A 130,755-nucleotide genomic window follows, 5' to 3' on the forward strand; every position below is an offset into this window, starting at 1 on the left:
CTCCGAAGGGCAGAGCTTTCTGTGCCCAGCTTATGTTGGCAGCTTGGCCCTATAGAAATCTTCTTGCTTTAAATTACCTGTGCCACCACAGCAATCCTCACCGTGAAAATGCAGAAAACATAGAAAAACATGGTCAGTGATAGCATAGGACAGAATGCGACGTGCTTTTGGTAACGGACAGAATCATGCTTTGTATGATCTGTCACTTGATACACAGGCTGAAAAATTGTCATTGAAGCTATATAAAAATCACCTCCCCTCACCTTCATGCTCTTACTTAGGAGAGAATCATGACAACAGTTACAAAATGTGATTGTACAGCTGTATCAGTTAAGCAGAGGGACACCACGATCTGCTAGTTACTGAATTTATTTAGAATGACTTTTTTAACTGCCTAATTTCGGTTTGACGGGCCCCTTTGAGAACTAAGCAGGTCATGTAGCTAAAGTAAGTGAGAGCTCATCTTCTTTACGAACTGGTTGTGAGTCATGTTCATCCTCAAAGGGAATAGTGTCATGAATTAATTGAGTCTCACTGGTTTAATTTTCGATTGACAAGTAAATAGGTCTGGTTCTTAAAAAATTATGCAACAGAAAAAACTCCCAGTAATACTCTGATGACAGTCTTCCCAGGTACTTTTTTTTTTTTCCCAGATCAGCATAAATTGTAAATGCAGTTGACATTGCATCATTTTGTTTCAATAGCTGTTATTGCAGTTCATTGTACTAATTTGATTATACTGAATTTTGGCTCTTATTTACAGTTAAATTAATTCAACTTATTTAGTACAGCTGCATGTTTAACACTTAATGAAACTGCTAATCATTTCAGTGAATCTAATTTTGTCCTAAAAGCAAAATAAGAATAGAATAGAACAGCTTCAATTGGAAGGGGCCTACAAAGATCATTAAGTCCAAAATCCATGAAATCTGTTAAACTGTTGGATCCAAAAAAAGGCAGGAGGGGCATAATTTCAAAGTCAGTCTTTCCTAGTTGTTTACACATGTACAAGAGAATTTAGGACATTAACCAGGGAAGAAGAAAGTGGGAGTTCTTACTTTCATGATTGTAAAAATTACAGAGAAGTCCTCTTCTCTTTTAGCTATTTTTGAGGTTGTGCTACTGTGAAGGAACCCTGATGGGGGAAGAGTGGAGGTAAAAGGGAACTGTGGTTAGGATCACCACAGGTGGAGATGTCAGCCCATCACCCAAGCTGGACGATGCCCAAGGTGCTTCTTCCTCAGTTGCTTACTTGCTTCTCAAGAGGAGACTAACCAGCACAGGGGAAAGGCCTTAGATGGCAGTATCCTGAAAGCAGAATTTTATTAGAAGCCTGGTAAGAAGGGAACTTAAGAAAGAAGGATAATTACAGAGAGAAGGAATCTTGTTGAGGTGTTCAACTCTGGAGGCATATAGGCTGCCCACCATAGTTGAGAGAAGACCAATTGACAGAGATGGGCATGTCAGTACCTGGAATTCTTAGGACTCTACACAAATAAACCCCTTGCTAGCAAACGTGAGGTTCTACCCTTTCGTATGCCCAGCTGGCTGTTGCTTAATTCCTACAGATCTTCCAAGGCCTTCTCCAAACTGATCTATCCTGTTACTTCAACACTTGCTTTTGGCAATGGATCTCTCACAAGATATGAAAGGGGAAAAACTTACAACAGGTTAAATCTGAGCTTTACCATTTCAACACTGCAATTCCCCTTATTAGAGAAACACATAAATCTGGATCCTGTGTGTTATATGCCATGTTCTGGTGCACATTTTGTAGGAGGTTATTACCTGAAGTTGTACTGCCCAGTATATACTGCAATCACTCTTGCAAAAACAGCAAAGTCAGTTAGCAAAGCAAAATGCTTTCGATTAGGGATATTATTAATTTACTTCAGAGTAACAATGGAAGTCTTGATGCCACTTAGGATTACATAACATTCAACTCAAACTGACTATGCTTTCATACCTCATTTTCCTTGAACAGAAGATGATTGAAAAATAATCCTTTAGTAAGAAACCACACAAAATAGTTGGGGAAGGTAGATTTGAAGGTGACACAAAGTTATTTAGATTAAGCAGAGACAACAAGGAGTTAATAATTCCTAAGCATTCTCTCCAGCCCAGTGCATGGACAGATTGTAAAGCTGTTGCTCACAAATGCAAAATCACATCCAGTGGATGAAGCTCTCTGTACAGTGCTTGGTCCAGAGCAGCCACCAACAAAGTTAAGACAAGAAGCCAGGACAAGTTCATCCAAGGGATGGAACACCTCCCCTATGAGGACAGGCTGAGAGAGTTGGGGCTGTTCAGCCTGGAGAAGAGAAGTCTATGGGGTGACCTTGTTGGTACCTACAGGGGGCTGTAAGAAGGAAGGGGAAAGACTCTTTACCAAGGTCTGCTCTGATAGGACAAGGAGAAATGGTTTGAGATGAAAGAAGAAAGGAGAAGATGTCCTTGAAAAATAAGATCAGAGAAGAAGAACTAGTCAAACAAACTTGTCTTGCAGGTATATGGCAGAAGATGCTAGCTTAGCACCTGTGTGTAAATCCTGTTTGCTGAACAGAACAAAGAGTGATAGACTTTACAGGTTACAAAACAGCAAACTAAATCCAGATTACAAAGCATGTACAAACAAAGGAAATTAAGGAGTGTACTTACTGGGGATGAGTGCAGCAAACTGAGAAGTATGTGAACCCTGAGTACCTTAAACAATGGGGAAAGTAGGAAGGGCTTACTTAGCATAGGGGTACAGGGATAAAAGAGGGGCTCTGTCCCTCGATACTTTGAGAGATCCTCCAGGGATATGCCCCTAGTTGACTCTCCCTTTATTTGAATAAAGAAAGCCTTTGTCTCTTTTTGGAATAAAGATAACTGGGCAAGCCTATCAGAGCAGAATTTTTCCCAACAGTTTCAAATAAAAAGAGGGGAGATTTAGATTGGATATAAGGAAAAAGGTTTTTACAATAGAGGTGGTGAGGCACTGGCACAGGTTGCCCAGAGAGGTGGTGGATGCCCAATCCCTGGATATACCCAAGGTCAGGTTGGACAGGGCTCTGAGCACCTAATGTAGCTGTAGGTGTCCTTGATTATGGCTGGAAGGTTGAACTAAATGGCCTTTAAGGATCCCTTACAACTCAAACGATTCTATGATTCTATGATAACAATGGAACACCCCAGAAGCTCAGTGTACAGCAACAGTCCAACCACAACCAAGATACTGAGGTACATAAGATATGTATCCAAATATGATATTACAGTGCTACTATAATGTCGTGGTGATTCACAGGTGATATTGCAATTGTTTCTGGTCAGTGCAACATTGTAGAGATCTATTCAGAAGAGCTAATTTTGTTCGAGGAGCTTAACGTCTCTAGAATACCTCCATGAAAAAAAGTGAGCTTGTGGCACTTTAGAAGGCATTTCAGGCATCCAATTGGCAGCTCCACATCTCAACCATCTGTCAAATAATCTGTTCTTCTCCATAAATCAGTGGCCAATGTTAGTCCTATCTCTGTAAAGACACATAGAAGAATAAAGCATAGTGAATGAAAATTGTTAGGGAGGCTGGTAAAAAAAAAAAAAAAACACAAAAGAACACACACACAAAAAAAAAAACGACAACAAAACAAATTAAGTTGAGGAAGCTGTTTGATTTACATAAGGAACAATCAAAAGTATAGGTGTTAAGGGAGTCAAGAGCAGGTAGGCCTAGCACTTCTGACATTGACTTAGTACGATGGCAAAGCCCATCAATGGCACTGAAAGCCAGAGGTTGAGAGAGGAAGGCTGCTCCACCCAGCGTGGGGGTGAAGCTTCATTGCCTCGGGATCCTTGCAGATAAGCATCATAGCACTCTGGGTGAAAACCAGTGCTGAAAGAGGTTATTCAAATGCATTCACAACATCCCTCCAAGCTGGGAGTGGGTCAGGTATACCTAAGCCATACCTAGCATAAATCTGTCTAACCTGTTGCTACAAGCTCTGGAATATGGGAGGTGTGTAACACACTTCTTCACTGTCCTCATTACTGGAGCATTTTTCTAAGGTAACAGGATTACCTCTTATATTGTCTCATCCACCACAGCTGTAAACATAAGGAATCACAGCTCCAGAGAGGGAACCTTGGGATTTCTTACATGCAGCACTTTTCCCCTGTTTGGTGCTCTCCTTCAGGCACTGCCACAAGCACCCGGTGCACAGAGAGATGCTATCACACCCCTGGGAAGGTTTGACTTCCTGTTATCTGCAAGGCTTTTAGATCTTTTCTTGTCATTCAGCTTAGAAGGTGAGGATGCTCAAAGCCACACAACAAATGACCCCCACCAGCCAACAAGTGCTCCTTTCATCCTCCTCTCCTTGCTGTGCACCTTCTTTTTAAAATGTGCCACAGCTGCTCTCAGCTGCAGAGTGCACCCACCATTCACTTCTGTTTCTCCTGGCTCCCTTCAGTTCTGGTGTTCCCAGCTTGTTACAGCTCTTACAGACCATGCAATCTTATGTCTAGGCAGGTTTGTGGTAGAGGGAGCCAGAAGGGATCTCACAATTTGTCTCAAGTGCATTTAGGGTGAGTCTTCCCAGCACCCATAACTAATTCCCTGTCTCCACAGTTCCCTGCCCCTACTTTTAATGGAAGCACTGTATGTGTGTTCTTCTAGTCTTCTTCACAAAAGGTATTGGACACTCTGAGCTTCTCAGCATCATATGCCCATTTTTCTACCCATGCAGAAATTCTCTCCTCACTTTCCTTTATTGTTAATTGTGTTAAAATTACTTATTAGCATAAGCAAAGAATAGGCAAAGTATTTTGTTTTGTGCCTCAGACTTTCTGATTTGGTCCCTGTATGCTCAGGCTGAGGGTTTTTTTTAACATTCATTTTTAGATATTTGACCTAATTTCCGTGTTCTGCGCACTCCCTCCTTGCACTCGAGATCACTGAAGAGCTTGTGATTTCACAGAAATTTCTTACTGCATTTTCTACCCTTTCTATACACTTTTTCAATGTATGTTTTGTAATTCTGCTCCTAGAGACTTTTTTATTTTTCATTTCTAAAGGAATCATCAACTCTTTCTGTATCTCTTTTTCTCCCATAGGTTTGATTCCCAGTGAATTCACCTGCAAATATCCTCTGAGTTCATTGAAGTCTGCTGCCTTCAAGTCCTCTGCCTCCGGCTGTGTGCTTTCCTTCCTTCACTCACTGAGGCATAGGAATCCTTAAGTCTTTCGTGGACTCTGTCCTCCCCTCTACACTTCCCTCTCTTGTTTGGAGCCAACTCTGGAAATGCTGCATGACAAAATGCCAGTGTCACATGCACAGAGCAGGCTGTGCCTTGGTTTATCATTTTCTTCAGAACTGTTGGAGTAGTTAAAGACCCCAAAACCAGCAAGCCACATTGTTTAAAATCGTTCTGCTAGTTGCTCACAAAAGAGCATCATCTGTCTGAGTTTCTTTCTTCGGGGAGAGGAGATGACTGTAATGGATGTAATTTTTACTGTATTATTTCCTGCTGCTATTTAGGGATTGGCATTCTGTAAAAATGCATGTATCTGTTTTTCCCTCGTCAGTTCATATTTCTCCAGTTCACTGCTTCCCATTTCTTTTTCCTGTGCAGAGCATCGTAATAGGAGGGAGAGTAGTGCTTGGGAGGCATTCCACCTTCACTGCTGTGAGATGTGAGAATCCCCGAGAGAATGAACCTCTTCACATGCACCATGAAGGGAGCTCCCTTCACCCTTCCAAAAACATCAAACTACATAAATCAGGCAGTAAGATTTTGCCTAACCAAGCAGCCGTAATCTGACTACCAAGGCTACTTTATTCCCTGTGTCTCTAACAGGCAGCTCTTCTTCTTCATGCAGACAGCTTAAAATGTGGTACCAAGACCATGCTGGATCACAGAGTTTAGTCTGATGATTTGATTTGGTCATCTTCATTATGAATTCGAGAATCTGAAATGGAAACAACATAGCTACATTAAATACCAATAAAATGGCGTGCAAATACAAAGATGAACTCATTCTAACTTGACTTTTCATTGCTTGATCCTGTCCTCTTCATCGGCATAAAAACTGTTCAGCTGCAAAGGGCCCTTGAGCATAACATGACATTTACAGCATCTATGAATATTTCTTGTTTATTTCTCATAAATTTCCTTTGGTAATAACTTAGTCACTCGGCAACACTACAGGATACACATATATTACATGATTATCTCATATTTTATACAACACATGTTAAAGTAATTAATTTTCCCAGGCAAATGTCAGACCATTTAGTTCATCGTTACAAGCCAAATATTTGTGCAACGGTTTGTTACAAATATATGCATAACCACAGAACACTTCGGCTCCATAGAATTTAATAACTGTAATTTAAAGGGACACTGTCAGAGGTGTTAAAGTCTCAACTTCTACATTAGTCTTTGTTCCACGTGCAATTCCCTTTAGGATCCAACCTCAACCCATTTATTTTCTAAAAACCATCCTTGTTACGATACTTAGCTCGCAAAAATAACTGTGGTCTTCCTTTGGTGTGGGACACAGCAGCAATCAGATAATTTCATGCCTGAAGATGACCAAAGGCTTTCATCTTTCATTTGAACAGTCGTTATTCTTTTCATTGTCAAGATCTCTTCATGGTAGAATCAGAGAAAATATACTGCATTTCTTCTTCATGAAAGGAATTGAGTTTAATCAGAATTTGTACACATTGTAACACATTGTAACTTCAAATTAAGAAAGGACTCTCTGCTAGCATAGGTTGCATCCAAACAAGCGGACGAAGTCCCAGGGCAGATGTCTCCCTGGGACAGCACCTTTAATTTCAAGACACGGAAAAGAAATTAGCCATGTGGCATCAGGGTTGGTCGCCTTGGAAAATAAAACAAAAAATATGTTAAAGGCTCAAAACCACTTCTAACAGATAGTGAAATCTTCTTCTCCATTCCCTAAATCAGGTCTTCCCCACACTCAAAGCACAGTGATAAAAAAAGTCCTTCAGTGCACGTTCAGAGAAAGGAACAGCAGCAATGGAACTGCACAGAAATTGTGCTCAGGGGTCAAAAGACTGAAGCACATGGCTCCATTCAAGCTAACAGACCAATAAATCCTGCTCCCTGCAGACCACTTATTCTTCAGCACGTTCAATCAACAAGTTTGGAAAGGGGAGCCTGACACATTTCTCACTTATTTTGGTCTTCGATGAGAAAAGCAGCAGTGAAGAAAAGAAGCAGAACCAAAAGCAGTACAAGTGGAAATGAGAAGCGGTAGGAGGACGTGCAAAACTAAGAAAACAGAGAGACAGTAGAAAGGCATACAGAGAAGATAGAACAAAGATAGAGCAGAGATATGAGTGAATAGAGCTGTGTGTCACCTTGGTGAGATTTCTTTTAGATTACTGTGAATAGTCAACTTTATTCAAGACAGACGCACTCAGGCTGGAACTGGAAGAGAGAGAAGCATACCAGGTTGTGCAGGAGAAAGATGAACTGTCATGCGAATGGAGTGCCAAAAAGTCTGGTTTGCTAAACTTAGCAAAAAGCTGAAAGGAAATGTGATTGCTGTCTATAATTACATAAGGAGCAGGCATTGAATGGGGAAAAAAAAGAGGCTGTATTTAAAGGACAGTGTTTATGGAACTAACTAACTTCTTAAGTCTTAATCAGCAAAGGAATTAAGTAAGGCTAGGGTAAAGCTCAATTCCTAACTTACTTCTAATTGAAAAATTTCAGTCAGTTTTGAGAAGCTGGTATTGACCAAGACATTTGATCCATACAGAAGACCTCACTATCATTAAGACAGAGCTTGATTAGTTTAAGCAGCAATTTCTGGTATGGTTCCTGCAACCGCCAATGCACTGGGCACTGTGTCTGAGAGGATCACTGCTGCCCCTGGTCTGTTGTTAACCTGACAGAATTCACTAGCTTTGAGACTGCTGCTTGGAAAACCAAAATGTACTTCTGGCTTTGATATTCCAGGGCCTTCATTTTTCTATGGACAATGTGCTATCATATTTGAAGCAGAATGGATGAGTTCTCAAAGCAGCTTTGATCTGTACTAGATCCTCAAAGCAGCCTGCTAGAATAACTTGAAAGCCTTTTATTTAAAATAAGTTGCATTTCTTCTGCTCTTTTTAATTGGAATGGATGCTGAATGTAGGACAAATTGTATTGTAAGCTTGACTGCAGAAAGCAAGCATGCTTCTGAAACAACCCAGATCAATAGCAGTTTTTTTGTAGTTGACTGTAATCTATTTATTGCAACAGAAAATTTTAAAATGATGGGTTTTTTTGTTTGTTTGATTGATTGATTTTATCCATCAGCTGAAAAGATTGAGCTGGAAAATGGAGAATGGGAGGAGATGAAGGAATTGATCAGGCTTGCAGCCTAAGCTGATGGCATATCCACAAGGCAACCTGCAAGACTTGGATATGTGCTGACATGATTTTCCTAAGCAGAGGGAAGCAGACTGGCAAATCTTGTTGAGCAGAGCCAGTACTGCAGCTTGAGAGTGCCTTGCAGTGCCTCAGTCTGAGACCTTTTGCAATAGACACTGATATGCAAGCTAGTGATACCTCTGGTACAATGATGAAAGACTGGATATTAGGGAAAACTTACTCTTATAAGGAGCAGTGATGCAGTGGCACAGGCTGCCCAGGAAGGTGGTGGAGTCACTGTCCCTGGAGGTGTTCAAGGACCGTGTGGATGTGGCACTGAGGGACGTGGTTTAGTGAGCATGGTGGAATGGGCTGGTGAATGGAATAGGTGGTCTTAGTGGTCTTTTCCAATCTTAATGATTCTATGATTCTGTGAGAGATATGCATTGGAACTCCTACTGAGACAAACCCCTCATTTTTGTCAGCAGAAAGAGGAAAGCTAGGAAATGGTCATAATGTGAACATCTCCAGCCTCATTCACATCACAAGCTGGTCAGAAATTAAAGGAAGGAGAACCAAGGAACATCAGGAGAGAAACAGCTGCTTTTCTTCTTTATCGTGGCCTTGAGTGTGGCCCTCAGTTCTCAGTGCCTGATCCTGTCATCAGATTTCTGGGTGCTGCATTTCCTGGACTCTTGCAGGGCTCTCTGGGGATGGCTGCCTCTTCAGGCTGCTTGTGTTAGAGCCACAGGTCCCCTCTGGCATTTTGGATTTCCAGGTGATTTGTCCTCTCTGAGACATCTGTTACCTAAAGGGAAGAAAGCACGCTTGGCTTTTTGTGCAGGTGACACTGTGACAAAGGGTCATGTTGCTGCCAAGTGCCACTCTCCCACATCCCCTGCCAGTCTAGCAGGCCTCTGACACAGTGCTGGGCTTTCTTACCCGTCCTGGCAGTGTCTGCGTGCTGCACTAAAAGTGTGTCTGCAGTATAATTGCAAAAATCTGCATTGCACTGCTGAATGTAATTAGAGGCTTTTCTGCCAGATTCATTTTACTAGCATGGCTGCATCTCAAAACGCCCCACGCAATGAGGGTGTAGAGAAATAGAAGAGCTGAAATCTATGACAAATCTCACTGAATGTATGCAGCAGGGGCAGCTACAACATGTAATTCCAAGGCTCAGAGTTATTTCCGAGTCTTTCTCATCTACTTTTGGCTTCAGAAGTGTGGGGGACTCAAGAAATTCTCCCTGGCTCCAGCAACAAGGAAGTCAGGCTGATAGGAGACAACACAGGGCAGCTCACACCTTAGGTAAAAGAGCTGGATATCAGATGACTAAGAACTTCAAAATGCTTTTGACAGGCATGGCCAAGAGAAACATGCCAACTAAACTTATTCTGTGAGACAGCAAACTATTTCCATCAAGTTTTCAGAGGAGAAAGTATTTGTGAGATGGTGTGACGGGGTGGGGAGAGAAAGGGAGGAAGAACTGCCCTTAGCAGGGAGGCTACAGTGGACAGGTATACCAAGGGTACAGTTCCCACCCTTCTCTGCCCTATACTTTTCTTCCCCTCACACATCTGAACAAAGTGAATTGTGTAAATGGGCCTTACTACAAAATGCACAACTGGAGCAATTAGGCATGGATAGCTCATTCCAGATAACAAGAGCTTCCAGTGAGACCACTGGATGAACTCTTTTGTATTCTTCTATTCCCTGTGGCATGGCCAGGAGAAAGAGGTTATGGGCCATGAGCTGTGGAAATTCTTGCTTAATACATTGCCTTTGTTGGGCTGTAGGCAGCTGCAGCAGTAACATACCAAGTGACCCTATGGTGCATGGCCAGCACAGTCCTGTGGCCATAGAAATGACAGATTTTTCCTGTGTGGGTTGCCTGAGGCACTCCACAGCTGCAGCCAAAAGTTACGGTCAGAACAATTTTTCCTGACCAATGTGGAGCTATTTTCAAGTGCTACAAGTTCACTGACTGGAGAAAGCAAAACGAACGAGGTCATGAACGATGAAAAGAAATGATCCTTTCGTAAGGATCCGCTATCGACTGTGATGGTGCTGTGTTTCAGTTGTGTACCAGGATGGTACCAACTGGCCCATGCTGCACTACAGTTGCACAGCCAATTCAGAATTGCCTTTTTTTTCCCCTCGGTTGTCTACATGCAGGCAAGACTGTTGTTCTCTGCGTATGTGTGCGTAAATCTTCTATTCCTTTATGTGATTTCTGTGGTGTCTGTAACAGTATTTGATATTATTTTAAGACAGGTCTAAGGAAGTCAGTACACAGAAGCAATGATTTTTCAATTTTAATTTTTGTTGACTAAGTGTATGTGATAATTCTTAGTGCACCTGTATGATGATCTACTTTAAAACAGGCAGTCTGGGAGCATATCTAATTTTGGACATCCCAGCCTTAACATGGCCTATGAAACCACTCCCAGAAGGAGGATGAAGTAGTGTGTATGACTGAAACACAGACATATCTCTGCAGTGAAGTTACATCAAGTTATGCCAGTTTAAGTCATACATTCCTGGTGAATTCTGAACTGACACAAGTTCAGTAAAAGCAAGGCATCCCTCTCACACCCTTGAATGATGTCTGTCTGCTTCTTCTTGTGAGCACAGACAGAAGACAGAACAAACCAGGAGTCAGATTCTGAAATATTATCTGATCCTAGGCTGGAAAACAAAGTGCTGAACACAGCTCCGTTCAATACATGACTGGAACAGAGGTTCCAGTTCTCTGAAAGCTTTGCAAAAGAGACAGAGAGAGGGATGAAATGCATGGTTTGGGTGCAGTCTTCTACCCAGAAGGACCCTGGAGTCAATGCTATTTTGTCAGATTTAAATCAATATAAAAAAATGAGGCCTTTTCTGGAAAATTTTGGTTTGCTCATGTTACAATGTTTACTAATTTCAGAGTTACTAGTAAAACTCTGTCCCAATAAAATCAGAATCTCTGTCTTTTTATCACCAGTATAGATCCCATGTTTTCCCAAGCTTTTGCTTCCATCCTGCTTTCTTTCTCCCTTGAACAGTACAACTAATGCTGTCTTATGTGCATACACCACTATTATCCCTATTATCCTTAGAGTACAGTCAGAACATAGTTAATTTACTACTGCCTGCTGCTTGCCTTTGTTGTCATTAACAATCTTCATTTAATAAAAAGCATTTTTTAAAAATGGTTTTCCTGTAGTACTTTTATTTTTCCCAGAAAAGGCATTAGAATTAATTTGTTTTCACTCAGTCTATATTCCTGAGTGAATACAGCAAGGAGCAAGAAAAAAAGATAAACATGTGAGAGAACCCCCAAAGAGAAGGTAATGTAGGAAAAAACAACTCTGATTTAGGTTCAATACACTCCTTTTTTTTTTTTTTTTCTTTCTTTCTTTCTTTCTTTTCTTTTTTTTTTCAGATTTGAAAGCAAAAAGACTGACAGATTGAAGACTGGCAGAAAACATCACACTGCAATTGTGCTTTCAGTGTACTGGGAAGATGCTTGCTTCCTTTCCCCACTGCTCCCTGCAGCTTCTTTAGGGGATGAGGCTGAAGGTAATCCCGTGCAGGCAGATTTGACCTAAAGGTCAGAAAGGCTTCACTGGATTTTCTGTTGAAAATGGATTGTACTCTTTGCTGATGCCATACATTTCACTAACCCTCCTAATGTGCTGCTGTTTCCCTTGCACATTTTTCACATGTAGTCTCTGTCTGTGCTACCTGGACTTGAAGCGATACATTACTGATACTGAAAGTACAGCACCATTACATACCAATTGCCCCATTTTGTATTGGGCCACAAGAACTGAAGAAGAAAATTAAATTTTCCAGAGGAAAAAAAATGAAATGAAAGAGACTCTAATTCTTCACTGGTTACCATTCCAGAAGAGAAATTGTGCCACTAGTTGCACCGGACTTATGGGAATTTGGTACAAAGCAGCAGCAGCTATCCTGGTTCAATCATTTCAGAAGGACGTATTGACACATAAGTGTTCTAAAATGCCTTGGATGCCCTTTCTGTAGATCCTCTCTAATGAAAGCTGTGAAAACTGAAAGGTATGCTTTATGAGTACACCAGCTGTCTCCTGCACAGTGTTTGTCAGAGACATAAAGGCTTATTACAGGGAGAGTAGGGGATCACATGCACACACAAAGAACAACAGGCAGTGCTGTAGAGCTGAAATTCAGCAAAGTTTTGCACGCCTGGCAATAATGCAATAACCCTTTCAGATTTGCAGAACTTCCTCTTCCTTCTTAGCCTTTTCAAACTTCTGGAAACAATTAAAAATGTAGCATTTTCCACAATTATTGTGAGTTTTTGAAATGAGAACATTTTGATGAAATGATGCTGAGCGATGTGGTTTAATTGGCACGGTGGTGATGGGTTGGAGGTTGGACTAGATGATCTTAGTGTTCTTTTCCAACGTTAATGATTCTATGGTTCTATAATTCCATGATAATAACAGTTCTGACAGTGAATGCCACAGAAGTGTTCTATGGGAGCTGCATGGGGAGTGCTTCCTTGTCTCATTTAGACTAGATCCATTGCCATTCAATGAGATTTCTGTTTTAGGGAGGAGAGATGATGTGTGATGGGAATTTCGTGGTCTGATGCATCGCAGAGTATGAAATATGGCAGGGGAGATCCGCTCTATCTATGAGAATAAAGACATGAGGCCATTCAACTGCAGCTCCATCGAGACAGTGGAACAGCGTAATAGAATTTAAATATTTGGGTTCCAGATATTTTACTCACAACCTTTTTTTTTTTTTTTTTTTTTTTTTTTTTTCCATTGTAAGAAAAGTCCTAATAAAAGCAAAGCACTGATGAAGATCACAGAATCACAGAATCGTAAGGGTTGGAAGGGACCTCCAGAGATCATCGAGTCCAGCGTTTCCCCTTGTCCTGTCTCCACTCACCACTGAAAAAAGTCCGGCCTCGCCATTCTGCCCCCCACACCTTAGATATTTATAGACCTGGATCAGGTCCCCTCTCAGTCTTCTTTTCTCAAGGCTGAACAGACCCAGTTCATTCAGCCTTTCCTCATAGCAGAGATGCTCCAGGCCCTTCACCATCTTCGTGGCCTTCCGCTGGACTCTCTCCAAGAGATCCCTGCCTTTTTTGTACTGGGGAGCCCAGAACTGGACGCAGTACTCCAGATGAGGCCTCACCAGGGCAGCGTAGAGGGGGAGGATCACCTCCCTCGACCTGCTGGCCACACTCTTTTTAATGCACCCCAGGTTGCCATTGGCCCTCTTGGCCACAAGGGCACACTGCTGGCTCATGGCCAACCTGCCGTCCACCAGAACACCCAGGTCCTTCTCTCTCCGCAGAGCTCCCCTCCAGCAGCTCACCCCCTGACCTGTACCAGTGCATGCAATTATTCCTCCCCAGATGCAAGACTCTACACTTGCTTTTGTTAAACCTCATCTGGTTTCCTACTGTCCAGCTCCCCAGCCTGTCCAGGTCAAGATCCCTATGTAAAATGGAGGAACACAACGTAGCATGGCTGCTGCTCTCTGGAATGGGCCGTGGAAGCGATCTGGAGGGCATCTTCCCTCATTAACAAGGAAAATGTGAGTTCCATCGCACAAAAGACACAACCCTTCCTTGCAGAGCTACCCGTGAGAAACTCACTCTATCTATCTTCTGTTTGAAATTTAAATCTGAGCCTAATGCCGCCCACCATATGAAACGAATGTGATTAAAACGACGGCTCCTTTTATTTTCAATTAAAATACATGGGAAGCGTTACCTTCCCGCACCACATGCAAACGCGGGCGCATAATGCAGCGCTGGGAAACCGGAACGTGCAAACCCACTGACCCAGTTCCACCCTTACGGTGGATTGAAATGCAAAAAAACCCAACAAACCAAAACAAACAAACAAACCGAAAAAGAAAACTTTTCCCCTCGCTTCCTCCTCGCATGCCATCCAGGGCAACAAAGTAAAACGCGCTGTATAAAAAAGTGGCAAAATGAAAAGCGTTAGAAGGTAATTCCTCGGGGCTTTCTACCCCGCCTAGGGGGCGCCGCGTTCGGCTCCGCTCGGCTCCGCTCGGCTCCGCTCGGCCTCACTCGGTTCTACTCGGCTCTTCTCGGCTCTTCTCGGCCCCTCTGTTCTTCGCCCTGCCCTTTCTTTGACGTCACTCGCCGGTCTCCAGGCAACGGCCCTGGAGCGCCGCGAGCCGGGCTGGCGTTGGCGGTCCGGTCATGGCTCTGCCGCTGCTGCCCGGCTTCTCCGTCGGCCGGAACGTGAGTGGTACAGATGAGACGTCCCTTCCTTTCCCTCTAGCCTCGTTGCCCGAGGGCCAGAGCGAGGAAAAGATGAGCTTAAGGCTGTCGGCAGGGCTGGCAGCAGGGGGCGTGGAGAGGGCGTTGCGGAGCTGAGCGCATCACTGCCTGCAGGGATAATTTGCTGAGTACTGTGCCGTGAAGTGATGTGGGGAGGGAGGAAGGATTTGGGAATGACACTGGAGGTGTTGCCTTTAAGTAGCAGACAGGGCAGTACGGGCTTTCTTAATAAGTGTGAAATATCTGGAGGGGAATCTGGTTTTCATGCTGTGAGCTGAAGGAGAGGGGACAGACTCTTTAGCAGGCACTGTGGTGGTGAAACAAGGGAGATGGTTTCAAGCTCAAAGAAGGTAGAATTAGGTTGGATATAAAGAAAAAGTATTTTATAGCGAGGGTAGTGACACACTGGAACAGGTTGCCCAGAGATGTGGTGGATGCCCCATCTCTGCAGACTTTCAAGGCTGGATCACCTGGGCAACCTGACAAAGCTGTGGTGTCCCTGTTCACTGCAGGGGAGTAGGGCCAGGTGGCCTTTAAAGATCCCTTCCAACTCTAAGTATTCTATGAAATGACCAGCAAAGCCCTGGTTTCTGCAGCCCAACTGCTGGGTGCTTGGCTGGCTCCTGAGCCTAATTCCTCCTGTGAGGGGTAGTACCAAAGGTGTAGGGAGGAAGAGTTTCCAAATCGTTTGTTAAGATGCACGCACTAATGCCAACGATACCATGAGCCTCAGCACCTCTTAAGATGAGATTGCTCCATGCTGTTAGCATATCTGGGAGCCCACTCTATGAGCAATAAATCAGCCTGCATGAAGTGCAGCCCAGTGGAAAATCTCTCTCTAAAGAGGAAGGACAGGTAGAAGCAAGTGTAGCTACCTAGGTAGTCATATAAGGAGAATGAAACTGTAGAAATATGTGGGCTCCCCAGCCTCATTGGTGTGTGAGCATTGTGGGGTACCTGCCAACACGTCACTTCTTGCAGGACCTCTTACAGGCAGCAAAGATATTCCATGTGACTTCTTCCCCATGGTCAGCAGGCTGGTACCATTATTTTAGAAGGGAAAGGAGAAAAGAGTTGGTGGTGAACACTGTTTTCTGAATTCAAATTTGTATTGTAAAGAATTGGTTGTGTATGTACCACTTCAGATAGCTGTTAAGTGGGCACATCAGAAGCGGTGAAATTGGTGTGTACCATTCTTATCTGTTAGGTGGAGATAGAATAACAAATTGCTATGCAGGAACTAATTGTTCTGTAGTTTTCATTTTAAATCAGTTGATGGAGATTATTGTTTTTGGGGTTGTGATAGAGCTGTCTTCATAGCCCTACTGCAGCTGGCTTTGGAGAAGCTTTGTAACAGAGATAAGACCCAGTGTTTGAGTACACTTGGTTGAGGAGAGTTAACATACAGAAAACAGTGAACACGTCATACTGAGTGCATACAGTGCATGTGTGTGCAATGAGAACTACAGATGAGAAAACAAGTTAAAATCACCACAAGACGGTGTTGTGATGCCATAGTTACACAGTTGTGAAAACTCCTAATTGCACTTTTTGTACAGTCCTTAGTTTAGTGGGAGTAATAATGATAACTGGCCCTACTTGAAAAGCATTTGATCTCTTCATAGCTGTTGGCTATTCAATTTAATTTCATTTTGTACACTTCTGCAAGTGAGAGGCCAAGAAGAACACATTTAAAAGAGGAAAAAAATTAAAAATGACTGCCATAGATACATTGATAAGGAAACATTTTCTTGCTGGTACTGTGACCACTGCCATCAGTGTTTCTTATCACACAGAAACAGTAGTAGCAAAGCATTTCCTGAAGAGGGATGAGCAGGGGATAGGGAACTGCTGCTGCTGTCAGTCCTTGGTTTATAATTATGGGTATTAATTCCACTCTTGTTCTTATCACTGTTCAAACTACTGCTGCAATCCTCTGTTCTCTGCCTTCAATACTACCTGCTGCATACAGAGGCTCTCAAAAGGTGGAAGAGGTATACGTATCCATTTGGATGTATTATGTGAGAAGGCTGAGCTCCCACAGAAAACCAGGGCTTTAAGGTGTTTACAACACCAATAACTCCAGGGCAGCAAGGATTGCCGCTGGCAAAGGGGAATTAAGAAATCCTTACACAGCACTTGCATCTTTGTGTCTAAGGGTCACTGGCTCTTGCAGTACAGCTCCTCTATGATTATTATTACTCTCTGACAGCTCTACCAGGAATGCTTGCTTCCTCTCCAGCCTGCGAGCAGAAAAGCTTCATCTCAAGCTGCGTGCATCTTCCCTTTGCTGCTGAAGGCCAAAGACTGCAAGGCCTGGTGCTGCAAAAAGGCAGCAGCCCCTGTGTGATGTCTACCTTATTGTTTTTCCCCTTAACTGTAACTGACTGGTACCTCTTTCCAATTCATGCCCCAGAGCAATGCTGCTGCTGTGGTTCTGTTTAACTGAGACAAAACCTAACTGCTCCGGCATTGCAGCAAATTAGAGTAGAGGGTAATACACCAAGGTGATAGACACTTTCAAAATAGCTGGAGTGGTTCCTATGGTAACATAACATAGCATTTCCTCAGCTCTAAGAGAAGAGCTGGGCATGCATGTGAGGGCTGGTTTCCCCTGCCCTGACAGCACTGGGGAATGGCCTTACCCTGCCTGGCGGGGCATGGGGATCCCCTGTGGTGCACCACCCTGTTGAGTTAAGGAACATGGTCATTTATTTTTGTAAATACATACTAGCTTTGTTCCTGTCACCAAAGCCAACATAAAATAGCCAAAGAAAGACCAAACACTGCTGTACCTTCTACCTGCAAATTCTGGCTGGTATGAAAATTGTGCAATAGAGAGGTTTTCAGCTTTGCCAATACAAGTTATGTATGTGCCAACACACACAAAAAAAAAATCACATGCCTCAATACCCACATTTCATGCTGCACATGGCAGAAACACTACGTGTAATAGGTTTGCTCTGTTACTCCAAGAGTGTGAGTGTGGACTGTGGCAGGAATGTTTCTGGTGACAGTACAGTCATGCTGTGACTTCCTCTGCTAGTGTTACTGATCCACCTCCTGCTGTGAAAGGCACCTTCTGATAGCAGGCTGCTGTTCTTGCCTTGTATCAGCAGCTGATGGAAAGGACTATTCCTGTGGGTTGGATTAAGTGAGTTCTCTCTGACCAGTGCTTTTCTGTGCCTGAGGTTTGGAATCCTCCTCAGAGAGGGAATTCTTTTCAATTCCAATCTCTTGGAGACTCAGATAAAGACTTTATAGATCTTGGGGGATAAAAGAGTGATACTTGAGAGTATCCATTTCTGCTGCAAACTCTATTGGCATAGAACAAATTCCCTCTCTTCCTTGTTTATTGCAGTAGCTTGGAATTGCCCTCCCTTGTGCTACCATTGCTGTCTCTGGATTTTTCCTGGTTTAACTATTTTCTGCTGCTCTGTAATCATTGCTGTCAAAATGGGACATTCATTTTCCTTGTCGGAGTGCTTTCCAAGCTCCTTATGCTGTGCCTTCCCCTGCTCCAGGCTCTGGCCTTCGTTCCTGAGCCCCTTCCACTGTTTGCTGCCTCACTCCCCAGGTCTGTCTGCTCACAGCCCTGGCCCAAATCTTTCTTAGCTTTCCATCAGGGCTGCATTTTTGATTGCTTCCTTTATACTAGACTGTTGTCTCCTCTCAGGTTGTCCCAGCTCTGGCAGTAAGAGCAAGCTTGTCATTCTGCTCCAGGCAGAAAGATGGTGCATCACCTTCTGGGACATGTTAGAGGGACACCACTGCAGCTGGGAACAAAGTCTTAGGGCAATCCTCCTTTTACAATACCACTCATCCCTAACCATACTGAAATCTCTGAAGGTGAATGGAGACAATACCTGTGGCTGAAATGTGGCTTTTCAGTAGGAAATGGTTTTAAACTGAGACAGGGGAAGTTTAGGTTAGATATTAGGAGGAATTTTTTCACTCAAAGGGTGGTGACGCACTGGAACAGGTTGCCCAAGGAGGCTGTGGATGCCCCATCCCTGGAGGCATTCAAGGCCAGGCTGGACGTGGCTCTGGGCAGCCTGGTCTGGTGGTTGGCGGCCCTGCACATAGCAGGGGGGTTGAAACTCAATGATCATTCTGGTCCTTTTCAACCCAGGTCATTCTATGATTCTATGAAATGAGTGCTTACTTTGTGAGAGATGCTACTTGGGTTGTGAGAACTGGTGCTACTTGTCTCACTTCTGTTCACTGGCGTGACGTGTTTCAAGAGGGCAGGATTCTGCATGGATTTCAGTGGCATAGCATGCAGCATTTACTTGTACTTCTGTTATTTAGCTGAAACAACTAGGACACCATATCAGCAGTCCAAAGTAGTTCAGAAATGTCACTGTTCATCCCAATACAGGATTTGAGCCAGGACTCCACAGTGCAGCTGCAATTAAAAATGAACATGGGGAAGAGTAACACAGTGCTGCCAGTGGCTTTTGCCCTAACTCCCCGTGGCATTTGCTTCACAAGATGTGGCCCCTGAGACAGTGGCTGTGGTGACAAATTTCTACTTGTGTTTGGTTCAGCTGAAAAGTACAGCTTCCTGCTGTGACTGTACCAGAGTATTAAAGAGCAAGATGCTGAGAGCACAGGGCAGTGCACCCCAGTGGCTGAGTCCACAAAACTTCAGAGAATCCCAACCTTCACATTCGTCATTGTTGAATGTATCCCCACTACTTATTTCAGGCTCACTGCACAGAAAATGGCCAGCTTTGTTCAGCTGATCTACAGCCAGCATTAGCACAGCTGACACAGTGAAGCTCTTTCCCTGTACTGTCACAGATTTCTTTTAGAAGTTGCTTAATACTGCTGTGGATGTAATGTGATGTTCTGTCACTATTTTCGGCTGGATGCTGTCTGGGTTCATTAGCTGAAGTTTCTCAAATGTCATTTTTCTCTTTTGCAATCTTCCATTATAATTACTCTTTTGCTTAAAAAGGAAAGCCTTTTGCTTAAAACCTGCTCATGTTTCTAGAGGAGACTTCGGTGATCTTCACAGAGGAGCTTATAAGTAGTACTGTGATTATTGATCTAAAATGATCTTTCTGTAAAAAGCTACAGGAACTCCACAAAAGATTCTTAGTAGAATTGCAGCTGTTGGGCCACTTATTTTTCAAATCACACCTTGAACTCTGTTGTGATTTCAGCCCTAAGAAAATTTCCACCAGGTGCAAATGTGGATTTCTTTGACAAACAATTTCTCACACTGTAACTGACCAAAGCCCAGTAAAGGAAGGACAGAAAATGCTTTTTGAAGAAGCTTTGAGGACATTAAGGGACTTTCCTTTGCTCAGGATAGCTGCCACCCTTACTGCGCTTTAATAACTTTGCTTTTCTCCCTTACTCATGCTTTGGTAATAGGCAGAGAAGAAGTACTTGCTATGTCAAAATGGATCAGCTGGTGTATGGAGCTTTTAGTGTAAATGAGATGTTTTTGCCCACGAATTTCCTTTTTAAATCTCAGCTTGACTCTAGCTATTCCATATTAGACCTAACAAATGCTGAAATCTCCCTCCTGTTCTGTCTTCTCCCCAGCTTTCTATCAGCTTATCAGGGAACAAAAGTAATAATAAAAAAGGGAACAGAACAAGAAAGGGCAGCTTGCTAGTTTCCAAAAAACAGGGAGAAAACCATCCTTACTGGAAATCTGCTGGGGAGGAGTGGCAGACCCAGCCAGTTCTCCCCGGCCTTCGTCCTCACCTGCAGAAACAGTGCTGTGGGCCTCAGGGAAGGGTGGGATGACCGAGGGAAGGTCTTCTCTTAATGCCTATACGTCAGTGCTTGTGCTGTGCACAGAAGCATGACATTTAATATCACAGCTCAAAAATAAATACATTAAAAAAAAGGTGCTGATATTAAATATTTTGTTTTGGGCATCTTTCCTGCAAATATGCAGCTCTTCTTTTAATCTTGTTAAATTCTTGGCTTGAGCGATGTTGCATGGCAGGGAGGCCCATAGGCCAACTTTGTTACACAATAAATATTTCCTTGTATCGATTTTGTCTTTTATGTCTTAAATAATTCAAGAACCCTTGTTCTTGAATAACTTTTTGTCCTCCTCATGTGTCCTTTATCTTATGCTACATGCCATTTGCCCTTTCTACTCACCTTTATTCAAAACTCTGCTTGCATTTAGGTACTTCCTCTGGGGAAACGTATCCATACTCTCATTCATTCCTGCTATCAGTATGGGAGCCCCGTCTCACCTTGCAGCATCTGCTTTGAAGGGTGCTGCTTAGCCCAGCCTTTGTTAACCTAAGCAGGGTACGGCCATTGATTTTTATGGCATTAAAAATAATCAGTTGTAAAAATAATAAGTAATGTGGGTTTTTTGCATACCACTGCCCTTGCATTATAAGCAAAATCTAAACTAAGGTAGGGATTGAGCTGTTCGTTGAGCTGAGGGGGAGCTCTCCTTCCTGTGTCATTGAGCTTAGAGCACCGTTGAGATTTTCACCTTCGGTGTGCACTAGTTTGTGTATATGAGCAGTGAATGTTATGAGCCAAAGGTTAGCTGCCTTTCAGATTCCTCACTCAATTTCATATTGGCAGAATAAAATAACTAGTCAGCTCCTTTCAGATTTTGCTGCTCCACTGCTTTCACTCTTCCCAGAATATTGGATGTGTATTATATTATTCTGGAGCACTCAAACGTTGCCATGATGAACAACATTTCTCTTGGCCAATTTTTATTCATGATGGTAATGCATTGTTGTCTACACCTTTTTTGGGAGCACTAGTTTAAATGTGTGTGCTCTAATTACTGTTGCTCAGTCTTCAAGGAATCATTAAGGTTGGAAAAGACCACTAAGAGCACCAGTCCAACCAGCAGCCCATCCCACCATGCCCACTGCCCACGTCCCTCAGTGCCATATCCACAGGGCTCCTGAACACCTCCAGGGACGGTGACTGCACCACCTTCCTGGGCAGCCTGTGCCACTGCATCACCGCTCTTTCTGAGAAAAAATTATTCCTAATAGCCAACCCCAACCTTCCAAATGCAGTGGGAGAGGCAGTTCTGTCCCTCTGCTACATTACTGACATATCTGCTCCAGTGGAGCTTGGAGAATTATGCTGTCCAGCCTTTCCATTGCCTGGGTCTTTCCTGTGCTCTTCCCTAGCATCAGTTCCTCCCCTTTCAGCCTCAGCTTTCCTCACGGTCCCTCAGCCCCAGGCTGAGGGTTGGGGGCACAACTCAGCTGTTCCAAAGCATTTCAAGGATTTGAAGGAACGAGGAAAGGAGCAGAGTAAGAGGAGCTAACAGGTCAATACTGCCGCTAATGGGAGGAAGGGTTTGTGGTGCTGTCTCCTGTGTTTGCTCTTCCTGTTTGTCTGATCTGTGTGGGGTAGCTGCCTCTCTGTGAGGGAGCAGGCCAGTAGAGCAGGAGCATTCCCACAGGCAGGACTGATGCTCGCTGGAGACTTCTTTGCATCACTTCAAGGCAGACTCCAGGACTAGTCAAGAAATGTGAGCAGGCAGGATGGCTTTCTTTGCAGTTGGTTGTTTCTAAGGACTCGATCTGTAACTGCCTGAAAAACAATAATAATGTAAAAAAAAAAAAAATTGCTACAAAGGTTGTCTTTTGAAATAAGCCTGGATACAATAAGTTTTCTGTCTTTTGATTCAGCTCCAGATTCCCAAAATTGAAGTGTATTCAGGATTATGTATTTTGCACTCCGCAGTTCAAATGTAAAGAAGGTCTTCAACATAAGTTATGACAGCAGACTGTTTTCTGGGTGCTCCTGAAGTGTTTCTATTTGATCTGTGGGGTTCTATAGAGGAAGCTTCCCCCCCCCTACTTTTTGCATTGTTCTCATGGGTGACTTGCTTCCTTATTCCATAGTCTTTATTGTGGGGAAGAAGAAGAGGGGGACAACAGCTGGTATCATCCTATTTTTCATCCTGGCTATGTTACCAGAATGCCTTTCCATTTTGATCTGTAAGACAGAAAATTGACTACTGAAATAATGTCACTTCACATGCAGCACTCAAGTTGTTACAGGTTTTCAGATAGTATTAAAGGTACTTACAGAGAAACTTCTATGTGATTTATCACCCTTGCATAGCTAGGTAACTCTTATGAATTTAAAACCACACATTAAAATGTCGTTTTCTCTCTTTGCTTCCAAATTTTTGACAGTTAGGGAAAGAAAAGTTCCACAAATCCCAGCACTGGGGCTACTGCAATAATGTTGCTATGCTGCTTGCAGAAGATAAACCTGGAATAGGAGGTGAACCATTACCTGGACAGAAGCTGAAACCTAAATCCAGCGTGTTTCCTGCAGAGCTTGGATGTGGTGCTCCCGCCTGGATAGCATTTGACAAGCAGGTATGTGGAAATCAGTATCTGTATGTTTTTTTAGGAACAGATACAATATGACAGATGTGAAATTCAGTCAAATACTTCAGAAGATTAGGTTTTGTGTGGAGAAATGTTCCTAGACAAACAAAAAAGGTGGCAACTTCTGCTTTTCCATAATACTGATATGTTGTATAATTAAGGTAAACATATGTTTTACAGCAATATACACAAATACTTCTGCACTGGGATACATCTCCTACGGGACATCATAAAAATAAGGGGGTAGTTAGTATATATATCTATTTAAAATAGTGATAGCAAATAATTGATTTGCAACAATGTACTACTTCTTTTCCATTTCTTTGTTTTTCAAATGATCAAACAAGGAAATGTGTAGTTACAGGAATGTAAGAAAGGCCTATGTCCAGGAGAAAATCTGCATGACCACTAACCACAGTGCAGTTCTGTAGGATTAGAATTCCCTTATCTAGTCTTGTTTGTTTGCTCAAAGTCCTGTTGACTTTGTTCACATGTAGGGAAATAGATTGTGTCTGTTATAAATACTGGAATTTAGAATTAATATATATATATACTTATTTATTTTGTAGGAGTGTAATGACACCTTTAAAGCTAGAGAGTTATCAAATAACTGTTATCTAGATGATATGAATTTTCAAGCACGCTGTCATTACTTTCCTTTTTAAAATTTACATTAAATGCTACTTGGTGATGGTTTATTTCTAAAGCAACAAGCCTATAATCAGAGAAGGAAAATGATCCAGAAAAAGAAATCATTCAGCAAATTGCAGAAATGTTGCATGACAAAATTATTAGGATATTAAACACTGAAAAGAATGACATAATTTTTGTTTTAAAGTAAAAGTCACATAGATAATTTCAGTATAATTGCCTATTTGTCTCCTTGGCAGACCAGAACTAATGCAAGAAAATGTAAAGCTTGAATAGATAGATACACATTGCCTCTGAAGTCCCTAGTACAAGTCCCTAGTACTGCTCACTTGCTTTTCACCAGTGTGCTCAAATGTGAATTGTTATAATGTGCCTAAGTGTTAAGTCCTTGGCCAGTCCTGCACATGTTCTATCTGCACCCCTTTTTTGATATGAAAGAGTGCTTTTGTTTCTTGGGGACATACCTGTTAGCAGGATTTGGGTCCAAGTTTATGAAATAAATGAGTTAAGTAGAAAGCAAGGGGACCTGCTGGTGAAATGAGCTAGCTAGCTACTCTCTTTGTCTCATCAGTGTATTCCTACACAGGGCAATCAATGCAGGATGGGAGTTTACGGGTTTGGAATTAAACTCTGGAAGGCTCATGTCTCTTTTTTTTTAAATTATAGACAGTTAAAGAGTACTACCCAACTAATTTAACCTCCCCAGGTAAGAGCCTGAAATGGCATTATGCCTGCCAGTGCTGCAGTTTGTGATGCAGCCAAGTGGACTCCATGAAAAATGAAGAAGTGTTAATGTTTTTAAATGTACTCTGCTTTCTTACCCATTTTTCTTTCCAACTTTCAGCAGTACCAGTTTGTTGGAGGAAGGACGGGCGTAATACTTCATATTAAGTGGGTTAAGAAATAGTTTTTGTAACTTCATATGCCTAATAGGAAGCAGGTGTAAACTTAATTTCTTCTGTGATTAAATAGATACACAAGGCTTCCTGGACTTGAAAAGATGTTTATAATTTGACTTCCACAGGTGCTAGGGAAACCGCATGCCAACTTTGCAATATGCCACAGAGTTTGTTCAATATTTGTTACTTCCAATTTTCATGCCCAACTTCTAATTTCTAAAAAAAAGGGCTACTGTACACAGCAGTGTACTACAGATGACGCATAAGTTAGGAAATGTTGAATTTTGACTATTTCTAAAAGTAAGTTTACTTTAAAATGTAAAATAAGTCATCATCTTTTATGTTCCTTCTCCACCCTTTCTGAATTATGTTTCAATCTGCAAAAATGCAGTTGGCTGCTGAGCGTGTGCCAGTTGTACACTAGCATGCTCATAAAGAAGTTGCAGAAGAGTTTCCACAAAGTCATCAGGTGATGTAGACCAGGACATGCTTAGTGAACGGGATAATTACAGTCTATTTAATGCTCAATTCTGTTTGAAAATAGACCCTTTCACCTGGCTGGTGTCTCATGAGAAGGCTGTTGTCAGAAATGTCCGCTGACAGAATTAAAAACAGTTAATAATCAAATAGCACAGCTGAACAATATGCTTGTCAGAAATTCTTACTTTAGTGAGACTAGCAAAACAGGGAGAAGAGAGTACATGCATCCTGGAGTTGTATGGCTTATCACCAGTTGGGCAAGGGGTGAAGTTCAACTCTGTGTTGGCTGAGCCCTCAGGATTCTCAGATACATGGGTTTCAAACATTTTTAAGCCCAGGTCTGCCAGATGCTCACTGGAATGGACCTGTTTTTCCACTGTGTTGTTTTGTCTAATGAACCAAGAATGAAATTGTTGAATTTATTAATCATTACAAAAATGAATTATGAATTAGCACTGATATGACCCACATATTTGGTTGGAGGTGCTGCTGGTGGAAACCTAGTTTTTAGTAAAAAACACACTCTTGCACACTCTTACCACAGCTAGCATCTTGGTACATACTACACTACAAAATAGATGTTTCTTGAACATTCCCTTGAACATAGTCTTGGTGACTAAAGAACATGAATGATACCAAGAAATATAAAAATCGTTTGCAAAGTTTGATCTGAGATCTCCTGACATTAACACCATTGGAGTAAACCACTGAATACTTCACCTGTGAAGGCTTTTTACTTGCGTTATTTCTCTCCCAAGAAACCACAGAGAGGCCAGTAGGTGTGCTCTCTGAGATTTCCCTTCTTGCTGAATTGCAGAATAAGGTAAGTTTTGAAATGACAGTATTGCACGGCTCTAAGTGACTCCTGAAAAAATATAATTTTTCTCATAGTCTTCCATACCACTCATTAGAGAGCTTGCAAGACCTGCTTGAAAAGGACTCTCCTTTTTACTTACCTCAATGGTAAAGCCATTACTGTCATGATTTTCCAGGAATTCATTGAATAGAAGTCTAAAAGTTTCTTCATGACTTAGGTAGCTCATTGTGCCATCAAAAATGCTTTGTTTGGAACAATTTTCAAGCAGCCTGCTGATAGTTTTATACTTGATTTATTTCTTTACTCTGGAGTTCCATCTCTGCTTAAATGTTGTGATAATAAAAATGCCAACCAAAGAATATTAAATTTATGTGATTTAATGTGGATTTCCATTCTTGCATTTCTGAGAAGTAAATCTATCTCCTGAAATCCATACATTTAATTAGCTTATAATGTGCAGAAGTCTATTTTATTGATGCATTATGCAAAAGCATTGAAGACTTTGCTGCTTTATATGTATTTATTGTTTTTAATAGGTACTGTCTTTTGATGCCTATTTTGAGGAAGAAGTGCCAGATAAAAATCAAGAACTATATAGAATAAGACACTGTAAAATATACTTCTACCTTGAAGATGATACAATTCAAGTGGTTGAACCCCAAATGAAAAATAGCGGCATAATTCAAGGTATGTATTTTTAATAGCGTTTTATTTTTTGCTGAAAGTGTAAATACTTCCAGCGAAGTCTTGGTCCATTTTAAGGAATACATGACATGGATTCTTAATATTTAAATGGACAGTGAGTGAATAGCTGTAATCATCTTATTATGGATCACAATATGAACTTTTCTATTGCCTTACTTTTTGAAGATGTAGGTTTAGTAGGGCAGAATCCATTCATACACACACACATACATTTTTTTCTTTAATGTGATCCTTGGTCTTTTTTTGGTTTTGTATCACTTCTGGAAAAGCAATTTGCATTCTGGATTTCCATTCCTGGTCCCAGTTCCTTCCTATGTTAATAAATTCTCTCGCTGAAGCTTTCTTATAGTTTATTAGAAGCTGCAGATATCTTTGCATTTACTGAAGGAGAGCACCTTTTGTGCCTCTGGCTGTTGGTTATGATTAAAATACCCTTGGCTGAGTAGTTTTTCCGTGACACTTCTAAGCTGCCTTTCCTCAGAGTCATATCACTACACTTGGGCCAGCCTGAGGACTTGTGGAGAAAGGTTTAGTAAGCTGATTTACTGGAGTATTAATGAACTTGGTTTACATTAAGAAAATGTGATCTGGCAGTCAACATCCCATTGTAGAAAGGGAGTACAGCTGCTGCTTCTTGATATTTATAGGTCACTGCCAAAATTAAAAAAAAGAAATTGCAAGAGATGTAGTCCAGATAAGCAGAATGTCTTGGGATGAGTATTTTGGGATGACTGCACCTCCCAGTCCCAGAAGATAGTTTATACGTTCTGGTGGATCTTTGCACAGCAATTTAGAATTTTTTTTTTTAAATTAACTCTTTAATTGTGATATTCTTTTCCAAGATGATCAGATGCTATCAATTTATTTGTCTACAGAACAGGATAACATTTAAAAGTATTAAGCATTACATTTCTGTTGTATCTGGGATTAAGTTGCCTGGGAATTTTATCTTAGAGTAGTACTTTGAACCCTGCTTTCCCTGTATTGAAAAGTTCTTGGCAGAAATTTTGCTGGCTGTTCAGCAGGAACTGATTCTGAATTCAGAGGAACCTCATCCTGTTCCTACTAGGGCAATTGATTTTTCATGACCTAAAGAAAAGCATATTGGATCTTTTCACCTGGGAATTTATAAGACACCCTCACTCCAGCTATCTCTGTGAGGCTGGAAACATTCTCAGGTGAAGGATTTCTTTGACTTGTGTGTCATAGCAGTGGGAGCAAATGTTTCTAGATTATGTGGCTTGGAACAAATGACTATCAACAAAGGAAATACAGTTAAACTAAGAAGCAGAGGTGATGTCCCTGAGAGGGAAGCTAGAAACCAGGTTCATTAATGCAGAAAGTGTAGCAGAAATGCTAGGTCATGGCCTAAAACAGTGATTGAACACCTGGTGGGAAAGCAGGGCCAACCCAAAGGAGCTCAGCTGCAATGCGCTTGAGTGACTGGAACGTGTGGAGCCAGGATCCACCCCTTCCCAGACCACATTTAAGGGTTGGCAGTGGAGGTAAGAGTATCTCACTGGAGATCCTTGCCTACTTGAGGCCTTCAAAGGTAAGCAGATGTTTGTTTGTTGTTTCTGTGTCTATGGCTGCTGCACTGGGGCTTGTTCTCATTTGCTGCAACCTAGACTCGTGCCACTCTGCTGTTACTGGTGTACTTTTCATCATATTATAGCACTACATCATTATAGAAAGCAAATTCAAGGCTGTTTGCTTTGTATCTAGCTGTAAGAATGAGTCTTTTAGGTTGCTACTGCAGTATGAGGTATGTAGTCTACTTTCTCAGGCCCAATGTTCCTGGTAGTCTAGTGATGATCCTGAACTGACAGGAAGACTACAGTTTCCTCCTATTTCCTTGGTTGGATCTTGTGTTAATGGTTGTTGAAGTTATCTTTGGTACAAGATCTAAAATTTACTGCGTAGTATTGAAAAGGAAGAGGGATTTTCTCAGTCTTCTATGCAAGGATGTCTTGAAGGCCTCTACAGTTTTGTAAGAGCACTTCTCAATATGAGATAAATGAGTATGTAGAAACACAAATTAGGTGGATTAAAAAGAAGTGTTCCAGTATCTTACAAGAGCACTTCATTTATTTGTTGCTTGTATCTTAGCTGGTGGAGAATCTCAGTTTATTGGTTGTGTCAAGAAAGAGGGAAGTGCAGTAGATTGAAAGATTCCCAAACCAGTTGGTGTATGTTTAGGCTTCACAGCTAATGAGATGACTTTGGGCCTATACTTTATCATAACTATTTACATAAAGATTCTTCTTAAGCTAGAGATTAATCTTATGGCGGGGGGGGGGGGGGGGGGGGGGGGGGGGGAGGAGGAGGAGGAGGAGGAGGAGGAGGAGGATGGAAATGCTTGTCAGAGAATTCTTGCTCCTATGTGCTTAGACACTGACTTTATGCTCTGTAAATGAATAAAAGCTATGAAACTTACCTTAGGGACAATAAGTTTGTTCTTGAATACATGTAAAAGCGGTCTTAAACTGCTTATTTTCGTAAGAATATGTATATAAAATGCATAAACCATGAAGTGCTTGTATGTGTATATACATTTATAATCTGCTTAAACCATTACTTTTGCTCAGTTTACAAATAAAAATCAACCCATTGCTTCTTTTATATTGTTCATATTCCCTGTTCTGATTGAAAAGAAGACTGAAAGGAACAGAAGCATAACTGCATTGTGAAGCTGTTAGGCTGAAGCACAAAGAATGAAGTTCTTGCCCGTGATCATATAAGAAAAGTTGTAACAGGAAGAGAAGCTGAACTGAGCTGAAGTTCGGGGTCTTAACCATAACACTGTCCTCTGTACCTACGCTAAAATCGAATATTTCAGTTAATTAGAATGCCTGAGTTCTGTAGGGGAGAGTTCAATTGTGGGAGAACTTGGCTTGTTGAAATAAGGGCAAATTGTACTGAACAAAAGAACACAGATGTGGGGATGTGGATGATGGAAAAACGTGTGGGGAATTTAAAGAACGGCATAGGCTTAGTCTGTGTGGACAGTTATAGAGTTGCAATTCAGGGAAGAGGTTTCATAAAGGAGGAAAAGAAGTAAGATTTGGTGGAAAAGATGCTGAATAGCTGAACTTCTAATTTATCTTTAGAATGAAGAAGGTAGTGGAGATCCTGATTTGCATGCATACCCAGGTGGAAGAGATGTAACAGCTATTCTTAGGAGTCTTCTTGAAGAGTATTTGTTGCAGTGATGGTATAGATCAAAGGTTGATGGTTGAATAGATCGAAGGTAGATCTTTGCTTGTCTGGTTAGTGCTTTGAGGCCACTAGATTACCAGTGCTTGTGCCATACCCCACAAATGAGAGCTTGATGGTCTGAGTGGGTCTCTCTGGGCATGGGGGGGTTAAGGAAGTGTTCCTTCTGTGCTCCCCCTGCTGTGGTTAGTATTTGTTGCTTTGCGGGGGAAAAAGATTTGGAGAGGCTTGTAGACTGCAGGATGACTTTTGCGAAGGAACACCTGGTAAGTAATTTAGAATTCCTAGATTTAATTATGATTTTGCAAAATTAAGACAAATTGGCTTTAAAAAAGCCAGAGAATGTGCTTTTACCAGTGATCAAAATCTCAGAGTGACAAAGTAAGTAATCTGTGGGAAATGCATTCTAGTGACTTTAAAAAGTGCTTTGTGGAATTGGCTTCTATACTTGGACATGAATTTGGACAGTTAAGGTTACTACTGAGAGGCTGAAATCTAAAGTACATCTAATTTTGGAAACTGCCTTGCTACAGATTGGAAAAATATTTTGGAAATTCTTAGGAACACTGGAGGAAATCTATAGAAAGAATCTACAAAACTGCAAAACACAAAAGGTTGCAAAGGCCAACCTGAACTTGAGAAACCAAAATCAAAGCAAAAAATACCAGGGCAATCACAATGCACAAGAACTAATCAAAGATAAGGAATGAAAGAAAGAACAGTCAATTTTACCTCATAACAAACTCTGCGATGTTCTTCCAGAGCCAGGAAGCTAATTATTCTCCTTATATAAAAGTACGCTCTCTCTTTAGAGAACCAGTTTAGATGGGACAATACTAGCATTTTGTAGCTCTAATTTTCAGTTCAGAGGACTGTGGCTGGCTGATACTGCCTTATCAAAAGGTTATTTATGTCCCCTGGGGTTAAGTGTAGCTTCCAGAGCAATCCAGGCCTTGAGAACCAGAGCACAGTAGAGAGGCTGGCTGATTTTCCCCAAGGTCAGCCAGCTGAAGAAGAAAGTGAAGCTGCCTGCTGGCGAGGTTCCCAAGGCTGACTGGCTGAAGAGGAAAGTGCAGTTGGAAAAGTGAAGTTGTAGGCAGCTCCTTCAGTATAACTGATTATCTGAAAGTTTAAGAACTCCTTGGAGCCCTTGAAATAATCATGATCTTGCTTTTTAATGGTGACCAAAGCAGGACCTGGCTATCTTCAGAGATGGGTGACTAAGTAAATGTAAGAAACTCCCTTTTTTCTTGGTAGGAACCCTTTGTGTTGCAGGGATAGTGGTCTTCTTTCTGTGTGAACAGTCGGAGTGTGCAAAATCCAAGTGTTACCCATTCCACTCCTCTCTAGTACGCTCCTGAGTAGTGCAGAGGGAGTAAGCTGTGCTGAGGAAATTCTTGATACCACTGTCTTTCTGCAGAGCAATGTGGCAGCAGAGACCAAATTGTGTGTTGCCCAACTGCACGTGCTGCCTTGTAAGCAAAAATCTTTCACTGCTATTAAGGTCTCCTTAATAGGGTCTAATAAAGTCTCCTCTGCTGCAGTAGCTGCCAAATACTCAGAAACCCCGAGAGAAGAAAAAATCTGCTACAGATTGTGATGTTGGAACTTGATGGCACCGTTATTGGCTGAGAAAAGCAGCACACCAACTTCCTTTACAAGAACACAGTATAGAAGAGCTGTAGGCTGACCAGATGCAAATATTTAGGATCCTGATTTGTACTGCAGTTGGATAGCATACTCAAACTGATAGAAGACATCCATCCTTGGCAATAAGACTCTTGTATGTGCACAGATCCTTCTACAGTGATATCTAATGTGTTTCTAGAAGTAAAAATAGAATTATTTTTCAAAAGAAAGGTCCCAGCATTTTTTAAATTATCCTAACATGAGCTCATCACATTATATTGTTGAACTTGAAATTTAATAAAAAATATTTTCTCCACATGTGTAGGTCAGGCACAGTGATATCTAATAAAAATGGAGGTTTGCTAGACTTGATATTATCTATACGAGACATTTTCCATTAGGAAAGAAGTTCTTATCCCTTCAGAACAAAATGGGTATATGTACTGTACTTAGAAAAGAGATATGGAAAAAATAGCTGCATGTTTACTTACTGGTTCTGAGGTGAATATAACTTCAGAAAACGTGTCAGAAAATTGTAAACAATTATATTTCAAATAAAATTATAATAAACTTTTGCATTAATGTGGGGAGGTCTGTTCTGGTAAGCACATTATCTCTTTATTTTGTTGGAGCAACTCAACTATTAAGCAAAATTAGGTGAAGTTTTTGAATCATGTGTTTTTGTTAATGGCAGTGCTATGGGGTCTTGCATCATGTTAAACATATTTTCTAATTAACATTTCTGTGAAGATACCTCTTAAATATATGTATGTTTAAGCTGATAGAACTTCAAATTTATTTCATAGTCAAAGGTCAGTAGCCAAAGTGTCAGATTTTGGTACATGTGAAATGTTAGGATGCTGAAAAGCTCTAAAATAATTTATTTAATGTGAATATAAAGTAGAGTTGCTTTGTTGCTTTATTCCCCTGAAAATTTATGGGAGTTGAACTAATTATGAGTTATATAGTAAGAGTTTACTCATTATAGGAGTTAGAATTTAACAAACAACTCTGATAATGTAGTTGTGGAAGGTATTTCATACAGATTAGTCCCTAGTGAAATAAACTGAACAGTGAAGAATTTCCATGGAGTAATTCAGAACTAAGGCCAGTAAAACACTAAACATAAATAAACAGCAATATATTTCTCCCACCTTCTCTGCCTCTCTTCATCTTTCCTCCACTCCCTCCTACCCCCAGACCAAAAAAAAACAATGCTGAAAAACCTTCAGAAGGAACTTAAAGGGAAACACTACCAGATGCACAGCTGAAGGGCCCTGGAAAAAGTTCTGTAATGAGAGATAATGAGATATTTTTTAGATAATTGTCTACTCTTGTTGTAGTTCAAGTACTAACTTACTATCTTTAGCTTTGGAATTTTTGTGTGTTTACTGTTGTTGTTTTCAAGTTGCACCTTTTATTACTGTAGTTATAAAGTTGTTGGGAAGGTATGGTGGCAAGGAATTGTTGTAGTCATATGGGCTGGTGGTTTCTACCTGGTGTTAGGCAGTGGGTATCTGCATCTGTTACAGGGATATCCAAGTTGGTAAGCACAACAAAGATGGTGAGATTGAGGACTGGACCATCTTTGTATTCTCTACGTATTATCTTCACACAGTGACACCTTTGTATTGATGTAGCAAAACTTTCACTGCTATTGTTTTTGTTCTCTTGTAATGTTGAAAACAAGAGCTTGGACCCAGCTTTGCCAATCTGAAGTTCTTTGGGAACTCAAACTTTACTCATGATAAATCATAGTTTGTCATACGTGCAGCTGCATAACTTCCCTTTAATGTACGTCTTTCTTATTTAACCTGTTGAGGCTGTTGTTTATAGGGTATTTTTGAAATACTTGGGGTATTTCAGACCCCCTGAATGGTTGAAGCTGGAAGGAATCTCTTAAGATAATCTGGTCCAAGTCGTCTGCTCAAAGCAAGGTCACCTAGAGCAGGGTGTCTATGGCCATAGCCAGCAGGGTTTTCAGCGTCTCCAAGGATGGAAATTCTACAACCTCTCTGGGAAATCTCTTGCAGTTTGTTTGCCTAGCATCACAGTAGAAGTGTTTCCTTGTGTTTGGATGGAATATGGAATTTCTTATTTATTATTATTATTTTTTATGTGCACCCATTGCCTCTTCTCTTGTCCCTGGGCACCACCTGGCTTTGTCTTCTTTATTCCTCCCCATTGTGTATTATAGGCATTGCAGAGGTCCCCCTTAAGCTTTTACTGTTCCAGGGTAAGCAGTTTCAGCTCTATCAGCCTTTTCTCATGTGAAGTCTCTTCTCTGTCATCATTGAGTAACTTTTGAAGCATTACCCAATTCATCAATATGAGTTTTCAGCTGATAAACACATAGCAGATTACTCCTCCTTTAATGTAGTGAATGTAAACAAATGCAATGCTCCAAAAATAATAGTGCCTACTTTCACAAAAGTACTCTAAAGAAGGAAGCTTGTCTACTAGCTTTAGTAAAGTTCAGATCTCTTTTTTTCCCTTTTCTCTCTTTCCCCCCCTTTTTTTTTCTCTCCACTTTTTACTTCTTTGCTTGGTTGGCAGCCCTCCCTGTGGCAGAGGGTTTGGAACTTGACCATCCCTTCCAAACCAAGTCATTCTGTGAATTTTAAGGAAGCTCAGTTGAATGCCCTTGCTTCCAAACTTGATAGGTCAGGTGTTTTCCCTTAGTAGGGCATTTTTTTTTTTTTTTCTTCTATGACCTTGATCGTATATGACTACTGTCACCCCACAGGATGTAAAGACAAATTTTATCTTTCCCGCACATTCCTACCCTGTGATTTTGCACAACACTGTGTGTGTGTTTTGTTTTGTTTTGTTTTTTTTTTTTTTTTTTTTTTTTAGAAGAAAAATTACTTATTCTATTAAGTACAGGAGACTACTTTTCAGTGGAAGAGAAAGAGTCTCTTCTTTTAATGAAAGGTTGTGCTGTTCTTATTGGATAAAGTACTGACCAGTTACCTGTGAGGAGCAAATGGGAATTCATTTCTATTTACAAAGGTGCTAACTTTCTGCATTAGCCTAAGTTTTGTGCTTGAACTTGAAGTGCTAGAAGGTGATCATTGTGTAGAGGTGTTGTTATTAAAATAAGATCCTCTTATCTGATAGTTCCTTTGCTGGGTGAAGGATAACTTCCCCCCCCCCCCCCCCCCATATAGTTTCATCTGCTTTGGTTGTATCAGTATAGGAAATTAGCATGTCTATGAAATGATCCCCAGAGAAAAGGATGTTCACTCTTTGAATTTAATTCTTTTACAGGAACTATTGTTCGACGTCATCGGATTCCACTTCCATCTCCTAATGAAGATCAGTTCTATACTATAGATCATTTCAATATCAACACTGAAGTAATCTTTTATGCTCGAAGATACAAGATTATAGATTGTGACCAGTTCACAAAAAATTTCTTGAGGAAGATGGGATTTAAATTAAATCCTCCAGGAAATTGTCCAGATGACCCATATACCAAAGAGCGGCAAAAGGTCAGATGAGGCAGTAAAAGTGAATACGTGATTTTAATCGAAGTGCAATTTCTATTAGTAATATGTATGATGTAAAATATTTCTCTGAGCAAATAATGTGCCTATTTCAACATAATGAATCACAAGAGAGAACTTGCTTTTTAAAATTTGACTATATGGCTCATTGTACTAACATAGTTTTCTCCTGATGTGTTCACATACCTTCTGAAAAAGAAATGTGATAAAATCTTTGCCTTTTGTGTGTGTGGGCATTATCTTGATAAAACTGGTGTAAAACTTATCTCTCATGGCAAAAAAAAAAAAAAAAAAAAGCACTCAAATACATTGAATGAGAATTCTCCTTAAGTTGTGTGCGAAGTAGATAAACAATGTTAAATTTACCATCTACATAACATATTTTCAGCCTTACATACATGAATCAGGTTTATTAAAATCAATGCTGCTGTCTGGTCTTTCGTATGGCCTCAAACTTTAACCAGCAGTATTGATTAGGAATAGCACTGTCATGGATTTTCATGTCGTACTCGATGTCTAGTACAGATAAACGACTTTTCTCTGTAAACATTGGTTGGTGGATTGGTGAAAATAAATGCTACGTATTACAGAAAAAGCATCACAGAATTGTTCTTCGACCTGGAATAACAATATTTATTTTCACAATGTCTGTTGAAAATAAAAACTGCAGTAGTACATTTTCTGTGCATGTAATTGTCATTTCTGTAAGTGCATCAGACTCTGTGATCTCTTTTGAACAAACTCCTCAGGAGTGCTCATTACATAATTAAAAGATGTAGGGTGGGAATGGTACTCTCTAGCCACTTGAAACCAGGGAGGTACAAGCACAGTTATCTCTCTGAACTAAAGGGATAAATTAGGATGCTAAATTAACTTAAATGAGCAGATGTTTGCTCCTTTTTTGACTTCATTTGTCAGTGTCAGCTGCTGAAGGTACAAACAGTATTAAATTTAAAAAAAAAAAAAAGCCATTATGTTCTACTTAAATTTTTCTTGAGTTGACTGAATGACAACACTTAAAAAGTGTTTAAAGGAAGATGTAGTTGGAATTGCAATTCAAGCACATCTTTGGCTTCCTGCAGACTCACTTTATTGGTGTTTTCAGATGTCATCTTTTTTTGAATGTGTAAAGCAAACTCTTCTGCCACATAGAATCCACCACTCTGCAGCTTTATCACTTGTGAGCTTTCATTTGAAAGCTGTTTGTTTGTTTGTTTCGTTTTTCCCCAGAGTGTGTGTGGCATCCTCCAAAAATTTCAGGTTTTTAGCTCCTAAATGTTATATGGATTCCTCTTTGCAGGACTTGGGGTCTTTTCTCTGGGCATAGTAGTGCAAGTGTTGTTTCCATTAGGAGATAATGACAGTGTCTTTCACAGATGGCACGGATTTTCTCTTCTGACTTGTTAGGACTGTTGGCCCACAACAGATAGCATGCTGTGGCAAATCCACCCCAATGCTCTGAAGGCAGCAAATACTCTGCGCGATAAATAATTTATTGCTTTCTTCATCTCAAGGACCTTTCTGTAAGTGAAACAAAGGTCAAAAGCAATTTGAAATTGCTCTTGGTTGTTTTTTTTTCCTGAAGGCACATCTTCCTTAATACTTTTCTTTTGTAAATAGCGTTTCATTTATTTAAATTGTGTGGTGTTATTCAAAAGTCCAAGAAGCGTATTCTAATGTTAGGTGGTACCATGAAGTTTGGTATTCTGTCTTAGAAGCAAGTCATTAAATAGATGCTTTTCTTTATTTCTCCTTCGCTTGCAGATCCTAGATAGCATGAACCCATTGCGCCCTTATGAGCGCATTGACACTTTGAAACAATTTCTGGAGCATGATGGGCATGTTTTACGCTTTTATTGTGTGTGGGATGATCCAGAATCCCTGTTTCATGACCCACGGGAGCTCGTTCTGCACTATTATTTGTCTGATGATACTATTGATATAAAAGAAGTTATACCGGTAAACTCAGGCCGGGATGTAGTTCCACTTTTTCTCAGAAGAGATAAGCTTCCAAAGGTAAGGAATGGAAAATTTATTCTATTTGAAATTCTTTTGCTAACAAAGAATATTACATGCATTGTTTTGCGGCCTGCTCCAGGGAATCTGCTTCGGGGGTATGGGCTAGATAACCTCAGGGTCTCTTCTAATGTCTATGACTTTGATGCTGTGGAAATCTTGCCTTGCAATTGTAATGACATTTAGAACATATTATCAGAGCCTAAATCAGAATTATTAGGCATTTAGGTTTTTTTGGATACTGATTCATACAACTTCAAGAGATTGGAAAATTAATTTTCGGCTTGTCACTCCTAAGTTTAAAGGAGAGAAAATTTAGGTAGAGAGATATCCCGTGGTTTTCCTTCTTGCAGATTATTGTATTAACATAAATTCATATATAAATCCATGCTGTAAAGGAAATTCAGATAAACTAACACTGAGGTGAATTCACCTTTGATTTGTATGGATTATACTTGGAACCTTTGAAAAATCCAGTTCTGGTACTCAGTAAATTCTATCTCTGTAACATATCTATAGTGAATTCTTAAGTTTGAATTCACAGATTTGAGATCTTATAAAAAGCTAGTTAAAATCAATCAGAATCCATGAAAAAATGTAGGCATTAATCAGGTGTTTATTAGAGGAAATTAATCTCAGATAAATCTTCAAGGATTTGAGTAATGTCCTGCATAACCTATTATGATGATAAAGTTAACAATCTGGCTACACCTCTGTGTCACCTCAGGCAGATCCTGGTGGTAGAACAAAATCAACCTACAGATGAAGTAAAACACTGAGGCGCTTCTTCCCTCCTGCCCTAATACTTTTAATTTATCTGTTGCACTATAGTTTTACAAGAGATTTTTGTAGTAAAATCCTAACAGCAGAATACTTGCTGTTCTCACCTAGAGCATCCTGCATTCTGAGCTGCTTATTTAGTAATGACTCTATGCTGGCAGACCCCTTCTGCTAGTGAAGTGCGTGTCAATGTTAAAGGCTGGCTTCTTTCTCTAATTTAAGTGACAATGTGGAGAAGAATAGCAGCCAAAAGTTGGAATATCAGGGAAGGTGCTATGACAAAATAATGTGCTTTAGTTACTCTGCATCGGCATTTTGCTGATTTGCATATTAAGTTTGATATTATTGGGATATTAATTGCATTAATTGCTATTATGACTTTGAAACTTACAATAATACTCTTCATTGCAGAGAAATTAAACTAGATTACCTTTAAAGGTCCCTTCAACTCAAATGATTCTATGATTTTATGGTATAAACAAAAATAATATTTCTCTCAATAGAGTCATACTGACTTGAATCCCATCTTTCTGTGCAGTGCTCAATTTAGTAGGACCAGCCCTGAGTGGTTCTTTTGCACGCTTTTTTTTTTATTATTACTGCTCAAAATAATAGCCTTTAGAGCAGATGTTGACAAGGATATGCTGCTAATCTTTTCTTTCCCAGTGCTTCCAAGAAAAAGAAGGCTTCACTCTTGGATGCACAGTAAGATTCTGAATGCTTCTTCTGATGTAGACATGGGGTTTTCAGTTCAGTGGCATAAAATTACCTTAGAATTTACTGAAAATTCTCCCAAGACAACACTGTTATAACAGTCAGGCTGAAAAATAAATAAATATGCTTTTACTTCTAAGGTAAGAATTGTCTTTCTTCTTTGTTAAGTGTATTTCTTAACACCCTGTCTCTTTTCTTGCAGTATGCTCCAACTGGTTTGTATCAGCCAGGCACAATCACCAGTCGCACTGTTCTCAATGTATTTGGAAATTTAGTAGGAAATAGAGGCCGTTACATTCTGGACAATCGTAAGGTCAGATATTACTGAATGCCCCCAGCTGTTGAATATCCTTATAGCAGTTTTTGTAATTTCTCTGATTATATGCTACAGAGAGAGAGAAGTTCTTTGTAAAATTGTATTATAGCTGGAGAATAGCTCATATCAAAAATACTGAAATTTATTATGAAATTTATGTTTGTGAAAGTGAGGTAGCATAGCATGGGCTGAAAACTACTTGCAGATGAAGTATGAAGATTGTATTTTAAGTCATGCATACTTAATGACCTACTTTGTAAGAAAGATTGTATGACACTAAGATTCATAGAGCTACTGTATAAATGTTCCCTATTTTATTAGACAGGAGCAGTGCATCAGGAATTTTACAGAGACAGCGACCTGAAAATAGGGGCAGTAATTAATGTTTGGGGAAGGCAGATAATGCTGTGTGATTGTGATGAATTCACTAAAGATTATTACAGGACAAAATATGGAATTGGTAAGTAGTGATCATTGTCATTTCCTTACCAGCGTTTTTACACCTCCGAGTTTGACAGAGCTTTCTTCAAATTTTATTACTGACAAAACATGTTCATTAAAGCCTTTTGCAATAACAATCAATTGCTGTTAGCAGGGAATCGGTAACTTTACAGGTGACCCAGAAGGTCATTTCTGTGTGTTACTCCACTGAAAAGCAGCACATAATGTCCATGATCAGTTTCTAACTGCCTTCATTTTTAAACTAGAATGACAAAATAGTCATATGGGTAGACTGTCATTTCTACTTCTCCCTCCCGTTCCTATAGCCATGTTTGCAGTCAGAAGGTAATAAAGGGCATGCAGTATGTAGAGTAGGCTCAATTATTCCTCTTTACACTGTTTCACTCTGTATGATGTTAGAATCCTCATTTAATAAGGCTTTCTGACACAACAGTAGTCTATCAGGTTACTGTTTTTACAGTGTAGTTTTGTGTATTGTGAATCGTTAGAGTATTTATCCTGTGAGATTTCATTACTGAATTCTGGAAACATTTATCAACTATACTCATTATGGAAAAGCATTTCAGACATATATAACAAGAGAGTGTTTCATTTATCTGCCTGAATTCTCTCAGTCTGACTTGCTAGTGGTTCTATTATAGCCATCATACTACAAAAATAACTTAGTTGATTTCTGGCAGTTTATTCATTCAATAAATACATCCCAGTGTCTTGACTGTTCAGATATGATTGAAAGAATCCTAGTATGGCCTTTCTTACATGGAGAAAAAAATAGTTGGGCAGATTATTTTTTTTTTTTATCTTGACTTGTAATCAGAATGCAGTGTTTAGATCAAAACCTGTTTGCTGCATTGAGGGAATTAAATAATTCCCTCTGCCACTATGCTGCTAAATTTCTTAGTTGGCAAAACATGCCTCATTAGAGCTTTTAAAATAATAGTTTGGAGTATCTGTGCCAAAATAAATCTTTTCTTATACTGGCCAGTGTGTAAGGAAGCCATATTCAATAACCACACTATTATTTATAATAACAGTGAGTCTAGCTCCAGAGATGGAAAACGGGGTATTTCCCTCATAATTTTTTCAGCCAAGATTGCTGCCTCTGTTTGGCAGCAGTGTCCTCTCTGTCTGAGCAGGATATCTTGGAACAGTGAATGAGGATTTCTTATTTGCAGATGAGAGATAAATAAAATGCAGCTGTCCGTTCTGAGGCAACCAAGCAGTGCTACCAAGTGTTATGTAAGGGCAAAGTCTCCTATAATGCTGGCTCAGTAATTACTGGTTATGTTTCTGGATGTTATTTACTCTAGAAGTTAAATAAAGTTAGACGTTGAAGAGGTGAAAAATTGCAGAAAATTGAGACTGTAGGTAATGTGGTCCATTCCCTTTGTTCTGGGTGTGTATACATGGGACTGTCAATTCCTGATGCTTGTTTAGCCTTTCTCTAACATCCTTCGGAAGAAATTTACCTGCCTCTTAAGGTATGTCGTAATGCATAGTTAGAAATATTGTTTAATAGCTTCTCTGAAACTGGTTTGTGTAAACGGCCAATAACTTTTTTGCTTTACCTTTGTTTTCAATCCTCGATGATGTTAACATGGGGACAAGCAAACCTGCTACCTTGGACTTCTGGAGGGCAGACTTTGGAACTGTTCAGCATGCTGGTAGGGAGAGTCCCTTGGGATTCAGTCCTAAAGGGTAAAGGGGTCCAGGAAGGCTGACTGCCTCTCATGAAGTCTGAAAGGCACAGGAGCAGGCTGTTCCCCTGTGCCTCTAGATAAGCCAGTGGGGAAGAAGACCGATATGGATGAACAGGGAGCTTTTCCTGAGGCTCCAGGGGAAAAAGGGAGTCTTCCTCCTGTGGAAGAAAGGATGAGCAACTCAAGGAGAGTACGAAGAAGTTATGATGTGCAGGGAGAAAGTTGGAAAGGCAAAAGCCCAGCTTGAATTCAACTTGGCCATTGGGGTAAAAGAGAACAAAAAACTTTTGTACAAATATATTAACAGTAAGAGGAGGGCTAAGGAGAATCTCCATCCTTTACTGGATGCAGTGCAGAGCGTGACCACTGAGGAGAAAGGGAAAGGCTGAGTTTCCCAATGCCTTCTTTATGTCTGTCTTTAAAAGTCAGACCAGTTATCCTCAAGGTACTCTACCTCCTGACCTGGAAGTCTTGGATGGAGAGCAGAAGAAACCTCCACAATTCAGGTGGAAACAGTTAGAGACCTACTGCTCCACCTGGACTGCCACAAATCCATGCTGCAGAGTAGGATCCACCCACGAGTACTGGGGCAACTGGCAAAGGTGATAGCCAAGCTGCTTTCCACCATCTATCAGTGTTCCTGCTCAACTGGACAGATCCCAGAGGATTGGAGGCTTGCCAATGTGGCTCCCTTCTATGAAAAGGATCATAAGGAGGATCTAGGGAACTACAGGCCTGTCAGCCCAATCCCAATGCCAAGAGCAGGTCATCTTGAGGGAGATCCCACTGCATGTGCAGGACAACCAAGGGATCAGGCCCAACCAGCAGATGTTTCATGAAAAGCAGGTCCTGCTTGACCAACCTGATCTCCTTCTATGATCAAGTGACCCATCTGGTTGATGAGGGAAAGACTGTTGACGTAGTCTACCTTGACTTCAGCAAGTCTTTGACACTGTCAACCACAGTATTCTCCTGAATTAGTTGTCAGCCTGTGGCTTGGATATATACACTCTTTGCTGGGTAAAGAGCTGGTTGGGTGACTGGGGCCAGAGAGGGGAGGTGAATGGAGTTAAATCCAGCTGGCCACCAATCACAAGTGGTGTTCCCTGGGGATTGGTATTGGGACCTGTCCTGGTCAGAGGTGACCTTATTGCTCTCTCCAGGTACCTGAAGGGTGGCTGTGGTTAGACGGGGGTCAGCCTCTTCTCCCGTGTAACTTGAGATAGGATGGGAGGGAATGGCCTCAAGTTGCGTCAAGGGAGATTCAGTTTGGGTGTTAGGAAATACTTCTCTAAGAGAGCAGTCAGACACTGGAACAGGCTGTTTGAGGTCTTGGAACCCTGGAGGTGTTCAAGAAATGTTGAGATGTTGTACAGAGGAACACAGTTTAGTGGGAAATATTAGGTGGATGGTTGGATTGGATGTTCTTAGAGGTATTTTCCAACCTTGGTGATTCTGTGATTATAAGGTTAGAAAAAGTGTATGTATGTTTTGTTTTGTTTTGTTTTTTAGCTATAAAGGGCTAAGATTAGACTCAGGGTAGTTTTTTGGCTTAGAAACAGTTATATTTTGAGGGAGAAAGGTCTCATCTTTTATTCTTCATGTGTTATCGATTTTGTTTTTTGTGAACATACAAGGTAATCTCAAAGGACGTTGTCTCACAAAATGCCCAGCATTCTGCCCCAATCCATTTAACCCACTGAAATGTGTTTAATTATAGTTTGAACCCAGGGAGACCATTTAGCTGAATGATAGTAAACAAGTGGAGAAATGAGTTCTTTCTTCAAGGCACAGTTCTCAGCACCTCATGGCATCAATCCAGCTGTTTGTTATTGTGTTTTTACATTACTCCCCTTGTATTTATACTCTTCTGCTAACGCCATGAAAGAGGCTGACGTTTATTTTTGAATGTGCAGTTCCAGCATCAGTTGTTTTCCAATGGAATTTGCCCTTCAGGTGAATTAAGGGTAGTTTAGATTTGCTTAGAAGTGTGTGATTATGATATTTGATGTATTTCCAATGTTGCTTCTGTCTGTTTTGCTCTTCATACCATTCGTGAAAAGTGAAGTAGAGCTTTTCCATGGGTAAACAATAGCTAATGCTCTTCAGTAGGAAGCTGATAACGTCACTGCCATGTAACAATGCTGTGAATTCAAGAAAAAAACCTTAGTGTGATATTATCTGTCACTGTTTGCTAGTGAAGCTGCAGAGAAGGACAAAAATGTTCTGCACCATGTATTACTGCAACATTTAGGGGGCTGAAATGTGAAAGATACTGATGTGCAGTGGTAGGAAGATGATACTTGTTCTTCTAATTAAATACAGTATCTCAGCACAGAGTTGAGTATAAAGGGTGGATTTCAGTATAAATTGTCCTTTCTTAAATAACAGATTGTTCCTGAAGGAACAAAACCAGTAAAATCTGGCTTCCTCCTGAACATCTTTATTCAATGTTTCAGCACCTCCCAAGCCTGCTACGCCTTTTGCAGCACCTCGTGATCCCTCTCATGTCCCGGCTCTCCTCGCCCTCCCACCCCCTCATTTCTCAGGCTCCCTCTCTGACCTGCTGCCTGGGCAGAGCAGTGTGCAGTGTGGTTGGCTGGCCAGTACATGCGTGCTTTTGGCCAGGCAGCTGCTGTTGGATAACAGCTGACTTCTTGCTTCTCCCTTGGTGGGGGCATTAAAGCCTGCTGCCAATTTTTACTGAACTCATTGGAGATCAAAATCTCTCTCACTTTTAACCTCTCCATTAAACGTGGTTGAGGCTGAGCAGCAGGATCAAAATATGCACAGAGAGGACTACATGCATTTGCAGATGCCTTTTTTTTTTTTCCTCAGGTAGCTGGAGTGATCATGAAGTAGGACTTTCTGAAAGCAGATTTTATTGGAATCAAAACAGTGCTGAGTTTTAGCTGCACAGCTGATGTTGGGAAGACTGGATTTGCTTTAATTGCTGCACATAAAAGTTAGGAAGATGATGGTATTGCTTTCTTGTTGTGCCTTTTACCTAAGTTGTGAAACACTCTCACAAAAGCCAAATCTCAGCTATGTGTAAGGTAGAACTCATATAGAAAGAACATCGTGTTAGCAACGTTCTCCTTTCCAGGTTAACTCCAACTCTTCTATTGTCCTAAGCTATTGGGATTTCTCTCTCTTATTCTGGGCTGTTATAGTCAAAGGTGCATGCCCTGTTCCTCCAAAGGTAGAATTTCTTGCCTGCCTGCTAATTACTGGTATTCAACATTCCTATTGCTCTAATCCAGAGTTTAAATCACTTGGCTTTTCTTTGAAATATCTTTTTCTTTCTAATGTGTGAGAGTTTTCCTACAGTTCATCAGCTGAGTGCTGAAGGTATACTTAGAATGTATATCGTGGTCTCACTGTATCTTTTGAAACTGAAAGTGGGCAAATTCTCATTCAAGCAAGCTTAATGCTGCCTTTGGCAACAAATCATTTTTGAGGAATTTATTTTCTCTGACTCAGAAGGCTCTGTCATCTTCAAATTGTTTGTATGCTAAAGAAGTGGCTGGATTTGTTTTTAGTTCTTGCTGTTCTCAGTGCTTGTTCCAATCTCTCTTAAGTTTTGATGTAATGAGAAAACTTTCCTAGTACATTGCGAATGTTTGATGTGGCAGGTGAAATAAACACCACAGCGGCAGCCCATCTCCTGCTGGGTATCAACTGATGTACTACAAAGAGGTGAGACTGTCCATGAAGAAAATACTTCTACTACTTTTTCTGGATCTACGAATTTGTAGCCCACGACTTTCAGCTTGCTCACTACCTACTGTAAATTCACATGGAGTAGAAGAGAAAAACATTGATTCCTTTTCTAGAATGAGCATAAATATTTTTCTTTAGAAACAGTGGTAACTTTGAAAGGGGTGTGTTCTATGTGTGAGTGCAAATTGTCTGTCTGTTGCTACCCTAACAGTGCATGGTAGAGCAAAGATGAAAACAATTTGGAACCTAGGCATAGCTGTTAGTTCAGTGCACTTACTTGGCTGCTCAAAAGTTGAAGACAAGTTTTTAGCTAGTTTGCACTTGGCGATCCTCTATGCAGAACTCTTTATGAATTTCCTTGTTCAGAGGAGAGAATCTGAATGCGTAATCCTTTAAAATCATGCAAACATAGGTGGCAGAAAGTTGGTTGTTTGCGTTGTTTTCTTTAGTGAATCTGGATGAAGGAAAGGCATTTTACATTGGGGAGCAGTTGAGAAACAAAGCACCAAATTTGTCTTTGGACTTAAACCCCAAGCTTGAGTTGTGAAATCATAGAATGGCCTGAGTTGAAAAGGATCACAGTGATCACCTAGTTTCAATCCCTCTGCTATGTGCAAGGTCGCCAACCACCAGACCAGGCTGCCCAGAGCCTGAGGTATTTAATATACTCTCTGCAACTAATGCTAATTCCTCTTAAATGTATTTTCCTTCCAGTTTATAAATCTAATGTTCACCAGCATGTATTTTAGCACATACAAATGAAAATGCTTTATCATTTCTTGATGGATACCTTATGCAGTGTTAATGCACATATAATGTGACCTGCATGTAAATGCATTAGTTTGTATTTTGAGCTTACAATTTCAACTGTATGTCCTGGCTTTCCAAATTGTTTTGGCAGGAGGGATGTTAGGTAAAGCTGTGCAGTGAGGAAGGCTTTTTTCTGCTAAAATGCATTGTTAAAAACAGCTTTCATTTGATGAGGAAAATAGTACCGAAGCTGAGCACAGTGCATAACAAAAAATACTGTTAAGATTTCTAAGTAATATTATGACCCTTAGTTGGAAGAACCTAGCTAACAGACTGTGCAGGACAGCAAGTTGTACCACCTGCAGCAACCGTGTGATGAGACGTAAGACGTGATAAAGGATCAGCTCCACTTCAACACACGGCTGAAAGCCATTTGCCTTCTGTTTGCATCGTAACGTATTAAAATTGCCGTAGTGCCTTGCAGAAGTAGTTTCAGCAGCGGCTGCTGCCTTAATGCCGTACGATCAGAGAAGGAATGACATTGCGAGGCTCTCTCTGTCCCATCTGCCTCACACGCACTAGGTGGCACTGTTGGAGTGCAGGAACGATATTAATTGAGGATTCGGGTTTTTGTACCCGTTCCCAAAGCAGAAGAAAAACCTGTATTAGGAAAGCGACAGTTCTTTCTCTGTTGGCAACTAAAGGGGTAGACGCGTAGAAACTCAACATGCACCAGCTCAGAATACAGAATCAATACCTCTGGGTATGGGGGTTTTCTTTTTGTGTCAATATATGTCAATTTACCTACATAGTGTTTGTTGCAATGGGAGCTGCATATACTATATAACATGGCACATTGAAAATGTCTTGAGAAGCAATTCTATCCGAAGTAATACTTGTATTTCTGAACTATAGAAAGGGCACACACAGTTTTTATGGGGAAAAAAAAAATGTTGGAATGGTTTTGCAACTCTCTTTTTGAGAGAAGAGGAAGGTGCTGGTGCTTTCAGTTAGACCATATTCTTGTAAGAGATAAAGGCCAGAGGAAATAGTGTTGTATTTTCAAGGTAAAGAAGAACTTTGGCATTTAAATTCTCTCTGTATTTTTCAACTCCGTGCTGTTGTTAGGCATGTTAGACTTTAAGAGGGTAAGTTGCTTTGATCTTCTGATATACTGCTGTTTAAAACATTTTAATAACAAACCACTTCAGAAAATGTTCCAGGTGACACCAGTTTTATTGTTGCCCTCTACTTGTGCTGAAAACTAAGCTACAAGTCTAGATGATTCATCTCTCTTCAGTTCTGGGTAGAGAAGTTAAGTTTTGGAGAGACAAACTTTATTTTGTTTGGTGAAGTCTTACACACTCTGGTCACTTACATAACTCTTCACTTCCTGTAAATTGGCAGTGGATTGTGATCCATCTTCCTGCCTAGTCTGCCTCATGTGTTTGTCCTACACTTGGTAGCCTGACCAGCTCTAGTTTCCCAGGGACATGTCTCTGGCCAACCAAGGTGTAGAGGTGGCACAACTCCACTTGGGCTGTGCTGAGCTGGCTGGGCTGCAGCAAGCTCTTCAACTTTCCCATTTCGCTCATGCTGAGAGAGGAAGGGCCCTTTGAGTTGCTTTGGGCAGCAAGCTGGGCATGAGGCCACAGTTGTGGTGGCCAATGACAGACTGGGTGGCATGAAAACAGCTACCTGAACATCAATGGGAATAACTGTCCTCCCTCTGCTCAGCATGTTTTGGGCTGCATCGAGGTGCTGTGTTCTCATTTGGGTTGGCCAGTATGGGAAATACAAGGTTTGGCCAAGGTCAGTGTGGAGAATGAGCCAGGGGATCAGGATTGCTCAGCCAAGGGAACAGGTGGCTGCTGGGCACAGACAGACACTTGCACCTACCCACTGCTGAGACCAAGCAGCCTGATATACAAGTATGTGGCAGGAAGACAGTGGGGATAAATGGAAACCAGAGTGGTCAGAGTGAATACTGGGAAAAACTTTCCCTCCTGAGGTCAGTGGGGCCCAAGGCAGGTTGCACAGGCTCCATCCTGATGTGTTTCATGTCCCAGCTGGACACAGCCCTGAGAGTGGGGAAAAGGAGAAAAATCTTCCAAAACTCTGGATGAAGTTGAGATACAGACTAAAGCTATTGGTTTCAGTGTACCAGAATGGACATAAACTTTTAAAATTCTTCTCAGGTATGATATATAAAAATGTATAAAATTTTATTCCTTCTTTATTTATTTTCTCCTTGGGATAAACATGGGTATGCAAGTATTAATTATTGATGTGGTCTCACAGGATAAAACTGAAATTTTAACTTACAATTTTACATTTATTTTTCTATTCCACTTCAAAACTATATTTGTCATTTATTTTGCTTGTGTATATTAGTGATTTTTGTAAAAAGTTTTGGGATCACAGACAAAATTCTGCCATCCTTGATGAAACAATAATTTCACTATTAGCTTCAATGGTGTCTTTTTTTTAGTCTTCTATGACAGGAGGGATCCTATTTCACTTTGATTACTGCTCTGTTACAGAAATAGGCAAATTAGTATTCATATTGAAATTTTAAATCCTTAGTAGAGTGGCTTCATCAGGAAAAAAACAAACAAATAAACATTGCTGTCTTTATTGTAGAGGATTTCACCCCAGTTCCATATAAAGCTCCATCACCTCCAAAAGCAGAAAAACCTATTCCACCGTATACTGGATTTGGTTCTGAAGAGGATTCCCTGTGCTCCTGCATGAGTTTGCTTCCCAAGCCTCCCCAAAAAGATTTCAAGAAATTCATGGAAAAAGACAGGTATTTTGTTGAAAAATAATTACGACCTTTTTTTGTTATTATTTCTCCTGTAAAGGCAATGAACGTTAAATGGGAATGCAATTTTTTGGCAAAATATGCAGTTTATCCAACTTTTAGGGGAATGGTTTATTGACATGGAACTCAATTTTCTCTGAACTCAGCAAAATTTCTGCCCCTCCCATACTTCTCCCTCATTCCCTTCTGCTGTGTTCAGTGTCAGTGTGATGGAAGTCATAGACCAGGAACTGGTCAGGAATTCTGAATGCTTCAGCAGTCCAACACTGATTTATTTTTATGTTTGACTTTCGAACATTTTCTTTTTTGCCTGCTGATTTTCACACAGCTTGCTACTGCAATATTAAAGCATAAATCCTTTACTTTCCATTATGAAATACCTTGTCAGACAATGGTTGGTGAGACCTTAATGAAAAGCAAGGTGGCATGCTAGAGAACCAGTAACTACCTGTAAAACCTACACAGAAGAAGAAAACTATTAGAAAAGACTTGGTAGTGCATTTAATGGTACTGTAAATCATGTAAAACAATGACTTAACAAATATCAAACTAGAAAGATTATTTGGTAGGCCTGATTTCATGGAAATGATATTAGTGTGTCTTACCATTCAGAATTTGATTTGAAAATACATTGAATACATTTTCTGTCTATAAATGCTCTGGAAAGAAAGTTTCATTTGCATCTGGAAAGAAAGCAAGCAATTCATTTGCAACTAAATTTGAATACAAATTCATTTCATAGCTTTGGCAGAGAAGTAATTTTCCCTGAAAATAATTCTTTTCTATCTGACTGAGTCTGGTTGGTTGAATTAATTTAAGCTGAAAATAATTTTTTGGAGAAGTAGGGAACTTTATGGCCTTTCCCTTCTTGATCCAGGAAGAACACAATTAATGTATTTTACGAAACATTGGAGAACGCATCTCTAAGTGAATAAGACTTTTCTCTCACTCTGTTTTTTACATCTTCTTTAACTTTTTAAGATGTGGTCTTGAAAGTAACACACTGCGCTTTCTTGCGAAACTTGCTACTGAAAATCCTATTGACAAGGATCGGAAATTCATTATTTGTTACTTCCTGAGTGATGATACTATTTCTGTTTTTGAACATACACAGCGGAACACAGGTAAGATGTAGCAATGTTTTGCAATCAGTCCCAGTCACTCTGCTCATTTGATTTCAGTTTACAGTAGACGTTGTGGCCAGACTCAGCACTAGCAGAAGCGGGGATGGGGCATTTTAAGTGCAATGGGAATTACATCAGCAGATCTATTGCGTTATGTTACCTAGCTGTATGTCATAATAATTTATAATTTTCATCATTCAGAATAGTGCTGTTCGTTCTATGGCAGCACTTCACAATATCTTCTGGGAATTGGGGAAGTTTAATGCATTTGAACTTTTATTACATTTTAATTTGAAAATTTGGCCTTTAAGGATATGCTTTTCTTGTAGATAACATACAGGAATTGAACTGTAATTGCTGGCAAAAGGGGGCAGGAAAATTAAGACACTGAGAATGAAAGAGTAAATTCTTCATTTTGCAAGGAGTTATGGTGTTGTTATACCTACATAATATCCTTTATATCGAAACAGCTAATGAAGGCAGAGGAACCTGTGACAACTTTACATTATTAGTAATACATTATTATTAATCATGTCATGTTGAACATCCAAAGAGTGAAGGTTTTCCTGTGCTATTAGCACATGTGTGCATGTGTACATGTGCATGTGGCACAGTACTGGGAAGGACTGCAGGAAGTCATTCTGTAACTCAAAAGGGCAGAGGAGGTTTGGCTATGTGGACTCCTGCTGGAGAGATTAGTGTTTTTGAGGGAAGACTACAGAACATCTGTAGCAGCGGCATTGTATTTGTTAACATCCTGGAGTACCCTGGCACCTCTCAAGATGTGCCATTAAAGGACTTACTTTAAAAAACCTGCTCTCAGCCTCCAATGAAAACCATTGGGAGAAAAAAAGTCAGAAGATCACATTGTCTCAAAGAAGAGAGTAAAATAGTTACAGAAGTTTTTCTTAGTTATCTTGTGAGGCTCTTGTAGAACCCTAGCTCTTTTGATACTGTTTGAATTGTCCTATACAGCCTTTTTGACACAAAGAGCCTTAATACAGCATCCCAGGTATGCTCTGCAGTGATGACCATCTCACTTAGTACTGACCTACTTGGTACTGTGAGTGGTAAAGCTACCTGTCTACAGTAAAGGCTTTCTCAGGGAGGTCTGCTCATTCTTGCAACCTTACTTGTAAGCCTTCAGAGAAAATTATTTCTTATATTAATTCATAATAGAATTGTGATGAACATCACATCCATGAAAAATGAAGATGTGAATATCTAAATCATTCTTTATTCCTAGAGAATTCTTTCTGTGGCAGTGGTGCTAAGTTATTTAGAGTGCCTTTCATCTGAGTAGGGCATTCCACATGACTTAGGGAAGATGTGAGCCTTCTCATTGCAAAGAACTTCTGATGGCATCTGTGCCTGCATCAAACTGTATTATGAACGCGTAAATATAGAGACTCCATCCTCCACTTGAATGCAAGCACTTTTTTTTTTCCTCAGGAATATTTTGAAAATATAGAGAGCACCTGCCTTGTCTTCAATGATCTTTCTCAGGTAGCCCTGCATAAGTGCAGCATAAAGATCTTTATGGCAGCAGTGTCCTGTCAGTATTACTTTACTAGTTTTCTGCCATCCAGTGGCTTGTAATGTATGCAACTTCTTTTATACAGTTGAGTATACATATATATGTGGATTTGTTATGTAATACTGCTGTGAAGCTTGAGCAGCTCAGTTCTGTACTGGAGAATGACACGTTTGATTGGCTTGCTTATGTCTGGAGACACAACGGATGATAAGTTTATAGCTGCATCATTAAAGAAGTCTGGGAAACAGATTGAATCTTTGATCCCAATCATCTGAATTGCCTGGTTCTCCTTTGAACTATTCCAACTAGATGTGGCCTCAGAGAGCTCAGGGCCCCTTCTGGAGGATGCTTAACTCCACTCTCCTTCAGATATGGTAGGTTTACAGCCATTAAATATTGGTAGTCAAATGGAGTGTGAAACAATAAATGAACAAGTTTGCAGACCGACAGAAACAAATGCTTTAAGGTACCCAGAGAAGACAAGTATCAGTATCAATCAAATAGCTTTTTTAAAGAGACAGTAGAAAGATGAAGTGGGAGGATGTGGCCAAGGTCTGACCACTGGAGAGTTTGGTGAGAACAAGATAAGAAGATTAAGGCGACAGCAGAAGTTGGAAAGAAGGCTGAGACTGCAGAATTTTCTTTGTTCCCACTTTCTTCCTTTATTCTTTCTATCTTTCTCTTCTCTCCCTCTGTCCCTCCCTCATTTTAGTCATATCTGAAGGAAAAGAGACCAGGTTTCCTCGAGGTTAAGAATGAGAAGGCTTTGCAGAGGTCAGTTATGAGGTGCAAGGAAAAAGGGTAAGGCATGCAAATAAGGAGTGAGATGAACATTCTTGTGTGAGGAGGAAAAGTGTTGTTGAAGTGAATGGGGTGTGAGTACAGTAGGGCTGAGCACATCTTAGAGAGAGGAGTTAAAATGGTAAATGGTTCCCAGAATAACAGCTTGACCATATCCCCTGTGCGTAGGTTCAAAGGGCATATTTTCCTGTTTTGTTTGCCTGGATTAGTATAAATTGGCAAACAAATATGTTTCAAACCTCAATCCTAAAACCGAAGTATTGAAGTTACTCCTCTAAGTTCAGTGATCTGAAGGTTGCAGAGAAGTACTTCATGCTATTTAGTAAAACTGTGAAACTGTACTTGAAATACACAGGGCTGGACATCTTGAAGCACTGTTTTGAGATGGGGGTCAAAACATAAAAACTTTGGCTCCCCATGCAGGAGATCACAACCCCTTTTTTGCTCTAGACCAAGCTAGCAGCTGTACAAACACGTACAAAGCCTGATCTGATCTTAATGGAAGAGGATCTTTGGTTGTGGTGTTTGTTTTGTGCTCTGAACCTGATTCTTGTAGATTTCCATCACATTTTCTCATCAAGTTTCAGTGTAAAATTTCTAGCCTAATTAAGTGTTTTTAGTTGTTGTTTTTCACACCATTTGAAATGTACTAACACATAACATTTAAAAACAAGTTATCAAACAGAGGTATTGAGGTAAGTGTCCAATCTAGATGCACAATTAGGTAGAAATACAAAGGCAAGAGTAAAATTTCATTCTTACAGTGATCAGTTTTGTTTGAATATTATCAGTGGTTGCCAGGATTATATAACATAGCATTTCATATTTGTTTTAATAGCTAAATGAAAAGGAACGTGTTAAGATTAGAGTTACATTAGTAACTTTAATTTTTTGTTTGCTTGTTTTCAATTTAAACTAGACCTGACCATTACCTTAGTGCATTTTTTGTCTTTTGCTTTAATGGTATGAGTAAAGCAATTAAGTAAGACATCTGATCTGAACTCTGGTTTAGTAAGTAGTTTGGATTTCACATTCATTTATAATTTTGACTATAAATGGCATTTTATTACACTGTTCATCAGCCTTTTGTTGAACTTGCATCACTACCTAATATATAAAGCATCATTAAATGTTACTGAAGTATGCTTTTTGGCTTTTGGCTTAGAAGCTGAGATATAAACAGGAAGCAAACCTGACACTCCAGGATTGTTGTAGGGCACAAATCCTGATGAAAGTAAATGTGACAAACTGTTTTCTAGAAAGACCGGTAAATGTGATGTAATCTTGTAGTGCACGAGAGGGTGTTAATAGAAAGACAAATATTCTTTTTAATACCTTACATACCCTTGGGCAATACGGGCAGCGCTCAGTGGCGAGAGTAAAATCATTATAATGTGAAAAGAAATAATGTGACATATCCAGTTCAGAAAGGAGTTAAGTTGCATTGGCAGAACAGTATGTGAAAGATTGTCACTTCATTTCTGCTTTTTTTCGTACTCAAAACTGCCTTAAAAACAAGTTAGAAGTGCAGTGGAACAAACTTTGTGATCTCAGTAGGACTGCTTTATCCCAAGTTGCGGATTTTTCTTTTTTCTGCTTTTTTTTCTTTTCCACTTTAACAATTCAAGGATAATTGCCTGCATCTTGCATTTTGCATCTTACATTTCTCACGGTCAGTCCCAAGGCTGGCAACAGGGTTATGGGAACCATCTGAAGAGGCAAATTTCTCTCACAATTTAGGAAAAAGAAAAAAGTGAAGGTGTTTGGCAGGCATTCAGATGGGACATATCACAGAATATGAACAGTGTAACTGTTGCTGTGGACACCAGCAGAGATCTTTCCTTTAGAAATGAGAGGGAGGAGGGAGAGCATAATTTGAGACAAGAAACCTGGGGATGAAAACTAATATTTAAATACAAACTGTCTGACTTGGAGAGGTTTTTTAGTTCCTTTTTGTGTTTTTGGTTTTTGTTATCATGTTTATTTTTTTCCTCCAAATCAAAGTCACAATTAATTCTTTACAATTTTATTTCCATAGGGATACTTGGTGGGAAGTTCTTGGAAAGAAGTCGCATTAAAAAGCCTGGGCAGGAGCTCTTTAAGAGTGAACCATCTGAATACTTCAAGGCTCAGGATCTGTTTATTGGAGCCAGAGTTTGTTTCCATGGCCACAACTTTCTTTTGGTGGATGCTGATGAATACACTATCAACTATATGGAGAAGCATGCAAATGAGGTGAAGCAGGCTCTTGTTATTCTCTGTTGGCTGTATCTTATCTATATTGTGTTTTTCAGAATAAGTTATGCCTAATTTCTTCACCTAAAGTTCAGAACCCAGTGCTCTGCTTCTACCATTGAATTTAGGAGATGCTAGCGAGGGACAGCGTGCAAACCTGGATACTATCTACTGCCCATTCCCCTTCCACGTTTTCACCACCTATGCTTACACTTTAAAACCACCCTTAATACAGTATCTCTGTATATTTATTCTAGATGCTGTTTATCAACCTCTTGCCTTTGAGTTGCTCTAATTCCTTTTGAACCTACAGATATTATTTGCTTCCACAGCTTTGTGTGGCAGTAAGTTAAAAGGTTCATTGTCTTTTGTGCAAATAAATACCTGTTAGAAGGAATAAGCATCTTTTACTTGTTATAAACTAACCCACTACTACATTCAATGCAAGTCCTAGTGTTTTGGGGTTTGGTGAAGATTTCCTTCCCCTTATGTAGCACCTCGTGTTGTTGTAAATCTAAGACTTTCTTTCTACTAAACCTAATTCTGTCAGAATAAGAGTCTCATCCAAAGAAAGGTTCCATTGCTTTTAGTGTGCCCTTGCCAGGCAATTGTGAGATGTAGAGAGTGGAACTGTATACAGCACTCAAGATGCAGCCATATCTAGTGTAGAATCTGACTGGTGAGGCTATTTTATTGCCTGATTGGATTTATATGTGTTCATACATATTTATTTCACAAAATACATTGCTTTCAAAATTATAAATTTGTATCGCAGAAAGGATTTGGGGCTTACAGTCTGTACTGAGCGTCACTATCTTTTGATGTTACCTTCTGAGGGGACAGCAGTAATAGTGCTTCTGTTTATGTGTACTTTATGCTACCAGTCATCACAGAGATGACTGGTAAAGAAAAGTCAAAAACACATTCAATAGGAAGAAAATAGGAAGAAAAATCGATTGTCCTCTAGCAATTGTCTCTGAGGTAAAAAAAATAAAAATAAAATAAAAATAAAAAAATACAGGGGTGGAAAACCACAAGAAAGAAGAGTCACAGTGAGTTCTGTGGAGTTTTATTTTCACCTGATTGAAAAAAAAAAAAAAAAAAAAGAACTTTGCTAAAATACTTGGGGGGAAAAAAAGACAACTATGATTTACTTGGGAATTCTTATTGGGTGCAGTTCTAAACCAGACAATCTTAACAGTGCATGAGCTCAGAAGTCAAGACATTTCTGCATCCCCAGCCCCTTTTTAGGCTTGTTTTTTCATCACTATGTAATCTTGAGTATTGCCCTTTGGACAATGTACTGTGAGGCCTTGGGGTTGTGTCTATGCTTCATGAGTGATGGTGGGGTCACAGTGTGAACAGTGCCTACCGCAAGCTTCCAGAACTGCCCATTGCTTAGTCTTGTTGAGAGCATGACTGGGGAGAATATCCAAGCTTATCAAGGTACGAGACACCGTTCTCTACCTTTTGGTCCAGACCTTTTCAGAACAGGGGTGGGAGAGGGCTCTCTGTGCAGAGTTCAGTTGTTCCCTGTCTGCCGGCTCACCACAGTTGAGTGAACCTGCAAGGCTCTCAAGATGTCAGTAGCCCTAGCATAGTCTTAAGGACTGAGAGTTTCATCCTTGATATCCTTCTGCTGTTGAGGTAGAGATAGATGCAATCTGACCCTGTACTGCCTTTGGGCCACATGTGCTGTTCTTGATTGAAAATGGCAGAACGGTGTGGTTTCTTTGCAATGCGGAATTAGCACCACCTGCCTTCCCTAGAGCAATGAGGAATGTCTGCAAATGCTTGTTGATATAAAATGTTATGACTGCTAAATGCTTTAAGCAATAAAATACAAAGCTATATACATTGTGTTTTCTTACTGCTGGACTGTTTGTTCTCTTAGTAGAATAAAAATCAAAGCTGTTCTCCAAAATGCATCATGCATCATTAGGTTGCAAATGTTCTTTGGAACTGCTGTTTGCATTGATTATCTTGAAACAAATAAATGCAATCTTAGTTTTCCAGACTGAATGATTTTACATCATCAAAATAAAATCTACTAAATGGGAAGAAACAGTACTAAAAGTACTACTTTTTAAAATGTTTTTTGCAAGGTGAAGATTTCTTACTGGTAGGAAAAAAAGAAAGGTTTATTCTCCAATGATAGATGTTTTATTCACCTCCTTTGGCAAGAGGTCCAGAAGTAAGGATACACTTAGCTCAGTTGATGAAGGAACTATATATTCAAACCACAAGACTTTGAACAGTTGTTAGAGAGAAGACAGAAGATGATTAGAAGTAAGGGGAACATTTTTAAGATTAATATTTGTCAATTGTTTCTAAAATTAGAAAACCTTTTTCCTTCTTTATAGAGAGAGGTTTCTTTTCAGCACACCACTTTGGAATCTTTTCTGAAAACTAGTGAAAACAAATCTGGGTGGAATGTTTGCCTTTTGAAAAATGCCGTTGATTTTCTGTTTCAAAATTTGTTGTATTTAAAGGAGAGGGTGAAAAAAAATCAATGAATCTTTTCATTGTGATGATAGCCAGTAATGAAAGTAACTTGAAGGATCTAATTTTCAGAACATTTTAATACGTGTAGTTTGTTTTCCAGTTTGAGAAAGAAAGACGCGTTTAGACTAATATCACTTCCAAATGAAATATTTGTGTATTGCTCTATCATTGACTGGTACTATCCAGATTCGAAGAGGATTCTTTCAAGCAAGGCATTGCTGTTTCATCTTAGAAATTTATTCATCAACTCTGAACGGTCTCAATTGTCTTAACTTCATAGTCTTCTGTATTAACTTCATAGTCTCCTGTAGTACAGACATGAAGGTTGATTTTGCTTCCGTTGAATTCAACATAATAAACTCTGACATGGGCATTAGCAAGAAATGAAACAAAACAGTGCTGTGACATCAGAAGGTCAGCAATTGCATGAGAAGTTGGGAAAGTGGGTAAAGAGTACCAGGCTGCTCACATACCAGCTGTTTATACCTAGGTGTTTGCAATATATAGTTTAGGAAGAAGTTGTAAAAACAACTGCTTTCTCTGTGTAGATATGGCATTTTTTAAGCAGACAGGAAACTTTACCCATCTTTAAATACTCTACTGATTGATTCAATTGACTCTGCCCCAGATTAATGACCAAACACATAGACATCAATGGTAAAAATGAGCATAGCAAATAAATCTTTGGTAGAGTTCTAACACAGCAGTCTGAATATAGGGTAGAATCCTAAATGCACCAGTGCTGTTTATCTGAATTCAGTTTTATTTTAATCACTTATTTAGGAAGAAATAAGCATTCTTGCTACGTGATAAGAAAATTGTTTCCTAACCAATTTCCAGTCTGGTAATTCTGAGTTTGTAAAGCATAGTCAGTCTGATATGAATGAGAATATCTGTTGGAACGGTACATTGTAGCCAATGACTTAGCTTAGCTTTGGATTGCTGAAGTTCATTAATAGAAAACTAAGTGAAATGCACAGCAGAAAATGAGGACGAAGATATTAGAGCTGTACTTTGAATATTTCTGCTTCTGTTTTAACAACTCAGTGCTTGAAGCAAAAGTGGATGTCCTTTCATGTATCTAGAATAAGCTTTCTGACAGTTCATGAGCAGATGATTTTTATTATTTTTGTTTTATATTCTCAATAATTTTTTGGTTTTTTTTTTTCCGGTAGCAACCTTCCCTCCAAACCTTGCAGATTTACACATTTGAAATGAAGCAATGAAGAAGCTAGCAGCACAGAATTGTTCTGCATCTTCACAATTCTTGCTGGTACATGAGTTGCATAGTGCCTTTCTCTCTAATGTATGTCTTGCTTTCCTTTGTTAAGTTCGCTGTGGCTGATACTGGTTTCATCTTCAAGAAACTGAAAGATATAGCTGAACCTCGTTCCCGAGAAATCAGACAGGTGTTTGCAGCTGCTGACCCTCAGCATACCAAGGTGATAGAGTATGACCCTTTCAGGTGAGACAATGGGTTTTCATTTTTAATATTTAATGAAGGCACATTCCCCCCAAATATATAGAGCATTAATATTTCTTAATGCTTTCTGCACATATTAGCTGACAAATAGTGTATGTTTCTTCATGTTTACTTCAAGAGTTTGTGGGGAAAAAAGATAGTGAGTCCATGCCTTGGAAAAAGAGAAATGAGATAGCTTCAAGTAAGCTGAAAAACTCTACTAAATTCTGCCTGCTTTTCATGGATCTGGCTACTATGAAGAAGTGCGATAAAGCAGTAATTATTAAAAAATAAAATATTTACTGAGAGATAAATCTAACCTGAGATAGTCAAACAAATGAATTAATAGTTCACAAATTCAGTAATTTATGCCTTCTGAAAATGGTGTTATTAACATTTTAAATTAGTGATGAAGAGGGTAGTCTACACAGAACCAAAGTGTACTAAAGTTACTGGATCAGTGAAAAGCATTTTTCAAAAACTGGAAAGCAGTTGTGAGAGCAATACTTAACACTTGCATAGTAATTTCAGCAATATCAGAGCGAGTGGAAATTTGGACTCTGGAAATGATCAGGGTGTGGCAGTGAACAAGCATATATAGTTACTTTGAAGGGGAAATAATGTTCAAATGCAAGCTGATTTCAGTTCATCCCACGTAACACTTGAGCTCATGAACTGTGTTGCATACTGGTAAAGTTAGCGGTGTGGAACAAAGGAGATCTTACCTAGAAGCATTTTGGTTCTCACAGTGATGATATATATTTAGGAATGATCATAATAACTAAAATATGAGCATATTGCACGTGCATCACTATAGAAATGGTAACTGAGGCTGAAAATTCCTTGTGAAATAATTCAGAAGACATTTAGAGATGTAGAAGTTTCTTCCAGTGAAGTGAAAGCAGTGACAAATGATAACTGGTATTTGGAAATCCAAAACGGAGTGATTAAAAGCAGGATTCAAACTAAGGAAATCCAGAGCTATAGGTAGTTTTTTGTCAAAATATTTCTAGACTCCAAGATATTTTACTCAACAGAGGCAAGATTTTAAACTGCTAACTGAATTTAGAAGGAAAATATTATTACTAGAGTAAGAAAGAGATAAAATTGAAAGTTAATGTGCATCTGGATAAACTTTATGGCACATGAAAAAGATTTTAATTTATATGGTTAATAACTTTTAAGTAAAAAATAGTTGTAATTCAAATTATGAAATAATTATTTGCAAATAATTATTTGCATATGCGCTATGAACAGGTCAAGCTTTCAGAACATTTTCATGACAAGATTGGTGGAGCACAGATTTAAAAGGGATGATTTTGCTTTTAAACAGCAGGGAATTATTTTTATTTTATCAAGCAGATAAGTGAATATAATTACAGCCCAGCTGTTTGATTTAAGTTGGTGCTGTTCTGTGACATGGAGCAGATTACAAATTACATTGTACTGAGGCACTTGGTTTCAGCAGTAGAAGTGCAAAATCCTTCACCATGAGCAAGAGAAAAAGTGGGAATCCATATAATGATCCTTTAGCCTCACTGCTCATACAGGGGAGTCTGAGCACCTGCTAATGGTCTGCATCCCTCCTGCTAAGGTGCTGAGGTCCCAGAGAGATGGCAATCAGACTGCCAGAGGAAGGATTTACCTCTAAAGAGCATTTGACTTATGTGCCTTATAGTAATGAATAGTGTATATATGGATATAAATAGACTACTATGTAGTAGTTTTTACTTTAAATCTGTTTTGGGAAAGAAACCTTTTTTAATGACAAAGGCAAGAGAGAGCTTTTTTTGCATCTATGACAAGTGACAGATATTTTTCTGTGAAAAGAATATGTATTTCTCATTCAATTTTCTGTTTTCTTGTTTGCATCACTGGTTATTTTAAATCTATCATGGCATTTCAGGACAAAAACTAACCACAAATGATTATTTTTAATACAAGCAATTACTTGAATGACAGCTTCAGGCAGCATAATAATCCCCTTATCTTAAATACAGCTAAAGCATTTTGTTGTTCAGATTTCTACCTGCATGAATTTATGCAAGCTTTAAGCCATTTAAAACTACACATATTTAAAACTGCGATTATACAATTTACTTTATTCTCAGTATGCAAACCTATGGCACGCAAGGAGATAAATACATGTCACATACGGAAGGCATGTCACATTGCCTAAGCTGATGTTAGAAATATAAAAAACTCTGTTAGAGTGAGAAGAAAAGAAAATAACTAAAACTTGGAAGCCTGTGTACCACACTGTCCTAACCAGAATGCTTTTTCTCAGAAGCTACTGGCAAGACAGTTCATTGTCAGCAACAGAGACACATGTGTGGGTTTAACAAAGATGTCTATCTTTAACTCAGCTTGAGAAACAGCTCTCTTAAGCAATCAATTATTTCTTCTTTCTCTACCAAACTTAGATTGCAGTCTGTCCTGCTCTTCTAGAACAGAAAGAAGTGATAGAAGAGACAATGAAGCTCTGGGAACAATTATTGCAGCTTCTTTCTTTTTGAGAGGAAGAATTTAGATGTAATTCTGTATGTGAATATTGGATCTCACACATTAGTAATCACAAGAAAATTCCTTAATTCCCAGATGAGACAATAATTGAATCTGAGGTTCTGATGACATGATTGTCACTGACTTCCTTGAGAAAATATAAGAATTCTAAAAGCTGAACACTGGAAAAATCCAGTCTGCAGATTCATATTCACATGGGTAAAACCGCATTCAGCTTTGATAGCCCAGACATTTAGGGTGCCAGTCTTACTAGGCAGTTTTGTCCTCTATTTCATGTTCTCACTAATATACTTGAGTATACGTAGAAAATTGTAGTAACTATATATGTAATGTAGATAATTATATTCAGTGTGAGTAATAATAATAGTAACAAGATAATATAGGTAGCTGGAACAAGTTTTGGTCACTGAGTTTGCATAAACTCAATAAGGTTTGGATTGTTTTGTCCTTTCCTTGTATTTATCTCCTCCCATTGCAAATAAAAGAAGTTTCTGATTACAGTATGAAAAAGCAGCAATTGACATAGATGCTATATGGTGATTAGCATCCTTTTTTGAACAGCTGTGCATGTTCTGTGAAGAGGTGTCATCATTTGAACAGGACTGCAAAAGCCTGAAAAATTACATTTATTAACAAAATTTTGTAGTTTTGTAGAGTACTGAATTTCTGTGCTTTCAGTTCAGGTACAGATGTTAAGAGAATCATTATCAGAATCAGCAAGGAATTTAACTGTTCCTCAGCCAGTAGTTTGAATCTGATGTCAGATCTTTCTCCATCTCTAGTAATTTCTTCCATTTCAATGACTGGTATATAATCACAATGATTCAATACCCACAGGAGTGCCACAAGATACAGTTCTAATTGCGTCAACCATTATGATAAAGTTTAGTCCCAGTGCAGTTTTTGCAGAAACACCATAAATAGGTAATTAATTTTGACTGAAATACATAAATCTTTCTTGATGCTTGCTGTTAAGAAAATCCGACTGAATGTGAGTTCACTGGAGAAAGACATTTGGAATTGTAATGCCAACGTACAGGTACACAAATCTAGGTTTGTGGGACAAGAAGCCTTGTAACTACAGAGGTAACCTACAGTCCAGTTTTCTCTGGAAAATGAGAAGTCCCCTTCATTTTCTTGCTATTGGTGTTTTTCTTCCTTCACGATGAGTCAACATCCAGGATATATGGAAAAACTCTGAAGGCAGCACAGTCCCAGCTACAAGGCTTTCATCATCATCAAAAGCAGTCCTTCTCCACCCCTCCCCCAGTAATATAAACTAGAAGGCTTTATAGATAAATCTATATGTATAAAAATATATACCAATGTATACCAACTTCTATGTATAACTAAACTAAATCCCAGATTTTGTGTCCATTTGTGATAAGTGATTAGTTTGTAGTCTATAAACTATTAGTATATAGTTTATATAAGTGATAAGCCCATAAGTGCTTTCAGGAGCTTACCCCCAAATCACTCCCATGCTATTATCAACAACAGGAATGAACTAGTCATTCAGTGCCAGCACTGACCTATCAGATGGATCTCAGTAACACTTCTTCCTTGGATTGGGCTGATTCTTCTAAGCAGCACAAGCATCCTTGTGAGAGGACACTTCAAGCTGTCCCTGTGGGCTCTGGCAGTGTCTGATCATCAGCTGGTCTTGCTACTGCCTCTTGCGTTCCTTTCTTACCAGGAGATTGTGATTACAAATTGGCTGTGATTTTCTGCCCTTTCCCTGTGGCCAGTTTCAGTTCCCGTTCCCCCAGCTTTCCCATGAATACTACCCAATGGGACCAGCTTTCATAGTGCATTGTGGAAAGTGACTTAACACTTGATTAATGTTCTGTTCTTTGTTGGTGTCTTCTGACTCACTTTTCTTCTGCTGTTATTAATTCTTTTATGCAACTCTCATTGTACATGCTTACAGACAATTTACAAATAATTGATCATATACTGCAGTATGCAGAATACAATTAGAAACAAAATAGTACCTTGTATAACTTACTACATTTTTGAACAAATGCAGTGACAAAGATAATCTCTGCTCATGTTCTATGCTAGTACAGCATTGTCAGGTAAGGCTTCCATCAGGTTTATAAAGTGTTTTTTCGTGTTTGGCCAACAACAAAGGAAGCATAGACATCTTCCAAAAGTTAAAGTTCAAGTACTTCCCATTAAACTTTCTTGAACAAGCCTGGATTTCAAATTTAAAGATTTTAAATAAATACAGCCTTTTATAATGAGTGCCCTATAATAGATGTTTCCATGGGAATTTAGTGATTATTAACTTCTTAACTACTCTACTTCAACTAATGTAGGCTGCTGTTTTTGTAAACAGAAATTTGATAGTCAGTATCACGGATGGAGCGTTTTCAGAGCATGAGATTATGACTCTTGGACGCCATTACAGAGAGAAAGAAGAATATGAAATGGACCACTACTTCCTCCTTGCAAAGGCTCAAGAACAACTAAAGAAAAATACTTTTGAGAATTTTGAACAACTATCGGTAGTACTTGCGTACAATGACCATGAAAAGTAAGTTTCCTCTAATATCCTTGGCTGTTATTTGGAAAACTCTGCTTGGAAGCCTACCTACTTTCTGTTTGTTGCTAAGCAAATGATAGGTTGCAGTTGAAGAATACTTTTTCTAAAGTAATGCCTTTTTCAACACTTGACAGCAAACAAGGAAAGGATAGCTTTTTTTGTTTGCTTCTTATTTTGTTCATTGACTTTTTGCTATAGCTGCTATGCTGAGTATTAAGTGACCTGATAAGATGCCTGTTCACAGGCAAAGCAGTATATTAAATCAAAGAGGAAAATAGGGATTTAACAACAGCAACGATGTGGGATCACTTGCCCTTTTTGTTCTGTGATATCACAGATAAAGAATAACAGAGAATCACTGAGAACCTCAGGGAAGGAACACAAGCTACCACATGCACTTCAAGTTTATCAGCTGTGTAACAGTGAAATTTCACAAACTGCATTTTTACTGTCCTACAATTCCTACACATTTCTCTGTTCACATTGACATTAACTTGAAATAAACCTAGCAAATACCTAGTGCACAACTCTCACTGCCTATCTGTCTATTTCTGTTTGTGTAGATGCGGAGTGTTACCCTATGAGACCTGCAGGACTGTTTGCAAGTCCTTCAAGTTGCCATTGTCTGATGATCTTCTACAAACTATACTGACCATGTAAGTTAAAAGCAGATAGTACGATCTCCATGGGTACAAATCAATCTCAAATATCTACTTAATACTTTCTTATGAGATTGTCATTTCAGTAATGTTAATCATTACATTATGCTGATTTTTTTTTTCCCCCCCATATATGTGTAGACTTTCCTATTTGCAGAATGATTATAATCAACTACAATGTAACCATCTAAAAAACATCTTTGTTTTTATCTGGCATGGTAGATCATCTGGATTCTGCCAGAATTCTGTGAAATTAGTACTGTGGTAGTCAACTACTGGTGCTTACTATTATCAGTATGACTTTATTTTGCATTTGTGCCTCTTTCATATATGTAAGGTAAAAACAATCTCATGTGAACACATTATGTGAGTTTCAAGAAAAATACCAAGATGAATACAATGTCCTTGAATGATTTTCATTGATTCAATGTGTCAATGAATCAAGTAGTCTTCAAGCAGTAATAAATAAAAGTGCTTTGTTTCTCTTTTTAATCTCATCTGAAAAATTCATTTTAGTGTAATTGTTAAAAAGGAGTATTGCTGCATTTGGCTATTTTTCCATAGCACATTTAATTATTTTGAAACAAATTGCTTGAGTAGGCTGTATTCATGGGAATAGAAATGAAATAATATTCAGTGCAGTTGTTTAAAGGCTAGAGTTGAGAGTAACTCATGGTGTTCTGAATACTTGTGTCATGGTGAGTTTGGTTTCCATTGATTTTTGCAGCTTTACTGGAAACAGGTAAAATATATGCTTGCTGGTCTTTTCTTTCCCTCAAGGGAAACCACTGACTATTTCGTCTGTGCCTTCCAAGTATGTAAAATGCAGAAGCAGGTCTTGTGACGTTTACATGTTTTCAGGTAGATGTGCTTCTTGATTTCAGGACTAATTTCAAACCTAACATCTAGACTTATGAAATAATGAATACACTCTTGTCAAGCAGAAAGTTGGAATCCATTTTATTATGTTTACTTACTGCAACCAAGGCTTCCCACTTCAATCAGTACCAACAAGTTTTCTTTAAGAAGCCTAAGGGATTATTTTCTTCAAAGCCCTCTTCCCCCTAGACCAAAAACTTCCAGAATATTCCCTTCAATAGCCAGATAAACATCTTTGGCAGTTGATTGGCTGTTTATCACTTCTGACAATTGAATTACAACCATTAGACATCAGAAACATGCCTGAACTTTAGCACTAATCTAAAACTCAATTTTGGAATTCCCATTAAGATTTCCAACACAAAAAGTGTTGGAGTTCTCATAGATTCACTTTATAAAGGCTGCAATTGAATAGATACAGAGACAAGGGACTGGAGATTTTCCTTTATGTACTAATTCAACACTGATGAAAAACAGACAGGCCTACTAAGCTCCAGAGACGTGTTTATTGTTTGTGAATTTATACTAGGAAAAGCTTTTGTGAGATGAATCTCTTCTCTTAAAGAGTCTTAATGTAGGCAGATAAGAAGAAAAGGCCCAGTACATTACAATGAAAATAAGAGATAAGCTTAAAAGACAAGGAGGAAGCCTGGATTTCTCCCAAATCTAGACAGGTATTCATGACAGCAGAACTGGGTCTCAGCCTCTGCAGGTTCTCTCTGTAGGGGATATAGGAGAGGGAGTAATTTCAGCCTGTGTTAGAACTGGATTTCTAAACTACCACCCATTTCCCCGTGAAATGGGCCATGGCCAGCTAGTACGCTAGACTTCTGTATGAGAAAGTTACATAGTGTGAAGCTGGGCCTCAGAAAACTGTAGAAGTAGTATTCCATATGACAGTGTGATGAATAATGCTGATTCTAAATTACAATAGTAGCAATTCTGAAAAATGCCAATTTTTGTGGTAACTACACTGCCAATAAGAAAGAGTGTTGCATTCTTAATATTGTGTGCAGTTGACACTGCCTGATAAGTGTACTGTTTCTGTATTGTTTCAAGAGAGTGTAGAGTCAGGGAAAGATGTTGTGAACTGTATTTCATAGAATTTAATTTCCAGTAACCTAGAAGCTGAGAAGTAGAGTCAGCTGAATAAGATTTAGAGTTTTCTTTTTGTCTTGCTTCTTCTAGTTCTCTTTGAGACTGAAGAATCATGAAACAGATAGGTTTACTGTTAATGCAGACTAGTCTGGCTCCTGGGAAGTATACAATTCAATAGGGGCAAAATTTGTAAACAATATTCTCTCTGTTTTTGGATTGTTTTTGTTGCTGTTGTTGTTTATTTTTGATGAGGATGTATGCAGTTTTTTTTCACAGATGCCTTTGAAGCAAGTAGCAGTAGTGTTCCTAATATGTATATCTGAATTTATGAAAGAAGAAAATGGTACAATAAGACTTGTTGGACTTATTCCCACAAAATCAGTATATATAGCTAATGCACTAGCTGGACCCTGTTCAGCTATAAAATGAACCTAGACAACGTGATCAGATAATCATTGAAGACTGAAGCTGTATGTTTATTCAGCTTTTCTCTCTGAGGTTGGGTGGCAAAGACTTTTTGTTGGACTTAGTGGTTCCTTTTTTTTTTTTTTCCCACTTTAAAAGGTAATACCCTTAAAATATTTATTATTTACATTTGTAAATCACACCACAATGATCTATCACTTATCAAAATCAAGGGATGGAACTAGAAATTGTCATCTAATTTTATGATCACCTCCAGATGACCCAAAACTTTGTATACTGTACCTGCATTCAGTTTCCACGAAGTGCAGAGAATTAGCACGAAGACTATGAAGATTCAAAAGACCCTTTTAAATTGTCTGTCTGAAGTAAATTTATATTTGCAATTGTTGTGGGATGGTGAAATAGTAGGATTTGGGTACCCAAAATTTCTGTAATTCACAAAATCACAGAGTTTCAGAGATTGGAAAGGACATAGAAGGAGACTCTACAGCCTCTCTCAACAAACCTGTAGGTTATTAAAAATATATTCCTTTCTCCACCAGCCTTGTTTCATGTAGGTCTTCAATTATATGACTATATAAATTATTTAATCACAATTCATTAAGCAATGCAGATGCTACACTCTTGTTTCTGCCAGTAAACTGCTTGTTTATTATAAGCACTTCTTTAGGTTTGTGCGAGCATAATTAATGTACAATCAATGAATATTAAGATGTTATAATTATAAACAAGAGAATTAGGCAAAGCAGATTACGATAACAAAAAGAGAATAGATAGAAAGCTTACCCCTATCCTGGGCTCTCTTGCAAAACTCCAGCAGAATGGATCTCCAAAAGAGATCCTTCCCTACCTGTAGTCACTCTTAAATGGGTCTAGGAGAGGTGCAGCCAGGTTCCACCCCTTCCTGCAGCACAGCTGAATTGCCTTCACCTGTGCTCCTGTGGCCAACTCAGTGCTCACCTCAGGTGATCAATCAGAGGTTCAGGCCGTGACTCAGCAGTTCCCATACAATTAACAATTATCATTTGTTTAATGAATAAATGTTGTTGTAGTGCTGAAGAAATGAACCTAGATTTTTTTTCTTTAATATTTTAATTTGCTGCAATGTTCAATGTAAGCTAACAGGGACTGGGCATGATGCAGTCCTTCCCCAGAAGGTGTGTGTGTGTGTGTATATATATATATATATATTAAAAAAAAAAAAATATATATATATATATATATATATATATATAAATAGGTGTCAGACAACAAAAGAAAAAGATGGTGGGAAAAAGAAATGGATGACATGTTTACTTGTCAATGATCTTGTATTAGTTTAGCTAAGCGTATGTCCCTATTTTTAAAGTATCTTTTAATTTTGCTTAAAATTGGCTGCATAGTTCTTTTCTCTGCAGTGCTAGACTGAGTCTATTGGACTCTGGAGGAACATTTGTGGATTTTAAGCTGTGGAAGCACAAGCAGTGGGACAGAAGTGAATTTTTTTTTTTTTTAATAGGTAAATTAATCTTTAGTGCCTCAGGTAGCAGTGCTACTTGATGCAACTTACAATGAGCCTCCTAGTTGATCACCCCGGTTCTCATGCCACTAACAGATCAAGCCTCTTCTGTCTGCCTGGCATTTCCCTGGTTTGTACAGTATCTTTTTCTTTAACATAATCACCTACCTCTAATAGTTTGTTTACACTTGACCTGCTTCACTTAGAAAGCTAACCAACTGTCTTTTCTTGCTGTGAGATGTGTCCTGGTGGCAGCACCGTGATTGGAAATGGTCATGAAATCATTCTCCTGCACTCTGTTTCTGCTTGTTACCTTTAATGCCCAAAACTCACTTGGCTGTTTATTATGAAAAGACTCCAGCATGAATATATGGATCTCTTAAGAGAAATTATTTCTGTTATTTGTTATCGTGAAGAACTGACGGTTCAATTTATTGTAGTTCAAGACGAGAATAAATGTATATCCAAGATAGCAGCCTTTCTTAGCTAACACTGATCAGCTGCATCTGTGCTTACTACCTTAAAACTTTTTGTATAAGCTATTTTTGAAAATTTAGGTGTATATTGTGTTACACAGGGATCGTCAAGTAGCTGAAGAATCCCAGCTTTTTTTTTTTTAAAGCTTAAAACAGCATAAGGCCTCTTCTCTGCTAGTATCAGATAAAACTACGTAATAAATGCTATTAAAAATAAAAGCATACAAAATCTTTACATGAACATTAGCATTTATTATGAATTTTTGGTTGCAGATTTCTTGATGGGAAAGAAAATGTATTCATTAGTAGCCTTTACTCACGAAAGCAGCCTCAGAAATAACCATCATGTAATTTAACTGGATTTTTAACATAGCTGGAGTTTTTCATTATAAATATACTCTTATAAGCAGAAATATGTGATTTTTTTCTATGATGTGAAAGAGAGTAGCTAGCAACAGGACAAGAGGGAATGGCCTCATGTTGTGCTAGGGGAGGCTCAGGTTGCATATTTGAAAAAACTTCTGCAAAGAAGTAATGAGGCATTGAAACAGGCTGCCCAGGGAGGTGATGAAGGTGTTCAAGTACCATGTTGATATCGCCCTTAGAGACATAGTTTAGTGGTCATAAATGGATTGTTGGACTAGATGATCTTAGAGGTCTTTTCCAACCTTAATGATTCTATGATTCTGTTCTACGATTGTGTTGTAGGAGAAAAAAAAAACTCTGCAGACATTGTTGGGGTTGGAGAAATGACTTACACAATCCAAAATCACATGGATTGTTTAAGTCATCGGGCAAAACCAGAGAGAAACAGATTCAAGAGATCTTTGTTGTATCTTCTTGATAAGACAAATCTAATTTCCTCACTGAAAAGCACTGTCAGTTTCAGTCATATTAATTCCGGCTCTGAAATGTATGGCATCTCTGTCCTAATAATGCAGAACTTGATAACATCTCTTCATTCCATCTGGATGTTCTGTACTGAATTACAAGTATGTGCATTTAGTAGATTGGTGCAATAAGTCACAGTAATAAAAAGATGTAAAAAGTAGATTATTTCCTCTGGATTAGTCTAGAGTGATATTTGAAGCTGCTTTCTGCAGCTTTTAAAACATGGGACTTAGTAGTCCCATTTCCCATGCCCACCTTAAAACTATAGTTGACTTCATGTGTGTGGTGTTGCTCAGCTTGCTCATGCTGTCAGTTCAAAGGAGTTTTCTCTTTTGTAATGCTTGTTGAAAGCAGAACTAATGTTTTCCCTTAATTTCATTGCATCAACATAAAATAGATGCTGAAGGAACGACACCCCCTCTCTTAAACTTCACTTAAAATTCCTACTTATGCAGCTCTGCATCTTGATAGTAACCTTATATTCTGAATTTTCAGAAATAGAAAAAGCTTAATAGATACATGCTAGTACATATGATAGTAAAAAAAAAAAAAAAAAATTAAAGAAAAAATTAATGGTTGTTCTGAGATTCAAAATCTGTTTGCCACGGTTTTATTTCCAAGAGTTTTTTGTCTTGTTACTCCCAATACAAAACTCTTTTGTTTCCCTAGTTACCACCTGCAAAAAACCCAACCTAAACCAAACCAAAGCTACAATGGGAGGGTTTCTCCTGGCAATGTTTCAGACTCATCTTTAATGTCAGTAACAGTAGCATTCTTCTCTGACTTTGCTTTCATCTTCAGTGTAACGCACTGTACTTAACATTTCAGTTTATCACTAGAATCTCTGTTCATGACTTTCAGTATATTTTATATTATCGGCTGACTGTTAAATGAAAGGCATGGGGGGAGGAGAGGAAGAGGATGAGTTGCAGTTTATTTTTGTCACTAGATTTATTTCTCTTCCAGTATTGTTTTCCCAGCTTATGCTGTAAAGTCATCCTTCAAGTACCTTCATTCTTTATTTTTACGAGGGCCCTTTCAGTGATTTGGAGAACTGAAGGGTTTTGAGGCCCATGTTTTGTGCAATGCTATTTCTTTAAGAACAAAATAAAATGGTTGTCTAAAGAAATTGTTTCCGGGAGATGACAGTGTGTCATCTTGCTCCTACACATGCAATAATATTTGTCTCACCATGTTACATGGTAGAATTGTTTAACCTGATGTTTCCACCAAAAATAGCTTATTGAGTCTATCTAGTCATATATATTTCTCTGTGGACATTAGCAAAGCACAGATGCTTTTAGGATGTGCTTAATCTGCCTAAGCCAGATCCCTTTTACATTGAAGTAGTGCTAGGTAAGACAGATGCCATTCACATCCTAATGTAGTATGTATAGTAAGTATAGTAGAGCAGTTAACTTCATTTCTGTACAATCCCTGTGGGCATTCAAGGCTAGGCTGGATGTGGCTCTGGGCAGCCTGGTCTGGTGGTTGGTGACCCTCCACATAGCAGTGGGTTAAAAACTCAGTGATCATTTTGGTCCTTTTCAACCCAGTCCATTCTATGATTCTATGATTCTATGATTTCAAAAGCAATCTGCGTTTGTAGCGTCAATTCTGCAATGAACTTCAGCCTGCAGTACCTTTCAAACATTTGACTGAACCCACTGAAACAATTGGATTTCTCTATGCATTAAGCACCCCTAAGTGTTTTGCCAAATTGAGTACTTTTTTTTTTCTTTTTTTTTCTTTTTTTTTCTGAAGCCACTTCGTACAAATCAATGGCACGGCTTACAGATCTGCTCCTAGTGAGTTTATGTTAACATGCGGTAGTAACTGTAGAACTTCACTGGTAAGGTTTATATCTCCATGTAACAGATGCTAAATATTACAAATATTTACTTCATGGAAATAAATTATTACCAAATGAAATGAGTTGAAATTTTAAAATCTGGTTATTAAATGGTAGGCTAGAGAGCTGCATGTTTGTTAACTGGAAACTGATTCCAAGGTTTATGCAAAAAGCATTTTTAAGGCATTGCTTGTTTTCAGGAAGTGACTGAGAAACTGTATAAAGCAGGTCACTTGTGTTATAGTACAACTCTCTTGTGTTAAAGAATCACAGAATGTTTTAGGCTGGAAGTGATCTTCAAGATCATCTAGTTCCAACCCACTGCTATAGGCAGGAACACCTCCCGTTAGACCAGGTTGCTGAGAGCCCCATCCAGGCTGGGCTTGAGTGCTTCCAGGGAGTTGCCTCAGTGGGCAACCTGTTCCATTGTCTGACCACCCTCATAGTAAATTTCTTCCTAATATCTAGTATAAGTCTGCCCTCTTCCAGTTTAAAGCTAGGGTCTCACAGGAGCAGAGCAGAGAGGCAGAATCACCTCTCTCAGCCTGCTGGTCACACTTCTCTTGATGCAACCCAGGCTACAGTTGGCCTTCTGGGCTGCAAGCACACAATGCCAACTCATCTTGAGTTTTTATCAACAGACCCCCCCCAAATCCTTCTCTTCAGGGCTGCTTTCAAACCATTCTCCACCCAGCCTGTATTTTCCAATATCCACTCTATTTGGACATGTTTTCCAATGTATATTTCTAGCTGTTTCTTTTCTCTACAAAAAAATTATACACTGACTGTCCCAAATCTATTTATCACCAATTGTGAGATCCCAGTGTTGGAAGAAGTTGGGCAATGGTTAAAAAGTAAAACAAAATTACTTGGAATCTAATGAACCTTAAAAAAATTGTATGAGAGACATTGATGTGCACTAAGTAAATGGAATGTAATGTGTGATATAGAAGTTACGCAGCATTTTTCTGTTCTCTCACCAGTGTTTGGTTGTAAAGGACTGAAAAGCAATTATCCAGCAAATAGTGCATTAGTATGATGTAGATAACATTAGTATGATGTAGATAATATTATATACTTGTTAAAATTTTCATTTAATCATGAGGCATCTTATGGATATCCTACTTAGGTTTGAAGATGACCATAAGCAAGTGGAATATAAAAAGTTTGTGGATGCAGTGAACTGGAGAGAGAATCAAATCCCTGCTTTCCAGACAATAAAGCTTCCTCCTCAGGTAAAACCATTATATTTGAGCAAAAGAAAAGTTAAAACTCAGCACATGAGACACTTGTGTAATTTGGGCAAGTGTAATGTGAGTACCTCATCCAACAAAGACTACAACAGTTTTCAATTTTTCATATTTGGGCCTGTTTTCATTTTTGTGTCTTCATGTAATATATTTTTCTTTCCAGGCTTAGAATTAACCAAATTCAGTTCAAATTAATTCTGTTTAGAATTAACCAAAAAGAGTTACACAGGGAAAACAAAGCCTGTAACACAGTCTTGCCTACAGCGTGCCACATCTCTGTGATGTTTTTCTGGAAGAAAAAAAAAAAAAAAAAGAGTGGGGAAACAAGTGTAGTTGTCCTTGAACAATAGGTGTGAATACCACTCCACCCACAAGTATTGTTGCAACATGTCAAATGCTCTGTTTGTCTTCTGGGATAGCCAGGAAATTCTTTAAACTCCACTGTCACCACAGAAAATAGCTATATATATATTTTTTATAACTCTGTGGAAACTTGAATGTAACAGCACATCGCTGGTAGGCATAGGCAGAATCAGTATTGAAGAATCAGCTTTGTATATCTCTACCAGCCTGCTACTTAGGGTAAATAAATATGTGGCAACAATAAACTGCAGAAATTAATCTGATCTTGCCATCTTGTGCTGAATGGAACATTTTAAAATAGATGGTACATAAGGCAATTATACTGATTTTTTTTTTTTTTTTTTTTTTTTTTTTTTTTTTTTTTTTTTTTTTTTTTTTTTTTTATCTTGTAACAGATAAATATGAAGCCCTTCTGCCAAAATGTAGTTTTTCTATTCTGGCCTAGCCCATGTGTTGCTACACTTGTACAGAATGTGTTTGATTTTATTCAGACCACTTAGTAACACAGCATTCCCTTACATTTCAGTTCAACAGTGACATATTTTAAATCAATGTTCCTCACGTACTATGCTATTAACTTGGCTTCTCTCTCTTCCTTGGCTTACAAGCTCTTCTTTCTATAGCATCCCAAACTCTATATTGTCTAACCAGGGCCCTGCAATGCTGCTTTACTCTGCCTTCCGTAGTGGTCTATTTTTCACTTTCTGATTGGGAAGTATTTTTCTTTCTTGTAGACAAAAAAAGTACTTCCATGTGTTTTCTATAGCAATCCTGTGCCTATGGAGTAGGTTGTATTCCGTGGGTATATTTTTTTTCACAGAATAATTATGTTTTTAAGCTATTTTGATATTTAAATAGCTCTCGCTTTCAGGAGAGTCTGCCAGGGTATAAGGGGACTCAAGGGCCTTGGTACTGTTCTAATGAAAGAAAGTCAGAGCCTGTGCCGGGAGGATTTTTGCCTTGGAGGTGGTGCTAAGCTTCATAAAAAATCGAGACTAAAATAAGCAGACACATAAATACACTTTCTGTTTAATGTGTTTGACTGTTTTTTCCTCACAGCTGTGTGGCTTATCTAGCCATTGAGCAAGGCTTGCTTTCCGGCAGGTGAGGGAAAGAGAGGGCTCCTATGGGGTGAAGCTGGTGTGCAAGCAGTGGTGGTACTATGTATATTTTAATGAGGAGGTAATAAAGCAGATCAGGAAAAGATCAGTGAAAGAAAGGATTTGAGTCTTGTTAAATTTTTCAGCTTTGGAATCCGTTAGACACTCTTTTCATTACTTACTTTGGATTAACATTGATATCTTCAGGTTATAATGTCTGTATTTCACAGATTTTAGCAGCAGTGTTGTGGTTTTTTTCTTCATTTTTCTTTGGTGTGGTTTTTAGTATTGAATCGTAGATGACTTGTAAGGTTTTCAAATATAAGTGTCTTAACGAAGGACAGATAGCATCACTTAATTTGAAATATCCACAAAAGGCTGAATGACAGAAAACACATATTTAATAAAATATTCTGCAAGATTGTTAAAAATGTTCATGTAATAATGTTTTAAGAGGATGTGCTATGTAAAGGTCCACATGTTCACAGAATATTTGCATGAAGAAGTGAAGCAGCAAATACAATCTTAGTTGGCCAGCTTTTAGTTATTGCTGTTTCCAACAATATATTCTAAGATACTCTCTGTGTTACTGATTTCAGAATGAAGATGACTGGAACGGACAGCCACCATTCCTTCCCGTGAAAAGAATCAAATACTTGCTTCTCCTGGATGACCTGTTTGGCAAAGAAGAATGATCCAAACTGTGAAAGTCACTGTTTTTGTATTAGTGTTTCTGCTCCAACACTTACTTAGATATTGAAGACCTGTCAGGTTAAACAAAAACAAGACAGATGCAGGTTTTATTACATTTCTTACTTAAGCATATATACGTACTTTGTGTTTTTTTTAACTCCTAAATCAACAGTACTCTTTAATGCTTATGTGAGCACAATTGAAACTATAATCAGATGGTCAGATGGAGAATGTACAAGCAGCAGCAATTGCTTGAGTCAAATACAGCAAAATCAGACTGACCTTACTTTGTTCTGCTGACAGAGGAGGTTGTTGGATGACCTCTTGTAATATTAAGTCAGATAGAATTGGTTCAGTAAGATAATTCTCTTCACACTTCGTCCGTTGCTTTTTATCTTCTGTCTGTTTTTTTGCTATACCCATATAGTAATACTTAGGTGCTATGCGTGTCGAAGTTTGTTGTTTTACAGAGGAAGTAGTTGCAAGATTTTAGAACAATGTCAGTTTGCTCTGGTATGGGTGATAATTATAACCTTGTAACATAGAAGTAAATTTCTTGCAGGCCATGTACAAAAGCTATCAACTCTTGGTTTTTGTTTTAGATGCAACTCAGATTGGTAAGTGCTCAGTTTTACTCGGGTAAGGCATGAATGAAGAAAAGGTATTCTGGTTCCATCTTAGTGAACTTCTTTCTTATTGTGGCACTGAACTTGTCCTTAGAAAATTGATACCTTTCTCTTTGTTCAAAATGGTGGTAACTAAGTGGAGCTCCTGTTAACATTTTTGTATTTTTAAGCTTGTGTCAGCTCAAAGCCACGGTTAGATCTCAATTTAATGTATGAGTTTGTGAGAAAAGGAATTGCTTCTATTTAAAGGATGCAAGAGCTGTGGAAAAGGGAGGAGCTGACGCACCCACAGTGACTCCATGGTGAAGGGATTTGGTATGAGTCTGCTGCTGAGAAGCTCACACAGTCAGTAGACTGAGAACCCTGTGCATTCTGTAATCCAAAATTGCAATTTGATGAGAAAGCTTGATGCAAAAGGATGAGAATTAAGCGTTTTAAAATCCCCAGACTGAGAGAAAAACAGTAGTTCAAAGAATAATTTGAGTTTTTTTAAACTTACTGAAGTACTCAAAATTGTAGACAAGACTATGTACTACGTTTTATTCCAAAAGAAGAAAATAGTTTCTTACATGACAAGAAAATTATCTCATTGTGGGGATTGTGTCAGGAGCCAAAACAGTAACAGATTGCATTTGGAACTGTTTGATAAAAGCTGAAGCTTTTTAAACATGGCAGCAAAACAGGGTTTGGCACTTCAAATGAATGCAGTTGCCCTCATAACTTTTTAATGTGCCCAGTCTTCATCAGGATATCTTTCAGTTGTTGAGATCTTGTACAGATGACAGTTTTGAAGGAAGAGAGTTTCTGAAGGTTGAATTTGAACATTTAAAACTTCCCAAGTAGCTTTTAGAGACAGGAAATTTCCTTTATATGAAAAGGAAAAAGGTTAAAAAACAAACAAACAAAAGCATAACAAATGTCATACCATTTTGTGTACAATCCCATTTGTAGATCTGATCAATCATGGTCTGGTCATGGTCGAGAATGCTGACTGCAAACTGGATCCTGTGCAGAGAAGAACTAGAAAAGTGGCCAGGAGAACAGAAATAAAGAAGACAGAAGTGTGGCTTATTTAGGGAAACAAAATGGAGGCTCAAGGAGAATGTGGTTGCCATTAGAGAATTTGTTATGGGTATGTAATACAAGCAAGGAAAATAATCATTCAGTTCAAAACATTCAGAAAAAGTAGGTATGGTTAGCCATAAATTTAAACTGGACAGTAAAAGATGGTTTCCAACCTTCTAAAACAAAAAGGGTCCATACAGGCTTCCAAGAGCAATGAACCCAGTTAATTTTACCATTAAAGATGGATCATCTGATAAGTGTAATTTTAGGATATATTGCCTGTGATACTGAGGACTATTTCTGGTATTGAATGATTCCCCCTCTGCAGAGCCCATGGAATGAGGATTTTTTTTCTTTTAAAAGTAATATGGAATTATCTGATTTCTGATGTTTCAGTATTTCCTATTGGTACTCTGCATATTTTGTTCACACCATTCTGAGTTTTGCTTCCCACTTCTTTTTCTCCTTTTTTCCATGTATTACTCATAACTCCACTGAGCACAAAAGGATCTCCCAGGAGCAGAGCAGACAGGGACTGAAAAATATTTTCAGTGCTTGTCACTGCGCTCACAGTGTGTCATATGCTGTGGTCTGCTGTGTTGTAAACACATTTCAAAAGGTTTTATTTTTTACAAGCAGCAGCGCTTCCAGAAGGAAAAGCTCCAGCCAATGAGCAGTCCAAGAATACTCTTTGTATACTGTGACTTGCAGCGTATGCTGCCCAGGATATTTCAACCTCTCCTCTAATCCTGCCACCAGCTTCTCTCTTTTCACATTGCTGATGGGGGACCTGAATGAAGACAATACCACAAGATAATGTTTCAAGATGGCAGGAGGCCACAGCTTTAAAGCATGCATTGCATAAAGAGAAAGCAGCCCTCACAGTTGCCATTAATCTCAGCTCTCTATCTCTGTAGGGGAGCCAAAGATATCTTCTTTCCGCAAGTATCTGAGCCTTCCATGGCAGGAGCGAAGAGATTCACATTACGGTACTGCCTCCCCTTCTCCCTGCTGGGGTCTGCTGTGCGTTCAGTGTTAATTTTCATTTCCTGAACTTGGCATTTGAGAATAGAAGGCTTAAAGTTTTCTGCAATAGCTGCTGCAGCAAGAACAGCAGCGAGGATCTATCCTTGCATGCAGATGGTGCACCGCTTAGCTTGCAACTTTGCGTCCATTTTTGCCTGTGTCCAGTTAAGTACTTGCTCTGCTCACCTGCAGGCAGGCTCCCACAGACGTGGTAGGCTCAAGCAGTAACAGACAATTGAACTTACTGCTGAGAAAAATAAAGTTCCTCCAGGTAATATTTTTCTGCGTCCTGCCTTTGCTGTATTTTCCTAGGTAGAGCCATTTGTGCCAATGTCGGACAGATCAAGTCTTTTTCATTTACATAAATGAGAAGATGTTGAAAGCTTACTTCTGCATTTGTTCCTTGTGTTGATGGGAATTAATCCTACTTCACAGCAGGAAAGCTCTTCACAGAAAAAAAAACCTAGGCTGTTGAATCCCAAGTCCACTCTGTGCCTTAGCACAGGATACAGTTTTGTTGCTCATTTTCCGTGGGCAAACTGCAGGGATCCTAATTCCACAAAAACAAAAGAAAATAAATAACAGAAGTTTTCAGTCACTTGGCAGCAGTCAGAGAACAGCAATCCTTATACAGCTAATAATAATTTTTTGCCTCTTGCTTGCTGGACCCTTCTGCATGTCCCCATGGTTTGAGACCAGCAATTAACAATTAGAAAAAATGACCTGTGTTTCAACATCTTATACTCAGATAAAGGTTATTCAGTGATGTGGAGAGATGCATTAGTTCTTTAAGCAATAATGTCCTGTACCCTCCACAGTAGTGTATCCATTGCATACACGTTTCTTCCTCTTGAGGTGGCTTAGCTCTTCTCTTCTCTTCTGGCTCAGGCGCAAATACAGAAAGTCCAAGGGCAATGAGAAAGAAAAAGCAATAACATGTTTAGAAAGAAGTTACAATTACCAGGAAGAAGAAAATACTACACTCTGAGCTCAGTCTGATTTTAAAAATCATTTTTAGGTTTTGGAGGTCAGAATTTTAAAGGAATTTTAGAACTATCCTGGAAAAAAAAAAAAATCAAGCACTTCCTTAAATTGCAATTTTCTCTGAATTAATTTCTTAATGTTGTTTGTATCAGTTGGTTACTAAGGCCCAGGTGGAAGCTGAACTCTTTCCAGGCAATGACCAGACAACCCAGAAAGGGCTGTGGGGGCACATCCCTGTCCCTACCAGTTTCCAATGTGAAGTTTAAATCCAGTGAGGGAGTATAATCAAGAAGAGGAAGTTAATACAGGCACAGTTTATTAAAGATATAGATTTTTATATAAACTCTTTCTCTGCACATTTGAGTATTTCTGAATCATCTGGAAGTTTTTCCTGGCATGTATTGTGCATAAATAAGCTAGCTGTCCTGGTCTGCCCTTCTGACAGGCCATCTATCCTCTTTGCTCTCTTCCTCCAACAGGCTAGTTTCATATTAAGACCTACAGTCAAAGAGAAGTGAAGGAGCTGATTCAACTTGTCTGATGCTGATCCCAGACAGGCAGCATGGGAGGATGATCTGTAACCGCGTAAATTAATTGCACAGCTTAATAGTGCTTGAGAGAGCTCCCACTTTCAAAAAAATCAGTTGGAAGAAGGTCATTGTCCTGAAAGCCAAAAGGAAGACCTTTTGCAGAGTGGCTACAGTGGATGGGATGCAGCCTTCTCTGTATTAGTGTGAAGCATACCCTCTTTCTCTTCTGCTGTCTCCAGTGCCAATGTGCTGTAGCTCTCCTGATTCCTTACTTGCCAGTGGAAGGGTAGGAGGCACTGACTTGCCCACAGGGATGTCCATTGGAAGCATTTTATCTTAACAGCCCCTTCTTCCTACACTGACAGCTAGGTGCAAATGGCTGCGTTGCTGTTAGGTGAGATTAATTCCTTCCTTGGGTGTAGATCAACACAATTAGAGGAATGCTGTCACCAGGCACGGTGACGCTACGTGGCCGCAGTGCAGTGACAGTGGTATGTGTGGGAGGGCTGAGGATGGTCCAGGTTGAGCTGGGCAGGTCATGATCCCATATCCTTAATATGCATGTGATCCATCCCTTGGGCTGTTCTGTATTTTAGACTGATGGCTATGCTTCACCTGATCTCGCTGCCCACAGCTTGGTTCAGGCTTGGGATGGTGGGTTTTGGTCAAATTCCAGCTAGGCAAACATAAAAACTTGGGTGGATGTAAACGGAACCTGGATTTCTCCTATTAGAGCTCTCTGAGAATCTGCTTTAGCAAAGCATTTAAGTGTATGTGTAAGTCTGTCCCTTTTGTATAAAGATATTGAAGTGTGTGCAGAAGGCTTGCTAAAATCAGTCAAATGAAGCACTGGTGGGAATGCTTACTGACAAAGACAGTTTCCTCATTTGAGTCAGTTAGGAATTAAATCACTGTAATAAAAAAATCCCCACCAGATGAGAAGGTAGCAGTGAAAGGAGGCAATATAGAATTGTCTGGACATGTTTATGCAGGCTATATATTGTCTGTTGTTATTGTAGTTCTTTTGCAATATAAGCTAGCAATTAGCAATTAAATTCCCATTATGGGATCATGTTGGTGATTGAGATAAACTGTAAATACGTAACTGTTTTAAACCTTTCTTTTAACTAACCTAAATGCTACAGTACTTATATAATTTGGAGATAATATCCCCATTAGTAGAGTTTATGACTCAATAAACAGCTCCCACAAGTTAATAAAAATCAAAACTGTAAACACCAAGACTATTAATGCAATAGAATTTCTGTGCCTCCCTCTTCTCTTGGTGGTCTAGATAGAGCAAAGGGAAATGCTATCTCAGAAAAAAAACATTTATTCTGGCTGTATAAATATAACTGAATTGTCTTAAAACCCATCTGGAAATTTCCTATCCTCCCCATGTCCCAGGTGGTCTGGCAAGAGCGATGCATTATGCTTTTGTCCGCAGGCAAGAGAAAGAGCTCCCATTGGAAATAATTTACATGAAAGGATTGTGCATAAAAGCACTGGTGGTAGCCTCACCCCGTCTCTCCCTTTTGGAGATATCTTCTGTGGAGTTAGCTTTCACTGTACTTTTATATTAGCATTATTATTTTGTTTTTAAAGGAAAAGCAGTGTTAAAGTGCCTGGACTCACCATTTTTGAACTTCTCTTCTGGCATTATTTTCCCCCATTTTGACAGCTAAATGAATTCTGGGAGAGGACGCCTTTGTGCCTGGAGGTTAGTGCAAGCAGATCTATTGTAGCTCAAGGCTCTTTCCTTCTTCAGCTGAGGAAAATTATTAATTAAGCCATTTGCAAAAAAAAAACATTTTTTTTTTGTCTAAAAGAGCTTTATTTTGCAGCGTGGTAGGGTGCCATTCTGTTTGGCAAACAGTTACACAATGAACCACATTTATCTGTTCCCTAATTTTCCTGCTGAAGGACATTTCTTCCTGTGTTATTGAAATCATATTGTCTGAATGCATCAAAATAAAGCTTTTGCCCTCGAGTATGTTCTAGTGGACATGAAATGCCAGAGGTATGCAGTATACCAGCCGGTCTTGCATTCAATAATGCATCACTGGGAGACATTATTGCTCTCTTCAAATACCTGAAAAGTGATTACAGTGAGAGTCTCATTCACTCACTTTCTTCTCACTAGTGACAGGTGACAGGATGAGGGGAAACGGCCTCAAGTTGCTCCAGGGGAGATTTAGGTTGGATATGAGGAAGAACTTGTTTATAGAAATGGTTGTTAAGCACTGGAATAGGCTCCCCGAGGAGGCGGTTGAGTCATCATCCCTGGATGTGCTTAAAAATCCTTTGGATGTGGTGCTCAGGGACATGATTTAGTGGAGGATTGTTAGAGTTAGGGTAGTATGGTCAGGTTGTGGTTGGACTTGATGAACTTGAAGGTCTTTTCCAACCTGAGCAGTTCTATGATTCTATCATGAGGATGAAATACATTTTCAACTTGTTTCACTGTTGCATTATTTCTTCTGTTTTGCCACTTGTATGGGAGCCTATTTCCAGAGGAAACAACTCAGGCGGCTGTTGAGATTCACGCCTTTCCTCTCTTGGTGGTTGGCTCTATAACCCTCATGCCTTCAAAGGGCTTGGCCTTTGGGATCCCAGGAAATCTCTTTTCTTTGCTTTTCTGCAAAACTATGATCAGTATGAGCAATGGTCTCCGCTGGGCTTCAGGCTGTTAGCGTTTCACAAGCCTTCCTACTTCACCGTGTAGTTTGGAGTTTCAATATCAGCAGTGTTGCAGAGGGGTGCACTCCTCAAGAACATGCCTGTGCATTCGTTCTGTGCTCACATGTAATGCTTAGCAGAGTTCCATGGCCTCTCTGTAGTTTTGGGGATGCCCCTTTTGGATCCTAACGGCAACCACATTCTGAAGACAACTCAACACCTGAAGGAAACGTAAAGCTTGACATCCTAATGAAGCAAAACTCCTTTTAAGAGGCAAATGGCCACAAAGCACCTGAACCAGCATTGCTGTGGTTGCCACTCGCTTCTGTGGGAGCAGGGTTTAGTTATACTTTAAGGGAAAGGGAAATTGTTTTTCTGCTTTTCTACTGTTGTATACAAAATCCTCAGTTCTCCATGTGCCACAGCTGCAGCAGCCGAGCCTTTAAACTGGATCAGCTCTTGCCAGGAGGAGCGGTGCCCTGGCTCTCAGCAAGGGAAGAGGCTGAAGGAAAGCCCCATGCAGTCTGGAAGAAATGATCTTGATTGTGGTGCCTGTTCCATCCTGGAGTAGAGGAGGTTTTGCATTTGATGCAAATGGCATCCCCTCAGCCCTGCTCTGCAAAGCCCTGCCTGAACTTTTATTATTGGTGGCACCTGGAGAGCTATCGAAGGAATGAGTATTAGCACCCAGCCAGTGGAGCAAGAGCTGCACTGCCAATGTGTGACTGCTGAGGGATGCTTCCCTCCTCCGCATTCTTTTCATAAAAATATCCCTTTTGGCATTCGAGGTATCTCTGCCTCAGTGTGCCAAAGGCCTCTCGTATTGCAGGAGGTAAACTGTAAATCTGAGTGTGAGATGCATCTTTGAGGGAAATTGTTACTGCCCTTCTGGCAGATAACAATGCAGGCTTCAGGAAAAATTGTTGGCTTTGTGCAGTAGACTGGAATGCACTGATTAGAACAATGGTGGTAAATGGGTTTATTAAGTTAGTATTGGGACTGTCACTTCTTCTCCATCCTGTTAACATCACTCACTGTAACTGCTTACTGTAGTACGTAAAGGAGAAAAGTCTGTCTTGGAGTCCTGCCAAGAGCAAATGTGGGCTGCATCGGGGCACAGTGCTTCTGAGAGTGGGGCTGTTTTAGGAAGGATAAGAACAACTAGGAAAGACTCACTACATCGAGATCATTACACTTACTTCAGCAAGTAAACTTGCATTTACCCACTGAGAGCTCACAGCTTCTGTTTCAAGGCAGCCTGTGCATGTCAGATGGCTGAAGGAAACCCACTGAACAGCAAATGCTAAAATTGTACCAGCTCTGTACTGAGGAGGACCAGAAAGATGGGGACAAATGGATGGTCAGCACTGATTTTCTTTTAACAATCATGAAATTAAACTTATTTGGATTTTATTTTGGGGGCTACCTCTTGATATTGACTCTCTCTCAGTTAGGACTAGCCATTGCTGTTCCTCACCCAGAGTGACATCAGTGGTCATCCGTACAAGGTGAATGCTCATGTTGTTAGCAAGGTGCTAGTTGTGCTTCTGCCAGGCAGCACTTGTCATTCAACTGTAAAGATTACAGTGTGTGTTTTTAACTTTTGATTCAAAGTCTGTTGCTGTAAGTTGGACTGACAGTAAAACTTGCTTATAGTTGCTACAGAAACATCTTCAAGTTCGTTTCTTTGTCATTCAAGTCACAGCACGGCTGTAATTGTTCTCTTAAAGTGGGATGTGTGAACCATGAAGGGGTGCCAGTCACTGATGTAAGAGCTGGCACTGATCAAACACTCTGGCTTGAGTCTTACCAATGGTTTTAAAGTAGCAGAGAGGTTTCTGCAGGTGCTGCTGCTGCAAAATTGAAACAGCATCAATACGGATTGAAATGATGTTCAAAGAAACCTCTTTGCTTAAACTTCTAGCAATGATTCAATGCACTTTTCTGCTGGCAGTGATACCCCTTCTTTGTTTATTTGTTTTTAATGTATCTGCTAGTAGTACATTGATGGTCTCTGTAATGAAACAAAATGATAGAAGTATTGACCCAATACTCAAAACTGATTTAAAAAAAAAAAAACCTCCTCTAAAAAGGAAATGAAATGACAAACGTTTGGGTGTTTTTTCAGCCGTGAGAGTCATTGAAATCATCCCTTGTTAGCATGCCAAACAGGCAAGAAGAGATGTTGTAAACATTAACCTGTGTGGAAGAAGAGGCATCTTGGAATAGATGTGTCTCTCATGTATTTGTATGCCTAAATGCTCCCCTGAAGAAGTAATCAGGCATAAAATCACTCACCTCTCTTTGGGGACTGAGCTAAGAACAAACTTTCTAATGGATAATTCTAATAATTATTCTTCTGTGAGCAGAAGCAAAGCAGATATTTTGGAAAGACAGTTGCTATTTCGTCATTGTCCCTATGTAGTGCTTGTATTTTAGCAAGGTTTTGAGAGAAGCTTTGTGGTCTTGTTGCAGAAACACAACAGGAGACCATTCAAAACCCTCAGATACTGCCCTTGAAATAGATTGGATAAAAATTGGGAAGGGATTCCAAGAAGTGAAGTGGAGTGACACATCTGCAACTAGTACAGCAGAGTCAAAGCAAAATCCTGCCTTTCCAAAACTCCAAATAGCACCTTCTCCAATGGGCTTTATCTTTTCCTTTTCTCCTTATAATTTTTGGGTCTGCAGCACATGTAACTTCTTTGGAGAGTGGGCTGTCTTTGCCCAGAAGTTGTGAGCTTGGACAAGGATGGTGTCCTCTGCAGGGTTTGCCTTTGTGGGAGCTCAGTGTGTTGCCAGTGCCCTGCCTTGGATCATACGGAGACGAGGAAGGTCCTGCTTGGGGATCATACAGAGAGCTTAGGGCTGTGCATGAGAGTGACCACCTCTGAGCTGTGGGATGTCCCAGGCATGCTTCATCACTTCTCCTGCTTGTGTCCTTGGTCTCCTTCAGAGGCAGAGCTTGCCCAAGTGTGGTGAGGCTTTTCTTGGAGTGAGGTGGGATGCTGGGTCTCAAGACAGAAGAAGAATGATCCCACACTGGCTCCCTTGATGGCCCCCCACCCCTGACAGACAGTTGGGTTAGGTTGTTTTTGTTCCTGCTTCTTTTCGCCTTGCCAAAGAAATCATTGTGACTAACTCCTCATCATATGTGTTTGACAGTGTTTCTGGGATCAGGTCCTTCTCATGAAAACAAAAATAATCCCTGTTGTCTCCCCTCCCAGCTATCCCTTAACATACGTAAGTGTTCAAGAAAGCCAGGAATGTATTTTAATTCAGATCGTTATTAATAAGTTCAGGAGCTATGAGTTTTCCCCTTTCACTCAAAATGAATTATGTCTTGGAGAGAAATATATCCATCTTACAAAGTTTTAGTCCAGTGGGACACCTCTTAATTAAATTAACCAGTGAAAAGGAAATACTTGTAATAAGGGTGCAAGATAAATATTTGTGCCGTGCACATTCTAATTTATCACAGCCTTTAAAGAGTCCATAAGGTTTGTTTTCCTTCACTGAAATGTGACGCATTCAGATATCAGTCTCATTTATAAAGTAGTGTGTGCCACGAGGGATACCCCCCTGTGTGCTAAGGGTGTTGGCCTGTGAATGATATACTGCAGCTCAGAGGTCTGCAAGGTGAAGATGAGTAGCCCTGAAATGAAAACCCTAAATTTAACATTACCCAGAGGAAAAACAGCCCTGATCTGACTCGAGGGTGGAGGCACAGCTGCACAGTCCTGATGTATTGCCACGTGGCAGTGATGCTGCTAATTTTGAGGGAGGGAGGTGAAAGCACCCACCCTCCATCCATCAATCTGCATTGATTTACCTAGGTGGTACCATGATGATGCACAGAGAAACCATGAGTGGGCAAAATATTTAAGTGCAAACCTATTTATAAAGCACCTGATAGGTTGATTTCACAGACAGTCCTTTTTATGCTTGCCGTTATGTTCATGATTAAATATGTGATGGGTTACTTTCATTGCTATAGGTAACTTCTATCCCTCTTTGGTTCTAATTTAGCTTGGAACTAAAATACAGTTCACATACACATACCTTGGTTCATGCATTTACCTTCTCTAATGCACGTAGTGCTATGCACATACACACAGATGTAGAAGATAGGTAAGCCAAATATTAAATGACATAGCTTTATGCTATACATTTAATGAAATTTAAAAGGGGTTGGTATATACATTTCTGCCTCACAAAACTGGAGGTAATCATTCTGAAGGAATAAAAGCTAAAATAAAAACAAAGAAGTACAATTATTCCAAGAAATAGTCTGCAGAGATAAAGATGTAGCATTAGAACTGAAATTAATAAGGCAAAGTCATACCAATGCGTTTCTCATTGTAGAAAAGCTTTAATTAATTGTGAACTCAGATTGCAGCATTTCACATGCCAAACTATATGATGATTTCTGGATCTTTAGCTGATGCACTGTATTATGTTTGACTCACAGGAGACTATAGAAACAAAATTTTGAACAAAAAAAAAAAGAGTTCATGGGGAAAGATTCTGCCAATGCATTTTGCCATGTAAAAACTGAATCAAAGCTTTATTAAAGGAACCAGAACAACTTGGAAAATTGCATTCAAAATGTTTTAGTTGTGGGCATACTTTGGACTTTTTGAATTAGTTAATGCTTTTAACATGATAACCAGCATGGGTAGCTGAACTTGTCTTTAGGAGATACTTTTTGTCCTTCTAATTAGTAGTTAAACCTCATATATGAACATTTTATTACTGACATATGAACTATAGGTAGAAATAATTCAAGAATGAATCCAAGAACTACAAACTAATGTGCTGGTCTTCCATACCAGGCAAAGTACTGAGCATTATCTCACAAACTGGAATTAACAGGTATGGATCGATCCCATAAGTATAAGATTATAGGAGAGAAATGTTGCTTCTGTAGGGGAGTCTTGCTTTGCAAATCTTTTGGCAGCCTTTGCAGAAGTCATTAAGTGCATGACTAACAAAGGCGTCACCCATTAAGTGGATCCAGCTTTCCAAAAATGGTACTTCACTCACTGGAAAGACAAGATGTGTGGAGAAAAAGGCCCAATTCCTTTTGCTGAGCTCCTCTAGTCTAGAAAATTGTAAAAATGTAATTAGCATAATCCAGTGCATTCATCAAAGATCTGGAAGAGGGGATAAAGAGTGGGTTAGCTGAATGATGATCCGCAGATGATACATAATTATTCAACAGAGCTGGTATCAAACAGTCACAGGAGCATCTTGTACAACTGAGTGGTTGGGAGAAAAAACATTAGGAAAAATTCAGCACCAGTAAGACTGAAAGTGATGAAACAAAGACAAAGTAGCAAATCTATCAGTTCTTACCCAGCAACTGGCTCTTGGCAAACTACTGTGTTTTAGGAAGAGATTTGGAATAACAGTAGAAAATTCTCTTAAAATACCGTCCCTGGTACTCAGTAATGGAGAAAAAAAAGAAAAAAAAAGGCAGATCATAGATTCATAGAATGGTTTAGGTTGGAAGAGACCCTTCAAGACCATCTGATTCAATTCCCCCACAGTGAACAGGAACACTTACAGCTACATTAGGTTGCTCAGAGACCCATCCAGCCTGACCTTGAGTGTCTCTGGGGATGGGGCATCCACCTCTCTGGGCAAATACTACTGGGAACGGAAGTCATAGTAAATCATAAATCAATGATCTGCCATGCTTCCCCCTTCCTAATATTGATCCAGGAGAGCCAGAGGTACAGAGATAAGAAAAGAATGATGAGAGCTATGACCAGGCTTGTGCAAGAGGGGTGATGAAACTGAGCATGTAAAAAGGCACAAACACTATCGGTGGTCTGGGATCAAGGAAAACCTATTCAGTGTTCCTCACAGTACAAAAAATAAAAACCTGCCAGGAACATTACCAGTTTTAAACCAAGCCCAAGGAAGTACTTCACACATAGCATAGCTGCCTTGCGAAGGTCCTTGCCACCAGGAGCTGTGAAGGCCTAAAGGATATAGAGGAACAAAAGGGGATTAGATGAATTCAGAGAGGATAGGGCCATTGGTGGCTGTTAAACACTGTGGTCCAGCTGCAGCTCCAGCTCAGGAAGTCCTTGAACCACAGAGCTTGGGGTTTTTGGCACAGTGGAAGAGGCCTCTTGGCACTGGTCCTTCTCTGAGCATCTGCTACCGGCCGCTGTCAGAGGCAGGATATAGGGTTGGATGGACCTCTGGGCTGACCTAGGAGAGCTGTTCTCGTGTTCCTCTGTCTCACTGAGAGCTACAGATGTGCTGTGCTGACATCTAAATAAAATAAAATAAAATAATCTAACTTTAAATAAACTGAATGTTCTCCTTGAACTGAAAAAAAAAGAAAACAACAGCAAAAAAAAAAAAAAAACAAAAAAAACCCAAACCAAAAAACTAAGATAGTGTTTATACTGGGAAACGTGCATTTTTTTCCTCCTGGATAATTCCTAAACAGCTGTAGGGCTTTTGCTCAGACTCCCCCCAGCTCCAGAGTTCACTTTTAGGTTGAGACAAATGTTATCAGTGCCAAAGAAGACATTTGAAAAAGGCAGTAAATGAGAGAAAGCACAGTTAAGATGCAAACTCTGTTTTGCTGCAACCTTAGCCAGTAATCTCATGATTTACAGTAATTTTGCTAGCATTTGCTTATCTTTAAGAAGAGAATAGTTCTTGTTTAGCAGAAGCTGTGTTCCACCAGGATAATATGCAAAAGTCTTAGTGAGTAATCAGGATTTCCCAGTGTTGTTTCCCAAAGATTTTAGGAAAAAAAAATCTAAAATAAGGCCCTTGATATTGAGGCTGAGAGATTTGCAAGAACACATTAGACTTGGCCATGCTTAGTATCTCCTTGCATGGGCCCTCTGCATGCCATAGAACCCAGGGAAACCTGGAATTAATCTTGGTGATGGCAGAGGGAAAATTTGCCTTCAGCAAAGATGCGATTGCCCAACACCTCCCATTAGAAGCTCTTGCTTATGCTTTCTCATAACATTGGAATACTTCAGCTGTTTGGGCTAGAATTGTACTTATAGGATATCTCCCTCTAGCTTACAAATTTGGGAAAACATCAATGCAAATGGAAACGTGAACATAGGAAGGCAGTGGATATAGAAATGGGGACTTGAACTCACTTAACAGCTAACTCTGTTGAAGGTTGCTAAGTCCTTTTGGAGGCGTGGCAGAGCTTTGAAACATTGCAAAGGAAGGGAAAGTCCAGGAAGTGCTTTTTATTGATGTCACCACAGCCGTTAATATATACAATGCTCTTAAGTCCAATTTTTACATGCTCAGAGATTAGCAGAGGCTGCTAAAGTGCCAGCAGTACTGGACATGCTATTCTGTGGTGTAGGTACAGCCCTAGACAAAGTGTTACTTTGTTTTGGAGAGCATAGAAGAATCACACAGTCTAGCATTTTCTTCCCTTTGCTTGAGAGGTAATAGCCTCGAGTTGTGTCAGGGAAGGTTCATATTGGATATTAGGAACTATTTCTTCTCAGAAAGAGTGATGAGGCAGTGGTACAGGCTGCCCAGGGAGGTGGTGGAGTCACCGTCTGTGGAGGTGTTAAAAACTGTGTGGATGTGACACTGAGGGACGTGGGCAATGGGCATTATGTGATGGGCTGTGGTTGGACTAGATGATCTCACTGGTCTTATCCACTCTTAATGATTCTATCATTCCAATATTCTATGAGGAACTGTTTTCAGAATAACACCAGCAGCAGGACTCTAGGCACTGCCAACTTAGGAAATGCTGGAACAGAGGGCATAGCCTTGGCAGGTCTGGACTTGAAGGATAAGACATCCCAGAGGCCTCCTGTCCTCCAGGAGAGTCAGTCTGGTGCTCCAGCGGTGGCCTCAGGGACAAGATTGTGTCTTAGCAGCAGTGGTTCATGAGCTCTGACAAGGGAGTGAGAAATGACTAAGAGTGGTAAGTACCAAAAAGCTGCTGACACACATTCAAGTCTCTGGGAAAGAACATAGGAAATTTGAGTTTCCTGTTCTGCCAGAGGCTCATTTGATGAAACTACTGTAATATACATGTGCAGAAGGTTTGAATGAAGGGTCATTATACGTTCAATTAACTCTATTGCAAGAGCATTAAAGCAAAACAACAGGAGAAACCCTTCAATCCATGAGATGATTTGTAGGATGCCTCAGAAAAATAGATCTTCACGTTAACAGGAGGCCCATCATTCTTGTGGGTTCATTGGAAGAGACTCAAGGCTGTTGCACTCTGTGCATGTGCAGTGCAAAATAGCTTTGCATTTGCTTGATAAATTTCAATATATTATACAACCTTGAAGAAAGAAAAGCAAGTTTCACATCTGTGATTTATGGCTTGATATTTACTTGCCATATCCGGGTGTGAGACCTAGTCCAAGAAACAAAGAGACTGTGAGCCCAGAACAAAAGCTACGCGCTTAAGGACTAAATATATTTTTCTTGGAGCTCTGTGACCGCTAGCTCTGCCTGGAAAGCTGACCGCCTGCTCACCCTTTGAGGGTTTCCAGGCTCGTGTACTTTCACATTAGAGTCTCTCTCCAGCTCTCTTTCTCTCTTTCAACACTCTTCACACTTGGCTCAGAGCAAACCCCCCCATCTCCAGCACTCTTGCGGAGGAGATTCCTGCACCCCGAGGCTGTGCCGAGAAAACCCCTCTTTAATAAATTAACACGGTGCAATGGGATGCGGGAGCATCTGGCGCTCCCAGTTCTGATTTATTTCTGCAGCAACACACAAAACATTGGGTGATAAATTATTCAAAATCAATGGCCCCCTGGAGAATGGGGCCATGATGAATAGTGAGCAATTGGCATCCCACACGACAGTGTGTCTCAGAGGGCTACCTAGGGAGATGGTGAGGAGAAAGAAAAAGCCTAAGCCTTTGAAGGATACAGCTGTTTGGAATGTCTTCCTTTCAGTGGGAAAGTGTGTTGATTCTTAACGCCTTATTTAAGCAGTGGGAAATGGGATTAGTGGTCAACTGGGCAACCAATAACCTTACATTCAACTATAGCCCAATCTGACATGGGATGGCAGTGAGGCAGAATATCAATTTCCCTTAAATGATATATTTTTTAAGGACACCAGGGGCTCCCCTCAAATGTATAGATGATATCAGGACTATCTTTTCCAATTTCCAAGGCGGGTAAGATCTCTGTTGGTGCCTCACCTCTAAAGAGGCTACAATGTGCTTGGGTGGTATGGAAATAGGAAATATATTGGAGACAGTGTTCAAGGGTATTGGAATAAAGGCCGCAGAGCATATACACTTCTCAGTTCCCTTGATTGTGTAGGACTTTCACTATACATGGAGAAATACACTGGGAAATACCTTTCTGTAGTGATCCTAGAGCTTGTGGCTATGGGGGAAGATCTCCAAGCGCTGGGATGTGGTGATCAGGGTGAGGGCAGGGACTGCTCTTAGTGCAGCTGGTAGAAAAATTTCTGCCTGCAGATTGAATCATTGCTGCAGCCTTTTCAGACCTTATGGTACTTACGGTGAACTTCACATCCTCTGAAGTAACACATACCTTCATTCTCCATTCGTGAGTGGTACAGTTACAGTGAGGTGAAAACTTGGAGCTGGAATGAGAGTGGGGGAGGACGGTGCTCAGGCCCTGCCTGCTTCATGCGTGTGGGACCTCCATGCAAGAGGGCTGGCCTGCCAATGCAGATACCTATGAACAGACATCTGGAACGTCCTTGTGCAAATGCCTTGAAAATCTTGAACTGGTGCTGCAGCTTGCTGTGCATTTTGAATGATATGATTATCTGCTTGTATTGCATCTGGCAACCAGTGCCTATCTCACAGTCTTACTTGGAAGCACAGCCATTTACATAGATTTTATTCATCATTTATTCATGAGCAGCAACGTCACTTTGGCTCCAGATCCTCATTTCAGTTGCCGCAGAAGCCAACAAAAGTTGCATCTTCCTGACCGCTCCTGTTTCAAGCAGCTGTGCTTTCAGGCACAAGTTTGAGGGAGATGTTCATGTGGGTATTTAGCTCAGTGGGAAAAAAATCAGCTTTACATTTTCACGTTTGTTTTCTCTTGCTTGCATCTGCCTCCATCTTCTCGCATACGGGTATTTGTATTTATTTGTTATAATTCAGGAACAGGGGAATTCCTCACTGGTTATGGTTATTTCTGTTTTGCTTTTGGCTGAACTGCATGTTTTGGAAGTCCCTACAAATTGCTGGGAAGATAATTCCCATAAACCGCTGCAAGTTAGTCTAAACAGAGAGGCAAAAACACCAGTGTAGCATGTAATTGCTTGCTGGAAACCTTCACAACCTTAATGTGGGTTTTTGTTGCAACTGACAATTGCTCAATGGGCCGTTTCAGCTGTTTGTTTTAAAACAGCACAGACAGTTGCAAAACTGCAGGTGTGGAGTGGGCCTGGTGCCCAAAAGGATGGGGTGGTCACGTAGGCCTGCCTAGTGCTGGCACCATGCTGATGTAGGAGCCAATGGGCATGGCATGGAGCTGAGAGCGCACGGGTTCTGCTCCTGCTCTGGGACTGGAAAGAGACCAAGGTCCAAGGCATGGGTGTCCAACTTTTGGCTTACCGGGTCCACACTGAATGAAGGGAAAATGCCTTGGAATACGTATGAAGTATATAAAGTAGCTAATGGGTATAAGTAACTTTAGGGCTGCATATAGAATATATGATGCAGTTATTATGTTTAAGTAAAAAACCTTATTTTAAAATATTTTTTATTGAAACAAAAGGAAAGAGATGAAACAATTGATTCAGTGACAGTAGATGCAATTCTCAGTGAGCTCTCAAGGTATTCGTCAGAGATCTTTGATGAAATTTCACCCTTCCTGTACTTCATCCTTGAAAATATTTCTTCACAAATGTGTGTACTGCCAAAAAGTAGTGCCACGAGGAAAGCATGACTGTGAAGTGAGTATTCCTCTCTGATAAGAGAGGGCTCATGAAAGTCTAGTAAGGAAACATGATAGAAGGTTTATTTGAGTTGAATGTCTGATTGCAACTTGATACATTTCATTTGAAAGTTCGCAGGTAATATACAAAGGTCACTCCAAATGTAATGCCTTCCATTTGTTTCCATGGAAACTATATTGGACACGGAAAACACAAAAATCGCAGAAATCATAGAAATTACAGAAATGACAGAAACACCAAGGTTGGAAAAGACCTAAAAGATCACCCAGTCCAACCATCCACTTGTCACTAATAGTTATCACTGAACCATGTCCCTCAACACAAAATCCAAATGTTGCTTGAACACCTCCAGGGTCAGTGACTCCACCACCTCCCTGGGCAGCCCATTGCACTGCCTGACCACTCTTTCAGAAAAGCAGTATTTCCTAATGTCCAGCCTAAATCTCCCCTGGCGCAGCTTGAAGCCACTCCCTCTGGTCCTATCACCGGTTACACGAGAGAAGAGGCCGACCCCCAGCTCACTACAACTCCCTTCAGGTAGTTATGGAGAGCAATGAGGTCTCCCCTGAGCTGCTGAGCTCCAGTCTGAACATTCCCAACTCCTTCAGCTGCTCCTCATAAGCCCTGTGCTCCAGACCACTCACCATTTTTGTTGCCCTTCTTTGAACCCGCTCCAAGACCTCAATGTCTTTCTTGCAGTGAGGGGCCCAAAACTGGACACAGTACTCGGAAGTGTGGCCTCACCAGAGCTGAGTACAGAGGACAATCACTTGCCTGTTCCTGCTGGCAACACCATTCCTGATGCAAGCCAGGATGCCACTGGCCTTCTTGGCCACCCGGGCACACTGCTGGCTCACGTTCAGCCGAGCATCAATCAATACCCCCAGGTCCATTTTCTCTACACAGTCTTTCAGCCACTCAGCCCCTAGCCTGTAGCATTGCCTGGGGTTGTTGTGGCCGAAGTGCAGGACATGGCATTTGGTCTTTTTGAAATTCATCCACTCAGCCCAGCTCTCCAGCCTGTCCAGATCCCTCTGTAGGGCCTTGCTACCCCCAGGCAGATCCACACTTCCAGCCAACTTGGTGTCATTTGCAAACTTACTTAGGGTGCATTCAGTGCCCTCATCCAGGTCATCAATAAAGATTGAAGAGGACAGGCCCCAGCACCGACCCCTGGAGAACAACACTCGTGATTGGTCACTAGCTGCATCTAGCTCCATTCACTACCACTCTCCGGTCCCGGACTTCCAGCCAGTTCCAGCCAAGAGTGTACCTGTCCAATATGCTACTTGATGGAACAAATTCTCATCTACAAAGCACTATTTTTCAATGCAGTCATTACCATTAGCTACGCATTTTCACTTGTGATGAACATGACCCTGCACACTCTGCTTATAAACATCTGCACCAGTAGAGATGCCCCATTGTTGCTATCACCACTGCTGAAATACACCATGCATCACCTCACTGTGCTCATATCCACTGCTTGCTCCCTGTCAACATTCAGCAAGCATCGATGAATGTCAGTGGATGCCATTTTTTCTGCATGGAGGAATTCAGTGACGCCTTTTCTTCATACACGCTTCCATGTAAGATGCCACTGTGTCAGAGTGCCCCTCTGCTGCCATCTGTCACATGGCAACAACATGTAATAGGATATTGGTGGGAAAGTTCAACCTCTACTGCCATACCACCAACATCTGCCTCTGATGTCGTGGGCCAACATAATGAAACAAGAGGCATTATTTCAGAATCACGGTTGTATTTATGTCTGAAAATGCAGTCATAAATATACCAAAAAATGGGTGATTTTTTTTTTGCAATCTTGAAACTTATTCTCAAATTCCTGTATCAAAATGGAAAGCACACCTTTATGTATTTTTCACTGTTCACAGGACTATGTTTAGACAATGTATCAAAACACATGAAATTATTTGCCATAACTAAAGCTTGCTATAATTCAGATTTCATTTTGAATGTTATGGTTTGAAACATAACACAGATCAGTTGATTTTCTTCTTGAAAATACATGCTTAACTCAAGTTTAGTGGTCAAATCCACCAAAAATGCTAAATTTGTGAACCATTTTTTATCTCCAAGTTCTGGCACAAATTTTCCTTTTGATTCAATAAATGACTTGATTTCATTTCAGAAATCATAAAATCTTTCTAGCATTTTACCCCAACTTAGCCACCTCACTTAAGAAAAATAACTGATGACCTCATGATCAGCATCCATACTTATAAGAAAATTCCAGAACTGGTGATGATTCAATCCTTTGGACTTCATGAAATTTGCAGCTTTGATAACATTTTACACAACTTTATTAATTTTTAAAGCTTTCGTGTGTAAATTTTCTTCATGTACGATTCAGTGACATTTCATCAAATGTGAATTGTGGCTGCACTTAAATCATCTATTAATTTTAGGAGTCTTTTTTTTGTTTTGTTTTTAACCAAACATCACTGAGTACCATCAGTAGCTACAACAGATACATTGACAAAGGCTAAAGAAAATTGCTTTAATGTAATTTTTACTGCTTCATACAAATCAAAAGATTTTGTTGTCTTCTAATGGCTCCGAAGAAACAATTCCCTCAATGTCATATTTTTTACCAATACTGCATAAACTTCGATATTAGCAGTTCTATACTCAAAATTTCTTTCAATACATTTTTTGGTTCCTTCAGTTCACCTGGTTACAGTCTGATTTGAGAAAAAAATCATGTGAACAGGCTTATTGCCATCATTTCCACCCCTATGTTATATCTATGACTCCAGACAAAATATTGAGTTATTTAATCTCTTGCCTGGCAGGGTCAGTTGAACGTATCAAAACCATCTTGACTTACATCTGCTTTGCAGATCATTGCTGGCATACTTTAAAAATTGTTATATGTCTATGATGACGCCTTCCTCCCCTCCCCTAGTGCTCCAGTAACGTCAGGATTTATTGAATCTGAAGGTCCAGTTGTGACCTTGGCTCTCACTCACTAAATCCCAGTCTCTGGGGTCCATAAATCTTCATGTGCTGCTCAATTTATAGAAGTGAACATCTGCTTATCATACAATATTTAAGTTGCAGGTGCATTCTACTACTAAAATAAACACACGAGTTCACAGTTGCCTATGCTATAGGACGTTAGACAGATGTTGAGGAGATTGCGATTGTTTCATCTGTTGGGAGCACCCCTTGTACTGAGCTGCTGAGTGGCTCTCAGAGCTCCGTGTTACCGAGAAATGAAGACTACATTGGGCTTACCCAAAAATTGCAACCTGATCATCTTACCAGAGTGGTGTATGGCTGACATGTATGCAAATTATGTAAGGAAAAATTCTTATCTTCATGCCTCTGCTGTGTCTGGTTGAGAAAGTCCCATGCAAAGGTTGTTAGCTTTCTGAACAGCCTGGAAATGGCAGACAGAATCATGACTGTTTCTTTACTCACACTATAAAAATTATGGTGCACAAGAGATCTTCATCTCAGAGCACGCATGGAGAGGGAGAGACCCATGAACATCTGATTATGATGAGAAAGGATTAAGTGCCTTCTTCTTTCTTCCACAAAATGGAAACATTACTAACCACAAATCACGAGAAAAAGAAAATAAAAAGACAAACTTCTTTGTGAAGCAAGGAGGAAGATAGAGATGACCAAACAAATATAATCAGAGCCTGTGATGTGTTAGCTGGGAAAAAGAAGGGCAGCACTAAGAGAAGATGACTTAGTGTAATCCAGAAGAGACAATCAGAACAAAGAATTTTGAGAGCATCTCTAGAGGCAGCCTGGGGACACAGTAGTTTCATAACAAAAGAAGGAGGAGAGAACACAGATGACTAAAATTACTGAAAACCTCCATAGTTTAGAAGGAAAAAGTCAAGCTTTAAATGCTGCTAATATTATAAGCCAGTGTTTGTCTCACACTGAATCTCCTGGGTCCAACAGATCATGCCACAAAGGTCCTAACTTCTTGTAGGGACCTCCTTACCCTCTGGGAAGGAAATGTAGACACTCGGCCAATAGGAAGAGGTGGTGTGCCTAGAATATGAATCTCACCTCCTGGGATGCCCACCCTGCTGCCTTGTGGAGATGAAGGAGGCTGATAAAGCCATCTAGGACAATGGGGTTACTTCATCCTGACTCCTCTGCTCTCCCTGGAGCTTGGAGCCAGTCAATGCACGCAAGAAGTACCATTCAAGACAGTGTCTATAGATTAAGTTCCCAGCTGTAGGAGCATGCACAGAGGTTGCAGAGGCATTCCTGGCTGTCCTCCATCTCTACAGCTGGCAGGGTTTGATCCTTTATCTCTGCCTCACCCAGGAGATTCCTTATAAAGGTCTTTGATTCAGTACCAGCTGAAGTGTCAGCTGCAAACAGGTATCAGAAATGGCTTTGAATATGATCCACTTTAATATGCACTTACACTCCTTTTGGGGATAAAAGCCTCTCTGCAAGAAGCCCAGTTCCCCCGCTGGAGCATAGGATTTGGATCTTGCAGCAAGTGGCATATGACACCACTGAAGCTCCTTTGCACAGCACTGCACTAAACAAATGAATTCATTGGGTGGAAGGGTAGAACATGGCAAGAAGATCTGCACCAGTGCAAATTGTATTCCACTTCCCTTTTCTTCCGGAACTTCTATGCAGTAGACAGAGCTCTGCAGCTAAGACACACGCATATCAACATGTTGCACACATTTTGGAGATTGCCCTGCTTAGTTTAGTAAGCCTATGACGGAGGGCACCTAGATAGTATAACAAAGCATTGGGAGAAAAAATGATTGTGAAATATTATAGCTCTACTCCCATCAAAACATCTAGTAATATATTTCAAGAAGACCTTCCGTACTTGTTTTCTTCTCCCTCCAGGCTAGGCTAAGCCCAGCCATGATTTAGCATGAGACATTAATATCTTCACTTATTTTAACCATAAAAGAAGAAAATTGGGAATTTGTTTAGACTGCCAGGAATCTGGAATTTGTTGATGAATGGACATTTGGCTGAACATAGTGAATTCCCAGCTAATTGAAAGCAGATAACAAAAGTAATGCATTTACCTTGAAAAACATGATTTTCTTAATAAATAATTGAAATAGTAATCCTCTGACAGATGAAATAAGAAAAACATACTAAATAAATTCAGTATTAATTCCTGTCCTATATATTAGTGTACTTAACAGTCATACCTCATGGGGAGATTAAAACCTATAAATTTATGCTTTTCTTCTTCTTCTTTTTTTTTTTCCCCAATATGGTCTCTGAGATTGCTTTGGTCTGGAAAGTAAAGGGGCCATTCTGTTCAAGGGATTGTGGTTTCAGTCATCATCAGCCCATGTTTCTATCTCCAGAAATCCTACCTATGGGAAAAAAGGCAGAAGGCAGGGAAAAAAAAACAATCTTTGGAATACATAGGTGGTAGTTAAAGTGATGACAAAGAATTGATCCAGAGTCTTCTTAGGTATTCACCCTTCTCATCTCCTTCCTCCTCATGAAGGTGGGCCAATGGACCTGTTTCACAGTGAAGTGGTGTGTTGCTGTGGCTAGGTATTACACATCAGTCAAGGGGCAATAATTTTCAGCTAAAGACTGGTAACAAAAAAACATTGGCCTAGAACACTTGCAGATGATCTGAGCGCACCCTGCCTTTTAAATAAAATTAGCAATGGATCCAAACAAAAGCATATGAGTCCAACTATCCTGATTTGCGTATGGCTATGAATTGGAAAGTGTTCCGGATCTAGAAGCAGGTTCCTCCCCTCTTTGGACATCAGAACAAAATTAAGCTGTGTATCTGAACTCCAACAAAATGTAGAGTTTTCAAAATACAAAGGTAGGTTTTTTTTATGACTTTAACTTGGCGGTAATAATATGTTGTTGGATTGTGATTTGAGTGGAACAGAATGTTCACAAAGAGACATGAAATGTGACAAATTTTAATCTGAACTGAAACTGAAAAACTTGGCCATATTAATTGGAAATGCTATGAATTTAGGTTAAGTTTGTAATTGCTTTTGAATGAGTTTGCAGTGAGTTGTGGTTTTTGGCAAAAACCATGGAAAGATTGGTAGTTTCACACATTTTTGATGGGAAAAGGGAGTAAACCATGGTGATTTTGCTTAAATTTTGATTTAAAACTTTGGAAGTGGTCAAACTGATGGCTGCAAGGCCATGTGAACTAAAGGAACAGATTCCACAAATAGAAACTTTCCCACTGATCGTACCAAAGGTGCAGACAGAAGTACATAAGATCAGCTTATTAGCTGATAAACAGTAAGAGATGTACTCAGCTTCTCTGTAAAATCAGTTTGTAGGAAATTCTACAATGCAACAAGAGGAACAGAAGAGTATGAAGAATAGGGATAAACAATTTTGAACCTCTAGTTTCCTTAATACTAAATCACAGAATCACAGAATCACCCGGGTTGGAAGGGACCTCAAGTGTACAGCTATTTGAAGATCTACAAACTTCCTATACTATCACGACACACTTAAAAGACCAACAGAAAAGCTTTAGAGTGACTAAAAATGGTGACTGGACCAGCCAAGCTGTCTTTTTTTTTTTTTTTTAATTTGTATTTGTAAGAACATGTAGCTAGTAAAAACAAACAGTAACTTGGGGAATGTTTGAACAGTCTACTATGTAGAGGTTTTCCCAGGTGTCTCAATGATAAGATGGTCTTCTGGACAGAAGACTCACTCATAGCATGATATCACTGTCCATCAATTTTCTCAGATTTTTAAGGTTAGGATATACCTGAGAATCTTCTTGACAGATCTTCACAGTAAAACTGCAGATGGAACTACCTGGAGTTTCTTCCTGAGTAAAATTTCCTTCTTTCAGTGTTTTACAGATCTTTCCTCCCTCTTTTCCTCCCTTCCTTATTTCCTTTGTGTTTAGTCACTGAAAGGTGTGAGCAGCTGAGATTTGGCTGACTTTCTATCAGGATCTGGAAATCTCTTTGAAATCACTGATTTCCTTACTTGTTATATCTCGCCTCCTTCGTTGTCCCTTATTCATGTTGTCTTACAGTTACAGAGCAAACTGGGCTGGTCTCTTAGATTACCTGTTAGATCTTCACCATTCACCAGACCCATCCACAGCAAATGGTTGTTAAAGACAGAAGTGCCAAGAACACTAGTCATGAGATTGACAGATTCCCCAAAGTCATTCTTATTTGAGGACATTTCTGTTGGTAAAATAGACTACTTCAATTCTGAATAACTGACTTTTTAAAAATGGATTTGAGATGACTCAAATTCACAAACTTTAGATCAGTAGTATTTTTTACACCAGCATTATTACCTTTACCAACTAAACTTGTACATGCTCCAACACTGTACAATTATTTGGACGGTGTCTATTTAAATGAGCTCAATTTCAGTTTAATTTTGTTGTTTCCCACTAATTCTTAACAGTGTCCTCAAATAATAGCTGTCATTTTGTTCCTATTAATTTCAGGCTGACAGGCTATATTTATTCATGTCATCCTAGTTACTCTCTGCTGGCACAACAGTATCTTCACATCTCTACCATGGCTGGTGTTCCCAGACTTATTCAAAATCAGCAGCAGGGGTCCAATGAACAATTTTGCCTGTTGGACACAAGTTATCCAGGAAATTCCAATTTAAATATTCTAACTTTAGAAACTCTTGTTATAGAATCATAGAGTATTTTGAGTTGGAAGGAACTTTAAAAGGTCGAATATTCCAACCCCCCTGCAATGAGCAGGGACACCTACAGTGAGATCAGGTTGCTCAGAGCCCTGTCCAGCCTGACTTTGTATGTATCCAGGGATGGGGTATCCATCACCTCTCTGGGCGCAACATGTGCCAGTACCTTACCATGCTTACTATAAAAAACTTCTTTCTTATATCCAGTCTAAATATCCTGTCTTTTAGTTTGAAACCATTTCCCCTTGTCCTACCAAAGCAAATCCTGCTAAAGTGTCTGTCCCCTTCTTTCTTACAGGCCCCCCTTAGACGTTCAAGGGTTGCTTTCAGGTCTCCCAGAGCCTTCTCTTCTCCAGGCTGAACAACCCCAGATCTCTCAACCTGATTTCACAGGGGAGGTGTTCCATCCCTGGGATCATTTTTGTGGCCCTCCTCTGGATGTGTTCCAATAAGTTCACATCTCTCCTGTACTGAGGACTCCCCATCTGAACACAGTACTCCAGGTGAGGTCTCACCAATGCAGAGCAGAGGGGCAGCATCACCTCCCTCACCCTGCTGGCCACACTTCTTTGGATGCAGCGCAGCATCTGATTGGCTTTCTGTGCTGCAAGGGCATATTGTGGGCTCATGTCCAGCTTTCCATCCACCTTTATCCCCAAGTTCTTTTTGTTGGGGCTGTGCCCCATCCTTTCATCCTCTAGCTTGTATTGATAGAGGGAGTTGCCTTGACACAGGTGCAAGACCCAGCACTTGGATATATTGAACCCAATGAGGTTCATCTGGGCCTACTGCTGGAGCCTGTCTAAGTGTCTCTGGATGATATCTTGTCACTTGGATGTGGCAGCTGCACCACTGAGCTTGGCATCATCTGCAAAACTTGCTGAGAGTGCACTCGATCCTACTGTCAATGTCATTGATGAAGATGTTAAAGAGTACTGGCCCCAGTACTGACCCCTGGGGGCCAACACTTGCCACCAGTCTCCATTTGGGACTTTGAGCCATTGCCCACCACTCTCTGGTGGTCCACAATCTCACAACCATTTTCTCATCCATCAAAAAGTCTACTTATTAAATCTGTATATTTCCAGTTTGGAGAGAAGAATATCATGGGGGACCATGTCAAAGGCCTTATGAAAGCCCAGATAGATGACATTGGTGACTCTTCACTGACACAGTTACACCATCATAAAAAGTGACAAAGTGGGTCAGGCAGGACCGGCCCTTGGTGAAGCCATGCTGGTTATCTCATACTGTTCCTTCAGTGTGCCTTTGTACGTCTTCCAGGAGGATCTGCTCCATGATCTTTCCCAGCACAGAGGTGACATGCAGTGATTATATAAGAAAGGGTTGTTTTTCTTTCCTAAGATGCCATGCATCATCTGGATTTTTCCTAGATATAAGTGCAAAATATTTACTTGAATTTTCTACTTCTTTGGGATTATTATTGGCAGTCTTATCGTGTTCATTTACTATCTATGTGGTATCTTTATGATGATCTCATACTTTTAAAACTCCTGCTGACTATAGATTTCTACTTCCTTACCATACAACTACAATTTCCAGCCTGCAATTCCTTCTTATTAACAGCAATTTCCTTTTTTTCAAGTAATGACTTATCTGGATGAAAGTGTTCAGTATGGGATCACTTTTTACATTAGAGGATTGACCCCAATGAGAGCCTGAATAAGTAGCCATCAGTGTCCTAAAGTCTGACCAAAACCAGAACTTATTTGACATAAACTGTCACTTGGTGGTGAAAAACATCCCTCAGAGGCCAGAATTCATTAATTCTGCTTATCACCGATCTTTTGCCATAAGAAATTGTCAGTCATTTGCATTTGAGTGTTTGAATTCTTCCTTCTGATATTTTCAGCTTTCTGAAGCCAGACTTTTCAAAACATCCAGTCCTGGCTGAGGATACATGATGATGATCCCAACAAACATTATCCAGCTGTGATGGCTAATATCTACACAGCTACTGCTTTGCACTGTCTGACCAGCTGGTAACTTGTAGATAAAAATATCTAGTAGATATTACATTACACACCAGATGTTATGCACTGCATTGCATTCACTGAATCTATGCTGTGTTTTCCGTGTGTCTAGATAATCCATAAATGTGTTGGTAGATGCACTGGGAGGTAGATGCACTGCGCGTGCTGCACAGCACCCACGAAATGCAATTTTTTGTGCCTAGACCTCATAATCCAGTGAATTAAATTCAGTCTTCCTGCTGCCTTTAGTGTTGATACTGATTGTGCTAATCTCAGACATCATTCCTGAGGCTGCTAATTCATAACAATATGAGAACATTCACTCCTGAGTTAGTAATAACTTTGAAGCAGGACAAAACAATTTTCACAACCAATGCAAGTCCTTAGTGTTTTGCACAGTTGATCCTCCTGAAATACAGAGTAATGATTGATTTAAACATTCCAGCCATGGGAGTCTTCCTAGCAGATTTCAATGGCAATGATCAAGACAGGTTTGTTTCTAAAGAAAAAATTGTTCCAATTCAATATACAAGAAATTACAGAATTTCTTCTCTTGGTATATAAGCACACTTTTCCTGAACTTTCTGATTTTATACTAAAGATGTCAGCCCTTCTCTTGCTTGTCACCCCTTTGCTCCAGCATGTCAGGAGGGCTGGAGAGCAGAGCCAGCTGAACCACAGTCTAATGATAGCTGCTCTTGGCGTTGCAAATGGCCAGTTGTAATTTTGCTTATGAAATAAAATTTCTAGCTGTTTCTCATGTAGCACAGGAGACAGCCTGTCTCAGTGCAGATTGAGTTATTGTAATGAAGCAATCCTCCTTTTCCTACTAGTCTACCCATACCCTGATGAGTTTGTGCCAAGTGATAAAGACAATAGTAATGAAGCTAAGACATTGACAGGCTCCTTCCAAAAAGTCCCCTCAGGTCTTTATTAGAGGCATGGAAGGAGAGTCTAGGTTGGGCAAATGTTCTGTGATTATTAGGATGAGGATAAAGTAGTGAAACTTGAGCTCATTCTTCTTTTGAATGCCTAATTGATTCATTACTTTTATTAGGATAGTCTGGCTGGTTTTCATATTGATTTAATGGAAATGTGTCACTTCTTCAGCCTTCCATCTTTATTTTCTTGTTGATAGCTGGTTCTGGTTGAAAAAGCACAGAAAGAACAAGTTAACTAGAAACAAAATGATCATCTAATAACAGAGACTGATTCAGACTTTTGTATGTGTTTATTGGGTAATGGTGAGGCTGAGACCATCCACCTTAAAAATAATTCTCCAAAGAAAAAACTTTGGGTCTTGTGGCTTGCTCAAGTTGAGGACTACCTGAAGCAAGAGGTAACCAAAAGCTCTCATAAACCCAGGGCAGTATTAGTCTCACCTGTCTTAAACTAGCTAGGATGCAAGCCTGCAAAATTGATATGTGTGCAGACTACTTTTATCAGTGGAGAACAGCAGGTTTTTCTCAGGCCTATGTCTTAACTTCCTAAATTAGGTATTTAGATAATCCAGACTGTCTGTGCCTTGCTAACATCACCTTTGTTTTCTTGACTATAAAGGGAGTTGAGATGACCAGCTCGGATTGGGACATCTCACAAAGGATGGAAGAAATTAATCCCAGCCTGAGTTTTTCACTCCTATACCAGGAGAATAGAAAAGGCTGTGCCCGTTTGATTTATGCATGATGTACTAACATTATCCCATTGATTGACAGGATACTACTCTATTATTATTTTTTTAATAGTATTTGAATTCTCGTTTGGGGTAACAGTTTTCACAAAATACCTGTATCCTTTAGTCACTATTAGCTTAATGAAGAGCTTGTATAAGCAAGAGGATACTGATAAGCAGATCAACAGAAGGCGAGGAAGACACAAGAGACTCCAAAAAGGGACTTGGGCGTTGTTTAATGAAACCTAAGTCTTCCATTGGAGAAATGCCTGCATGTAGAAAATGCTAGGTGGACAACAGTGCCACAGCACTGCAAATCCAATTACTGCAGTCTGTCTTCACCTGTAACTGTGAAACCAGAGCTTGGGATGACAAATGGGTCCGGATGATACTTTTCCCACAGTCTCTTATTAGTGCCAGTTTATTTTGCCAGAAGACTGACAGTGAATGTGGGAAGAATCTGGTGGGTAGCTGGTTAAATAAAAGACTACTTAAACACCATTGAGCTGCTTTGATCCTCTACAACGTTCATCTTTTATAAACTGCACTTACTCATTCTCATCAGCGTCAAACTCAGTGGGCAGCACATTTTCACTCAACAAGACAGCCCCAGGAATGAAGTCCTACCCATTCTGTGTGAAACTGGCAGAATGCAGATCCTTAATTTTTCTCTGAATGTGCAATAATATGATCCATGTATTTAGATTTCTCATTTGAGAGAGAACAATACAATTCTTGCAGCGCTTCCCTTAAACTGTTCTGCCAGACTGGAATGTTCTTTGGCCATTTGGGAAGACATCATATTTGCAAATCCATTTATTACTTTGACTTTGACTTTGGCATTTTCGTTAGAGACCTGGTTGCAAATCTGAACTATTATCCCAGCTCAGTTTACCTTCTTGTAAGCTTTGCTGATATGTGAAGTGTTGGATGGGTACTGAGCAAAGCATATTGTCCTATTAAAACACATTTAAAGAGTCTTGTAAACCCTGGAGATTAACCCTAATGTTTATGGAGAGTTATAGATGCTAATTCTTGCATACTTGTCATTCCAGAGCATGGCCTGGTAGCAAACATTCTTTCTACCCCACAGCGTTTACGTCAATGGGATTTGTCCATGATCTGATTCCTTAGGACAGAGAAATGAAATAGTGGGAAAGTGAGGAACCAGCATTTACCATCCTGGACTATATTAGTTGGTCATAAAATCCTGTAGATATAGCAGGGGACCTCAAACTCAGAAATGGAAGAACTTTCCCTTGAGGACAGTTTTGGTTAAAATCTTACTGATGAGAGGTTGTCTTACTCAGGTGGAAGAAGAATTTTCTCTTTCAGTTTTTTGTTAATGCCTCTGTGATAGGGAACCCTAATCTGTGTATGTTCCCTTTGTTCTGCAAATGCAATGAATAGCAGCAGCCTCCCCACAGACCTTCATCTTTCTTGCAAACTGTTATGTTGATGCTCAGCACCCATTAGTTTCTTCTTGTCTGGGGTTAGTTGATTTTTGAATATCCAAAGACTTCCGTCCGGTTGTAAAATAGTGAAGAAAAACGTAATAAACTCATCTGTTTGCTGTATATGAATGCATCTGTAGGAAAATACGTGTTCATACGAATATGTATATATATTGGTTCTGTGCATTTGTGTATGGGTTTGCATATATGTATATGTGCACACACAGTTTGGTGCATGTCTATTTGGGCAAAGTAAATCTGAGCAAATTCAATCTGCGCAAGCTGACATCTAACAACACCACTATATTTCTTGATATCTCAGACAAATAACTTTATAGATCTCCATAAAGCCAATCCTGCCAACTTCTTAGTGAAATGGCAAGGCATGTTTTGTATGGTATCACGTCTTTAGGATGAAATGAATATATTGATTATGACACTCTGTCAAGAATGTGAAATTTATGCATAGATGGGCTATTTTGGGAGTCACTTAGGAAGTCATCATAGAGAAGATAATGAGGATGGAAAGGTAGTGAAGCTCTTATCAAGAGTTTTGGAAACAGCAGCTGGCCAGAAATGTTTTGAAGGATACCTGCAAGGATCTCCTTTCCTGGTGCTGACTTCAACAAAACAGGTCTTTATGCTCCAGCTCCCACACACCCCTATACCAGCTTGACAAAACACAATATAACCAATCAATAAATGGGGTTTATTATCCTCTTCATTTGAAACAGTCTACCGGCCCCAAATTTTGACTGACCACTGTGATCAAGAAATTGAGGTAAGTGGAAATTAGTCACCTTTAGACTAATCAACTCAAAACCAAATTTTTTTGATAGAAAAAGATTCTTGGAACTTTACATTAAGTGAAAAGGTGCTACACATAGGTGGGAAAACAAGAAGCAATAACAACTAGAATTAAAGGAATGCAGATTACACGTTTCTTTTTAGTTAGACTGATACTTAACAATGCTGAGCTAGGAATTTGTCAGCAAAAATCAATCTGACTAATTTCACCTCCTTTTTTTTTAAATTTGTTTTCAAGAGAGCTCATTATTTTGAATACTTTGTATTTCATTAATCAACAATACTTTCTGGATAACATTTGAAAAACACTTATTCTCTTGGCCTGGAGTGGGTCATAGTAAATAATAGAAATTTATGATGCTTTGTTTGCTTCCGTAGACATTTAGCATGCTTCTACTATTTGAACCTAAGGAATTGCAACCTAAAGAAAGAGATTTCTGGTAACTATATCTATTATTCAGTTGTATCTATAATGTGGCATAGAGGAAGGTACACTCACTTGAGTAAGAATATCTAATGCAAAACATATATATCCCTACTGGCTTTTGGAGCATGTTGGGACTCCTTGTTTCTAGTAGCAGTTTAATTTTGGCAAGCTCTTTCGCTTAGTTTCCTTGTTACTGTCATTATCTCTAAAAAGATACAGTTAAAGGAGCTGTGTGAAATAAACCCTGCTTCCAAGATAGCTTGTCTACATGCCTCAAACATTTGATTGTGCTAAAAACTAAAAACTGAAAAGAAGCACTTGTAAAGAGCCACAGGAGTCCAGCTCCAAGCAGTGCTGAACATAGACATTTTAGACAATGCATCTTTCAGCTAGTGTTTTTCTTCTGACTTTTATTTCAGTCAGAAATACTAACACTAGCTTACGATTATCTGGTGCTTCTGAAGGCAAGATTTGCCGTGCATTGTAGATTAAAAAATAGAAAACTAAAGATGTGAATAACATGCCATCAGTGGTTCACTTTTTACTATTTAAAACTACGTTGAAAACACGTTTCCCACCGGAGTGACTCTTGGGGCACTCCTGGGAAAACTGTCTCCTGGCTGTGGTACTAACCTTCAGGCACACCCTCATGTTGGAGGCTCGTGTAACTCCTTTGAGGAAACACGAAGGTGCATGGTGTTTCAGACCCATGATATTCGTAATGAAGCCTTTGAGCAACCATACAAAACCCAGAACTCCTTGACACAAGGATTTTTTGTTATCTTTTGTAATAATTGCATCCTTCCGTGAACAGTTGTGTGAGCACTGCACAGAATTGATACAGACAATGGTCAAATTTCTCCTCTTGCCTTTCCAGAACATCTTTAAGCTGATTATTTCTCACTGCTCGCTGTTTCATACTGGAGGGATTCTCATTAAAACGAACGAACAAACAAACCAACAAACAAAAAACTTGAACTAATATATGAACAGATACTGTGTTTTGTTGATCCACATGCAGATTATAGTGAAAATGAAGTCATAGCACCAGCAAAGAGCTAAAGATATTTCTGCCTTTGGATGACTAAGAAATTTGAGTTTGTTATCTCACACAGCTAAATTAAAGGGAGCCAAAATTTTGTGCTGGAACAATGCAGAGTTGGATGAAGGCAATTCCTCTATAGAGGGAGAAGAGGAAAATCTCCCTTTCTGAATCATTTAGTAATTTCTTGCCTGACATAGAGTGGCTGATATTTTTAAATAACAAATTCATTTGTTTCATTTGCTGGTGGGAGCTGGTTGTAAGAACTCGCTACACTGCGGGGGCCAAAGCATTGTAGGCTTTTCCCATGGCCTCTGAGCACCAGGGCAAGGCAGATCTTGGTTCTTGGGACTCTCAAAACAGTGGAGATTCATATGGGCTGAGTACGCTGTAGTCTCTCAGAACCATGAAAATATTATATAATTGATAAAGAGTTCAATGACAAAAGGCTGACAATTTTTGCTCATATTCTGGGAGCAATAGTGACTCCCTGGGAGAGGTCTCACCATTGTTTTTCCCTCAGTGCAGTCACTGCAAACAGTTGCTTCAGGATTTCCAAGTCACAATAAAATACACCTTGACTGGATCTGGTTTATGTTTTTCTCAGTGAAGAAAAGGAAGAATGCTGCTGATTGAATACAGAAAGAAGATAAAGTGGGAGGAAAGCATCAGGGCTGAGCAGCCTGCAAGCTAAAGCAATAAACAACAATTGAGTTTGGCCTGGTGGAATTGATTGCCTGATAGTGAAGTTACTGAAAAACATGTGGTTTGAGCAGCTCCACTGGAAGTGCAAGTGTTTTGCCATAAAACCATGGGACACACTGGCTTCCCTCTAGCTGTTGGCTCTTCACATTGGTGGGTGACAAGGAGCCCGAGAGGAGGCCTTCAGGGAAACAAGGAACACAGGGATGAAAACTGTAGCCAATCCCAGCTGCATGGGCACAGTGGGCAAGTATTGCTGTGGTGGCTGCATTCTGAAGAATGGGCAGAGGTTATGGTTTGCAGTGTCTACCACAAGGACAGCTGCTAGTCACTCATTGTTTGAGAGTAAATCTGTGTCTTATTGACTGGTTTTAAAAAAAAAAAATAATAATAATTAAAACAAAAAAATTAAAAATTAAAAATTCTAATAAAGACTCTTGTTCTCATACTTGAGCTTGTGCCAGTTCTGTATGGCTAAGTGTAGTAGAGGGAGGCCACTAGAAGGTTCGTTTCACTGTGACCTTCACACCAGTTCCAGCCTGTGTGGGCTTTGCTGCCTTGGTGCTGCACGGAGATGCTTGGGTCAACTTGTCTGGTCCCACCTCCAGTGGTGTTTTCCTGTTTGGATGAGCACAGCACAAGAAAGAGGGTGCAGATCATGGGAAAAGAGTGAGAGTTTCCCAGGAGGAGCCTATTACTCAGACTTTCCCCTCTGATGGTGTCAGGTGCCTCTTTTAAGAACCCTAACTCACACTGCTTGGAGTTTAATTTTAGGCTCATGCTTCCCACATATGGCTTTTGTACTGTGGGAAGCCTTCAGACATATCACACTTAATCTGTTTATCCTTACTCATTTTCTTGCCATGCTCAATATTTGTTTTTAATCAAGAACAACTTTCCTGTCTTGCGCCTTTGTCTGTCTGTGGGGTAACGCACAGCTCTGCTCCAAGGAGTCACTCTGTGCTGGTTATGTCAGGTCAGAGTCACATCTGCAGATCTGAGTGCCCACACAGTGCTTTCTTCTGCCATTCCTGAGCAGCCAGCACAATTCTGAGGCAGTCTAATGATTTTTATCTTAGTTGTGCCTCATGACAAATAAGTTCCCTATATTCGGAGGCTGTGTAGCACTTTGGGGGTACTCAGAGGACTTTCCCTAGGAGAGGATTTAGTTTGAGTGATGCTGCCAATCTGCTCATCAAAAAACCACAGCAAATAAAGATTGGTCCCTCAGAAGACAGAATGAGCTTTGCAGCTGAGTGCTCTACAATTAGGATTAAACTCACCCAATTTAAACACAATTTAGGGGAATATTTCACCTAACACAAGTTCTGTCAATTTCAGTAGTAGCTGAAAAGTATTGTTGGATCTGAAATACAGTAAACTCAGAGCCACAAGCATGTTTTGCTGGAGAGGTTGTGCTCTCATGCAGCAGTTGACATTGCCAGGGCAGGCGTACCTGGAAGACACATGCAGAAGATTTAGTTCTGTAAACCTCAGAGTCAAACCAGAGGAAGAACTGGATTAAAACAAAATACACTCTTGTTTCCCTTACAACCACTGAAGCTGTGATGGAGAGAAATTCATACATTTGTATGAATGCCTACAGCATGAGTTGTATATTAGCACAAATAACTTATACCAGAGTGTCCCTGTGAAAAAAATAAGGGAAAAAGGTGTATTTATTTGTATATATGTGTGTATATACGTAAGCACATGTATATGTATATATCATATTAAAATGTGATGACTGAAAAAAACATATACATAGGTTGTGCTGAAAGTAATTCCTCCTATTTATTTCCATGGAAATTACAACAATTAAAAGAGCATAATAATACTACTTGATAGAGCAAACTCTCAGCTACAAAACATTGTTTTTCAACTGCTCATCACCATTAGCTATGCATTTTCACCAGCAATGAACCTGAGCCTGCATGCCATGTTCATAACAATCTGCACCAGCAGAAGTGACCCACTGTTGCTATCACCACTGCTGAAATGCACTACCCACAGCCTCACTGTGCTCACATCCACTGCCTGGTCTCCATCAACATTCAGTATCAATGAATGTCAATGAGTGCCATTTTTTCTGCATGGAGGAATTCAGTGACAAACATCTGTCACAAGGAAACAAAATGTAATCTAATGTTGGTGGAAAGGTTCAGCCTCTACTGCCATACCACCAAAATATGCCTCTGAAATCAGCCATCATCATAGAATATGTGGCATTACTTTTGGAGCAACTTGTGTGTATGTGTGTGCATGTTTGTGCATAAAAATCACACTTTCATCTATTATTTTTCATGAATTGGCTATTTCATGTTACGTGTGGAACTACATGATCCTTGGGGTCCCTTCCAACCCGGGTGATTCTGTGATTAGGAAATATCTCACACATGTACCAGATAATTTCCTTGTCAGGATCACTGTTGAGGAAATATCCCTATGTTTTTCAGCACTTCTTTTTATTATTTAGTGAAAGAGCTGAGTGAATGAATCCATGCTCCCAGCAGAGCTGCCTGGGTGGGATGAATGTCACAAACAGCCTCCTCTTGGATGCTGCCATGCACCAGAGCTTTAAAACTGTTTATCTTTTACTTTCCAAGAGATACTTTCTCTTATTGCACACAAGATATCCTGCATAAAGAGCATGGCCTGGATAGGTCAAGGCTTATGTGAGGTATAACCGTACCTAATTTCTTTTTTTCTCCTGCTCACACAAACTATCCTCTGAGGCTTTTCTTTTAATGCCATCTCTGCTTTGGTTTATACAGCACACTTTCCCCATGCGGCCATATTTTACAGCGCCCTACCCTAGTGATGGATTACTCATTCTCTGGTCCTTGCAGCACCAGCTCAGATGTGGGTAACAAAGAGGGGTGGCAATGCAGAGCTGTGGTGGGACAGTGATAGTGCTGAAGAGGAAAAATGTTACTTACGTCTTATTTTTCTGCAAGCTGCTATTCTGTGACAGCTGGGGAAGAGATGACTCTACAAAACTCAGAGACTACCCAAAGGACAAGTGGGAAGGGAGGAGACAGTTTCCCTATTGTTAAAGAGCTGTCCCTGTATTAAAGTGACTCCCATTAAGGAAACTGTTTTGCTTTTGGCTTCCACGAATACTCCTGTAACTCAACGACTACTTACAGCTGTAAAAAAGTAACCACTGAAGACTCAGAATCACAGAATCACAGAATTGTTTATATAATAAACAGAGTTTATTTTACACATAAATACACACATATGCTCTGCCTGAACACCCGCAATTGCTGGAAAACAGATTCTGAAGAATTAAAACAGGGTGTAGGATCTGTCAGTAGAGCTTGGCTAATAAAAACTGCTTTTTCAGTTCATTGGCAGTGCTGAAAGAACCGCAATACAGTTTGTTTCAGGTTGCCCCAGAAAGAGAATATTCAGTGTTTTGGATGAAGAGTGAAAAAAAATCATTCGTAGCTGAAAAAATGGCTCATTTTGCCTGGAAACCAGTGTTTCAAATACTTCCGTGAATGCTGGAACACTGCTTTCAGTCATAAAACCATTTCATTTCATTTTAAAAATATCAACATTACAATATTTTTTCACTTTGTCAGAGGTTTTATGGATTTATTTTTCCCTAATTGGACCAATTAGACAATGTTGAAAATATATCAATACTTATTTTTGTCAATATCTGTCAGCATTTTCTGGGAAAATAAATTCCATCTTTCTGTCAAGCCAGAAACCACAATTTTCTACCTGCTTCTAATTTGTGTCACGGGTGTGATTCACCAATGACATGCAACTGTTATGAAATTACCAAGAATTCTCAGTCTTGCAGCAGAGTTCTAGTTTTTCATCCTTTTAAGGTAATCTTGTATCGAATTAAGAAAGAAGACACTGGGCTGTGCTATCTCCTTGGGGGATTCCAGGCACAGAAAGGTTTTCCTCCAAAATATCAACTTAATCTCCCCCAAAGATACATGAACTGTGGAACCTACTACAACTTCATGGCATCAATAAGCTTGTAAAGCCCAAGTGAACAAGTTCTTGGACGTCGTAATCAGCTCATGTTTTTAATGGCTGGAATTTTTCTATCTCTGAATGGATTCTTATCTAAAATACATTATGCAGTTCAGGAGAAAGCTATTGAAAATGCATAATACATGCTATTTTTTATTGAAACATTTTAGTTGTGGCACATATTCCAAGTTATTTGCTCTATGAGGATCTCTGCTAAAATCTAATTTGACCCTAGTAACATTTCCTTTTTATTTTATTTTTAATTTGCGGTGTATATAACTGATAAAAATGCAGAAGTTTCCTGTCTGTGACAGTGTGGCATTTGAGAGCCAGGGGGAATGGAAGTTTCATATACTGAGTAATGAATATATCCTTCAGCTTCATATTTCTTTCTGACATCTGGCTAAATACACTTCACAGGGTGAGTCCCAGTTGAAGACTGGGCCCTTGAGTGTTTCCTCTGCATGAGATGCTGTGAAGCGCAATAGTTGTAATGTAATAACAAAGCAAAATCGCTAAGCCTGGAGCAACCACAGTGTTTTGTAACCCAGGCTATGAAGACTGTGATGATGCCAGGGCTGTCAAAGCTGGAGGTTGCATCTCAAACAATGGAGATAAGGTCTTTGTGAGAGTCAGCAATTATGCTAAATAGAATAACTGAGATACTTGTGTGTTTGTTCTTTTTGACAAGGTCTTTTGTATGACTAGGAAGCCCACAGTGCTTTTTGTTTCTCAGTAATGTCCCACAGGAACAGCTCACTGGACTCTGTGGAGGAGGATTTTTAGAGGGTTACTCAAAGCGCTTTTTTGGCTGGAGGTTTTGCACAGCCCCAGGAGACAAGCACAGAGGAGGGCATGGAAAAGCAGCAGACATTAAAAGCACTATCACATGTTCCTTTTCCATTCTCAAAAACCCTGGTAGCGTACACTGCCCTGCAAGGAAGCAGTCACGAGGATGGGGGCAGAGGAAAGACTTTTGGTTCATCGAGGAAATCACTTCCCTCTGTCCCTCTCCATGGCAGACCCTCTAAGGGGATCTGAAGGGATACATAATTCCAGAGAGATATGATATTGGTAAAATACAATGCCTTGCGCTACTTGAGACACATAGCAGGCACAAGCATTAAATCATGACCATTGACGGGAAGGACATTTCTACTCTGCATAGGATCATCTGTTTGATTCTGCAGATTTACTACTACTAAGCCAACAGGGGTCTTGTGGAAAGGTCTGAATGTTCTGGTATGAGTGGTGGGGAAGGGTTACACCTGTGTTGCTCTGGACCAGTTTCAGAGGGCAGTGTTACTCTCTGATGAGATCACACTGTGGGCTACAGCTACTAAGAAAACAGGGATGTTCAACATTAGCTTGTTGAAAAGAATAGACAACAAATGAATTGGAATTAAATTATAAAGGAGCTTGTTTAATTTCCTGTTACTTATTTTCATTTTGTTGCTGCCTTCAGGTCCCACCAAAATGCCAGCTATCTGATGGAGTTGACGCATTAGTGGTAAAATTGCTGGCAGTGACCCCATGGTCAGAGAGGTCAGAAAACAAGAACAGAGAGCACCCACTGCAGAGAGGGAGTTTACATACATACATATCTATCTATCTATCTATCTATCTATCTATCTATCTATCTATCTATCCACCTATATCTGCTTTGCAGCTGTTTTTCATGCTTTGGCGGCACATATACTAACATCAAACTGATACAAAGAAGATTGTATGGACCCTGCACAAGGACTACAGGTAAATTCATGGAGTATTCCATTTTTTTTTCCAGATCATGTGACATGTGTGGGATAATCAGAGGATCAGACAGAGATTTGTCTTGAACAGCCTCATCTCCTTCTACAACCGAGAGATCTAGTGGATGAAGGAAAGGCTGTGGGCAAAATCTACCTAGACTTCAGTAAAGTCTCGTCTCTGTCTCCAACTGTATTCTGGAGAAGCTGGCAGCCCATGGCTTGGACAAGTGTACTTTTTGCCAGGTAAAAAACTGACTGGAGGGCCAGGCCCAGAGAGTGATGATGAATGAAGTCAAATTCAACTGGCAATCAGTCACAAGTGGTGTTCCCTGTGGGTCAGTACTGGATCTGGCCCTGTTCAATATCATTATTGACCATCTGGATGAAGAGTTTGGGTGCACGCTCAGTAAGTTTGCAGATGACACCAAGTTGGCTGGAAGTGTTGATCTGCCTGGGGGAAGGAAGGCTCTACAGAGGGATCTGGACAGGCTGGAGAGCTGGGCTGAGTGGATAAATTTCGAGAAGACCAAACGCCGGGTCCTGTGCTTTGGCCACAACAACCCCAGGCAACGCTACAGGCTTGGGGCAGAGTGGCTGGAAGACTGCATAGAGAAATGGGCCTGGGGCTGTTGGTTGATGCTCGGCTGAACATGAGCCAGCAGTGTGCCCAGGTGGCCAAGAGGGCCAGTGGCATCCTGGCTTGTATCAGAAATAGCGTAGTCAGAAGTACCAGGTAGGGGATCGCCTTCCTGTGCTCTGCACTGGTGAGGCTGTACCTCAAGTACTATGTTCAGTTTTGGGCCCCTCACCAGAAGAAAGACATTGAGGCCCTGGAGCATGTCCAAAGAAGGGCAACAGAGCTCTAAAGAGTCTGAAGCTCAAATCTTATGGTGAGCAGCTGAGCGAACTTGGATTGTTTAGTCTGGAAAAGAGGGACTCAGGGAAGACCTTATCATTTTCTACAACTACCTTAAAGGAGGCTGTGGTGAGGTGAGGATCAGCCTCTTCTCTGAGGTAACAGTGATAGGATGAGAGGGAATGGCCTCAAGTTGTGCTGGGGGAAGTTCAGATTGCAACTTTCTCAGAAAGGGTGGTGATGCATTGGAACAGGTTGCCCAGGGATGTGTTGGGGTCACTGCTCTTGAAGGTAATCAAGAGATGTGCAGATGTGGCACTGAGAGACATGGGCAGTTGGCATGGTGGCAATGGGCTAAAGGTTCAACTAGATGATCTTGCTGGTCTTTTCCAACCTTGTTGATTCTATGATTCTATGAAAATACTATGGTATAAAATAATCCTAGACACAGCTTTGGTGCATTGTCTTCACCTTGGACTGAGAGAGACTATTCCTGACATTGCTTAGTGCAGTTTATTTTTTAATTTCATGGGTAATGTTGTGCAGAATGAAATCCTGAGCCTGTAAACAGGACCTATTGTACTATAATGAGTGTGCTGGAGACCTCTGGGGGCTGTAGCGCCTTTCAGTGTGGATGAAATCTTGAAATGCTTTATCAAAATCCTTATTCTGTAAGAAGTATAAGGGAAAGAAGTGAGTGGGTGAGGGATACTTGAAAGACAGCAGAAAAGCAGCCATGGTACACTGTGCAAATAAGAACACCACTGGATGTATCAGTCTGAATGCCAGAACATCAAGTTGTATGTATATACATGTATATATATTGATGCACTTTTTATTAAGTAAAGTGAGATTTTGGTTTTCTGAAGACAAATAGGCATATTTTGACCATGGCTAGAGATACCACCCCCTTTTACCTCCTGAAACCAACAGGACTCAGCAGAGGCAACCCCAGCAAGTATGGAAAGAGGCCGGTGGTGGATGGGTGAGGGAGGTAACCCCATCCTCACCCTCCAAACCAGTTTCTGTCTATATAAAGAAATGTGTGAAGAAGAGTGGGAACCAACCTGCTTCTAGTGCCAAACCTCAATTGACCAGATTATCTCTTTTTATGGATCTAACTCATCTGCAGACCCAGTGCCAGAAGGGATTTTCTACTGTCTTTTCTTTTCCTTGTGGTGGAATATGTCTGCCCAGCCCCCCAGGGTGCTGGAAGGAGGACAGACAGGCAGCTGGATCCTGTCCTTCCCACCCCTCATGTCCAAAGCCCACTTCCACAGTACATGCTGCCAGTGAGTGTCATTCACTAACATACACAGCATGGTGCGATGTCTCCTTTGCTCCTTCCACCAGTGATGTGAGCTCAAAGCTGGTAGGTCTGATGCATTTGGATCTTGGTCAAGGAGAGGGTGGGACTGCAAAACTGTAAACATTGAGGGTGGGCAGATGGCCTGGGAGACCATCAGGGCTGTTCCCGGCTCTGAAGCTCTGAGTGAATCTGGGTCACCTCTGCAGCCTGCTCATTCCCAAGCATGCTGGGACCACCTCCCTGCTGGAGTGCTCCAACTCTCCCAGAGCTTCCCAGAGCAGCCAGCAACCTTGTGAATTTCAGCATTTAATATTGTTCTAATGAGTGGTTACAGCGGAACTCTTTTCTAGCCTAAACAAATTATTCCTTCTGCTTTTTCCTCTGTGCTCCAGCCCCTTGCAGTTCCTCTCTACCCTCTTCCCCAGCAAGGTCCAGTGCCAAGCCCTGGTGCAGGGCAGCTGCTTCAGCCTCATGGATGCTGAGCAGAGCAGAGCAATTGTTTACAGTGCAGGCTTCTATGTCCTGGAATGACATTTGCCTTTTGTACAACAGTATCACATTGTTGATTCATGCCTGCTCCCCGGTTTGCTCTGAGCCCCGCATCTCTTTGCACAGCAGTGCTGTTGGTCTTGCCAGCTCAGTCTGATGCACATCAGAGCTTTCCTGCTCTCACTGAGTCTCATCCTCTTGATTTCAGATCACATTTTTATTTAGTCAGGACTATTTTGAATTCCAGTTTTGCCTGTGAAAGTGCTCTTCAGGTCTCTCCAAACTCACTGCTGAAAATATTATTGAAGCTAAGATATATCATATATTTACTGTGTGCCCTCTCAGTGAATCCCACATCTCAAAACCCTTCTACATCTGTCTCACTGTGAGCCCTGTCCTTGGCACTGCCAGGAACAGCAACAGCATGCAGTGAGTGCATGGCCATTCCCTCAGAGCAGGCATGTCCAACTCACAGCCCACAGGACACATGCAGCCCAGCCCAGCTCACACTGCGACCTCCCTCTGTCCCTCATCATCATGGAAACTGTGAGGCAAAGCCCAGCCCCATGGTACCAACTGAACAGCAGTGCACTATGAATCCCATCTGGGCTGAAACGAGGACCTGAGGAGGTCACAGTGCTGTGCTAACTCAAGTGATGACAAATAATTTTTTTGGATTTGGATACACTGGCTAAACACAGCCCTTTGAACAGTGAAAAATATGCAGCCTTGCTTTCTGTTTTGATAAAGGAATTTGAAAACTGGTTTCAAGACTGATGAAAAATTACATTTATTTTGGGTGTCTTTGTGACTCCATTTTCAGTTGACATAATTTACCTGCAAATTTTCTAACAGAATGTACTGCATTGCAATCAGATATTCAACTCAAAGGAAAATGTGATCATGCCTCTTTACCAGAATTTCATAAAAACCTTTTTTTCATGCAGCCCAAGACAATCCCTCTTTGCTCAGTGCAGCCCAGGCATGCCAAAAGCTTAGACACCCATGTGTTAAATCAATCCATCCTTATATGTCAGTTTTCATTGAAACACACGTTCCCAAAAAGCAGTTTGTTGCTTTGCAGTACACAATAATCACGGTGTCAGAGGAGGAGAGGCTGCTACAAAGGAGCTGAAATCTACTGTCTCATACTGGGAGCTGAATTTGTCACTTAATAGAAGGATCTCCGGATACCGATCCAGAAGGGAACAATGCTTTCAGAATTGCAATCTCTAGCCTTATTTGTGGGATGCATCACAGAGAGTTAGCTGCTCCTGAATTTAAAAGACACGTACACCAGCATCCTCCTGTTCAACTCTCCTAAAATGTCTTCTGGTTGAATTCTTCCCCGTTCCCTTGGTGAGTTCTCTGAATTTAGGAATGACGTAATTTCCTTGATCTTTGCCTAGTCCCCAGCCACCTAATCCAGCACTACTTGCATTTACCCACCAGACTTAAACCTCTGTGTGATACCTTTTACAGCCACCTTCTTTAAAGATAAACATATGTTACAATAATGGTAAAATAACACATTACTCTTTCAGGCCTTCACACTCGTTAACACTCATCTGGATCTATGCAACTTTAGTTTTATGTCTCTAATTTTATTTCCATATATTTTAAATCCATACATAGGTTTTGGGGTTTACATGCAAGTAACTAATGCCTTTCTTTATGAATCTTACTGCTGGTGCACTTAACTGTGTGCATAGTACAAAACACAAGAGCAAATATCTTCCTGGGCACCATATGTTAAAGGAATAAAGTCCTGACTTAATGCCTTTGCCTTGCAGAATAGCACAGTCTTAGGTCATAGAACAAATACACACAAGTTCCAGAGTATTGTTTAAGCCAGTTGCTGTAGCAATTTGTAATTTTGTTCTATCAATGACTTAAAAAAGCGATGAAACAGCATGCTGCTTTTTACTTCTCAATTTTTCTGTGTTGGCAACACTCAAGCCAGAGTCATTTACTTCTCAAAGAAAACTGCAACAAAGCGTCTCAGGCCCTTGGAAATTACTTTTTCATATTCATAGAGAAGAGCAGGCTGCTTGCTGCTCTTGACTGATTCTTTAAGCTTCGCAGCTTCAAACCAGACCACTCTGCCTATTTTTAGAGCCATACAACTTCATAATTTCATAGAAAGGATAAGTGCTTTAATGGGTAGTCACAGAAGGGTACGGGATGTGTATTGAGCTTTCCTGAGCAGCAAGCACCAAGGCTGTTAGGCACAGCGCAGGAAGGAATGTATCATCCATAATGGATGGAGTATCCCTGAGCACAGTTTTGCAGTGTGGAAAGACAGTGTGAGTTTATCAGGGACCAGCAGAGATGAAGGTCAGGAACCTGGGCAAGCTTGAGGGCAGATGAACTGTAGGGTATGTGAAGGGATCAGGTGTTGGCTCTTATCTATGCTACCTCTTAATAATTGCCATGACTGTGACTCTTGTTCTTATGATTTTACGATTCTTACTGGGACCCAATCAACTGACCAGTGAGAAAGTTACTTTGTTGCTTCTGCATTTTTTTCTGTGCTCTTAATAAACCACTGTACAATCCTCTGAGACTTCATCTATCTCTTTCTGCTTGTATACATGCAATAAAGCATGCGTGCTTTGAGAAAAAGTTTATTTTGCATTTTCTCTGAAGTAGGCAACATTTTCTGTCCCTCTGATTTTTGGTTTTTTTTCACTATATCCTTTGTATTCTCATTATTGAATCTATTGGAGGTGTCCTGCTAGGTAGTTTTTTCCATTACTACTTAATGTACAATATAGTTTCACTCTTGGCATTTTGTAATAGTAAGGCTCTGGAAGGAAAAAGAGAGGGTGTTTCAGTCCACGGTACACATACACATTGTGGTGGCTTGTAAGGCAGCAGATGGGTGGTCTGTGAATGGACTAAGGGGATACACAGATCAAAGCAGACCCATGCAGACCCCAGAAATAAATGAGCAAGGGGGAACAGAGACTTCTAAATTAACATCTGAAGTTTAGTACTGCTTGTATTTGGCTGCAGTGGCAAAGCAAACTGACAGCACTACACAGGCTGGATCTTGACTATTTTTTCAACATGATGTATTTCTTCCAGCAGAAGGAATGTTGGATGGTATTGGCCATAGTGTTGTGTAAGAATGATGGAGACTGTGGCACTTTCTTGTGAAATCTGGTTGGTGCCTTTGTCTAAATGCCGTGGAACAGTGCAGTTGTATCCTTGATTGGAGGCCAATGCGAATTATTAAACTAGTGGCTGTCTGCTATGAAGATGCTGCGTAAAGGCTTTTGTTGACAAAAACTGATAAAAGTGAGATTTGTCAGCTCCTGCACACCAGGAATTGCCCCTTATGTGAGCTTTGCTTTTTGCTTGGGCATATTTACTATCTCTACAGATCCCTGGAGAATCACAGAATCATAGAAACATCAAGGTTGTAAAAGACCTAAAAGATCACCCAGTCCAACCATCCACCTATCACCAATAGTTATCACTGAACCATGTCCCTCAACACAAAATTCAAATGTTGCTTGAACACCTCCAGGGTCGGTGACTCCACCACCTCCCTGGGCAGCCCATTGCACTGCCTGACCACTCTTTCAGAAAAGCAGTATTTCCTAATGTCCAGCCTAAATCTCCCCTGGCACAGCTTGAAGCCATTCCCTCTAGTCCTATCACCGGTTACACGAGAGAAGAGGCCGACCCCCAGCTCACTACAACTCCCTTCAGGGAGTTGTAGAGAGCAATGAGGTCTCCCCTGAGCCTACTCTTCTCCAGACTGAACAATCCCAGCTCCTTCAGCTGCTCCTCATATGGCCTGTGCTCCAGACCACTCACCATTTTTGTTGCCCTTCTTTGAACCCGCTCCAGGACCTCAGTGTTTTTCTTGCAGTGAGGGGCCCAAAACTGGACACAGTACTCGAAGTGTGGCCTCACCAGAGCTGAGTATAGAGGGACAATCCTTCCCCGTTCCTGCTGGCAACACCATTCCTGATGCAAGCCAGGATGCCATTGGCCTTCTTGGCCACCCGGGCACACTGCTGGCTCATGTTCAGCCAAGCATCAATCAATACCCCCAGGTCCATTTCCTCTACACAGTGTTCCAGCCACTCAGCCCCAAGCCTGTAGCGTTGCTTGGGGTTGTTATGGCCAAAGTGCAGGACATGGCATTTGGCCTTGTTGAAACTCATCCCGTTGACTTCAGCCCAGCTCTCCAGCCTGTCCAGATCCCTCTGTAGGGCCTCACTACCCCCAGGCAGATCAACTTCCAGCCAACTTGGTGTCATCTGCAAACTTACTTAGGGTGCATTCAGTGCCCTCATCCAGGTCATCAATAAAGACTGAAGAGGACAGGCCCCAGCACCGACCCCTGGGGAACACCACTCATGATCGGTCACTAACTGCATCTAGCTCCATTCACTACCACTCTCTGGTAGTGAGTAGAGAGTTAAGCTTCATCCTGGTTGGCCATGGACCCATGCTGCTAGGCTCAGCCTTTTCCCCAGGAGTAGCCTCAACCCTTTCCAGCGTTCAGAAACTGGGGGCTGGCATCCTGCCCACAGCTCTTGTTACACAAACTGGGATCCTTTCTTTTCGGAGTTGATCAGCTACAGAGCAGTATGTGCCTGGCCTGGCAATGCCAGTCCAGCTGGGGCTGCTGCTGTCGCTTAGAGAATGTTTTTCATGGTTCTTACAGTGACTTGCTACTTCTGCAGTGACAGCACAATATCCACTGGATGACATCTTTTTATTTTATTTTATTTTACTCAGTCCTAACAGGTACAAATCTTCTACTTACAGCTCACTAAGCAAATGTTTTCATGTGAAAGGATTGCATCCCTTCCTCCCTGCTGATCAACCCATGTGTGCTGACATACAGCACCTAGAAATTAAGATGGTCTGATTGGGGGTGTGAGAGAGACCAGAAGCAAAATATACTGCACTGCAGGCTGCACACCTTCTGTGGCTGCTGAGGCTGTCCTGTGCCTGAATTTCATGCAACATAGGCAAAGAGAAATTCAAACTTTCTTGTTTGCACCTGCAATTCATTTTGAGAGTGTCCAGCTTCAGGTACAACTGAACAGTTCAGGACAACTTTTAAATTATTTATCCCGAAACACAATTGCTTGGACTGCTGTCAAAATCACTAGCTTGGTAATAGGGCTGACAAATGCTTTTGCACACTTGTTAAGCCACATATTTGCAGGGCTCCATAATTAGCTCTCATCGTGATCCTGGCACACAGAGTCTATAAATATTCAAAAGGTGACAGTCTAGTGATTTTTGCATGAGTAAGTTGTCTGAGCACTAGTTGCTGCTCCAATCTAGAAATTGAGGAACACTGTGTCCCCACTCCCCCCTTTTCCAAAGGAAACAATGACAGATGATTTCATTCAGCATCGCCTAAAATGTTCTGCCCCAGAACTATCAAACACCTCCTGGGCAAAAAGCATTTATGAGCTTATTCAGAGCTTCATGCTGTGATGTGCAAATTTGTCTACTTGCCTGAATGGCTTACCCATCCTGAAATATTCAAAGGCTGCAGAAGAGCTGCTCTTAGTTGTTCTCAGAAGCAGTTATCCAGCAGGCTGCCCAGTTGGCAGCTGACCTAGGAGAAACAGAACGCCTGCAGATCAGGCGCAACATTCAGACACTAGAAGAAGCTGGAGTCCTGCCAGCAACTAAAACCAGGATGCTGGCTACTCAAGGTCCTCAACTAGGACCCATAATGGTCTCCTGAAAACAAATGTTTAAGGATTTAATTCAGGCTGGGATCCAATTTGCTAAGATTGACAGCCAGCCCAACTGTGTCCTTCTCCAGCTTTGGAGACAACTGAAGGGCAATCAAAAATTTTAGAACTACCCCAAGAAATCAAGGGTAAGGGTTATAGAGAGAATACCACCAACAGCATGGAACCTAGAAGATTTCACTGTTCCTATTAGGAGAAAAAAAAAAAAAAACAAAAAAAAAAACAAAAAAAACTACTTCAGGTTTCTCAGGCCATGATGCCTGAGCCACCGGAAGCAAAAGAATTGACCATAGCACAATTCATGGCATGACAAGGGATGTTAGTCCCCCTAGGGCCTCCAGGTGGGACCAGAGGCCCTGTGTAGAATTAACGATTTATTGTTTTCCCCCCCCCAAGAATATTCAGAGTTATGGCATTAGTGGACACTGGAGCAGAAACATCAATTTTTCTGAGGAGATCTGACCAAATTTGACAGAGACAGAGTGATGATTGGTGGTTTTGGGGGACAGACTAATTCCTGTCACCCAAACATGGTTGAAACTGGGGGTTGGGTGTCTCCCACCCTGGGAGTACAAAGTATCTATTGCCCTAGTGCAGGAATACTATCTTGGGCATAGATATTCTATGGGGTCTGGCTCTCCAGACAACCATGCGAGAGTTCAGACTTTGACAGAGATGTATCAGTATCCAGGAGGTGCAGGCAATATTAAGAGGCCATGTGAAACATGGGCCTATTTGCTGAAACCGTGCTGGATTACTAACATCAGACAGTATAGACTCCTGGGTGGGCAGGATGAAATAGTGAAAATGATGCAGGAGTTAGAAAATGTGGCCATTATAAGATCTACACACAGCCCATATAATTCTCCCATATGGCCAGTGCGGAAGTCGGATGGCACGTGGAGAATGATAGTAGGTTACAGAGAATAAAGTAAGGTCATGCTGCATATTTGTGCGGCCGTACCCAAAGTTTCCTCCCTAGTGGACAATTTAAGTAGGGAGATAAAAACCTATCATTGTGTCCTAGATATAGCAAATGTGTTCTTCAGTATCCCAATTGCTGAGGAATTGCAAGATCAGTTTGTGTTTACGTGGGGAGGCAGGCAGTAGACCTTTCAGGTCCTGCCACAGGTATGTGCATTCACCAACGTATTGTCATGATCTAGTGGCGGGTGACCTGGCTGATTGGAGAAAACCTGATGATGTTAATCGATATCATTATATTGATGATCTCCTGCTGACATCTGACTCACTGGAGGCAGTAGGACAGGCAGCAGTTCATTAACCACCTATTTACAACAGAGGGGATGGGCTGTAAATCCCCAGAAGGTGCAAGGTCCGGGTCTGTCTGTAAAATTCCTGGGGGTAGTTTGGTCGGGAAAGACCAAAGTACTACCCAGTGCTGTCATAGATAAGGTTCAGGTGTTCCCAGTCCCTGCAACATTGAAGCAGCTGCAAGAGTTTCTAGGTATACTGGATTATTGGTGTTCCTTTATACCTCACCTAGCGCAGCTGCTAAGGCCACTGTACAGACTCACAGAAAAAGGGGCAGTTATGGGACTGGGGGAAAACAGAACAGGACGCTTTCAAGATCAAGCAAGCTTTTGCCCTTCTACTCCATGGAAGGTTTCTGGCAACAGGCAAAACTTGCATTTAAGCAAGCCCAGGCATTGGGTATATTTGATCCTACCTTCCCAGCTGAGTTGGATGTTCAAGGTACTCAAGATGGCTTTGGTTGGGGCCTGTGGCAATGCCAGAGATCTATTTGGATCCCCATTGGTTTCTGGTCTCAGGTCTGGCATGGAGCAGAAGAAAGATACAGTATGATTGAAAAACAGTTATTGGCTGCCTATTTGGCATTACAGGCAGTAGAGCCAATAACTCAAACAGCTGAAGTTATAGTTAAGACCACTCTGCTGATTCAGGGGTGGGTGAAAGATCTGACCCACTTTCCTAAGACAGGGGTGGCCCAAGCACAAACAGTGGCATGATGGGTCGCCTACCTCAGCCAAAAGAGCAGTCTGTCTTCATCACCCTTGAAAGAACAACTCCAGAAGATCCTAGGCCCAGTGATATATCACAGTGGTGCACCAAAAGAAATACTGGTTGCTCCACCAGAGAAGAGTCCTGTTCAGGAGGGAAAATATCTTATTTCTGAAGATGCCTGGTGCACAGATAGGTCCAGCAAGGGCAACCTGAGCAAGTGGAGAGCAATAGTGTACCATCTGAGACAATCTGGTTTGATGAGGGGGATGGTCAGCGCAGCCAATGGACACAACTGCGAGCCATGTGGTTGGTTATAAACCAGTGATGGTATCCTGAATATCTGTACAGATAGTTGGGCTGTGTACCAGGGGCTCACTCTTTGGATTGCACAGTGGGCCACCCAGGAGTGGACTATCCATGCCTGGCTGATCTGGGGCAAGGACATGTGGTTAGACATATGGAATACAATCAAACACAGGACTGTACGTGTCTACCATGTTTCTGGTCATCAGCCCCTACAGTCACTGGGAAATGATGAAACTGACACGCTGGCCCAAGTTTGATGAATTGAGAATTTACCATCTGAGAACATCGCCTGTTTGTTACATCAGAAGCTATGGCATGTGGGACAAAAGACAATGTGGGCAGCTGCTAAAGTGTGGGGACTGCCTATACAACTACATGATATTGTCCAGGCATGCCAGGATTGCAATGCTTGCTCTAAGGTAAGACCAAGATCATTGCCTGAAACAACAGCCCATCTTGCTAGACAGCCCATCTTGCTAGAGGACACAGAACTCTCCAGCGATGGCAGGTCGATTACATCAGGCCCCTTCCTCGGTCTGAGGGGGCAAGATACGCCCTGACCTGCAGCGATACTGCAAGTGGGCTACTGCAGGCCTATTCAGTACCGAGAGAGCAAACCAGGCATATGCCATCAAGGCACTCACTAAACTGATGTCTGCCTATGGCACACTTCAAGTCATCGAGAGCGAACAAGAGACTCATTTTACTGGTGCAACAATACAGTGCTGGGCAGAAGAAAATAACATTGAATGGTGATTCCACCTGCCATATAATCCAACAGCAGCAGGCCTCATTGAACGTTATAACAGTATTCTTAAGGCTGCCCTGAAGACAGACTCCCAGTCCTTGCGGGGAAAAGACTGTATGAAACCTTGCGGGACCTGAATGAAAGACCCTGAGAATGTTGCAGATAACATGGGCCACCCCACTTAGGATCCAAATTATGGTCACTGATCATGAGGTAAGACCCCAGATTGGTAATGAAAATAATATTCTGCTCACTGCCCCTGAAAACTTAGATCCAGGCACCCATGGAATAAAATGGCCTTGAAAGGTGCAGGTAGGACCCAAGTGGTGTGGCCTACTTACATCCTGGGGGAGATTATTGGAGGTGGGAGGCTTAGTAGTCCCTCCAGTAATAGGTACATGGCCTACCAATATTGTGGTCAACACTTCGATGTTCATTGCTAAAGGGACCCCCATCATGTCCCTGTGGCAGATCAGGACACTCCCTTTTGTGCCTGATATAATTATGCAGCTGCAGTCATCTGGCCAGAAGGTGTGGTATAGATGGCCAGGGCATGCCCCAGTACAAGTGGAAGTGTTGACCCAGAATAGAAATATGGCCTGTATCATTGCCCTGGAGAGCAGACCTTCCTCTCCTGGTACCTCTGAAACATCTGTATTACTCCCCGTGAGTCTTTTGATGACATTTTGTTCCTTGTGGTGATGCTGAAGGCTCAAAGTGTGATCTGACAGTAACACTGGAATGTGCAACATCCAGTCTACATGGGACTGATGGAACACAGGATGGGCCTGCATCTCATGACCGCATGCCTTCGGTAACATCATCAAGCACTGGGCCATAAAAAAATATCAACCTTCACTGATCATCATTCATCTTGAATTGTACCAACACGTGTTGTGATGGAAATTGTATAAGCGTCATGATATAGCGGATCTCTGTATTCAGGAAAGCTTACCCTTTAGTCAACCTGATCATGGTTCATGCTGTGAAGGGGTGGAGCGTATGGGAGCTGCTGAATCATGGCCTGAACCTCTGATTGATCACCTGAGGTGAGCAATGAGTCAGCCACAGGAGCACAGGTGAAGGCAATTCACCTGTGCTGCAGGAAGGGATGGAGCCCAGCTCCATCTCTCCTAGACCTATTTAAGAGCTGACTACCAGTGGGGAAGGATCTCTTCTGGAGATCCACTCCACTGGAGTTTCCCAAGTGAGCCAGGATATGGGTGAGTGTACCTGTCTTTTCTGTTTCCTGCTTTGGTGTAACAACTATATAGCCATGCTCTCTGCTATAGTGTAACACCAGTATATTCATTAATTGTACAGATGTACACCAAGAGTGTCAGGGACCCAGTTATCCAAAACCAGTTGTGCACATGGAGGGACTTAACAATATAGAGGATAGCTATGTATTTGCTTTTACCCAGCAGAAGATGGACAGAGCCTATACTACTTTAATCTATGGGATAAAGCTCTCCCTTTCAAGATTACAGATTATTTTTGCTATTCTCCATAAGGAGAAATCTATTGTGTTCAGTATTGCAGTATACCTTGTGACTTACATTATTATAGTACAGTAATACCTGTTCAGTATTTTTTTGTTGAGAAGACTGAAGAATACCTCTCATTTTGGAGCAACAAGCCCACCATCCTTCCCTTGCATGGACTGGCAAGGAAATCAAGATGAAGAACGTGATCCATTAGAAATCAACACAGTTGAGTTCACTGAAGACCGTGGGCTGCTCTCCAGAGCAGCACCATTCTGCAGAAGTCATGGGAATTAATGGAGAACTTGCCTAGTTTGTGAGGCAGTAGCTTGGAAATCAAATAAATATGACTTGGAAAAGTGAGGCTATGTTGTGCTACTTGTCTAAAAAAGTCAACTCATTAAATTATGAACAGAAGGTCAGAGGACAGTTCACTGAAGTCCCAGATAAAAAAAAATATTGGGTACCATTAGCTCACTAGGGTACCCAAAGGCATCTTGCAGAGCTTAATAATACATATATTACCATTCAAATTATTCTTTAGATATGACTTATTTTTTTTTTTTTGCTTTGCTTCTTTATGGTGCAAGGATGATTTCTGAAGTTCCTGTGTAGGGAACTGCAACTCTAAATATGGTATTTGTGTGTTTAGGATAGGAATGTGAGCAGGCAGACACAGGCGTTCTCTAAAGAGAAAGCACTTAAACTGAAGAGTGACCCTGTAAAACTAAGGCACTCTCTAACAACTAGGAGCAGTTGGCAGGCTGGAGCACTGGTCATGGCTAAAGGCAGGTATGCATATGCAAACATGAAAACAGATATAATAACATAACATTTACTTTACTTAATCCCTGGTAGAAGCACATTCCTGAAAGTAACTAGAGCACCACGCTGCATGTGCATTTCAGGAAAGGTACTGCAGCAGCCAAGGCAATCTCTAAGGGGGGTATACCCTCAACTACGCAGGACTATCATCTTCCTGACACAGGCTCAGGGCTGGGACTGATGCATAGACAGTGTGAAACAGGGCAAAACATCAAAATGGGGACAGGCATGGTGGGGAGAGAAACTACAGTTTACTCACTAAACACAGTGAGAAGTGGAAGATAAACTGTTGGTCACAAAAAGTACCTTAACCCTTCTCCTCATTGCCCAGTGCAGCATGTGCATGGAATATTCTTCCTACAGCAGTCCCAAATGCCCTGCTACGGTCTGAAGGACTCACAGTATGTGCAAGATTCATGAGATATCACAGTTCAGCTACACTGAATGAAGATTGAAATATGCATGAGAAATAGTGTCTTTTTTTAAAATTCTGTAACATTTTTTCTTCGTTTTCATGGCTGCTTTCGGAATTATCTCAGAAGCATCCCTTTGTGCTGCCCTTCTGAGAGGCTGGGGGAGCATATAATGAAAAATGTTCTTCACATGGTAGCTGAATGCTATGGATTTTTTTATTAATTGTTTTTCAGGGGCCCAGGCTGTTTTGCTTCTGATTATTGAGGCTGGGAGTTATTTAAAAGTTAGGGAGTTAGATACTGAACAAACTGTCTTTCAAAATGTGGTTTTCAAATGCTGATTGTAGTTGCTTGTTGATTTTCCATGTTGTTTTTTTTTTTTTTGCACTGAAGTAAGCTTCTGGTTGCTCATTAAGTGTAAGGGAAGAGTAGTTTCTCTGATAAGCAAATGCCAATTTTATATTAATGAAGTGTGTTTCATGAGCGCTCTTTTCCAAGAGACTAGCAGTATCTGAGGGCCTGCTGCAAAGCATAGCAATGCAATATTTTGAGTGATTGCCAGCTCAGTGGAGATGCAAGAGCTGATCTGCAGGCATGTTTGTTCATGGGAGACTTAGTGTGTCACTGCTGTGATGATTCTGTTCATGAAGCTTCTAGAGGCATAATAATATTTCGTAAATAACTTGATGGCACTGCTGATTACTGAGTTTGCAATGGGAATTGATAACAAAGTGCAGATTTCCATTCCAGACAGTGAACATGTGATTTCCAAATGTTGGTTGAAGTAACGTGAAGAGTAAAAGATGGTTCACAGAAACAAAGGGTAAAATACAGTTTACAGAAGCAAATGTGCAGAGGCTGCTAGAAGTATGAGGATTGCAACAAGCTGGGATTAGAACAGTGTGGGGGTGGAGGGCAAAGATAGAAGTTTAAGAACAGCTTGAGGACATTTGGTAAGTAAGTGATAAGATGTCCACAGGGCAAGTTAGAAGTGGATCAGGGGCTATCCCTCCTGAAGGGTCAAGACTTTACAACGAGGAAGACTATGAGCCTTTGTGAGGGGGAGACCCTCACTGCTCACAGCGCATGTGCATGAGGGAGGGACCATATGCTTATGGGTTGTCAGAAATGTAATGAATATGTGTGCAAATTCCAGAAAAATCATTGACTGTGTATTAGTTTGGCCTATATCTGTAACAAGCTTTTGCCCTATGGTGTGTGAGTTAGGTGGAGCTAGCTCATGTCAATAGGATTGGTGACATAGCTATTTAAAGAAAAAAACCTTTTGTGAATTTGGTCATTACAAGATGGTGTATTTTAGAGTAAATTAGGTGTCTATAGCCTGAATTTGATGGAAAAAAAAGATGACTGTGGTCACTGAATGAGTGGGTGAGCTTGGTGGTATGTTTGTGTTGGGGATCAGCATTTTATGCTGTAGTTTAAGACCAGCTTTAGTGCTCTCACTGAAGATGCTGCAGTCAGTACTTGACAGTGGTAGAATGAATGATGCTAATTTGGAATGCTATACACAACCCTAGGTTTACTGTGTAAGGAACAGGTGAGAATAATTTCTCTATCTTCTGATGATAATTCCTCAGGCAAGTTGGAAGCAGTAGATCAACCGAAGTGTGGGTTGTCTTTAATTTGGTTAGCTTTGGAGAGCAGTAGCCAAGTGCAAGCTTGGCAAGCTGCAGGACTTCTCAGACACTACAGTGGTGTCCACCAAGAGGCAGGCTGGCCTCCTGCGAAAGCCAAACTCTGGGCTATAGGTCATTTGTGTGTGCTACCTCTGTTAGATACTCCGCATCTCACCCCCTTTGTACCCAAACTCTTCCATGGGGGAAGAAGTTTGCTGGAGAGCTGAGGAGCTGCACAGACAGAGAGCTTGGGGAATATGCTGAGATTTTCAGGCATATTTTCCTGACTTGGGAAGCTGTTTGACCTCATCAGTGTTCCAGGCAGCAAGTCTGAAAAGGAGACCTTCTCTTGTAACACAGGCCAGTCATGTTCACAAAGATCTCTTTGTTATAACTGTGTCTGCTCCATTGCTCCTCTCTGATGAAACTCTTCTGCCAAAACCACAGTGTGCTTGTCTCTAAAAGAAGCAGGCTGGCAGCAGAGAGGGTGAGCTACTGCCTACTCCTGTCCTGCATTTTTCTGCCCCACAACTTTCCTTTCCCTTGCTGCTGTGGGTGGGAGAATGCAGGCAACATGTGGTAGCCTTCTTCTCCCAGGTAACAGTGATACGACAAGAGATAGTGGCCTCAAGTTGTGCCAGAGAAGGTTCAGTTGGATATTAGGAAGCACTTTTTTTAGAGCAGTGAGGCAGTGGCACAGGCTGCCTGGGGAGGTGGTGGAGTTGCAGTCCCTGGAGGTGTTCCAGAGCTATGTGGATGTGGCATGGAGGGACATGGGCAGTGGGCATGGTGAGGTGGTTAGACTAGATGATCTTAGTGGTCTTTTCCAACCTTAATGATTTTGTGATTCTGTACACCTTGTAGCTCATATTTTTCTCTGGTCTCAGGTACTCGCACAATATGTGCTCAAAGGTGTTCAAAAGACCTACCCTTCAGGAAGTTGTGGTAGGCATATTTTATGTCAGATGGAGCATAGGGCCTCTGAGCAAAATTGGCTTCTGGAAGCAGGACTAGTTCGTCAGCCTATAGAAAGCCAAATCACTGAGCTCTTCATGGTGCAGAAGGTTTTTTAGTGTGTGTTGGATTCAGTGGAGCAACATGGAAAACAGAAACATACACTTTATGTTTTTTAAGTTGTATAAAGGAGAGCAGTTAAAGAAGGAAACATTCAGGCTACCTGGACTTCTCATGTAGAGGGCTCCTTGTTGTACGCGTGAATCACACCGCCAAGCCCCAGGGAGCGTTAAACTGCTCTTTAGCCTCATGCGTCCCCACTCTGGCCATTGTGGTAGGACACACAGTTAGGACAACTGACTATAATCCTAGTGCAGCTACAGGCTATGCTTGCAATTCCTGTTGCTGATGGCTTTACCTGAATTACCAGCAGCAGTATCCATGCTCTTACTTTATTTTCTAGTTTACTTGCCTCATAATCCTTCTGGG

The 130,755-nt window shown here is 40.5% G+C and overlaps 1 protein-coding gene and 1 non-coding gene across 3 annotated transcripts; both read left to right on the plus strand.

Moving 5' to 3' along the window:
- Positions 1 to 14,228: 14,228 nt before the first annotated feature.
- On the plus strand, positions 14,229 to 85,591 carry EFHC2 (EF-hand domain containing 2). Of its 2 annotated transcripts, none has more exons than XM_048955858.1 (15): positions 14,229 to 14,641; positions 22,846 to 23,034; positions 26,430 to 26,580; positions 34,714 to 34,937; positions 36,717 to 36,968; positions 38,665 to 38,775; positions 39,100 to 39,238; positions 48,057 to 48,222; positions 49,219 to 49,361; positions 53,738 to 53,934; positions 57,771 to 57,904; positions 62,766 to 62,963; positions 63,536 to 63,628; positions 71,881 to 71,986; positions 74,064 to 85,591. In XM_048955858.1, the coding sequence occupies exons 1-15, from the start codon at positions 14,600 to 14,602 to the stop codon at positions 74,157 to 74,159; spliced, it is 2,241 nt and encodes a 746-aa protein (XP_048811815.1). In that variant the 5' UTR covers positions 14,229 to 14,599; the 3' UTR covers positions 74,160 to 85,591. The 2 variants fall into 2 exon arrangements, with proteins under 2 accessions (XP_048811815.1, XP_048811826.1); XM_048955869.1 differs by having other exon boundaries at positions 14,230 to 14,648.
- A 27,854-nt stretch (positions 85,592 to 113,445) lies between these two features.
- Positions 113,446 to 113,547, plus strand: LOC125688506 (U6 spliceosomal RNA). The gene has a single exon (XR_007374764.1). It is a non-coding gene; the product is annotated as a U6 spliceosomal RNA (small nuclear RNA).
- Positions 113,548 to 130,755: the final 17,208 nt, after the last annotated feature.

Source organism: Lagopus muta, chromosome 1 (genome assembly GCF_023343835.1).
Source record: "Lagopus muta isolate bLagMut1 chromosome 1, bLagMut1 primary, whole genome shotgun sequence".
In the NCBI taxonomy this organism is placed as follows: domain Eukaryota; kingdom Metazoa; phylum Chordata; class Aves; order Galliformes; family Phasianidae; genus Lagopus; species Lagopus muta.

Coding starts and splice junctions, on each gene's coding strand:
- EFHC2 (XM_048955858.1), top strand. CDS start 14,600: ATGGCTCTGCCGCTGCTGCCCGGCTTCTCCGTCGGCCGGAAC. Junction 48,223..49,218: donor AAATTCATGGAAAAAGACAG/GTATTTTGTTGA, acceptor TAACTTTTTAAG/ATGTGGTCTTGAAAGTAACA. Junction 62,964..63,535: donor GCGTACAATGACCATGAAAA/GTAAGTTTCCTC, acceptor CTGTTTGTGTAG/ATGCGGAGTGTTACCCTATG.